The sequence below is a fragment of the Rutilus rutilus genome, assembly GCF_951802725.1.
Source record: "Rutilus rutilus genome assembly, chromosome: 8".
Lineage (NCBI taxonomy): Eukaryota > Metazoa > Chordata > Actinopteri > Cypriniformes > Leuciscidae > Rutilus > Rutilus rutilus.
In genome coordinates, this window is record NC_140222.1 from 23965848 (window position 1) to 24102108 (window position 136261).

Below are 136261 nucleotides of genomic sequence, written 5' to 3' on the forward strand. Positions count from 1 at the left end.
TATGCAAATTCAAAATGCCGGTAACAGGAAGTGCCAAAATAAAAGCGTGAGGAAGTCAGTGTGTGTTTATAGCATGGTTTAGTGTCAAATAACGAATAAAAACCATCTCATCCGAGGAAATGGCCTCTCTTGGACATGGATTATCGTAATAACTACCTAAAATAATCAACAAGTTTGGAGAAACTGTATTTGAGTAGGCTAGTGTCACTTTTATGTAAAGTGCGGGACTTATGACCTGTAGGTATAATAGCCAGCCACGAGGGGGCTCACTTTGATTGGATGTCATGTCATCACTCTGTCATCATATACAAATACAGTTTCTCCAAACGTGATGATTATTTTATGTAGTTATTATCACGATAATCCATGTCCAAGAGACCATTTCCTCAGATGAGATGGTTTTTATTCGTTATTTGACACTAAACCGTGCTATAAACACACACTGACCTCCTCGCGCTTTTATTTTGGCACTTCCGGTTACCGGCATTTTGAATTTGCATATTAGTTATATATTTAGTTTCACCCGAAACATTTAGATTCAACATTTAGATTTAGATTTAGATTTAACATTTAGATTCAACATTTAGATTTAACATTTAGATTTAATATTTAGATTTAGATTTAACATTTAGATTTAGATTTAACATTTAGATTTAACATTTAGGTTTAGATTTAGATTTAACATTTAGATTTAGATTTAGCATTTAGATTTAGATTTAACATTTAGATTTAGATTTAACATTTAGATTTAGATTTAGCATTTAGATTTAGATTTAACATTTAGATTTAGATTTAACATTTAGATTTAACATTTAACATTTAGGTGTAACATTTAATATTTATATTTAACTATTTAAAATATCTCTAAGTTGACAAATATTGTTGTAAATGTGCTAAAAAGTGACCGTCAAAAATTCATACCAGTTTTTTAAACATTGTTTGAAGCTAAATGTGACAAAACGTTGCTGTTATTTTCAGAGTGAGCCGCTTTACAAACGGCGCCCCATAGAAGACAGGGGTCGGCGTGACTGGGACTCGTACTTTATTAAAATAAAGCAAAACAAACAAAAGTCGTGCACAACGTGCATTCAGCGTGGCAACCGCGACGGCACAAAACAGTTCAAAAATGAGAGCTCGGATCCACCGGTTTTCTTTCTCTGCGTCCAATTTTCTCTTCAGTCTCTCTCTCGTTCCAGCCCGGCTTAAAAGACGGTCTCTCCACGCGGATCACAGCAATAAGACACAGGTGTTCGTCATTTGCACTTGACCTACTTGCTCGTCTCTTCTCTCTCCCATTACAGACCGCGCTGAACCACGCCCCCCTCGCCACAAAAAGCATGTCATTATAAAAATAAAACTTTACCTCATCCATGAACATGATTTTTCGATTCCCGTCTGACTGATTTACATCCACGGTGGAGTTTAAAACGACAGTTCCCATCATTCCACGCTCCTTCACATCGTCATCAAGCTACGCCGTTGTTGTTGTTTGGAATGTAGCGCCCTCTAGAGGCAAAAAATTCTTGCATATTGTAGCTTTAAGTCAACTGATCACTTTATACAGTGTATGAAACCAACCTCAATACAACATGGTCATGAACTAGACTATTAAAACAGTCTCCTTTTTATCATCCAAGACTTTCTCATTTGTCATTGACCCAAAAACCAATATAGCTAAGATCTTTTTCTATATTTGTACTGCTTCCGCTTATGCCTGTTTCACAATCACAGTAAGTGTACGCCATAATATCAGCCACATTAATTACCCATCGTCCCAATGAACCCATGGCCTTGAGTGTAAAATTCTGTAAGGTATGTCACAAGATGAGAGACTGGCTCTGAACAGTCCAGAAACCCAGTGAGGCGACCGGAAAGATGATATAGATAATTAATTTTAACATCAACCTATCTAAAAACACAGGCAGTGGGAATGATGAATTTTTTGGAGCAGCAGGTAATAGGGTTCTATAAATAGACCTTAATAATTAATGTAGCACCCACTGGAAATATACGAAAAGGCCAGAAATGGGGATCTTAGCGACAATTGAGCCGTAAGTGCAAGACAGTCAATGTGACCCAATGCGTGTTTTACTGTACAGTAAGAATTTACTGTGAATTGCTCATATTTTGTTGTCTTATCATACTTGAAGGCAGGGATTACTCATAGTTATTTATGGAAATGGAGGAGTATCTTTGTTCCCAGGGAAACTATCTGATTTTAACAGTAAACAACACTCAAACAAGACTCATGACAAGAGTGTTACCGGCAACTAGAGAAATACAAAAAACAAACAACATTTTGATGTATTATTACCATGGTAACCATTGTTCTCATATAATATTTATTACAACACTGTAAAAAAAGAAGAGTTGACTTAACTTAAAATTATAAGGCAACTTGCTGCACAGATTTTTTTAGTTGACTCAACTAATAGAGTTTACTCAACTAGAGATGTTATAGTTGAGTCAACTCAACTATAGAGATGTTTTAGTTGAGTCAACTAAAAAAAATCTGTGCAGCAAGTTGCCTTATAATTTTAAGTTAAGTTAACTTTTCTTTTTTTTACAGTGAATGCAATACAAATAAAATTACAATGATTAATAAATATTTTGGTCACACTTTAGATTAGGGTCCAATTCTCACTATTTACTAACTATTATACGAGTTTATTTTGCCCCAATAAACTCCTAATAACTGCTTATTAATTAGTAAGCTAGTTATTAAGTTTAGGTATATTTAGGATTAAGGGATGCAGAATAATGTGCTTTATAAGTACTAATTAACAGTCAATATGTGCATGCTAATAAGCAACTAATAGTGAGAACTGGACCCTAAACTAAAGTGTTACCGTATTTATTTATTTTTTGTGTTGCAAGAATGAAATCGTTATTTGTACACATCAAAGTGAAATATTACAGACAGACAGAAAGACATGCATTTTGTACCACTAATAACCAACTACGATATAAACAAGCTAGTACTCACAATGCTTTCATTGTTCCTGATTTCTTTAATTATACATTTACGCATGTTAAAAACGTTTTACAATTACAACCATTGTCAGGATTTATTGCTATTGGAACTCACTCCCCATTCAAAACAAGTTATTAAAATGTAATTTGTTAGTCTGAAAATGCAGCCAATGTTTTGTTCTGCTGTCCGTAATGAGTCGTTTGTACAATTGCATGCAAATTGTATGTTTGTGTGGAACAATGACGTAATTCATAAACTAGATACAGAGAAGGCCCTATTTTGAACTCCTAAGAGTAAAACTCAAAATGGCCATTGAGGAGCAGGGAAAATGGTTTCTGCTTCTATTTGGGTCATATCGAAGGATTTGTCTATTAATATACCCCTTTCCCGTACGCCTCCATCCCGGTTTTCTGGGTAAATCCATGAAGCTTTGAAAAACACACCTGGATCTTTTGACTGAAATGTTTGGGAGTTTGTTGCCCGTCATGACATGCCTATTTTGTTTTGCTCGTCTTTTTGTATGACATCTGTTTACCCCTCTTTCCCTTCCATTTTTCATCGCTCTGTTACTTCTTGTTCTCTTCTTCAAGCGTTCTTTTTCTCTGCCTGCTTTTAGACTCGTCATTCTGCAGCTAACCAGATTGAAATGAGCGGAGAAATCTATGGTTGAAAAGATGCACTCAGAAATGAGGTAAAACCCACTAGAGAAAGAAAAGTATTTATGCGTCTCTCTCTCTCTCTCTCTCTCTCTCTCTCTCTCTCTCTCTCTCTCTCTCTCTCTCTCTCACTCACACACACACACACACTACAGCAGGTCACATGGGAAAACTGATGGTTCGGTCAAATGAACTAAAATGTGGCCTAGTAGTATTAAAGCCTTCAGCAAATGGTGCATGAATACAGGATTTTGGTATCCCTTTAGTGAGATTATTATTATTATTATTTTTTTTTTTGTAATGAGACCTTTTAGACATGTTCAATAAAACTATAAAAAACAAACAAAAAAACTTGCACACAAAATAATGTGACCCTGTATAACGCTCAACATATCAGTATTGACCTTATTTGTATTGTTCACCCGGTCATAATTTACTCACCAGAATGTGCATGTTCAAATGTATATTTTATATTATATATTATTTTATTCAATAATATATAATCGATTATATAACAATATGTAGATTAGTTATATTTTAAAATAGATTAAAATAGTAAAAAAAACAAAAAGAAAAAAAAAGTTCATAGCATGAATTTAAATAAATGTAAATATAAATAGTATTTGTGTGTGTGTGTGTGTGTGTGTGTGTGTGTGGGGGGGGGGGGGGGGGGGGGTGATGATTTCTTAAATATTTCTGCGCTTACTGTGCATGATTCATCAATGTGCATTATTTTTCATAATCTTTCATCAAAACGTAATAACTTTCTAAATCTCTGAAACAGCAACTTTTTCTTTTCTGCTGATATATAACACAGGCACTTTGAGCATAGGAGTGTAATATCCAATAATATAATAGGCCCACTTTTCATTGTTCATCTCCAAGACCAAGATTGTCTTTTTACCTCTCTGGCTTTTCTTTCACCTTTTGTTGTGCTGAAACCGATATCTTCCACCTAAACAGACATCTCTCATTCTCCCTCCTGTTTCTGTGCCCTACTTTTCCACAACTTCTTCACCCACCCCCTCTCACCTTCCTGTCATCTTTTTCTGTCTTCCCCTTTCAGCCGATGCATCATTCATTTCTGTGCTCATGGATATGGGAGACGTTGCTTTTCCGCCTTGTTTGTTTACTGCATATTGTCGAGAACTGATTAATCCTGCTTAGTAGTTCAGTGCTATCAAGTCTCTCTCTCTGTTTATCTTCTCATCCTGTGTGGGCGTTTTTGCAATTCGGGCCATTTAAATCACACCGTCTGGATTAAGTCTATAGGAATGTGCCATATATGCTAACATCAGTGCTGTCTTAAAAATACAATGCATGCAGCTTTCATGTTTTGTTGTCAGTGCTGAGCTTCCAGGGGATTTGTGTTTTGTTTATGACATACTGTGCCGTGCCTCGGGGCTTTATGCAGAAAAAGTCAAATCAAAGGGCTTTGATTGGTGACGAGGTCAGAATATGACGCTCGCATTCGTACCACTATGGCAACAATCCAATGTCAGAAACCACAGTCACAAACTATTTCCAGTGGTGTATATACAGACATTCAGCCAAATATATAGATAGATGGATGGATTGGTAGACAGACAGACAGAACGGCAGGCAAACAGAATGGTAGATATACAGAAAGAAACAACGATAGACAGTCAGAATGACAGACAGACAGACAGACAGACATAGATAGATAGATAGATAGATAGATAGATAGATAGATAGACAGACAGACAGACAGACAGACAGACAGACAGACAGACAGACAGACAGATAGACAGACAGACAGACAGACAAAAAGATAGATAGACCACCAGTCAGACAGACAGAATGATATATAGTCAAATAGAATGATAGACAGACAGACAAACACAATTAGACAGATAGACAGTGTGATAGATAGAAAGAATGATATACATACATATTGATAGATAGACAGCCAGACAGAATAATGCAAAGATAGACAGACAGAATGATACATAGACAGCCAGCCAGATGGACAGACAGACATGGAGAATGGGATAGATAGATAGATAGATAGATAGATAGATAGATAGATAGATAGATAGATAGATAGATAGATAGATAGATAGGAGACATAATGGTATAGACAGAAAGGTATAGACAGATAGATAGATAGATAGATAGATAGATAGATAGATAGATAGATAGATAGATAGATAGATAGACACAGACAGAATGAGAGAAAGATACAGACAAAATGAGACAGACAGACGTACAGAATGGGATAGATAGATAGACAGACAAAGATAAAGTAAGAGAGACGAAATGACAGAATTAATGATAGACAGACTGAGGTTTAAAATGCCGCTGGTTGTTGTAGTCTCATAATTCCACATATGTTCAGCTTTAGCACATTGCTCAAGTCTGAGATTTTGTGAATCGGGAGGTTTAACACTGCGACTTCTGACCTGTAATACCGCCCTCGACAGACCAAAACGCGGCGGGAGGGAATGGGATTAACCGTTAACGCCAGTTTAACATCTGAGTCATTTCAGCTGTTTGCCAAGGCTTAAAGAAAGACTTAACTCCTAACACAAGTGTCAGGACAGGAATGGAGTACTCACAGGGAGGTAAATATTCACCATATGGACATCACTGGACCCCATTGCGTCTGTAAAACTGTTAATCTACTACAGGCAAGCTGTTTTAAAAGGCGGCCAAGACAACAGTTAACATACCACTGAATAAACAAGACATTCTGTGTTCCTGTCAGTGAGGGGACGCTGTTTTTATGGTGCCCTGACGTGTTTTCGGTCAACCCTATTATTGAGACAGGCCGTTAAACTGAGAGCTCTTTGTTACGTAACATACTTGCGACAGGCTGTTGTTCACTGCTGTCCTGCAAGGTCATTGACAGTTTGCTCTCGACAGCACTGTGTGAAAGAATTTCTACAATTAGTAGAGAAACAATCCTGTATTATCTCTTGCTAAAGGCAAACAATACCAAACTTGCAGAGAACGAGAAGGTTACCATTAAAAAATGTCAAGCTATCAGCTTATGCCTTAAAGTTTCTTTCTTCTAATTTATGTTGATATGCTATCAGATGTACCATCCAAAACCATTTCAAGCCACTTATAAATGCGCTGTAATTTACAGCTCTAAATCCGCCCAACTTTTCTTGCCGTTTTGCTTCCCTGCTCCTTTGCACGAGTGCTTGTAAGAGCGTGTTCAGACAGCATAGAGTTCAGAGATGGGTTAATCCCTCCTTCCCAGGTGTGCGTCTCCACGTGTCTCCCCACTCAGCTGTTCTCTCTCGGTAGTTTTGAGCTTGTGTTTCTGCAGAAACATGTTTATTTGTGTCAGAACGAGAGCAACGTCTGAAAACCAGAGCATTTCATTTTCACTTTAATTAGGAGAGCAAATAAATCATTTGCTGTGCTGTGCTAGGGAGAGTCTCCATTTGATCACTATTTCATCTCATCGCTATCTAGGAGAATATTAAAGAGAACTCATTTGCCATTTTGTATGAGTATGATGATATCTAAATGACTTTGGCAGTCTAGTTAATCTGAGTGAAATTATAGCACAGCTTCACATTTGATTGTTTGCTTAGACCATCAACCACTTTTTACAAAAGAGCATCTTTTCCATGAAATCGACCCTTTAAAGGCAGGAACAAATCAGGGAGGTGCAGTACTATCCAAAGAAGGTGCGTAAGACACACACTCAACCCTGCCAACTACTGATGTATATAATTTGTCCGATATATCATCAAAGCCAAAAGCATTGCATAACGTCAACAAATTGTGAACATGTTCCTTCGGTCTCAATTTGTAGTTGCATGTTACACTCAAGGACCCTCAGAGCAGCTTTATTGGTAAATTCCGGGGAAATGGTCGGGACGTGCAGCTGTTGTTTCTGATGTGGGTTCGTTCATGCTAGTTCCTGGCTGAGTGTTTGAAAAGGTTTGGTGCTGGTGCCAGCACCCATGTGGTGACCATATTCACAGATTAAACACATACAGTATACATACTTTTAAAATCAGGCAGTAAAAACAGTTAAAGACACATAAGCACACACATATGCATTTTAAAATATGGTAAATACTGCATCTCATTTATCAAGGTCAGTGAGTTTGAAAGTATATAATGACGTAAATGGCACGTCTATTTGACTATACTTCCTGTCAAACAAATATGAGAGCTCTTTCCAGTCATTAGTTCTATATTAGCCTGGTGACTTACATTGGGCTTCCTGAAAGTTGTTGAGAAGCAAAGTTCTTCGCTTGAAGGAGAAAGAGACTTTTAGCTTTAGTCTGGATGCATGCCATCTAATTCACTCAACAGTGGACTCTGGGAGAGCACAGCAACACTGTAGAATCTTGTTGGCTTGCAAAACTTTCTCTCTAGGCCTGTTCGGTAAAGGTCAGTGTCCAGTTGCAACAAACCCATTAGGTTAAGTAAACCCTTTGGAAAGTTATTTAATGGTTTTCTTAACTAAATGGATTTGTTGCCTCACCACCCAAATGCTTGGTGAGGAGTCTGTTGGCGATGGAAGAGTTTACTGCTCTCCACAAATCTGTGGGGTATTTCAATGCTTTCTTGTATCATCCACATTCGTTATTTTGCTTAGTCTGTGTAAAGTCTAGTCTAGCTTATTCTGACCATGAATTATCTACTTAGACAGAAAGGGTTTGCCTGACCAAGATGTCAATTAGAAATTTTGTGATTTTTAGGTGCATGTTTGACTTGGTACGATAGTCGGTGTTGACGGTGTTACCGGTGTTCAGAAGCAACATCACTTGCCCACCGCGGCACTGCCCCCCACCGTCGATTATTATTATTTTTTAATAAAATCATTTAGTTCAGTTAGAGAACAGACACTACAATTAAAAACTGAATGGTGTCTGCTTAATAAATCGTGAGCTGAACAAGAGTCGCAGAACAGATCAGCAGCAGGAGTCCGTTTTAATTGAGGAACTGAAGATGATGGCGGAATATTTGGTGTCAAAGCGAAATGTAAAAGCGCCTGTATATGCGAATGTGTCATTGTACTGTTTTGTTGTTTTGTTTTTCATTAAGAATAATAGGCTAATGAACTCACCATTCAAGCAGTCCTCCCCCAAATTGGCGCTAATTTGAAAGCGAAACTAAAATGCGCACGTGTCAACGGGTGCGGAGAGCAGAGCAGCATTATGAATGCACGTATTTTACTTTTGCCTTTGAATTAGTGATTTAAAAGCCCCCGCCGGTGATACCGGTATTGTCACACGTCGATTAACTGGTGGGAAAAATATCCTCACCGTCACATCCCTAGTGCATGTGAAATCAGATATCTCAGATATCTGAGAGCAAAGATATCTTGCATACTTGTGTAACAGAGTCAAGCTAGTAAGACCTGTGTGTGTAAACATCACTCCCCTGGCCTCAAGGGGCACGCTAACAGCTGTGGTCTTTAGCGGTCTTTGATTCGAATCCCGCTCGGAGGGGTTTGAGTAGTACCTGTTACATTTGCCACTAAGGTGACTTGCACTCTATGAGTTTTGGTGTTAAACCCAGCTGTTTTATATACCATATGAATCCAGTTGAAAGATCTGTGACATGGTTTAAGTGGACTGCAGTATTGTTTGCAACTGTTGTGAATGTTATTTTGACTACCTTGTAGAAGTGGAGAGTTGTGAAATCGAACTTAGACTTCGAACAAAGTGTGAAACCGATGAAAGGTGCGTTTAAACTGGAAGTGATTGAACCATGCTGTTGGTTTCTAGTAGGCATTTCTTCTTGACTGCAGTATCCAAGTACATTCCCGTTGGTTGTCGTTGCATCTTGTAAAAAAATCCAACGCTATCTCACGAGTCACGACCAATTCGTACGAATTCGTACGAATGATAAAAAGTTGGCTAATTCGTACTAATTCGTACGACCTCACTCGTACGAATTTGTACGATTTGTCTATGGGTAGGTTTAGGGGCGGGGTCAGGGGTAGGTCATTCGTATGAATTCATACGAATTGGCCAATTCGTAAAATATGTACGATTTTGAAAAAAATCGTACTAATTCGTACGAGTCAGGTCGTATGAATTCGTACGAATAAGCCACCTCGTAGAATTTGAACGTTTTCCTGTGAGATCGGGCTCAAAAATCTAATAAAATCACTAGGAATCACTGTCATTGTGAAAGTACCAAGAGAATCTCAAACAAAATTTTGAAGCAAAAATACCTTGCAATCTTTGCCCAATCAATCAACTAGATCTTTGTACTTGCCTGAAAACTTATATTACTTTATCTCCTAATGAAATAATGAAAACCCACTTGACTACCAGAAATTACGTATACTGTAGCTAGCCAATCAGATTGGAGCTTACCTTTTGAGAAAGTTCTCAGCCTTTTTTTGTGTGCAATCTTGTGTACATGAGGTTGTACATTAAGAGTCTGTAAAGGTCTCCAGGTTGAATCATCAAGGCTTGAACAAATTACTCTCCTTTTCCTCACCTCTTAAATCAGTGTTCTCGGTTCATAGAATCAAGGATGACAACTTTTTCATAATTGGAAGGGAGGACTGGTTGAATGAATAAAGACTGAATAAATGAATAAATTGCTTACTTTTATGAAAGGGAGCATTGCCAAACACAGGAATTTATGGCACCTCTGATAGCAAAAAATGTTGACTCAGCCTGAAAAGAAGCGAGACCAACGGACCACAGATCCAAAGGAAGGACACTCCTGTGATTCTGTGGTGTCTAAGAAAAGATTTAAAGTAGCTCTTTAAACTTCAGATGTCCATATATTAATTGTCAGTGTGTTTCAATGTACCATTTCATGAGGTATGGACAGCACCAGGTGGATCACGCATTTACAAGAATTTGAGCTGATAAAACAAGACAATATGCCTTTCACTGGCCAGGGAATGAAAGAACAGTCGATCATCTGTTCGGTATGTGTGTATGTGTGTGTGTCAATGGTACATTATAGACTGTCCCAGGTGAAGTCAGGAGAGACTGTGGTGTATCACTGTGTGGAATGTAGAAGGGCAGGATGGTCTACGTGAATGAGAGAAATCAAGTAATCTCTCTAAGAAAGTAACTGTTATGCAAGTAGCATTAATGTTTTACTCTTGATATAAGTCGAACCTGTTAGATCAAACGTACAGAAAGATCCTAACCCATAGTCTCAACTACTGCAGTACATAAATTTACTTGAGAAGCAACACCTCAGAGTGTATCTTGACTTGAAGTGTTATAAATTGTATCTTGTTTTATGGATTTTTTTATATTTTAACTGGGAATACTCATTAAGGGGGCGTTTACACAACATTGTTTTCAACAAAAAATGGAACACTTTATGCGTTTTGGCCGTTCATTTACACAACAACAGGCGGGCCTGACAAACGCAAACTTAAAAACTTTTTTCAAATTGCACATTTTTGAAAACGATACCATTATCATCTCCGTGTAAGCTACAAAAAACGTGAATTTGTGAAAACGGTGACATCATGCGTGTGCGTGTTCAGTCTATAGGCGCATCGTGAAAAGAAATTACATAAATAGAAAAGTATTACCTCAGGCATTATGGTGTCAACAGGTAACATAGTTTTGTTGCTTCTAAAAAGTAAAATAATAACTTAGTATAGTAACTTTTGTAATGTTATATTAACATTACCCCAACTAAACATCAGATCTATGACAGTCAGCAAACCGTAATTATAGATTCCCTGAGGAAGTTCAGTGATTTATAACTGGTCTGTAGGTACAAGATTAAGAATATGGCACGTTAAGCTTCTTCTCTGTTCTTTGGCACAAAGAAGGCCTAGAACAGCTAAATAGCTATTGCTCCTGGCATCTGTTCCTTCCTTTTCGCACTTTCACAGATGCCACCATATCTCCCACCATGACAAATCGCACCAAACGGAAACAACCAGCAGATCGCAAAACTTAGATATGTCAATTACAATGGAACCCTGCTTTTCTCTTGTTTATCTCTCTGTTTTTCTTACTATCTCTGTCCCTGTCAATTATTTCTGATATGAGACCCCGGGAAAGAGGCCAATGAAAGGAAGGAGAAGAGATTCGGTATGCTGATGCTGACAGAATTCAGTGGCACGATCTCTACACCGAGATGACAGGAAATGTACAAAAATAAAAGCTTTAACTGAATTTAACCCTGCAAGAATTTAAGCTTCTCCGACAAGAAGCGAGATCTCACAAAGGGCGCTTCGAGACAGTGTCGTATCACTCTGGTTTTGCAGAGTAAGACATGTTCCTGGATCAACATAGTTTGTTGATCCTGGAACAACATTTCTGTCTGAAAATTTTGTCTTAACCCTTCCTATAATGTATCCCTAAAATCAGAGGGAAATGATAGGTGTAGAAGCACCTAACCCTGGTTGTAAGCCTAAACTTGACCTTTTACCTCAAATCTGATTGGTTGATGGGAATGTTGATCCAGGAACATGTTGTACTTGGTGAAATCACGTTCACCTTTTCACTCAGTGCTCTACGTCTGAAATATGACCAAAATAACATAAAATTGTGATAGTCAGACTTAACTTAGCCAGTCATGAGAGCTGTACCTTTCTCCACAAGCTAACTGACCAGTAATTAAGATTATATATGGGCATTAAGATTACACGTTAACAATCCATGCAGTCCATTCAATCAGACAGTTCTGACCACCAATTAGCTAATCAGAGGAGACAAGGTTATGGGTCTTAACTGAAGTTCCCTTTGAACCTCAGCTGGACCAGTTAGAGTCTTGAGCCTTCGCTGGCCGAGACTTCATCTCCAGTAGAGTAAATATTAAAAAGACAAGCAATCCAGCAGAGATCAGAAAGGCAAATAGGGCGTTTGGTCTGTCTTATCGTGAGGGGCTGGATTTAATTTGACAGATGGTCTAATTTCTTCAAAGTGGGATTAGTTCAGGCAAGAAATCGGGGTTGAAATAATTCAATGGAATTTTGATTTATCTTTTGACTTAGATCCCAATGTGCTAATGCTGTGTTCATGTCAGAATTACTGTAATGACTACTTGGTTATTGCCAATAAGGAACAACTTTAAATGTTAGCTATGTGTTAAAGTATGCTAAAGTTAAAGTATTTTGTCTCTTTAGACAAAGGTTCATTTGAGAAGCAACAATGGCTGACTGGGGGTGTGTTCAAGAACCTGTGAAACACACACACACACACACACACACACACAATATAATGAAATGTCATATTAAATAGAATTAGATTGCAAACCACTGCAGTTTTGGTTGCTTGTACATGTAAGAACTTGTAATTATTTGTTTGACATTGACAGACCATTTTTATTGGAAACTCATTTTTATGATAATCCTACATGACATTCACATTAGAACTATGCAATCCTTATTACCATAGCTCTAGAACCTCCAATATCAAGTATTAAAGTTTTTCAAAAGTTCCAAAACATGAATGGAATCCAAGGCGACGTCTCATTTGCTAGATTGCTTGAGCGAATATAGCACACTATTTGAAGGATTGTTCCAAATGAAAGTGAGCAACTGAATTCCTCCATGAAGGTTCCTTCCACAAGGCTCTTAACAAAGGATAACAATGATGGTCACTTGAAGGGACAAAGTCTGTTTGCCTTTTATGAGGACACTAATCCAGGGTGGCTATATATCATCAGGAAATAGTCCTTTAAGTACACAATTTAAAATAAAGTTTTCGTAAAGAAGCCTATGCAATCTTCTTCTTAAAAGTCATGACTCCGATGCCAGTGCATCTCTGTTTCAACCTCTGTTTCTGATTGCGAATATGTTGATGAACAAGTTTTACTGATGTGACACCGGTTCTGTTCCCAGTGTTGTTGCGTAAAGAGCTGCAAATTGGCTTTTGGAAAGTGGCCTGGGGTCACAACAGTAGGTGATCTGCGTCATTCAGGAAACAATGACACACCACACTGACGTCATAAAATTATGATGATGTGCCCTTTGGGTGCAAGAGCACACTTCAAGAAATTATGTTCATAGGTATTTTTGTCTTATTTTCCTTGAAACAGGATATATTCACTTGAGAAGCAACACTGCATGTGATACTTATACTTGTTTTCATAGATTGTATCTTTATGTAAGTGTATTTTTTCTTATGACTGGCTTTTTTTTCTCCCTTTTAACTATCCAGTTAAAAACAAGTGAAAATTGGATATTCAAGTACAGTAGTTAGATATAGATATGCCAAAAAGGATGTAAGACTTTTTTTCTGTGCAAACTATTGTATCCCACAATGCAATGTACTTCATTTAACCTTCTATTTCCTTTTGGAACTAATATATCCATAATATAGTCCAGAATCTACTTTTCTTGTCCCTTTTGACATTTGTTTTCCTAACCATTAAGTATTTTTACACAAAATGTTAAAAAACAATGCAAAACACATTAACACATTGTCACGTGACCTTGTTAATTTGCATGTTTACTGTTGCACTGTTTCACATGCTGTATTTTTAAAATTGCAGTATACAGTGTATATTGTGCCATAAGCATCATGCTTGTATCCAAATATAGCCTCTGTGTGTGTTTCAACAGAAAGATTTAATTGAATTCTAGTTAATTTCCAGAGAAAAGGCGTAACTATGTGCTGTTAAAATCAAAGCTCGTTAAAAAGAGTGTGTGTGTTTGTGGTTGTCATGTTCTGACTTGTGTGAGGTGAACTGAATAACGGGTAGCTGCACCAAAACTAGCGCGCTAATCAGAGTACACTGGTATTTCTCCCTAATGAAGCCCTCAGGTTAGAGTGCTAGCAAGAGAATAAAGTATGCACGTGATGTATGTGCCCAGACACACTGTCGAGTGGAATGTGTTCCCTTCAGCACACTGCGTAATGCTTAGAAGTTAGGAAATAGAACAGTAAAACTATAGCACCCCAGCATTACTGCACCATAAGCCTGTGTGTGAGTGCGTCTTCATTTTCACCCATGAAATCATTTTAATCGTAACCCTGCCAGATAACTGCTGGCAGAGCGCTATCTTTTTCCTACGCTCAGAGCTTAATCTACTCCATCCATTACATCTATTGAGCTAAATGGTGGTGTAGCATATTGGCATGTTGCAGTTGAAGAGTTTATCTTTGTTCTGAGTACTTAATAATGTGCATTAGCTTTACACTGTGTGCTAACCAAGTGTAACACGATAGTGCTGAAGTCTCTTAGCAATGCTAATCAGAGTTTCTGTACTAACTAGTCAGGACAGCGACGAACGTCACTATATTTTATCCGTAGCCTTGTGCACACATTGTTAGACCAGAAACTCACTACATGCATATGCAAACACAAATTTGTGAGCGCACTGTCCTGTTTTGTTCCTGTGTTAACAAACCTCAGTACTCAAGTGGTCACCCGCTTCCTTCAAATATTTGTGCCATAAATCTGATATTTTTATTAATATAGCTAGCTATATGAATTAACGAAATAATTACCAAAATGATTAAGAATTTGTTCCCATAACTTAATTAAGGCAAGTAAAACAAGGGAATTAATTACTACAAAGTGGCCACGATTTAACTTAATTAAAACAAAGGAATGAATTGGTACAACATACATGATTTAACTTAATTAAAATGTAGGAACAAATTAGTTCAACGTGGCCATGATTTAACTATGGGTACGTTTAGACGACAACAATATGCTTAAAGCGGTGAAGTTTTTTCTTTGAGTTTTCCACATACAGAAGACACCATTGTCAAAACGATCCCAAATCACACGGATCCACGAAATTGACTAAAAACCCTGTATTCTGTGCCAGGCTATTAGATGGTGATGAAACACTACAGACTTAAAAAAAAAAAAAAAATGTATGACCACTTTTTTTTTTTTTTTTTTAAGATATAACCGCAAATACATAGTTACATCTCAAAACAGAATTAACCAACAATAATATAATTATAAACAGTAAACAAAAAGCCAGTGAAAGCAAGTTAAATAAAAAGCAAGTAAAATAAACAGACAAAAAAATTCATAAAAATAAATAATAATAAATTGAGCCAGGGGTAACATATAATTTAAAATAAATTCAAGAGAGAGGGAAATGCCTTGAGTCGCTTTTTGTTTTTGAAACACTATAGACTGAACACGTAACACGCATGTGCATGATGTCATCGTCTTCAGAGATTCGAATTTTGTTGTTTACACAGAGACCGTTTTCAAAAACTTGCGCTTTGAAACCCGTTTAAGTTTGCGTTTTCAGGCACCCAAAACGCTGTTGTCGTGTAAACGAACAACCAAAACGCATAAAAAGTTTTATGTTTATAGTTGAAATTGGTGTTGTGTAAACAGCCCCTAAAACGAGGTAACAAATTATTGCAAACCTGTCCACAATTTAACTAAAACGAGGGAATTAATTAGTACAATGTGGCCACAACTAAAATGAGGGTTAAATTCCCCCCGGAACACGATCACTACCAATGGGGCTAACTTGTGCTATTATGTACTTTATCATCTGTTCATCTGTAAGATTCTCTTCACATTTTTTGCTCTGCCACAACTGTAGTTCAACTAAAAGAGAAGACAATTTGCGCTAATTATGACCGCCGCTAGCATAGCTAGCGAAAGCGGTCATATAGGGATTGTCAAAGTGTTTTTTTTTTTTTTTTGTCATCTACTGAATTTTTCGTCAACGATACCAGGGACACCGAAACACCGGGGAACATGAAATTTGGTGGGCATGTAGCCCCACTAGACTTTTACGGAAAAATTTCGTTTGGTCCCCGGGGGCCACTCCCCAAACCCCAAAAATGCAGTTTTTCCTAAATAACTATCTGAACCGTGGCACCGAGGATGAAGAAATTTTTATGGTATGTTGGTCTTAAGGGCCCACATCAACCTAGCCCATAATCGATTGTTAAATTTTTTTTTTTTTTTTTTTTCGTCATCTACTGAATTTTTCGTCAACGATACCAGGGACACCGAAACACCGGGGAACATGAAATTTGGTGGGCATGTAGCCCCACTAGACCTTTACAGAAAAATTTCGTTTGGTCCCCGGGGGCCACTCCCCCCCCGCGCTGGGCCCCCCCAAACCCCAAAAATGCAGTTTTTCCTAAATAACTACCTGAACCGTGGCACCGAGGATGAAGACATTTTTATGGTATGTTGGTCTTAAGGGCCCACATCAACCTAGCCCATAATCACTCATTTGTGATTTACGCCACTCCCATAAAAAATGAAAATGCAATATTATTCTGCTTTAATCGCCCCTATCTTCAGTTGAGATGTTCAGAACTGCACCATATTTCATGTGTATGATTAACTTGACATCCTCTGGGGGTATGCTAAGTTTCGTAGAATTTCATCCATGGGGGGGTATAAAATAAATTCATTTATGTGCACATTTAGTGACTGTACACTCATCGGCCTGTAGATGGTGCTGTTGAGCGAAGGGTTGCTGGTTTAGGATGATACTGTCACACACACACATGCAGGAATACAAACAAACGCAAGCATGCACACACACTGACATCCACACGCACAGACACACACACACACAAACACACGCGCACACACACATGTACGCACACATACATACACGCACAGACACACACACACACACACACACACACACACACACATACACAAACACACACACACAGACAGACATGCACATACTACTACTTTTTTTAGGTATCAGATATATACCCGATTTACCAATACCCAATGTGTTATGCTTGGGCAGTATACTAATGAGGTGGGTGGGACATGTTTCATGCCATGTTAGATCACATCCTGAGAGTCTACGCTTTCAGAAAATATATAGTTTATATAGTTGAATCAGTTTTCTCTTCATGGTACAGACCAAAATGTATTATGTGTACACTTTCTTCACCTAAATCCATAAAATCCCATTAATTTCAATGGGACATTTACTTAAGTGTTCTACTAGGTACAGTGGAAATGAGTTTAATTTTGTTTGTTTTTTGTTTAAAAAGCTGTTTGTTGTTACCAATGTAGCATGAAAAAGACTTGCTTGAACACAATAAGTGTGTTTTTGAAACTCATTTTTATAATACATTATGTAGGGAAAACCACTGTTATGAATGTGACATTTTCACATTACGGATGTTAAGTGTCTAAACTAATGACTTTTGATATAAAACTTAAATAGTAATAGCAAATAATTACAAAACTCTAAATTATCCATGATCCACAGGAATACTCCAGACAGTCTTTTAAAATATACAACTTATATACATAAACACGCAATACAGCCAAATTGCTCCACGTCATTTATTTTTGTGGAAAGCCAGTGCAGGCCTGAGCGGCGGTCATATTTTGTACCGCCATGCGGTACATCTAGTTCTTACTACAGCGCCCCTTGAGGCAACACTGAGAATGCAACACATAATTCGTCTATTATTCAACAAAAACAGACATCCTCACCCTTTATTATGTACTCTAAAATGGTAGCTACTTCATAAATCCCATCTGTTGTCTTCAAAAGAGAAAATCAGAGACAACAGAAACCCAAAATGCATCATATCCTGATTAGCAAAGTCTTTCTCAGGTGGCACTGACTAGATTAGAGGGGGAACACAGCTTGTAATTTTCCCAAAAAGATACACAACACACCCTTTGCATTAACTTTGGTTTAGTGAACGCCATGACTGTGACTTAATCACAGGCAATGCTAATGCTGATAAACACGACAATGCTGCCAAGTACGTCAACATGCTTAGGCGTCTTCTAAAGTTTGAATTGAGTTAAATACGTAAAATACATTTCTGCAGGACCAAATCTTCTGTTAGAGGCAGAGTTGACACATCTACAGTAAACATGTACTGTCCTGCTCTTGTTGTTCATGAAGAATTTATGGCGCTTAATGACAGACATCAGGACAGGCTGTTGATGCAGTTGTAAAAGCCAAGCATATCATTTGGCTGCTTGAGGAGGCGGGAGCCGCAAGAGTTTCCTGGTGTGAAGTCCCAGCAGAATGAATTTGGGACTCAGATCTTTCTCTCTCCTGGGGGAGGAGAGCAGACGATTGAAAGACTGGGCGTGAAACGAGAGGGGCTTCTCTCTGCCAAACAAGAAATGTAAGTAGATGCTTTAAGCTGTAGAGAGAACGAAACCGTGAAATACAAAGAAAACAAGAATGCTGGTCTTTAGGGTCCTTGATATCGCACCCGCCTCCCATGTTGAAGACGCCGGTTCGAATCCCGCTCGGTGCGGGTTGAGTAGGACCGGTAACATTTGGTGCCGTGACCCGAATGGGAGTGAAGTGTACACACACACAACTCGTACTAGCTTGGCTCTGTTAAAATTGAAGACGTTGATTGTAAAGCATGCTTGGGGAATATAGTGCGAGCTGTGTACTCATATAGACACACACACACATAGAGCACAATCCTGACATCCCTCATTCAACGAGCCACCTGGTTGCTAGGCAACTGAGTTCGGTCAGCTACCAGTGCCAAGAACTCCCAATTCTGCTGTGAGCTTGTATGTGTGCGAATTCATCCAAGTCTATGAGCATAGCTGGACACTGAATTATAAAATCTTCAGCAGGACTGTCCCGTCTTTAGCTTTTTTTAAATGCACCACAGAGGAACCACCAAAGAAACACATTCACATTAAATGTCTGAATATTGGCAAGTGTCACAGCCTCAGGCTGAAAGAGGACATTTTTCACGCTTTAGCACTCTGCAAGTTTCTCTTCTCTGACACACTAATGTGTTCAGTAACTGTCGCCTGATCATTCTATCATTGACAAACTGCTAAAATAGGCCAGAGTCAATTGCCGTATAACAACCAATTGAAAACAAACACACCAAGTTCACAAAATATAGCTCTGTTTAAGAATTAGAACAACTCAAATTACTAGTCCAAATCATATACTATATTATATCATATTATATGAGATACTGTTTAACTTTTAGGCCCTGTTTACACCTGGTATTAAAGGAACCGTATGTAAGAAATGTATTTCAATTAATCATAAAATGGACCTGATATGTCACTAGACATTAAGAACTCAAGGGGGAGGGGGAGGGGGAGGGGGAGGGGGAGGGGGAGGGGATACACCACACCGCTCTACAGTAATTTGAAAGTGATTGCAGTACCAGTTTTGGCCACAATCTTACATACGGTTCCTTTGAGGTCACCTGGTTTTGGTCGATCGGATCACAAGTAGACGAGGAAGACATATAACTGTTTACAATGAACCTGCAGGGAGACGACGGGAAAACACATGTAGAGCATCAGCTTTCGTTTCTGCACTGACAGCCGCAAGACCACACTGAACACACTGTGTGTGTTAGAAATCAGGAATGGTGAGAGAACATTGTGCTTGGTACGTTTTTCGTCATCAACAAAACTTGTGTCTCCAGCCGACAAAGTTTAAATCGCATCTGGCTAGAGCTCTTCCCATAATGTTTACACATTAGGTCAGTAGGCGGTCTTTTGTGGCTGTTTGAACGCATTCAACCACATGAGTGTTTACACTACGCAAGCAATCTGGTCGAATGCGTTTTTGACCTCTGAAGTGGTCGAAAACGAAAGTGGACAAGCTAAAAAAGTTTAGACCCCATTTACACCTATATTTAGCGTCTTCCACTTGTGACCCGAAGCAACCAAAACGCATCTTAATACCAGGTGACCTGTTTTATTAGATGGATTATGACAATTTTAGATACAATTATTCCTTGTGGAAACGTCTGCACAAAGTGGTTTGGTAGGTTTATGCAATTCTGTTGGCATTTTCAGAAAAGTCATAATTTTCATAGCAAAACCAGTTTACACACATCAGATTTAACCAGCCTAATGTGATCCATACAGCTGTAACACTATAACCCCCCAAAAAACATTAGTCTAATAGTGTGAATGTTTGTTTTTAATCAACCAATTTAAGGTTAAGAAAAGAGAAATGCACAGGCACCAATTTGTTGTTATAATCCGTGTAATTTCATTCATATTAAGTTATTTCTACTGTACATGTTAATTGTACATGTTAATTTTTTTAACATTTGGATAGACTGAAATTAACAATAATGTTTTGATTGCATCTAAAATGTAAACTATGTACAACTTTAGAGACATAAAAATACTTACAAATCTTCTGTAGACTTGTAAGAATTAAAATTTGAATGAATACAATGAATTGCATAAATTCAATATTCTACGAGTAAAGAATTTGAAAATGTTTGTATGTCTCTAAAGTCGGAAAAACAACAACAACTAATAACCAAGTGGACCAATTAAAAATGTACCTGAACAAATGTATTGTGAAGCACTGATCAACTGGAAACTAACTATGGTGCTAATAATGTTAAATATTAATTGCACCATATGCTAAGTAAGCACACCGGTCTTATCAACTTTTGCCAGGATAAGAACATTGTTGGTTGGAACACGAACAAACAGCTGAATCTAGAAAACAGTACCATGTGCACATGTTTTTCGTTCTCCAATTCAAACTGTGACTGAATTTCTTTTAAATACCTTGGTGATAAAACCTCCATATCTCTATAAACAGTTCATCTGGACTGTGAATGTTCAGCAGATGACCTCAGTGTTCACCTCTCACCACAAAGGGCTCACCCTCTTTGGCTTTGCAAACACCAGGAACACCTGGAGCTGTGGATCAAAGTGTTACATCGGGGGGGTGGAGGTGCACGCAAACATCTTGTAAGGCAAATACATTTACGTCCATATTGAATGAATTATATGCTGATCTCTGGGGTTTGATGAGGTCAAACAAATATGTCACATGTCCAACAAAGGCTTCTCATACATCAATAGCACCACAAGCTAACAGCTGAAAAAAAAAAAAAAAAAAAAAATTTCCTATAAAAATTGTATTACACAGCATTTACCATGAAAAATAACAATATTTAAGTTTTGCATAGAAACAGGATAACTTCTACAGACAATATACCGATTAAGAATTGTACCACAAGCTAACTAGCTAACATTTTTATTAAGTTATCCAACTGACATGGAACGTTCTGGCTTATTTATTTATTTATTTATTCCAAAAATATGCCCAAAATGCTCGTCCAGTATTGTTAATAAAAAATTTGTTCAAAATGATCTGGTCTTCAATATTGTTCTCAAAACGTTAGCACAAAAATATTATTTATACATCGTTCATTGAACGTTTTTTTCTAAAACGTTTTAGATGAACGATCATCTAACATGTTTTAAATGTTGCTGCTTGTCTCAGAATGTACAAAAAACATTCAAAAGTAACGTTTCCATAATGTTTGCAAAAATGATAAAATGGAATGTTTGCTTAATAACCAAGAAAAAAAAAACGTTTTTAAAATGTGGAGATCCAGGTACGTTTAAGCGTCATTGATGTACTTAAAATGAAAATTTTAAGAATTCCTTTGCTTTTTTCGTGTACAGACGGCAATGTTGTCAAAATGATCCCCGTTCACAAGGATTTGTGAAAACGACTCCCAAAAAAAGCTGTATTATTCATGCCAGGCCAGTAGTTGGCGATGTCACTTTAAAAAAAAAAAACACTATAGACTGAACACGTAATACGAATGCGCATGATGTCACCGGTTTCACACATTTTTGTAGTTTACATGGAGACAATAACTCTATCAATTTCAAAAACTTGCACTTTGAAACCTGTTTTCAAAAGTTTGCATTTTCAGCCCCCCAAAATGCCCTTGTCGTATAAATGAACGACTAAAATGCATTAGTTTACAATTTTTCTTTGAAAACAGTGTTGTGTAAACACCCTCCGAGCACATTGAGAAAAAAAAACAAGAAAAAAAAAACACAACAATAAAGTTTAATTAACTTAATTTGAATGTTAGTTAAATATTCCCACAACATTTTTTTTTTTTTAGCTGGGTAAATCCATAAATACTTCTGGCAAACAAGCCTAACTAAAAGTTAACAATAAAAGCTATTAAAAGTTTTCGCACAACATTAAACACAGAGGTAATTTTTGTAAATAACTTTACTTTGCATAAAAAAAGGCTAAACCTAGTTTTGTTTGCTTAAGGTTAGGTTACACTCAAGGTTCTTAGGTTAACATTTGTTAAATATTTACAGCGCTGTCTGGAACTTTTAAGTTCTGTTCCCAAGACCGAGACAAAGTTGATTTAGAGACCACGTTTATCAGTATAATCCTCATTCAGAAGTCAGACGTCTTGGTGGAGACCAGCAGATTATGGACTCAAGGTTCATGTGCGTTTGCTGATTCTGACACATTCCATACCATTACCAAAACATTTTTCTTATTCTGCCATCCCCACCTTGTTCGAATGCTTTCAAAACATTTTCTTCAAATATCATAAATGGAGTGACCACTTAATCCTGGATCAAATGTGTACGATAATGTTTAACGAGAGTTGGTTTGACCTTGAGGTTAACTGGGACCCTTTTTACAGGAACTTGCCTCTAAAAGCGACAGCCAATCAGGTGATTCATGACTACAAAACAAGTTGTCTTTTGAAGTCTCAGAGAGTTAACATGAACTGTTCCCTTTCAGGTCCATACAGAAAAAAATTGCATGTGACACTGATTTCCAAAAATGAGCTGTTACCTTAATAGTTAAAATACATGCAGTATAAACAAGATTGAAATGTGTTAAATTTGTACTTTTAATTTGCTTTCTTTCTCGAGAATGCAGTGCCTCCTAGACTTTCCTTGTAAATGCATGCACACTTTTTTGCCTTGTTTTACAAACTGACTGACAAGACAATTATTGTTCAGTGCAATCAAGTGCATGCCACAAATGAAACTGATAAAAAGCTTCCATTGAATGCAGAACATTCCTTCAGAGCTGAGTGTGTGGTTGGAAGAGCCTGTAAAATTGACCAAAGAGGCTGAACAATAGAATTATGCATCAAAGCGCTTGCAAATATTTGATCACTAAAGTGTTTCATCACAACAGCAAGATCCAGAGCATCTCAGTGAGCACAAGCATGTGTGTGTGTGTGTGTGTGTTTACGATGTCGACTGGGGCGTGCTTTGATCGTGGACTATCGAGCTCTGTGTTTGCTTATAGCGTTTGATCTTTAAAACACTGTCGCGTCAACAGCAGTCTGGCCTCTCAGGCGTACTTAAACCACACATACGCCGCAGAAGACAGCAGATATATTTTCCAGACTTACGATCTCAATTATAAAACGACTTCCCGCTGATCAAAGGTGCTCTTTCGTGCACTCTGTATCATATCCACTTTTCTCTCGCTCTCTCTTGTTGCTCATACTTAGGGTACTTAATCTCCTTACCTTATGTTTTAAAATATGGTGTGTAGTTTGCCCTATACATGGCTTATGGACCAGACATTAAATCATGTCTCTTTTTGAGGAGAGGTGTGTTATTAGTTTAAGTAATATAAACTACAATTTTCACTTGGTGTAATAATGCGGGAAAAAAATTCATATCTCAAGATTGTATATAGAGACATAGAGATGTCAGTTGACTTGCGTATGCCAGAAGCTAGATATTTTAGGCGATAAAGTTTTAAATATGGCTATTTTTCTTACACAAACGCATCACTTCGCTTCAGAAGGCCTTTATTAAAGGTACAATATGTACGAATTTTGCATTAAAATATCCCAAAATCTCAAGGCCAGTGTTATATATTTTGTTAAGGTGATTACTTACAATATCCCAAATGTTTCCAACTATTTTTAAATCGTGAGAAAATTGCGATTTTAACCAAGGAAACGGGGCGTTAGAGCAGGGGGAGCTGGGAGTCGCCAGTCAATTGCATCATATCCGCGTTACCCTCGGTTTCCGCTCGTACTGCGTGGAGTCCTGGACAAATGCGGAAGTTGTAGTTGTAGCGTCTATCAAGCAACAAACGTTAGCTTGTTTCGTGCTGTCGTTATGGAACACAATTATTCTTTACTGATTGCAGCTGGTTCTGTCGACAAAGCATGCTTCATTTTATATTTTCCACATGTAGCATTCGGTAATAGTTATGTTTATGTAAGGAAAGTATTATTGCTTTAGGTTTGTGTTTAACGTTAGTTTATTGACATTGTTTATCTGGTGTTTATGGCAATGTAAATAAATATAGCATGTGTTATACATAAAGATTAATCAGTATTTTGGCAAATGATGTGGGTATGTTCGAATGTACTTTTACAACAATTGTTTAGAACACGTAAAACTGCGCTGCGTTATCACAACAATGAATTCGACAAATACAGTAACATCTATGATAATCAATATAGTATTAAACCTTACTTTTCTTGCGGTTAATTCATTTTAATGAAATAAAAGTGTGATGAGGTTCAAGAGTCAGGAAGGAAGAAGACAGGGGTCGGCGTGACTGGGGCTCGTACTTTATTAAAATAAAACAAAACAAACAGAAGTCGCGCACAACGCGCATTCACCGTGGCAACCGCGACAGCACAAAACAGTTCAAAAATGAGAGCTCGGATCCACCGGTTTTCTTTCTCTGCGTCCAATTTTCTCTCCAGTCTCTCTCTCGTTCCAGCGCGGCTTATAAGCGGTCTCACGCCAATAATACTGCAATAAGACACAGGTGTTCGTCATTTGCACTTGACCTACTTGCGTCCCGCTAGTCTCGTTTCTCTCTCTCTCCACGCCCCCCTCGCCACAAAAAGCATGTCATTAAACACAACATTTATAAAAATAGAACTTTACCTCATCCATGAACATGATTTTTCGATTTCCGTCTGACTGATTTACATCCACAGTGGAATTTAAAACGACAGTTCCCATCATTCGCTCCTTCACATCGTCATCAAGCTACGCCGTTGTTGTTTGGAATGTAGCGCCCTCTAGCGGCAATATTTTTTTTGCATATTGTACCTTTAACCCACCGGAGCCGTGTCGAGCACTTTTATCATGGATGGATGCACTTTGATGGAGCTATTCACTGCCATTATAAAGCTGGGAAGGACATTTTTTTATATCTCCGATTGTATTCGTCTGAAAGATGAATGTCATATGCACCTAGGATGACTTGAGTAAATCATGGGCTAATTTTCATTTTTGGGTGAACTATTTTTGAGAGCACGGCTCACAGAATGGGGTGTTTGGACCAACAGAACGAATTAGTTATGTATCCATAAAATCACAGTCGTTGGAAGCCATGTGATTCTTATCTTCTGTAATGACAACCACAGTGCGGTCAGAATCAGGTGAAATACACTCACACACACATATTACACACTCATACTCATATAAAACCCTAGTCTCAGCTTTGACCTATTTCTGAGCCGTACAGAGCCGCTCTATAGATTAACGAGTCTGCCAGAAAGCACATACATTGAGTTCCCCAGAAGAGCTACGCTTTGGGGCTTCACATGTACATGGTTCTTCAGAGCAACTCGTAACAAGCTTATATTCTCTGGTTGCTTTTTTCTTCTGACCTAAATAAATGCAAGAAAGAGAGCAACATGATTTTCATGCGCAGGTAAGTGTATGCGTGTCTTTGAGGGTTATTGGGTCAACAATATGAAATAGTGTTTGATTCAAATGCGTTTACAAATATAGCGTCGAGAACATTGAAGGCAACATGCAACATTAACATTTAACATCCGGAATGTGCCGTATTTCAGAGGGATTCATGAAGCATGAATATGAATAATCAAAATTGTTCGCAAAAGTAATTTCAGAGCTAGTGAAAGTAATATTATTTTTCAGGAAAGTGTGAACCATTGAAATGCAAAAAAATGGGAAAAAATTATTACAATACTTTTACATTTTAATGTTTAATATTTTATATTAAAATATTAAAATGTTTAATATAAAATTATATAATTTATAATATATATTTTATTATATGCGTAACACATTTAAATGTATTATATTTATATATAAAATATTTTTATTACGATAAATATTAGATATTCAAAGACATTAAGCCATGTTATTTACATAGGCCTAGATATACAATTTTATTTGAAAACATCAGGGAATGTGAATCCTAGGGCTGTAAATTTATCGTTTAAGAGGTGTGAGAACTCTGAAGCATTTGGCAGATGTTTTTGTCCAAAGAAATTATTCAAGGTACACATTTTATCAGTTCACGCTTTCCCTGGGAATCAAACTCACAACTTTGGTGTTGCTAACACAATGCCCTATATTTGCACTATGTTTAAAACCACTTAACTCCACACACTAACAAACAAAAATTCAATAATTTTCTAGCACAACAAGGCACTTTAATAGTGACCCACAAGCCTTATCAAGCCACCAGCCTAACTGCACTAAAACACATATGGGTTTCCTTTCGCAAGCCAGAAAATCAGAACACTTCCCTCCACCTAGAAATGGACATGAAGTACTATTCAACCCTTTTCTTGATAAAAGTGACGTATTATACCTAGAAGGTACCCCTGAGGACGTTTATGCAACACTGAAGTGCATTAAGCTCTCTCAGGAAAGTAATGAAACCTAAGTGTCCCCCAAGCGATCCTCTCTTTCATTAGCTAAAGAAAAAACTCTCTTTGCAGGACCATTCAAAGGCTACTGCAAATGTTAGCTCCCTTGGGACAGTCCCGAGCCTGCCGTTTGCCGCACTGCTGACAATGGCCAAGAGCCCTCATTTGCTTACTGAAGTAAACAAGCTCAGTTTGGTGCCCTTCGCATGACAAAGACTAGCAATGCTTACATCTTTTAATTGGTGTTTGCCAAGTTGAACATTTCGGTGGTTGCTAATACTTAGGTTTAGATATCTGAACAAGCCCTTAAACTGAGGTATTAAACTTTGGGTTGACTTGTCAGCACCATTTGTGCAACAGACATAAAATTACTAGCAATCATGCTTACAATGTTCGCCTGGTGCACCATAAAATGGCTGAAAACTTACATAGAGCTAAACTTCTTAGCAACCACCCACAACACCCTAAAACCTGCGTAGCAATGCGCTTAAACGCATAGCAATGTCGTATACAACCACCGAGAACTAGCATAATTTTAGCATATGTTAGCATACTATAGAGTACTCATGAAAACAACACTTAATATTACCAAGCTAGTAAATGTAGACGTGAATTAGTTTAGAATTAGTAATCTCTAGTGCTGCGTTCGAAATCACGTACTGTCTGAGAAGGTACTACACTTGAATTTGAATTCACTTCAAGACCGTTAAAAAAAGTACGTTTTATGAATGTGTGTAGTATGAATGAAATTCGGACGTAATATATCGGCCATGTTGTCATTATCACGTGACCTTCCAGCGTCAGTTGCGTTGCTTCACTTCCATTCATAAATCCTCTCCCGTGGCCTCATGGGATAGTAAAGTGTCCATCGAATGCTCACTTCAGGATCTCGCAGGAAGTAGTAGGTCATCCAGGGACTTTTCGCTCACTGTTTTATGAATACTGTGTATTTGGACATACTACTCGTTTGGCTTACTGTTTTTCGCATAATAGGGAAGTATTCGACAGTAGGGAAGTATTCGATTTTGGACGCAGCACAATTTTGTTCAATATTTATGCTTTATACTGACACCTACTGATGTGGATGTAGCATCACAGAAAAGCATTTACTGTTACCGATTTCAGTGTTGAAAAAGGCCTATTTGTCACATGACTAATTTAATCTAATCTTAAACTGCGTTCATGACCATGTTGTAATTACTGTAATTTCGTGATGACAACACATGGCGTTTTACTCTAAGCTGTTTATATCCTTGGACTGGGAATTATGCGTTTCTATGACAACACTATAAATGCCCAAATTAATCTGCAGCAGTCTAACTGGTACAGCGGTCACATGGTACAAGTAGGAGCTCTCAGAAATTTCCCAGTTTACAAGCTACAAGTTTTACAAGGACGTGAACGCTTTTTACAAGTTGTATTTCGTAATTACGGTAAGTACATCATGAATGTGAATGCACCTTTATACCAAAAGTGTTCAATAATACATTTAATATTTTTTATATACAAAAAAACTCATTTGTTACTTGAAATAAAATAAACTTTATTTGAAATTAAATACATTTTTTAAAATACAAAAACATTTGAAATACAAAAACATCTCATTTTCATTTAGTTTAACTTGATGTACTAAAATAACAAACTAAAATAGAAATGATTCTAAACTAAATCTAAATATATATTTTTTATATTTATATATATTTATATATTTAATATAAATATAATTTTATATTTTAGTTTTTTTTTGAATAATATATATATTTATAAATTTATGAATAATATATTTATATAAATAATATATATTTATTTTAGGTTTTCTTGTTGGATGTTTCGGCTGAGCAAATCGCCTGCATGACGAATCGATCAACCTATAAACAGAACTTCTTTGTTTCGCTCCATCATGACTAATAGGCAGCTGTATCTCGGGTAATAACGGACTGAAGCATGTGGTTGTAAATGTGCTGAAAATGTTTTCTGAAAAGCATAGATAACTAAAGTTAAAGTCTGCAGTTTCTGCACTACAAGTGGCACCAAACGAACGGCAAACTGTTTGACGTCCTGACTGGGCCAGAAAAAGCAACAATTAGCCAAACATGAACCAAACGTGATTTTTGGAGAAGATCTACTTGTTTGGCCAAACAATGGCAGATGGAACAGTACATTCTTCAACTAAATTACATATCAAAAGACTGTTGGAGATTTTAATTCTATATCTATATTGACAAAATGCACTGTTATGGTGTTCACGAAGGTCATGTGCTAGACTGTGACTAGCTGAACAGTAGTTTGTTTCTGTCAGCTTCTCTGCTTTGGTCTGTGATTACAAGTCCTGAGCAAACACACACACACACACACACAGACACAGAGCTAACAAGCTTACTTAACCACAGTTAACCGATCCAGACCTGTAATTACAGTTAACTTCTAAAGTATGTCCAAGTCAAGTAGATAGAGATTATAGGAAATATCATGAACAAAGAGCAAAAGGTAAGGAAGATAGTGAATGAAGAAACTGGATAGAGATGAAAGAAGTATGAGACAAAACAAAAGAGAGAGGGAGTCACGGTTGTAAAGGTGTGATGGAAAGCAGATGTGTCTTTCTTTTCATAAAAGTGGGGGATGGGATGGAGAAAATCAAAGAGGAGGAACAGTAGGCCTACATGAACACATTTAACACCATACACCTACAAACATATCTAGGCAGTGACCAAATATGCATTTTAACTCTGAAGAGAAATATAAACCTATCTAGATCCTCTCAAAAGTGTCTGAAGATTAAAATAATATGCCTCACCACAAATACAATTCTTAATGTTCAGTTTTGTCTTTTTTACATTTAATTAATAATTTTTTTTCACTGGAAAACAAGTTCAATAATAATAAAAAAGTTGTATTGCTTGACAGGCAAAATGCATATGAGAATAAAACTACTCTTCAGTTGTATTTATATATAAAGTTTTAAGTGTAAACTTAAGTGAAATATTTTCTATATTTTTTTCTTAAACAATTTTGCTTTTTAAGTGAATTTCTCGTTTTAATATTTTTATCTTATAACAATTGACGAATTATAAACATAAAATATAAAACGACAAAAAACTGATTAAGAAATGTATTTTTGCAGTATTCAGGCAACATTCAAAAAACATGAACACAATTTGTGTCTGTGTAAAATCTGTGTAACTAGTTTGTAAAACTGCATTTAAGCATTCAGTTTAATAGGACAACTTGCACACAAAAAGGATTTATAGATGACACTCACATTTGTTCTAGTCATGTTTCACGAACAAGGCCCAGTAGGCCAATGTTTTGCTGGTTAGCTTTAGCATGATTAGCATCTTTCTCCACAGACAGACATTCAAATTAGGCATGTATTCTGACAAAATATATAGTTTTGCATGCAATATATAAATCACAATTATTCTGTAATATTAGAGTAGATGTTTTACCAGTGCCTGATTCCATCAGTCATTCACTGTTGTCATTATTTCCTGAGGCATCAGAATGATCAGTCACATGGCTTTTACAGCTCAAAATTTGATTGGTTCAAAATGTTTTATACTGCCATGAGCAAAGATGGCATATTCAAAATCATACTGTTATGAACCTCATTGCATTTCACATGCATAACCCGCAGAGGTGAGTAAGCTATTTGAAACTTGTAGTTGGCTACTTATTACCTTTTTGGCCTGCTGCAATATGTTTCCTGATGAATTTAAAAAGACTTTTAGCAGATGTTTTTGTGGTGTTTATGAAATTAATGTATGTGAATCTGTTCTTTTAAAGCTGCTAATCAGATGTTTGCACACAAATAGCACTTCGACTTTTTTTTGGATGATTTCTGAAAAACTTGTGATGTACATTGTTAGCTTAGTTGTTATCTGCTTGCTTAACTCTGTACACTGCATTGATACTGTGTAATGTGTCATTAAAACAGACCTTGTGAAAAATGTAATTAAGTTAAAACTGTTGCTACTTGGGCCGCTGATTCAGAGACCTATTCAAGCGAGGTGGCGTTGTGTAGCTGCTAAAGGTCTGAGCTAGTAAAAGTTCCTGAAGTGAGAGCCATTTGCCATGAATGGCAAGAAATCGAAGACTCGAGTGAAAGTAAACATTCCATTACCATGATTCGCAACGTTTAACCTTGCGTCTAGCTTAACATTTGCCACTGTTCCTCAAAATTCACCAGCTGAAGTCAATGCCTTAATACAGAACTACTCATTAACCGATTTGGACTGATACAACACAAACGACACACTCGCTCATTCATTCCAATGTGTAAAATATCTCTTAAAGTGAAAGTTCACCCAAAAATCAAGCGTTCTGGCGTCAGTTCTGGCAGGTCACGTTAGTCAAGCTCGCATCAGTTGACACTCAGCTGATCCACGTCTACCTATAGGAATACGACGCCTATCACTGTATATACATGTATAAGCTCCTTCAGTATTATCAGCAGCTATCGCATTTCTCAGGAGCTATTACCCTCCTCCATCCCCAGCTCCTCCTCTCATCAGTCAGGATTTGGCATTCTGATTGCCCTTGAATCAGAATACATTCTCGAATTATGTTGTACTTTAAAATTTTGAATTAATGATATCTGCAATACATTCATGTTGGTTCTGTTCTGCTTACCCTAAGGGGGGTTATCGCTGCTCAGGGAGTTCTTGCCCAGAACGGAACCATACCAGCAATCCAAACTGTATGCTAATTGTCAATCGTATTTGACGATAGTGGTCCTGACAGAAATAAAAATTCTGTCATCATTTATCCACACTCAAGTTGTTGCAAACCTGTATCTTCCCATTCATATTTACTTTTTTTTTTTCTTTTTTTTTTACTCCATAGGAACATGAAATTGTCCAGCCATGACTTCTTGTTTCACAAGAGTATAAATACGAGGTAACACAAAGGCCAAAAAGAACAGCTGTTTTTTGTGAGATTTATGGACATTTGGTGATATAGCCTATGGGTGTGGACCTTTTTTACAGTCTATATGTGTGGACCTTCACTCAATAGAGACATTAACATGAGCGTCCTCTAGTGTTTAAACTGCAAACTGCATGTGTCTGACTACTACAATTTTGCATTCAACACCTTTGTGTGTGTTAAGTGGTTAAGTTTATTGATGTTTTTCTCAGTGTGGTCTCTTGTTCGTAAGTGCATATGTGCATGTTATGTATGTGCGTTAGCGTGTCAGCTAATCCTAAAACGCCTGTGGGGAGAGATTTCTGACTGTGTTGGGTTTTAACTTGCTATAATCTCTGTAGGGGTTCCCTGATCACACTTCACAGGGAGTCGCAGCAGGGTTTCTCTGTGTGTGTGTTTTTTTTCTTTTCTATTTCAGGCACCAGAAGACACAGATGGTGGGCACACACAATTTATTGACATGATTTTCAGCTCTAAGAGACTTATTAGCAGTGAAAATACATTTCTATCTATAGTCCTGAGGGGAAACTGCTGTGAATACGTGTAACTGTTTTTGTGCAGTTTAAAACAGGAACATTTCTGATTAACTAAAAATGTGGAGCCTACTTGTGGAAAAATCCACATTGAAAACATTGTATCAGTCTCTTTTGTTTAATGTATGGATGATTCTGGAGGTGATAATTTTTTCTTATTTAGTGCTTTTTATTTTTTGTTTCTATCGACACCTTGTGGTCAGATATGTTAATTACGCCTTGGCGTCTGGCGCTTATCTCGTGTTCAGATGAAATAGTTACATTTATGCCTCTGGCGCCATCTGGTGGTAAATATACACAAATAAAATTCAAAAACTGTCAACTACAACAATTTGTCTTTCGTACACTTTTAAAACCAGGTCACATAAGGCAAAACCAAACTAAAACAGAAATTCAGGGACAGAGAAATATGTAAAAACTCTGAAAAGTGCGTACAACGAAGCGTTTTGAAGTCGTCGGCTCAACGGTTTTTTTCTTATTAGATGTATTTTTGTACTAAAATATAATAGTTTTAATCCAATAATTTTACGAATTGTTACCTGATATGTAAACAAAACCAGTAATGTAAGCAGTCTCTATAAAATTATTTTTAAAACACGTATTCCGTAATCACAAACTGCTGTTATTGGTTCAACCAGTCAGCGCTGAGAAAAGTAACAGTAGCGTTGTAAGTATACTGGGACACCTTATAGCACTGAACTACAAAAATACACAAAGAAGAGAAACATGAAAATTATTATTTAAACTCGTCGTATTTAATAACATAAAAGATAACTTAATAACTTTCATCAGATAAGCTCCGCCTTTGCTAACCTTTCTACTACTTTCTGTTTCTACACTTTGCAGTTTGCAGAGAACTCGAGCGATTACTCTTGCATTCACCCTGTTGGAGATACAGTCCGCAGATCTGCTTCAGTTTGTTTGATTTGAGCATACAATTTGAGGAAATGGCTGAACAAAGGAACGATGGCTTGATTTTCTATGTCAACGGGAAAAAGGTGCTTATTGCGCATAATAGAACTTTAATCAACGTAATTTTTGTTTACCCAGAAATTCTGGTCATGTGTTTATTGTAAAGGCTGTTAAACTGTAAAGACTTTGTTTGGTCGTGAACCTGTTGTCAAGTTCAATCTACTTGGCTCATATAAAGGCATTGAATCTAATTTGAACAGAGACTGTGATTAGAATCTGTTTAAAGATATTTAAAATAATAGTAATCTGCATGCATTGAATGTAATCTACATATGTTTATGCTTCTTGTTGACAGATAATGGAGAAGAACCCAGACCCTGAGACTATGTTGCTGTCTTATCTGAGGCAGAAATGTATGTTTACATGTTTTAATAAATGTGCATATTGTTATTGTTATTATTATAAATGGTTATTCATAATTTGTATTGTGCGCATTATTAATAATTTAGACTTTCCTGGCATTTCTAACAAATAAAAAAAAGTTTGTGTATGATTGTGTGAATATATAATACTAATATCAATAACCTATACTTTCCTGACATTGCTAACCATTTGATATATGTTTGTATAATATATTATACAATTATATGGTATATTATACTATGTATATGTATTATAATTGAATGATTCTATATTTTTTTAATAAGATATGTTAATGTTATTAGCATTATAATGTTAATATTATTTATTATAACAAACTTTCCTGATCTATCTATCTATCTATCTATCTATCTATCTATCTATCTATCTATCTATCTATCTATCTATCTATCTATCTATCTATCTATCTATCTATCTATTATTTATAAGTCATATTTATGTAACATAATACGGTTTGTTGATGTTAATTTTGAAGTGATACCGTGGATAATTTTTAGAGGAGATTAATCTGCAATTCTGAATATTATTGGTTTATTTTAACTGTTTAGTTTTGCACTGTGTGTGTGTGTGTGTGTGTGTGTTCAGTGCGGTTAACAGGCAGTAAGTACGGCTGTGGTGGAGGAGGATGTGGAGCCTGTACCGTCATGGTGTCCAGATACGACCCTCAGACCAAGAGCATCAAGTATTTCAGTCACTCTCTACTTTTTTCTTTTCATCACACTGTTTTATTAATGGGTCTGACCCATGATAGTACTCCTCTTTTTCTCCCACTTTTCACACTTGAAAATCAAGATTCAAACTCAAATTCTAGGCTGTTGTTTAGTCAGATTTCTTAAGGAAGATAGCCCTTTGTATGCTTTGTAAAATAGTATTTACGCTTTTCGATATATATGTTTTTGTTACTCAAATATCATAATAAATCACTCCCGAATGCATGTAAGAAGCTATATTTCTTCTTCACTGGCCAGTCATTCGTCGGTGAATGCTTGCCTGCTTCCTGTGTGCCAACTTCATGGAGTGGCAGTGACGACCGTTGAAGGCATCGGAAGCACCAAAACCAAACTACACCCGGTCCAGGTATCGGATTCACATTATAATCTATACTTGCCCAATCCAGATTATGAGATCCAGATCAGGAAATTAGTATGCAGACAGATTATAATCCGGGTTAATATATTAGATCACTGCCAGTTCAGAGATCATTTTTGAATATAGATTACACTCAATCCTGATTATGAGATTAAATCACAGACAGTTGAGATATCATCTGATCATAACTTGATTTTCATCCTAGTTTGCATTTAGGTCAGTGGCATGATGCTTAATTTTTTTTCTCACCAATTAATAAAAAAAACAGCAACATTTAAAATGCAATTTATATTGCATTTAATGATAATATATATATATTTTTTGTTCTCAATTGATTATAATTAAAATAGTATAGTAAAGAGTAATATAAATTAAAATGAAGTAAATAAGTAATGTATGTATAAATATATATATATATATATATATATATATATATATATATATTTATACATACATACACACACACACACACACACACACACACACACACACACATATATATATATATATATATATATATATATACATATACATATATACATATTAACATAATTTTTGTAATAGAAATATAACAAATATTTATCTAAACAAAAATATATTTTTTATTATTTATTTATGAGATTTAAAATTATGTATTCTAATTGTGATTAATCACATCTAACATAAGTTTTTGTTTACATAATATATGTGTGCATATATATATATATATATATATATATATATATATATATTTTTTTTTACTTCAGGGTATATAGTCAACATGGACACTTTAACACATCATTGACAGTATATGTGTGTTCTGTTCATCAGGAGCGTATAGCAAAGGCTCATGGGTCTCAGTGTGGGTTCTGTACTCCTGGGATGGTGGTGTCCATGTATGCATTACTGAGAAACAACCCACAGCCAACTTTGGAAGATGTAACGGAGGGTCTCGCTGGTACAGTGACACAAACACGATTTTAAATCTACTAAAACCTTAAGAACCTTTTGACCAATCACGAATGTTCCTATTGCAGGTAATTTATGCAGGTGCACAGGGTACCGCCCAATCGTTGATGGCTACAGAACCTTCTGTGAGGTGAACAGCTCCAGATTCATCCTTTATTTGATTCGTTTCAGCTGCTGAATCATGTGGCACTCATGTTACTTGACATTCCAGACCCTTTATGGATTTGTAGCTGCACATCCATGTCTAATATTCTTGATTCATCTCAAAGCGACCCATTATGACTCCACATATTTTTATGCAATTTTTTTTATTTTTGTTTCTTTTTTTAAACATCTTGGTCTGTGGTTGACATTTAGTGATACACAATCTGGTAACCGCATGTTACAATGTGACAGTCATTTAAACGCTTTTCTGTTTTTTTTGTTTTTTTGTTTTTTTCTTCCACTTGAGGTTTAACTGACATTTGTGTGTTGCATTACATGTGCATGTGTGTGTACGAACATGAAACTTTTTCTGTTATTTTTGTAGAGTGAAAACTGTTGTCAGTTGAATGGCACCGCATGCAGTTTGGCCAATGGAAATGGATCCGTGGAGCCCATAGAGAATGTGAGTATCTTCATCTTGACCAGGGTTAATTTAGTAAACTTATTGCACTCACTTTTGTCCTATTTTATTGTACTGCTGGACTTTGACTTTTTAGTTGCAGTAAAAAACACACGCACACTCACACATATAAATATGTGGTTTAAGATAAATGGAGTTATTGTCTCACAAAAGCCGATTCTCAACTGCCAAAACAAGTCTTCAGTAATTCTAGTATAAAATCTTAAATGTAACAAATATGCATAATGCCAGTTTATGGTCTTCATTGGCTGCCCACGAGCAACATCTACTTTGCTCCACGCTCAAACACTGTAGCCGAGGCCTTGAAGAGTTTGGTTTGTGTTGCCGACATGTTGAGAAGATGCTATTTTCAGCACTGTGAAAGAAAATCTACTTTGCATGCAATTCCAAGGATGAGGGCTCGAGCTCGAATTAATACTGTAAAACCAACACCATCGTTATTGTTCGTATTACTGTGTATCCAGTGCTGAGGAAGCTCTGGAGCTGAAATTCAGATATAGTAATGGGCGTTTAGTTTCCGACATGCACTGTGACCGGTAGACCAATCACAACAGACTGGGCCACCTGACCAATCAGAGCACAGTAGACCAATCACAACAGATCGAGCCATCTGACCAATCAGAGCAGAGTAGACCAATCACAACAGACTGGGTCATCTGACCAATCAGAACAGATTAGACCAATCACAACAGACCGGGCCATCTGAACAATCAGAACAGAGTAGACCAATCACAACAGACTGGGCTATCTGACCAATCAGAGCAGAGTAGACCAATCACAACAGACTGGACCATCTGACCAATCAGAACAGAGTAGACCAATCACAACAGACTGGGCTATCTGACCAATCAGAGCAGAGTGGACCAATCACAACAGACTGGGCCACCTGACCAATCAGAGCAGAGTAGACCAATCACAACAGACTGGGTCATCTGACCAATCAGAACAGATTAGACCAATCACAACAGACCGGGCCATCTGAACAATCAGAACAGAGTAGACCAATCACAACAGACTGGGCTATCTGACCAATCAGAGCAGAGTAGACCAATCACAACAGACTGGACCATCTGACCAATCAGAACAGAGTAGACCAATCACAACAGATTGAGCCATCTGAACAATCAGAGCAGAGTAGACCAATCACAACAGACTGGGCCATCTGACCAATCAGAACAGAGTAGACCAATCACAACAGACTGGGTCATCTGACCAATCAGAGCACAGTAGACCAATCACAACAGATTGAGCCATCTGACTAATCAGAGCAGAGTAGACCAATCACAACAGACTGAGTCATCGGGCCAATCAGTAAAGAGTAGACCAATTACAACAGATTGAGCCATCTGACCAATCAGAGCAGAGTATGCTCCCGGAAAGGAGGGGTAAAGAGAGACCAAATCCTTTATCAATCCATTTCAGACATGCTGAGAAAAGAAGTGAGAAAATTAAAGTGTTTTTTGACCTTGGATGCATTTAAACCTAATTAAAAATCACTTGCGCTTAGTGGATTGAATGATGTAATAGTTATTTTTGTGTTTAATAGGGTCATCCAGAACTGTTTCGTAAAGAGGACCTGCTCCCCTTCGACCCCACCCAGGATTTGATCTTTCCCCCTGAACTCATGGTTTGTTCAAAACTTCATTCGTCTTCACTAGATTTCGGTTATGTAACAATGACTAAGCTGTAACAAAGGTCGCCGTTCAGCTCTAGTTTATTATTCACTTGATTTTAGGCTTCGTCTGTCAGAAGTTAAAATGCTATTATCAACTAAACAACACATTTAAAAAATATATGCCATAAATTCACAGTCTATTTTTGTGTTTAGAGAATGGCAGAGATTAAGGACCAAACCATTCAGAAGTTTTGTGGGGAAAGAATGACCTGGATCAGCCCTGGATCTCTAGATGAGCTGCTTCAGCTGAAGGCTGATTACCCACAAGCCCCTCTTGTCATGGGCAACACCAACATAGGTTTCAAATCGTGGCCAAACCTAAAAAACTCTTCATATATTTTTGTGTGCTAATTCAGCATTATCAGGTCACTATGACATTTCCCCTATTCTATTCTATTCTATTCTATTCTATTCTATTCTATTCTATTCTATTCTATTCTATTCTATTCTATTCTATTCTATTCAGGTCTGGACATGAAGTTCAAGGGTATCTTCCATCCTGTAATAATATCACCAACACGAGTGCCAGAACTATTCAAAGTTACCCAGAGATCAGAGGGTATGTGTGATTTAGTACTTCTGAACTTAACCTTATTCCAGTTAGTTTTATTGGTAACACTTTACATTAAGGTTCCATTTATTAACATTAGTTAACTATGTAATTTAACATGAACTAACAATGAAAAATACATTTATTAATCTTAGTTAATTTTCTGTTAATATTGTTTAAGCTGAGCTAACATGAACTAACCATGAACAATTAACTAACGTTAACAAAGATTAATACAAAAAAAATGTAACAAATGTATAGCTAATTTTTAGTTAATGTTAATTAATGCATTGACTAATGATAACTAATGGGACCTTGTTGTGAAGTATAACTGTTTTACATACATTTTTGTTTTTTATATTATGTATTATTTTAATTTAAGTTTTGTAAATTTAAGTTTTTCATTTAATATATTTTATATTTATTTCTGTAAACAAAAAGTATTTGTAATAGTTTTAGTGGTAACACTTTATATTAGGTGTCCTTAACTATATACTTACATAAAAAAAAAGTTAGTTACAATGTACTTATTGTGTTTATTGCTACACCTTTGCTGCTATTGAGGTGGGATACGGGTAAGGTAACATTTTAAGCCAGGTGATGCAGTTACACATTACATGTACCTACTATAGTAATAACAGTAAATTATGCTTTGTTATGACTGACTCAGGGCCATAACAATAGATAGGAGACCATGCCACAAACAAACGGTGCAAAACATACGTTTATTGTGTATCTAACACAAATTTAAACAACAGAACCAAATATGGAGTGTGAATGTCAGTATCAGTAGTGTAGTGGGCATGGATGTGTTGTGTGTGTGTGTGGGTGCAAGTGTTGAGTGTAAAAATAAAAGACATAAACTTAAATGTGCATCTGTGTAAAGTCCTGGCGTCCTGAGTGAGGCGTGAACCCGGACAGTCCACAACTGTCTTAATTACAAGAGATTAACCTAAACCAAACCATAATCCCAACTGTAACTTTATAGTAAGTACTTATTTAAGTACAATGTAACTACGTCATCTTAAAATAAAGTGTAACCACGAGACGGGTTTGGTGGTATGGGTAGGTTTAAGGGTTGGGTTAAGAAGGTGTGAAGGTGTAATTATAGATGTACAGTAATTACAGAAATTAATAACAGCTGTAATTACATGCAGTCATTTTTAAATAAAAAAACAATGTCAAAACCTCTATGTACACAGTAAGTGCATTGTATCAAATAATTTATTTAAATGTTAGTACTTAGTTGTTAAAGACACTTAAATATATAAAGTGGGACTGTTTTAGTTAACAAGAACAGCACTCCACAAGGGTACAAAATATATATAAAAAATATTTGGCCACAAGAATAGCGCAACCCGATAAAACCATCTTGTGGATATATCACTACAATGATAAAATATTTAGAAAATTATTTATAATGTAACAATGTCAAAAATCTAATTTCGATATTTTGCATGTCTGTCCTTTAAGGTGAAGGATGTAGTTTCTGCAAAACTAGTAGGACCTTGCGAACTTAAAAAAAAATAAAGCATATTATTTCGAAAACGCCCCTTTTGCATGTCGCGCCTCCCCCAACTTGAAACTTCACAAATACAGGTGCAAATTTAATTTGTACTTAGAGTGTACTTTTTTAACATTCGTGAAGTAAATTCAAATGTAGTACCTACTCAGACAGTTGTCCTACGCGATTTCGGACACAGCGTGACACTCTGTCTAGAGCAAACGCGAATGTCTCGCTTATCCTAACCAGCTGTGTTTTAGATTAGGTTAAGGTGGAAAGAGATTGACAGATCTGAGCAGAGCGCTCTCAATGTTTCTATGATGCCTGGGAGGCTCAGTGTTTACACTTTTGGGGGAGATAAACCCATGAATGGCATACTAATGGTAGTCAATGAGCAATAAACCAGGTTAAGAATGTATTTTAAAAACAACAACAACACTTCACCTTTAAGTAGCATTAATGAATGCTTTGTGTTTGTAGGTGTGTGTGTTGGAGCAGGGTGCAGTATGTCTGTTTTAAAGAGTGTGTTGGAGAGAAGTATAAATGGTTTCCCGCCGGAGAACACACACTTGTTTCGGGCTCTTCTGCTGCAGATAAACCTTGTGGGTGGACAGCAGATCCGAAACGTGGCTGTAAGTGTAAACAGACCCTGAATGCACAACGTCACTCTTGCTACACTCACAAATATTTCTCAGTCTCTAATGCTCTGTTCCAAAACCTCATTCTGGCCTCATTTTAACTACTAAACTAATAAAAAAAAGGTATCATAAAGATATTTAAGGTAAAATCAATAATAAATAAAGCATAATACATAATAGAATTTTAATATTTGAGCACTGAATTGCCAAATTAAGGTAGAATCAACAAGTTATTTTAGTATTAATGATATGCTATTATAGTATTTATTACTGTTTTGAAATGGCTTTTATTTTAGTTTGTTTTATCAATTTTGTCATGTTTTTGTCTTTTTTGTCATTTCTAGTTTTATTTTTAATCATTTTAGTTCTTCAGATTATTTGATTGTTGAAGTACGCCATCAAAAAGGAGCTATTTTAATAGTATTTTTCTTTGTGTGTGTTTATATTATTTTGTTTGTTGAAATATGTAGACACTGGGCGGCAATATTGCAAGCGCATATCCAAACTCCGACCTGACCCCCGTCTTAGCTGCTGGGAGATGCACTTTAGTGGCACTTTCTAAAGGTGAGCCAACTTTAATTATTTAAAAGTTGTAAAGTGTAAGGTAACACTTTATTTCAATAATCCACTTTAGACATTCTTCTTACTATGAGTAACTTTGCAACTACATGTCAAATACCAATCATTAGAGTATTAGTAGACTGTCTGCTTAATATCTGCTGACACTTTATTCTGATGGTCCGCTGTAACGAAGTTAAAGGCTCAGGGAAGGAGGAGGTGCGAACCAGTGAACGTTTAACATAACTTTTATAATAAAATAAACAAAAACAACTGAAAGGAAAATGGCAGCTCTTCACGGATGACTGCCGCATAAACTAAAACAAAACACCAAAGTAAAGTCCAGTCCTGGTTCTTTTGTCCTACCGGAGCTCCTCCATGGGACTCAAGATTGATGTGGCGCTCATTAACACTGGTGTAACGGAGGCCAGCTAGTAAGAGCTGTGTGTTTAAACCTCATTCACTTGGCCTCAAGAGGGGCACTAGCGAGTGTCCCTAGATACTGCGATCTTTAGCGTACTTGTTAGAACGCCCGTCTCCCATGCCGGAGACACCGGTTTGAATCCCGCTCAGAGCGGGTTGAGTAAGACTGGTTACATTTGGTGCCGTGACCCGGATGGGAGTGAGGTTAGGGGGTGAGTGTAGCGGAGGCCAGCTAGTAAGAGCTTTGCGAGTAAACCTCACTCCCTTGGCCTCAAGAGGGGCACTAGCTACTAGGTAGAGACTGTGATCTTTAGCGTACTTGTTAGTACGCCCGCCTACCATGCCAAAGATACCGTTTTGAATCCCACTCGGCGTGGGTCGAGTAGGACCGGCCCTGCCCTGCTTGCCGCCAACAGACATTCTACTGACTATAAGTAACTTATAGTTACTCAAAATAATGAGTTAGTTGACATGTAGTTGCAAAGTTATAGTTAGTAGAATGTCTAATGTGGACTAAAGTGAAATAAAGTCTAAACGTGTCATTTTGTTTAAACCAGTTCTAGATGATATCTAATATTTCAGACCACAGAAATGTCACATTTTGCATTAATTCTGAATAGGGCTGGGCAAAAAAATCGATTTTTCGATTAATCGTTTTTTAAAATGTGGTCGATTCAAAATCGATTCTCAAACGCCAAGAATCGATTTTTTTCCATCTTTATTTAATATATTACCCAAGTAGGTTTCCTCCACTGTTCATAGGCTTGCAAACTCCATTTTATAGCTAATGCTGTGAGATTTTAGGTTAGTTTTATCTAAATCATAAAATAACCTCAACTAGTGCTGAACGTTTAATCATATCGCAATCGCGATGTCAAGCCTATAAGCAATTAGGCTATATGACGCAAAATGCTGCGATTTTATATGAAATAAAAAATGTTGGGCTTTTAACACAATTAATGCAGCATCTGTTCATTTTTGGTCATCCTTTGGCTAGTGTTACATGTATTCATGTAACACTAGATCTTATTCATGCAAACGCTTTTAAACCATTCATGCGCGACAAGACAAAAAAGAGCTCGCTGCCTGTGAATGTCCTGACTGCGACACAGAACAACTTGCGATGATATCGTGCGTGCGCACAAGACAGCCCAGAATAGAGTTATCTTTCGCTCTTGAACGAACAATAACACACACAATTATGCCAAAATGTCTTTTTGTTGAGTATTTTCATAACATAAGAGCAGTTATGACTCTTGAAAGAACGAGGCGTGTGTGAGAGCCGCGTCTCTGAGAACAGCGGCTGGTCTTAAAGGGACAGTACACAGTAGCCACTAATTATCTCTGCCGTTAAAGTTAATCAAAGAACAAAGGGAACAGACAAAAACACTCACTGCTCTTGACTAAAGAACTTTTGTAACTTTGATTAGTCTATATATAATTTATAATTAATGCACCGCAGACTGTTATATAACTTTATTCAATTTCTGTATATAGCCTAGCTGTTAGACAGAAAGGGCACAGATAAAAATTATATGCAATGTTTTTATATGGGTTTATGAGGATTGTTAACCTGTTTGATAAAGACATGTGACTGTTCTGACTTGTCCAATTTTCAGCATCAATTTTTCAAATCCTGTCTATTCATTGTATGCATTTGAAATATAGAGTTGGGTTCTGTTTTAACTGTACCCAATTGTACCTAAAATAAAAAGAGTTTAATATACAGGTTTGTAGCTCTTAATTTATTTTTATTAATTAAACACTTGAAAACTTATGTTCACTTTTCTTTTCTTTTTCTTTTTTTAATAAATATAGGATTTGTATTAAATATTCATTGAGTCGAATCGAAATCTAATTTACAATCGAAATCGAAAAATCGAATCGAGAATCGAAATCGAAAATCGAATCGAGAATCGAAATCGAATCGAATTGAGAGCTTGTGAATCGAAATCGAATCGAATTGTAACATCTGAATCGATACCCAGCCCTAATTCTGAAAGTAGTTATGTTCCTCGAGGAGGATATTTTGACACGCGTCTCAATTTCTACTAGATGGACGAAGGAGGGTGCCTATCGATAAAGATTTTTTCCTTGGATTTGCCAAGACGGCTCTGAAGCCAGATGAGATAGTGTTGTCTGTTTTCATTCCAGCTACAAGACAGGTAAGAAATGAACCATCGACTAGCTTTTTGCGCATTGTTTGCTAAAGGATCATGTTTTTTTTTTGGCAGAATGAGATCATCCATGCCTTCCGACACGCCCCGCGTAAGGAGAACGCGCTAGCTACGGTGAACGCTGGGATGCGCGTTTGGTTCAACGAGAACTCAAATGTAGTGAAGGAGATCAGTATTTATTACGGTGGTGTGGGAGCCACCATCCTCAGCGCTGACCACGTGTGCAAACAGATTCTAGGAAGGTAGGACACAAATGTACATCTTTTTGAGCCGCATTTCCTCTTGGATGGGACTAAGGCTACGTTCACATTGTCAGTCCAAATCTGATTATTTGTGCATCCGATTGGAATCCGATCTAAAATTATTGACTGTCCACATTGTGAATCGCAATAGTTGAGATCCGATTTGTGTGTCCCTTGCCACTCTTTCGTTTCGACAATCGAGGCGTTTAAGGGAGTTCAGAAACGGTGCGCACTGATATAGAGAATAACTCTGTTTGGAGTGACTTAAATTTGCAGACATTTTTCAACTTCAAACAGCAACATTACAAACTAAAGAAGATTGAAAATGTAAAAAAAGCATAAAAGGACTTTGCACTGTTTTTTTGCAAGGCCTTGGGAGGAGGCAACGTTAAGTGATGCGTACAGCGCGCTGGTTGATGAGATCAAACTTGGGCCGTCGGCTCCAGGCGGGAAGGTGGATTTCCGCAGATCCCTGACCTTGAGTTTGCTTTTTAAATTCCACCTGCTCGTCCTCCGTTACCTGAAGGAAAAGGTATGAACGACTTTTGGAGATGGTTATCAAATGGACGTAGTTTATTACACCTTTTGTTTTTTTTACAGGATGTGACTCAGATGGAAATACCTCAAGAGATGCAAAGTGCAATTCAGCCTCTTCCTAAACACATTCAGCCTGGCTACCAAGAGTTTCAGGTGACACTATACAATCCTCCAATGTGTGTGTTTTTAATGGTAATGAATATTTATTTAAGTGTTTATTGTCATAAATATCGTTACGAAACACTATACAATCTCTGGTGTGCGTTTGTTTTCATTGTAGCTGTCCGTAAAAGCAATGTAATTGGCAAAATCATGGTCTCGTGGTTCTCATATGGGAAATTTGTGTTCGAATCCAGTTGCAACTTTCCTGTTTCTGCTTCCTTTCTCTCTACACATCTTTTATTGTCTTGTCTGCTAATTTTTCTATTAAAAGAAAATGTTTTATGTGTACAGAATGTCTTGGAGGGTCAGCCAGCTCAAGATCCTGTGGGCCGACCCAAGATGCACCGGTCTGCGCTGAGTCAGGCTACTGGAGAGGCGGTGTACTGTGATGACCTACCACACACCGATGGTGAACTTTTCCTCACAATCGTGACAAGCTCCAGACCACATGCCAAAATCACGTAAGATGCATGCAGTTTTAACTTTAAAAAAGGTTAGAAATCTATGTGTGCAATCATTTGAATGAATGAATGAATGAATGAATATTCATTTACATATCAGCAAATGAATTTACTGTCTTAAATATAGACTTTGAAGCTGAAATGACAATGAATGTTTATTTATTTATTTATATATTGTCATAAATATAGCCTTTTATTCTAATATGGCAATGAATATTTAATTATTTATTGACATAAGTATAGCCTTTGAAGTTGATATGCAATGAATATTTAATTATTTATTGACATAAGTATAGCCTTTGAAGTTGATATGCAATGAATATTTAATTATTTATTGACATAAATATAGCCTTTGAAGCTGATATGCAATTAATATTTATTTATTTTATTTATTGTCATAAATATAGCCTTTGAAGCTGATATTTCAATTAGTATGCATGTATGTATTTATTTTATATTGCCATAAATATAGCCTTTGATGATAACATTTTAATTTATTTTATTTTTTATTGTGAATGAGTTTGAATCAGTTTCATTTGCTGATATGGAAATGAACATTCATTCATTCATTCATTCATTCATTCATTCATTCATTCATCCATCATGGCGACTTCAGCATCAGCTATCCACTAATGATATAATCTCATGCTAACTGCAATAAGTTATGGTAAAAAAATTGCCTTTGATACTGAGATGACAATGGATTTTTGAGTTAAAACGAGTACCTTCACATCTAAATGATTGTATTGTCTTGCCGTCACAGTCATATTGACTTTAGTGAAGCTCTAAAGCTTCCCGGTGTGGTGGATGTGATCACAGCCAAAGACATACCAGGGAAAAAGTTCAGAACCTTCACAGGCATTGATGAAGAACTGCTGGCTGAAGATGAGGTCTGTGTATTATAATTTTTTTATGTAAGGCATTTCTTTGAAGTATGAATTTTAATTACATACAAAATTTGCAATCGTATTCTCCTTTGTGTCCTCAGGTGACCTGTGTGGGTCAGATGGTTTGTGCTGTGGTCGCAGATTCCAAAGCTCAAGCTAAACGTGGGGCGGCAGCGGTGAAGATCGGCTATGAAGATCTGCAGGATCGCATCTTCACAGTGGAGGTGAGAAGAAATAATCTGAAATGATCTGCTCATTTTTATTCCCGTCTAACAAGATCCATTCTTAAAGAGCTGTTCTTGGATCTTCTTGTTTTCAGGAGGCCATCGAGAAAGAGTCTTTCTTTCTACCTAAAAGACAGATTGAGCGAGGAGATGTGGAAAAGGCTTTGAGAGAGGCTGAAAAGGTGTTTGAAGGTTAGATTGTGCTGCCGTATCCATGATCAAGCACACTGATCACCTGATTCATGTTTTATAACATGCGGCTTCGTGTTTCATAGGAGAGATTCGGATCGGAGGACAGGAGCATTTCTACATGGAAACACAGAGTTTTCTGGTCATTCCAGTTGGGGAAGAGAAGGAGATGAAAGTTTATTTGTCCACTCAGCATCCTACATTTACGCAAGTATGTTATTATGATCAGTTACATATAGAAATGATTATGTCATTATGTTATGATTAAGTCAGTAGCTGAGACTTTATTTTGTTTATATTTTGTTTTATGTTATTTAGATTTTATTATATTATATTTAAGGATGCTCCGATTGATTGGGCGCTGATCGTTATCGGCCAATAATGAGGACAATTGAGGGAGTCAAACACAACTAATAAAAAAAGGTTCAAACATTCACTGATACTCCAGAAGGAAACACGATGCATAAAACTTTTGAACAGGTTGAAGATGTCCAAATTTTTCGTAATTTTTTTTCATTTAGTACTGTCCTTCGGAAGCAACAGAAGATACTTACGTGTTTCCCAGAAGACAAATTAACTACAATTGACCTTCATCTTCAAATTCAAAAAGTTTTCACTCCCCGGCTCTTAATGCGTCGTGTTCAGATGAGACAAAACTCGTGTGACAAATTTAATACGCGTTGAGACATTATATTATATTATACATTTAACAGTTTATATTATATTACATTTTTATTTTATTTCCGCAGATCATGGAGATAAACATGCACAAGAAAGTATAATACAGTAGTGGAGACTTTTTTTATTTTGTCTTTATATTTTATTTTATTTAATATTATTATATTATTTATATTTTATGAATTAGATTTTATTTTACTTTATTTTTGCAAATCAGGGAGATTAGCATGTAGAATAATTTTTTCCCTTTTCTTTGTAGGAGTCAGTAGCTGAAACTTTATTTTTTTGTTTTGTTTTCATTTATTTCCTTTCATTATATCTTTTTAAAAAATATTTTATTACATTTGTATTATTTTATGTTATTTTACTTTATTTTTGCAAACCAGGGAGATAAACATGTACAAGAAAGTATGTTTGTTCCGATTTGTTTTAGGAGTCGGTAGCTGAGACGTTGGGAATCCCGTCCAATCGCGTTTCTTGTCACATTAAGCGACTGGGCGGAGCTTTCGGAGGCAAAGTCACCAAAACTGCCATTTTGGCCTCTATCACTGCTGTTGCTGCTTGGAAGTGAGTCGAAATAAGTCGGACCCCAATCATCAGAATGAAAGATTCACAATAATTTATTTAAATTAGATATTAAATATTAAATCTCTCTCTCCAGGACTGGACGGCCAGTACGATGTGTTTTAGAGAGAGGAGAGGACATGCTGATAACCGGAGGGCGTCACCCAGTGTGGGGAAAATATAAGGCTAGTGGTTTTCCTAACACTTATTAAAAAAAATTACTGTGAATGTTTATTATCTGTTATTAGTATATTTATTAGCTACTCTTTATTTATTTAATTTACTTATATGTTGGCATGTTTCTGACTTTGACTCCAACAGGTGGGATTTATGAATAACGGGAGGATAACAGCAGCCGATTTCCAGTACTACGCCAACTCCGGAAACACAGCAGATGAGTCCGTACTGGTGAGATCACTTCCTGCTTTAATAGTGGAAGCTACATGTTCAGGGTCACTGCAGACACCTTTGTGAAAAACATTGGAGAACGTAGGCTATATTACAGAATTTGTACAGTATCATTATTCTTATATTTCACTCTGCCAGGTCGTCGAGAAGATCCTCCTACATCTCGATAACGCCTATAATATTCTAAACTTGCGTGGGCGATCGGCGGCCTGCAAGACCAACCTGCCCTCCAACACTGCATTCCGAGGGTTCGGTGTGCCCCAGTGCATGCTGGTCATTGAGAGTATGATCGATGATGTTGCTCTTAAACTCGGCCGTCTACCTGAAGAGGTCGGTGTCATGTAGTCACAAAAAATGTTTTGCTTTTGGCTTGTTTACATCATTATACTTAATATATTACTATTGATTGAGCTAATGAACTGTTGGTGTCAATATATACACTGTATATTTTGCATTTTTTCAAATATTTATATGTACAGTGCAATGCATAAGTGAATACACCCATGCTAAAGTTGACTAAAAAGAGGAATAAAAAATCATATTTTGGAAATTGAATTTAATGCCTTAATTTAAAAAATTAGGAAAAATCCAACCTTTAAGGACACCAATTTTCTTTGTGAATGAATAATGTATCGTAAATAAATAAATGTTCTTCCTTAAAATACATGGTACATAAGTGAGTACACCCCTATGTTAAATTCCCATAGAGGCAGGCAGATTTTTATTTTTAAGTATTTTTTTATAATTTTTTTTTTAGGATACTATGCATCCTGATAAAGTTCCCTTGGCCTTTGGAATTAAAATAGCCCCACATCATCACATAGCCTTCACCATACCTAGAGATTGGCATGGGGTACTTTCCATAAGATCATCTCTTAATGCAAATTAAACTAGCTTTTAGGCTAACTGAAATAAAACCATGCCAATCTCTAGGTATGGTGAAGTCTATGTGATGATGTGGGGCTATTTTAATTCCAAAGGCCAAGGGAACTTTATCAGGATGCATAGTATCCTAAAAAAAAATTTATAAAAAAATACTTAAAAATAAAAATCTGCCTGCCTCTATGGGAATTTAACATAGGGGTGTACTCACTTATGTCCGTTGGATTTTTCCTAATTTTTTTAATTAAGGCATTAAGTTCAATTTCCAAAATATGATTTTTTATTCCTCTTTTTAGTCAACTTTAGCATGGGTGTATTCACTTATGCATTGCACTGTATATTTCCTTTCATCATTTATTTACGGGCATAAAAATATCATATAATTTTGATACCATCTGATATTTATTGATGCGTGGATGTATGGATGGATGGTCATTAGGGATGTCCCGATCCGATCCACGGCATCGGTATCGTGCCGAATCCGATACTGGCCCAAAACGCTAGATCGGATATCGGAGGGGAGAAAAAAATTTATCCGATACCCATTAGGGGTGGAACGGTACGTATTCGTACTGAACGTACGTTCGGTGCATGGATTTACACAGAGAATACACGGTATAAAAAATAAATAAAATAAATAGCCAAAGCTGCGGCATCGGTATCGGTATCGGAAGTGAAAAAGTGGTATCGGGACATCCCTAATGGTCATAAATATAGCCTTTGATGCTGATATGCTAATGAATATGTATTTATTTGTTTACTGGTATGAAAAATGAAAATAGCCTTTGATGTTGATATGGCAATGCATTTTTATCCATTTATTCATTTATTTATTTATTTATTTTATTGTTATGAATATAGCCTTTGCTGATATGACATTTATTTATTGATTGATTGATTGATTGATTGATTGTCAACTTTAAATTTGTCATAAACAAACTTTGATGCTATATGGTAATGAACATATATGTATTTGTTTTTTAACAGTTAGTTAGTGGCATGGACATAGCATTTGCTATGTGGCAATGATTATTTATTTAATTATTTATTCATTGATTCATTGTCATGAATATAGCATTGCCTTTGCTGATATGACAATTGACATTTATTCATTGATTTATTATCACTAATTTAGCCTTTTTATGCTGATACGACAATATTTATTTTATTTAAATTTGTATTAATATAGTCCTTACTGATATGGAAATTAATTTATATTTATTTATTGTCATGAATTATGGTCTTTGCCGAAATGGAAATGAATATTTATGTATTTATTGTTATGAACATATTCTTTGCTGATATGGAAATTAATATTTATTTTCATGAATATAGCCTTTGTTGATATGGAAATTAATTATTATTTATTGTCATGAATATAGTCTTTGCTGTTATGGAAATGAATATGATGATATAGTAATAAATATGTATGTATTCATTTATTTATTGATTGTCACTAATATAGCCTTTGCTGATATGGAAACTAATATTTATCTATTTATCTTTCATTATTTCAGATCAGGGAGATAAACATGTACAAGGAAGTTTCCCTCACTCATTACAAGATGGAGTTTGACCCAAAGAATCTCGTGCTCTGCTGGAACGAGTGTATGGAAAAAGCTGCCTTCAGTCAGAGACGGCAGGCCATCAATCTCTTTAACCAGCAGAACCAGTACAAAAAGAGAGGAATTGCCATAATACCCATTAAATATGGCATTGGGTTTGCAGAAGCCTTCCTCAACCAGGTTACTGTAACCTAAAACATGCTGCTGAGACTTTTAAGTTATTTTAAATGAACTCCAAATGATCTTTTGGTGTGTGTGTGTGTGTGTGTGTGTGTGTGTTTATAACAAAGGCTGCAGCTCTCGTGCATATTTATAAGGATGGATCTGTGCTAGTGAGCCACGGTGGGGCGGAAATGGGTCAAGGCATACACACTAAAATCCAACAGGTACCACTTCCAGCTTTCTGCACAGATCTGCAAGCATTTGAGAGTTTTTGGGCTGATCTCATGTTTTCTCACAGGTGGCGAGTCGAGAGCTGAATATTCCTGCTTCTTTGATCCACATCTCTGAAACCAGCACACAGTGTGTCCCGAATACCTGCCCGTCTGCTGCGTCTTTTGGTACCGACGCCAATGGAATGGCTGTGCAGGTATATCGAACAGCAGATTTTCAAGCACCAGATCAGATTGGACAACATAATTTGTTGATCTTGAAGGATTAATGTCTTCTGTCTGTTTTGAAGAAATCATTAAATGTATGCATTTTGATTGTTTGGCCTTTTTATGCTTTTAATGTCCATTTTTAGGATTGTTAAAATGATTTTTTTTGCAGGATGCCTGCCAAATACTGTACAAAAGACTAGAGCCAATCAGAAAGAAGAATCCTGGGGGAACATGGCAGAACTGGGTAAAGTTGACAAACTATTCAAATTTCTCGTTTCTGATGCAAAATAAAAAGGATGGATACAGTAATTAATTCTACAATATCCTGTATGGATAGTTCGGACTTTAAAACCTGATTGAATCAGCCACGTTCAAAGCCGTTGTGAAATAACCTGTAACCTGAGTTTATTTATATTAATGCAAAAATCTATACTATCATCGATATTTATACATAATATCATTTACGGTTAATGAACTATATTATTTGGTGGAAGATTTTTTCATTGTGATTATTATTTAATGACTATTTAATTATTACATTTAATATATATATAATTATAAAATATATATATATATATATATATATATATATATATATATATAAAAAGATGGATACAGTATATATATATATATATATATATATATATATATAATTTTTTTTTTTTTTTTTTTTTTTTTTTTTTTATGCAATGCATTTATTTAATTGGTGTATTTAATAACAGCAGCAACAGTAATATGATATAAAAGCAATAAGCCATTCAAAGTCATGTGTACAGGGACTTTACCATGTTAATTACTTTTTATTGCTTTGTTATTATTTTATTTCCATCACTCTTTTTTTATATTTTATCTATTTTTATTTTTTTATTAATTTGCTTTAAATTATGTCTTTCAAGATAATGACAGCATTTTTGGAGAAGATCAGTCTGTCAGCCACAGGATTCTACAGGTAAATCATCCAAATGTCCTTTAAAAGGAGTGTTTTTGTTTTCTAAATGTACTTTGAGACATAAAAGTGCTAGCTGAGAGTGTTTTTCAACAGCGTGATCTTCAGTGAATCATCAAAGACGAGAACAAAGGCTTAAAACTAGACAAAACATGGAGGTTTTGTTTGATGCTTCAGCGTTTTGTTTGTTTTCAGAGGTCATGATCTAGACATGGACTGGGAGAAGCAGGAAGGCAAGCCGTACGCTTACTTCACGTATGCCGTGTGCTGCAGTGAGGTTGAGCTGGACTGTTTGACCGGAGAGTACAGGGTAAATGCAGATATGATGCAGAAGATTTAGGGCATATACTGTACATGTTCTGCTGTTTGTTTAATCAGTGTAAAATGGTCTTTTCCTCATAGACCTTGAGGACGGATATTGTTGTTGATATTGGCAGAAGTATAAATCCGTCCATTGACATTGGTCAGGTAAGATGTTCTTTATGATGCTCCCTCGCTTTGTAGAAATTAACCTTTTTAAATACCAAAATATATAATTTAAAAATGAGTGGTTAATAGATATATCTGATTAATTAGGTTTTTTAGCTATTGTCCAGTAACTGTACCAGAATAAAAGAAGTGTTAGCTCCCCCTTGTGTCAGGTCCAAGAGCACATTTTGAGAAAAATTATAATTTTGTAATAATTGTATTAGTTAAGTTCATAATTATCATAATATTTTTCAAATTTAAACATTTTAATAATTTTGTTTGCCTCATTTATATATTATATTATATTATACTTTATATATAGCCAAATGACCCATAAACACTACTGTTCAAAGTTCTCTTTTTTTGTTTTTAAATCAAAGTTTCCACAAAAATATGAAGTTGTTTTAAACATTGATAAGAAGAAATGTTTGTTGAGCATCAAATCAGCATATAAGAATGATTTCTGAAGGATCATGTGACACTGAAGACTGGAGTAATGATGCATAAAAAAATTCAGCTTTGCCATTGCAGGAATGAATTACATTATTAAATATATTCAAATAGAAAACAGCTTTTTTAAATTGCAATATTTCACAATATTACTGTTTTTACTGTATTCTTGATCAAATAAATGCAGCCTTGGCGAGCAGAAAAGACTATCCTACAATATACAGTACGTATATATGTATTTATTCATATAATACGTATGTGTGTTAGATTGAGGGAGCGTTCATGCAGGGTCTGGGTCTCTACACCATGGAGGAGCTCAAGTTTTCTCCATCTGGTGTTCTGTACACACGTGGACCAGGCCAGTACAAGATCCCGGCCTTTTGTGACGTCCCTCTGAAGTTCAATGTCTACCTTTTAGCCGGCTCAACCAACCCTCATGCCATCTATTCATCAAAGGTGATTCACTCTCACTCATCTTCTCCTTGGATATATGCACTTCCCAGGTTCACAAAGTCAATTTATTTTGATTTTGTGGAACCATTGTGGTTCACTTACAAGTGCATTCAAACCTGATTTTAGATTTTTGTGTGACTTCGTATACATTTTTAGTGTTTGCTTTTTTGCTTTTCTAGATCTGATCTAGATGTGACATAATTGCAAACTAAAGCTTTCTGATTGTGGTGCACTTTCCCACTTGTTTTAGGGGATCGGAGAACCGACATTGTTCCTGGGCAGTTCTGTATTCTTTGCTATTAAAGACGCTGTGACTGCAGCCCGAAATGATGCAGGTTTAACTGGCCCCTTCCAGCTAAACAGCCCTGCCACCCCAGAGCGGGCATGTCTGGCCTGTGCCACACACTTCACAAAGATGGTATGAGAATTACAGTAACCCATTCGTGCTCAAGTGTCTAAATCTATATTAAACAAATCCTTAAAGATAAATATGTTTTAAACCTGAATAAAAGTAATATAATTTTGTTTTTGGTAGGTTGCACAAAGTGAACCTGGATCAACTTCTGGACCAGCTCAGCCATGGGCTCTGGACATATGAAAACAACAACATCATCCTATTATTATATTTTTATCTCACTCAAAGCTGTTGTGTTGCTCTTATCAAATCACATGACATTTATGATTTCACAGTCGCCTGCTTTAACATCCAACTATTATCAGCTGCTTGCCGAAACTAATCAACTAAAGCAAAAAACAGACAAAAGATGCTCTGCATGCAATCACGTCTCAAGACCAATTTATAGTTATGTTTATTATTAACACACTTAACATTTATGATTTTACAGTTGCCTGATTTAACATCCAACTATTATCAGCTGCTTGCTGAAACTAAAAACAGACAAAAGATGCTCTGCATGCAATCATGTCTCAAGACCAATTTATAGTTATGTTTATTATTAACACACTTAACATTTATGATTTCTTTGACAGCTTGACAAGTTTAATAAATGTGAATTACATTATTCCTCATCCTACTATTAGTCATTTAAGCAAGTTACTTATTGCTCTTATATTAAACATTAACTACACAATTAAAATATCAAGGACGCTAGAAGATATAGTCCCGGACATGTCATCTAAGGTTAATAATTTGAATTGATAACCAATTTATGAGCTCAAAGTCTTCAACAATGAAAAGGAAGTTACATCTTGTTTAGGTGAGGCATTAAAATGTTTGAATTTGGATATGTTTTTCTTCACACATTAATAGACCAGGGTTTGATTTTTACTTTCTTGTCCAGTGGATTCTGTAAAAAAAGAAAAGAAAAAAAGTGATATTTAAGATTATTATCAAGAGTGAACCCATAAACCTGAAATAATATATAATAATATACAGTATATTAAGTGTATTAGATAATAAAAAATATTATATAAAGGATAAAATAAATGATATTATAGTAAATTATATAATATTAACATTATATATAGGTAGGTTATATATTGGTAACATTAATATATATATTTCAAGTGAATTTATTCACACCCACCATCCTGGTAAAGCAGTCTTCACAGGCCATGCGTATTTTTTCCGCAGTAGCAGGAGAAGAGAAAGGAAAACTGTCGCTCAGGCCTCTCTCCCTCCGTGCAGCCGCAATTGCTTCTTTAATGGCGAAGAACAAAGTGCAGCCGAAAAACACAGGAGGCTCCCCGATCCCCTAAAAATTTAAACAACATTTTCAACCAATATTTCAACATTAATAAAAATTTCCACTGTGCATAAATATCCTGTTTTGCTCGGAAGTATGTCAGACTACGGAAGTAAAGTAGGTTGCAAACGTTGTTTTATCTGCTTAAATTATTGAAGTCTGCTGTGAACCAGCCTGACCTGAAGAGTTTTGCCATCACAGAAGCCTAGACACAACTTTTGGTGTTTGTTTTGTCTGCAATTATCACTGAGAGGTAAATATTACTAATTATTTGCCAGTTTACTTAAACAGCTTTCTTATTTTGTCTCAACAACATAGTGTGTTGACATTCAGGGGGGTTTTGTCTTACCTTTGAAGAGTATATGGCGTGAGGATTTTCTGCGTTGCTCAGCAGATGCACGTTTAGTTGAGGAGGGACGTCACAGAGAGCTGGGATTTTATACTGAGAGGGACCCCTGGTCAACAACACACCCTCGGGGGAAAAATTCAGCTCTTCTATAGTGTAGAGCCCAATTCCCTGGACGAAACCACCCTCGACCTGTAAACACACACAGATTTACTAACTGTATGGTGACTAATTTGCCAAATAATACAACCAATATATATATATATTTTTTTTTGAAGAAGAAGAAGAAATTTAGAAATATTATTCACACACACACGTGTATATATACACACACATACACACACACACACACGCACACACACACACACACACATTTAAAATGCAATAACATATCTTTCATACCTGTCCAACATCCAGAGAAGGGTTTATGCTCCGACCAACATCCATCACAATATCAGTCCTAATGTTCTGTAAAATATCATTTCACAGCCCACAAAATTTTGATATTCAAAATTGTGAATGTACGCACACTTAACCTGATAAATTGCACCATTAGAATCTAGGCCAATGACATATAAATAACTGCTTATAAATCTTTAATAAAACATGTATCACAATCCATTCCATAGCCAAATTATATTCGTTTTTTAATTAATTATTTGATTTTATAAATATAGATGAATAAAAAAGACAAGCACCTTGTGATCTCCTGTCAAGCAGTCAATTTCCACCTCTGAGCAACAGGCACCGAAAGTAAAGTAATAGTATGCGCTGCCCTTACTCTTCTCCCAGTCAACACTGGTGTGTGGGCCCCTGTTATAAGTATATAATTTATTTAATATTTATACATTTAATCAACTATCAAAATATCACAAACAAATATTTTGTTGGATGTTTAAATATTTTACCATGCGGCTACATAATGCTACATCACGGTCGAACACTTACATGAAGAAACCTGTTGCCGACAAACTGATCTTCTGGCAATATGCTTCCACCACCTGGAAACATAGTAGGTAAGTGATTCTCCTTTGGCTGTCACTGTAACATCTTTAATTCACTTTGTATTATACGATTGAGTATTTGGATATCACTCTTACTAACCAGTTGCTGCCAGGTGTATTGGGTATGTTTCTTAATGAGTGGCTCCAGACGTCTCATTAGTTTCTCACAACCATTCTACATGCAAAAAATGACAATTTCAGTTGTAAAAAAAAAAAAAAAAGTAATGTAAAACTTGTAAATGGATGATTGTTACTATACCTTGACCGCCATCCCGACAGCATCCGTGCCAAAGGATGCAGCGGATGGTGCAGCATTGGGCACGTTTCCTGTGCAGGTCTCCTTGATGTGGATCGAAGACATTGGAACCTTCAAAATGCGACTAGCAATCTGCAATTTGTCGAAGATTGACATTATGTTGCAACTGGCATATTTCATGTGATGTATGTATTTGGATCCATCGTTTAACACTGAGACTCATCGTACCTGTATGGCTTTGGTGTTGATACCTTGACCCATCTCAGTTCCCCCATGAGAAATGAGAACCGATCCATCTTTGTAGATGTTCACCAATGCTGCTCCCTTTAGAGAATAACAAGAAAATTTTCCAAGATTTGAAATTATTCATAGTAGTCCTGACTAATACCAAGGTAAAACCTTTAAAGTGGTCGTGTGAAGCTTCAAACCAAAATGCACCATTTTATGTGCAATCTCACAAGTTTTCACCCACCTGGTTATAGAAGCCCTTGGAGAATCCGATTCCAAACTTCAGTGGGACAATGGAGATCCCTCTCTTCTTCCAGTGGTTGTGGGCGTTAAACTGCTCAATGGATAGGCATCGTTGGGTATAGTCGGATTTTTCTAGACACTCGTTCCAGCACCGCACCATGTCATGCGGGGAAAAGAGCTGCTTGTGGTGGGTGTAGCATTTCTCATCCTTGTACAAGTTGATGTCTCTCACCTGTAAATTATGTATTTTATTTCAGAGAGTTGAGCAGAAGGCCCATCAAGTTTTTAACACACCAAAATAATCTCACTTCAGCAAATTTATGACACTTCTCAACAACTCGGCAACCTCAATAACATCTTGAATCAACACTTAAACATACAATCTTTTGGTTATCAGCTCAAATTTCAAACCATTAAAACACTGTTTGACGTTTGTTCAGCCAACTTGTTCTGTTTTCATAAAGGTCCCACCTGATGTGTAGGCAAGCCACACTTGACAGCCACCTCGTGTAACACGCTTTCGATGATGGTCAAACCCTGAGGTCCACCAAAGCCACGGAATGCTGTATATGAGGGTAAGTAGGTCTTGCACACCAGTCCACGTCCACGTAGATGAGGGATCTTGTAACCATTATCCATGTGAAGGAGCGCTTTCTCCATGATCTGGTCGAAATTACAAAGAGTAAACAGTATGTGACTTGGAGACTGACCTACATAAGAATTCAAGGTAAACTTAGATCCATGATAGTGTCTCTCTTTGCAAGCCTTGCTCACAGTTCCTTTTCAGGATTTACTTATTTGAATTTCAATATTTCATCAGGGATTGCCTATTTATAAAAACCAACATACAAAAGAGGATTCGTCCAGAGTGCATCCTCCATTACTGTAGTACGTGATATCAGCAGCCAGGATTGTTCCATCATTCATGTATCCAACCTGTAGGAAAAAGATGGGACTTAAGCTATTGTGATGCACAGTTGTCCAGTGATTTCAAAAGTAATGCCAAATTACCTTGTACTTCCCCAAGAAAGGGGACCTGCCACTGGTGATGAGCATGTCATCTCCACGTTCTAGAACACATCGCACAGCACGGCCAGTCCTGTGGATCGATTTTGAGTGTAGTCAATACTTAGCATCAGCATTGTTCAGAAACATCTTTTCTTTAAATTTCACAAAAATAAGTAAACAATATACTTAAATATAAGCAATAAAAGCAAATACATATGCAAATGAAAAGAAGAATTTCATTTTGCCATACTTGTAAGCGGCCGTAGCAGCGATGGCAGATAATGATGCAATCTTCATGACTTTACCACCAAATCCACCTCCCAGCCTTTTCACATGACATGTGATCTTATTGGAGTCAATTCCAAGAGTGATACCCACCACTTCCTGTTGTTTAAAAAAGGACATTATGCCAATACTGGAGTAAGATTATGTAAATATATCATTGTTATTTCATATTCACAATCTCCTATTTTTAAGTTAATTTGGTTTATTTAAACAGATTTACATCAAAATATGAATATATTTATATTGAATCATATTCATCAACGTATGTCATTGGGGTAAAATATGAATATCTTTATATTGATTAATTTTCATCAATGTATGTCTTTGGGGTCATTCAAACCTGAGTATAAGCTGCATGCTGACTGGCAACAAAGAGCTCCATTTCACTTGCTTCTCCCTTAGGAATCGCAATCAATCCCTGAGTTTCCATGTAGAAATGTTCCTGGCCACCCATATACAGCTCACCTGTGAGATATAAAAGAATGATTATTCACATTGAATCAAGAAAAAGCCCAACTAACGGTTCAAAAAAAGATTTCTATATAAAGAGATTCAGAGTTGAATCTGATTCAAATTAAGGATTCATATTTAATTGTACAAACCCTCCAGTATGTGGTCAACTTTCTCAAATGCTTCTTCGACATTTCCTCTTTCCAGTTTTCTCTTGGGGTCAAAGAAGGACTGGTGTTCTATGGCCTCCTTAATAAAAACAAAGATGTTGTGGTGTTGTGATTAGCAGGATAAAATATTAAGTGCTGCTCCCAAACTTTCATGCAGCACTATAGTACATTAAGTGTTTTATTAATGTAAATTTGTTTAGAAATACCTCTATAGTGAAAAAGATAGGTTGGATATCCTGGTAATTAATGGCCACCTGCTCGGCTGCTCTTTTGGCTTGTTCTCTGGTCTCAGCGACAGTGGCACCAATAATCTGCCCCACACAGATGACCTGGAAAGGGCAAACAGACAAGACACTTCATTACAATGTACCTGAAAAAAAAATAAATAAAAAAAAATAACCACAAAAAAAAAAAAAAACACTGTTGATGGATATTAAAGCTTGAAACATCTAATCTGAGCTGGAAATAATTTAGTATTCAGATGGATCTCTAAACCAGAGAATATTTATTGTAGTACCTCCTCTTCTGCAAAAAGCTCCTCTGGGTTGTTGAACCAGAGTCTTCGATTCTGACCAGGAACATCCTTGGCAGAGATGAAGGCGACCACTCCAGGCATGGCTAGAGCCACTGATGCATCTATAGAGCTGATGTGATAAGGTTGAGACAAGAATTTGATTCCCAAAGAATTTTTTTTTTTTTTAAGTGCATCCACTTGAAGAATGAATTGGTTAATAAGGCTGTCACATTTGTGAAAAAATCCTGTTTGATTTTTGAGACATAAGTGTTCATTGAATCTATTGTAAAATGTATTTTCCATGTCTAAAGACGTTTCCATTTTAAACGCCAAATATAGGCAAATAAACGTACAACTAACAGGGTTTAGGACTAAATAAAAAAGGGCGCTTGAGACGCGCACAAGTCAGCAATATTCTTGATTTATTGGCGTGAAGTTTTGTGCACAATGACAAACAGGAGTGCAACATTCTTGAAAAACAATAAGCAGAGTGGACTGCCATAACATCAATGAAAAACATTACTGCAGGCTTCAACATATCTGTGTTTTCGATTGAAATGTCAAACAAATTTCGCCTACATAGGCGATTGTAGACCGTAGCCCGAATCTGTATCTGTATGGATGAGACTGTCTGAATACTGGCAGAATTCACATTTTTGTAGTAAAAGAGACACATTATGCAGAAGTATAATTTGCTGTTATGTGTGTTTTTCAGAGCCTGTAGTTGCTGTGTGATGCGCGTTCACTGCGGGCATATCTTGACGAGCTGGACACGCTCCGAGAAAAGACAGGCAAATTGATTGCCTATTTTCGTTTTCTAAACTTGTGTTGGTTGGTCCGATCGATTGTGCAATCGATTTTCGAACGTAAAGTGACAGCCCTATTAGTTAAACAAGCTTGGGTACCTCCATTGATTCTACAGGGCTTTGGACTTAACATAGAGTGCACTCCCTTTAGTTAAACACATTAGTCTCTGGACACTAAGACCCTACCCATAATCCTCCAGTAGACCCACCTACTCGGGTGAATATAAAGTCCAGACAGAACAGCTCACAGGCATCAAATCTCAGCACAGGAGCATCCTGAACATCTCCACACACAGAGGCAACATGGACACAAGAGCCTCCCTCTCCATTCTGCTGCTGCTTTTTGGCGTCGCCCAGGCGTCTCCTCTCATGGTAAGGTCCTTTCTAGTCTCTCCCTTAAACGGTTAACAGTCCTCAATTGAGTCTCTGTTTCTACCACCAGGAGCAGATGTGTGATGGTGTGTTTGTATCAGAGCCTGAACCTGTGGACATCACTACAAGGATTTTAGAAACCAACAATGGTGAAGCGTCTTGTAGATAAAGCCAGCAATGGGTCACATTTCTAAAAAAGTGATTGGGATTTATGAATATATTGCATTATTTCATCAATATATTGCTCTTCAAATACAGGATCTTCTGAGCTCTTGATTGAAGGAGATATGCTGTTTCCCAAAACCAGAAATGCTCTCTACTGCCTCAACAACAACTGTTTCTGGAAGAAAAACTCTAACAACATAGTGGAGATCCCTTACATAGTGAGCAGGGAATTCTGTACGTGAATCTCCTTCATTCATTGAACATATCTGATTCATTTAGATGCCATTTTAAACCTGTGGACCCTTTTTGCAGCCAATTCGGACAAATCAGTGATTGCGAGCGCCATGTCGGTCTTTCACGCCAAAACCTGCATCCGCTTTGTGGCCAAATCATCTCAGACCGACTACATCAGTATTGAGAACAAAGATGGGTAAGGACAATCGTACTATACCAACAAGAAACATTTAACAGACCTTTAACAGATCAATATTTAACCCCTTTCTTTCCTCTCTCCTCTCAGGTGCTTCTCTGCTCTAGGTAGAACTGGTGGCAAACAGGTGGTCTCCCTCAAAAGGGACGGCTGTATTTACAATGGCATCGTACAACATGAGCTCAATCATGCCCTGGGCTTTTACCACGAGCAAACCAGGAGCGATCGTGACAAGTATGTCAGAATCAACTTTGAGAACATCTCTCCTGATATGGCCTACAACTTCGAGAAACAGAACACCAACAACCAAAACACTCCATACGACTACGGCTCCATCATGCACTATGGAAGAACTGCCTTCGCCATTCAGCCCTGGCTGGAAACCATCACTCCCATTCCTGATGCGACTGTGGAAATCGGACAGACGCAGGGATTGTCCAAAATTGACGTTCTGAGGATTCAGAAGCTGTATGGATGCTGATGATGAGGCTTGCACACATAATTTTTTTATAGTTCATGTGTCTGTAGATGAATAATGTAATGAGATTATGTTTCTGTATTTTAATGGTGTTGGATTTCTGAAATGTGTGATTGTGTTGGGTTGGGGAAAATAAAGCTACACTGCAAGACAAACTCATACTTTATTTGCGATTCAATGTCAAGTTTAAGAAAGTGCTTGATGGTGGCATTAAAGGTGTCATAGTATTAAGCTTCTCCTGCAGCCTAATTAAAGCCACCTGGTTTAACCTTAGGAGAACTGGAGGACTGGGCACAGTATATGATTTATACATTTCAACAAAATATATATATATATTTTTTTTTTTTTTGGCAAAATGCTATAATGTAGATTTTGGAAAGATTTTTGAGATTTAGTTCTGGTGTAATCATATGTTCACAGCTGAAAAGGGAGTTTTCCCGTTTGATACCTCAATTTTAAAGACCTTTATTGTGCCGAGACCCTCTTCTGGAGTCAGTCGCTCTTGCATCCTCTAGTAAAATAAATTCAACTTTCAAAGTTGGCAAAGATTGAGAAAGTCCCAAGCAGACATAAATCTGATCACCTGAAGCACAAAGTTAGCCAAAGATGCAGTTCTAGACATGGCGTGAAGTTTTGGTGCAAATAAGGGCTGCGTTCACAATGAACTTTGGTTCCAGATAATTGCCGGGGAGCATTCTATGTGAATACAAGCCAGAGCCAGAATGCTGGAAAATTCGGCACTCATACAAGACCCTAGTAATATTACTGGGATAAATCGTGGAAAATATCAGTGTGAAAACAGCCAGAGCCGATGCTGTGTCGGGTGTGTGTTGCAGCGATGATGTTAGTTATCGTGGAACTATTTGACTGGAGGAAGAACAGTTAAAAAATTGCATATTGACAAAGATACAAGAAAATACCAATCGCTACAAACAAGAATGATATCAAGATCACGGATCTACTTCTTATCCATGGAGGTGACAGATGAACAAGCAGCTTAATGATACCATACACGATGTTACTGTTTGCTGAGGGATAACAAAATAATAAGAGCGGGACTTTTGAACACGTACGTTACACGACAGACGGGAACGCTCTGGCATTGTAGGTGAACAAAATCACTCAATGTAAGAGCAGTTACCAGAAAACATTTCCCCCCAGAATCTCTACGTAAATGAGATTCAGAACTTCTTTTCTGTGATGTTAAGATCAAAATAAAATTAGAGCAATTTTTCTGCTGTATTGCAAAAACTGATTATAACATCTGGACTACAAAATAAAATACACAACTTCTGTCAAATCGAATTCTGAACTTTTTTGATCAAAACGTTAAATCTCAAAGAGTTGAAATGTGACTTCTCTTTAACTAGTAGTGGTGTACATTTTAATGTGTAAAATACAGTAGCATTGTTATGCATAGTTAAACGATTAAACTACTTTACTAATCAGCAAGGTGGTTTTGACACTGTTTGAAATCATTTTGCTTTTCAGTAACAAAACAATTATGTCAATTAAGAAGCGGTGTAGTGCTATGAAATACTACATTTCTCCTGAAATCATTTGAGCAATTCACAGTGACTGTCCTATTTTCCCTGTTAAATCAAAAGCTTTCAGTTTAGCTATAAGCAAATTCTTTTCTATTAAATAACTATTTGTCCATATTGCTAATATTTTTGGGGTTGTTTACTAATCTCTATAGTAAATTCAGATGTTTTCACATATAAGGATTTATTTGTAATCAACCTACAGAGCACATTTAAGGTATTGTGGACCATCCCTGTACACCACTGTCTTAGGGCACGTGGTTAAGTCCAAAAGCTACAGCGTGTCCATTTTAGTGAATTAGTTAAACAAACTGAGGTATATTTTAGGATTGTGTCAAGTGTTGGACCAATGGGCGAGGTCAGAGTTTCCTCCCTGTAGGCACACATTTTAGACTCTGGACACTAAGACCCTACGCATAATCCTCCAGTAGACCCACCTACTCGGGTTAATATAAAGTCCAGACAGAATAGCTCACAGGCATCAAATCTCAGCACAGGAGCATCCTGAACATCTCCACACACTGAGGCAACATGGACACAAGAGCCTCCCTCTCCATTTTGCTGCTGCTTTTTGCCGTCGCCCAGGCGTCTCCTCTCATGGTAAGGTCCTTTCTAGTCTCTCCCTTAAACGGTTAACAGTCCTCAAATGAGTCGTTTTAAACATCTCTGTTTCTACCACCAGGAGCAGATGTTTGATGGTGTGTTTGTATCAGAGCCTGAACCTGTGGACATCACTACAAGGATTTTAGAAACCAACAATGGTGAAGCATCTTGTAGATAAAGCCAGCAATGGGTCACATTTCTATAAAAGTGATTGGGATTTATGAATATATTGCATTATTTCATCAATATATTGCTCTTCAAATACAGGATCTTCTGAGCTCTTGATTGAAGGAGATATGCTGTTCCCCAAAACCAGAAATGCTCTCTACTGCCTCAACAACAACTGTTTCTGGAAGAAAAACTCTAACAACATAGTGGAGATCCCTTACATAGTGAGCAGGGAATTCTGTACGTGAATCTCCTTCATTCATTGAACATATCTATGATTTATTTAGATGCCATTTTAAACCTGTGGACCCTTTTTGCAGCCAATTCGGACAAATCAGTGATTGCGAGCGCCATGTCGGTCTTTCACGCCAAAACCTGCATCCGCTTTGTGGCCAAATCATCTCAGACCGACTACATCAGTATTGAGAACAATGATGGGTAAGAACAATCATATTATACCAACAAGGAACATTTAACAGACCTTTAACAGATCAATATTTAACCCCTTTATTTCCTCTCTCCTCTCAGGTGCTTCTCTGCTCTAGGTAGAACTGGTGGCAAACAGGTGGTCTCCCTCAACAGGGACGGCTGTATTTACAATGGCATCGTACAACATGAGCTCAATCATGCCCTGGGCTTTTACCACGAGCAAACCAGGAGCGACCGTGACAAGTATGTCAGAATCAACTTTGAGAACATCTCTCCTGATATGGCCTACAACTTCGAGAAACAGAACACCAACAACCAAAACACTCCATACGACTACGGCTCCATCATGCACTATGGAAGAACTGCCTTTGCCATTCAGCCCTGGCTGGAAACCATCACTCCCATTCCTGATGCGACTGTGGAAATCGGACAGAGGCAGGGATTGTCCAAAATTGACGTTCTGAGGATTCAGAAGCTGTATGGATGCTGATGATGAGGCTTGCACACATCATTTTATGTAGTTCATTTGTCTGTAGATGAATAATGTAATGAGATTATGTTTCTGTATTTTAATGGTGTTGGATTTCTGAAACGTGTGATTGTGTTGGGTTGGGAAAAATAAAGCTACACTGCAAGACAAACTCATACTTTATTTGTGATTCAATGTCAAGTTTAAGAAAGTGCTTGATGGTAGCATTAAAGGTGTCATAGTATTAAGCTTCTCCTGCAGCCTAATTAATGCCACCTGGTTTAACCTTAGGAGAACTGGAGGACTGGGCACAGTATATGATTTATACATTTCAACAAAATATTATTATTATTATTTTTTTTTTTTTTTGGTAAAATGCTATAATGTAGATTTTGGAAAGATTTTTGAGATTTAGTTCTGGTGTAATCATATGTTCACAGCTGAAAAGGGAGTTTTCCCGTTTGATACCTCAATTTTAAGGACCTTTATTGTGCCGAGACCCTCTTCTGGAGTCAGTCGCTCTTGCATCCTCTAGTAAAATAAATTCAACTTTCAAAGTTGCCAAAGATTGAGAAAGTCCAAAGCAGACATACTGTAAATCTGATCACCTGAAGCACAAAGTCAGCCAAAGATGCAGTTCTAGACATGCCGTGAAGTTTTGGTGCAAATAAGGGCTGCGTTCACAATGAACTTTGGTTCCAGAAAATTGTCGGGGAGCATTCTATGTGAATACAAGCCAGACCCAGAATGCTGGAAAATTCGGCACTCATACAAGACCCTAGTAATATTACTGGGATAAATCGTGGAACATATCTGTGAAAACAGCCAGAGCCGATGATGTGTCGGGTGTGTGTTGCAGTGATGATGTTAGTTATCGTGGAACTATCTGACTGGAGGAAGAACAGTTAAAAAATTGCATATTGACAAAGATTCAAGAAAAAAACAATCGCTACAAACAAGAATGATATCAAGATCAGGGATCTACTTCCTATCCATGGAGGTGACAAATGAACAAGCAGCTTAATGATACCATACAGTACACGATGTTACTGTTTGCTGGGGGATAACAAAATAATAAGAGCGGGACTTTTGAACTCGTACGTTACACGACAGACGGGAACGCTCTGGCATTGTAGATGAACAAAATCACTCAATGTAAGAGCAGTTACATTTTCCCCCCAGAATCTCTACGTAAATGAGATTCAGAACTTCTTGTCTGTGATGTTAAGATCAAAATAAAATTAGAGCAATTTTTCTGCTGTATTGCAAAAACTGATTATAACATCTGGACTACAAAATAAAATACACAACTTCTGTAAAATCGAATTAGAAACTTTTTTGATCAAAACTTTAAATCTCAAAGAGTTGAAATGTGACTTCTCTTTAACTAGTAGTGGTGTACAGTTTAATGTGTAAAATGCAGTAGCATTGTTATGCATAGTTAAACGATTAAACTACTTTACTAATCAGCAAGGTGGTTTTGACACTATTCGAAATCATTTTGCTTTTCAGTAACAAAACAATTATGTCAATTAAGAAGCGGTGTAGTGCTATGAAATACTACATTTCTCCTGAAAACATTTGAGAAATTCACAGTGACTGTCCTATTTTCCCTGTTAAATCAAAAGCTTTCAGTTTAGCTATAAGCAAATTATTTTCTATTAAATAACTATTTGTCCATCTTGCTAATATTTTTGGGGTCGTTTACTAATCTCTATAGTAAATTCTGATGTTTTCACATATAAGGATTTATTGGTAATCAACCTACAGAGCACATTTAAGGTATTGTGGACCATCCCTGTACACCACTGTCTTAGGGCACGTGGTAAAGTCCAAAAGCTACAGCGTGTCCATTTTAGTGAATTAGTTAAACAAACTGAGGTATATTTTATGATTGTGTCAAGTTTTGGACCAACGGGCGAGGTCAGAGTTTCCTCCCTGTAGGCACACATTTTAGACTCTGGACACTAAGACCCTACGCATAATCCTCCAGTAGACCCACCTACTCGGGTGAATATAAAGTCCAGACAGAATAGCTCACAGGCATCAAATCTCAGCACAGGAGCATCCTGAAAATCTCCACACACTGAGGCAACATGGACACAAGATCCTCCCTCTCCATTCTGCTGCTGCTTTTTGGCATCGCCCAGGCGTCTCCTCTCATGGTAAGGTCCTTTCTAGTCTCTCCCTTAAATGGTTAACAGTCCTCAAATGAGTCGTTTTAAACATCTCTGTTTGTACCACCAGGAGCAGATGTTTGATGGTGTGTTTGTATCAGAGCCTGAACCTGTGGACATCACTACAAGGATTTTAGAAACCAACAATGGTGAAGCATCTTGTAGATAAAGCCAGCAATGGGTCACATTTCTAAAAATGTATGAATATATTGCATTATTTCATCAATATATTGCTCTTCAAATACAGGATCTTCTGAGCTCTTGATTGAAGGAGATATGCTGTTCCCCAAAACCAGAAATGCTCTCTACTGCCTCAACAACAACTGTTTCTGGAAGAAAAACTCTAACAACATAGTGGAGATCCCTTACATAGTGAGCAGGGAATTCTGTACGTGAATCTCCTTCATTCATTGAACATATCTGTGATTCATTTAGATGCCATTTTAAACCTGTGGACCCTTTTTGCAGCCAATTCGGACAAATCAGTGATTGCGAGCGCCATGTCGGTCTTTCACGCCAAAACCTGCATCCGCTTTGTGGCCAAATCATCTCAGACCGACTACATCAGTATTGAGAACAAAGATGGGTAAGAACAATCGTACTATACCAACAAGAAACATTTAACAGACCTTTAACAGATCAATATTTAACCCCTTTATTTCCTCTCTCCTCTCAGGTGCTTCTCTGCTCTAGGTAGAACTGGTGGCAAACAGGTGGTCTCCCTCAAAAGGGACGGCTGTATTTACAATGGCATCGTACAACATGAGCTCAATCATGCCCTGGGCTTTTACCACGAGCAAACCAGGAGCGACCGTGACAAGTATGTCAGAATCAACTTTAAAAACATCTCTCCTGATATGGCCTACAACTTCGAGAAACAGAACACCAACAACCAAAACACTCCATACGACTACGGCTCCATCATGCACTATGGAAGAACTGCCTTCGCCATTCAGCCCTGGCTGGAAACCATCACTCCCATTCCTGATGCGACTGTGGAAATCGGACAGAGGCAGGGATTGTCCAAAATTGACGTTTTGAGGATTCAGAAGCTGTATGGATGCTGATGATGAGGCTTGCACACATCATTTCATGTAGTTCATGTGTCTGTAGATGAATAATGTAATGAGATTATGTTTCTGTATTTTAATGGTGTTGGATTTCTGAAACGTGTGATTGTGTTGGGTTGGGAAAAATAAAGCTACACTGCAAGACAAACTCATACTTTATTTGCGATTCAATGTCAAGTTTAAGAAAGTGCTTAATGGTAGCATTAAAAGTGTCATAGTATTAAGCTTCTCCTGCAGCCTAATTAATGCCACCTGGTTTAACCTTAGGAGAACTGGAGGACTGGGCACAGTATATGATTTATACATTTCAACAAAATAATTCTTTTTTTTTTTTTTTGGCAAAATGCTATAATGTAGATTTTGGAAAGATTTTTGAGATTTAGTTCTGGTGTAATCATATGTTCACAGCTGAAAAGGGAGTTTTCCCGTTTGATACCTCAGTTTTAAAGACCTTTATTGTGCCGAGACCCTCTTCTGGAGTCAGTCGCTCTTGCATCCTCTAGTAAAATAAATTCAACTTTCAAAGTTGCCAAAGATTGAGAAAGTCCCAAGCAGACATAAATCTGATCACCCAAAGCACAAAGTCAGCCAAAGATGCAGTTCTAGACATAGCGTGAAGTTTTGGTGCAAATAAGGGCTGCGTTCACAATGAACTTTGGTTCCAGATAATTGCCGGGGAGCATTCTATGTGAATACAAGCCAGAGCCAGAATGCTGAAAAAATTCGGCACTCATACAAGACCCTAGTAATATTACTGGGATAAATCGTGGAAAATATCAGTGTGAAAACAGCCAGAGCCGATGCTGTGTCGGGTGTGTGTTGCAGCGATGATGTTAGTTATCGTGGAACTATTTGACTGGAGGAAGAACAGTTAAAAAATTGCATATTGACAAAGATACAAGAAAAGAACAATCGCTACAAACAAGAATGATATCAAGATCACGGATCTACTTCTTATCCATGGAGGTGACAAATGAACAAGCAGCTTAATGATACCATACACGATGTTACTGTTTGCTGGGGGATAACAAAATTATAAGAGCGGGACTTTTGAACACGTACGTTACACGACAGACGGGAACGCTCTGGCATTGTAGATGAACAAAATCACTCAATGTAAGAGCAGTTACCAGAAAACATTTCCCCCCAGAATCTCTACGTAAATGAGATTCAGAACTTCTTGTCTGTGATGTTAAGATCAAAATAAAATTAGAGCAATTTTTCTGCTGTATTGCAAAAACTGATTATAACATCTGGACTACAAAATAAAATACACAACTTCTGTCAAATCGAATTCTGAACTTTTTTGATCAAAACGTTAAATCTCAAAGAGTTGAAATGTGACTTCTCTTTAACTAGTAGTGGTGTACAGTTTAATGTGTAAAATGCAGTAGCATTGTTATGCATAGTTAAACGATTAAACTACTTTACTAATCAGCAAGGTGGTTTTGACACTGTTTGAAATCATTTTGCTTTTCAGTAACAAAACAATTATGTCAACTAAGAAGCGGTGTAGTGCTATGAAATACTACATTTCTCCTGAAAACATTTGAGCAATTCACAGTGACTGTCCTATTTTCCCTGTTAAATCAAAAGCTTTCAGTTTAGCTATGAGCAAATTCTTTTCTATTAAATAACTATTTGTCCATCTTGCTAATATTTTTGGGGTCGTTTACTAATCTCTATAGTAAATTCAGATGTTTTCACATATAATGATTTATTTGTAATCAACCTACAGAGCACATTTAAGGTATTGTGGACCATCCCTGTACACCACTGTCTTAGGGCACGTGGTAAAGTCCAAAAGCTACAGCGTGTCCATTTTAGTGAATTAGTTAAACAAACTGAGGTATATTTTGTGATTGTGTCAAGTTTTGGACCAACGGGCGAGGTCAGAGTTTCCTCCCTGTAGGCACACACTTTAGACCCTGGACACTAAGACCCTACGCATAATCTTCCAGTAGACCCACCTACTCGGGTGAATATAAAGTCCAGACAGAATAGCTCACAGGCATCAAATCTCAGCACAGGAGCATCCTGAACATCTCCACACACTGAGGCAACATGGACACAAGAGCCTCCCTCTCCATTCTGCTGCTGCTTTTTGGCGTCGCCCAGGCGTCTCCTCTCATGGTAAGGTCCTTTCTAGTCTCTCCCTTAAACGGTTAACAGTCCTCAAATGAGTCGTTTTAAACATCTCTGTTTCTACCACCAGGAGCAGATGTGTGATGGTGTGTTTGTATCAGAGCCTGAACCTGTGGACATCACTACAAGGATTTTAGAAACCAACAATGGTGAAGCATCTTGTAGATAAAGCCAGCAATGGGTCACATTTCTATAAAAGTGATTGGGATTTATGAATATATTGCATTATTTCATCAATATATTGCTCTTCAAATACAGGATCTTCTGAGCTCTTGATTGAAGGAGATATGCTGTTCCCCAAAACCAGAAATGCTCTCTACTGCCTCAACAACAACTGTTTCTGGAAGAAAAACTCTAACAACATAGTGGAGATCCCTTACATAGTGAGCAGGGAATTCTGTACGTGAATCTCCTTCATTCATTGAACATATCTGTGATTCATTTAGATGCCATTTTAAACCTGTGGACCCTTTTTGCAGCCAATTCGGACAAATCAGTGATTGCGAGCGCCATGTCGGTCTTTCACGCCAAAACCTGCATCCGCTTTGTGGCCAAATCATCTCAGACCGACTACATCAGTATTGAGAACAATGATGGGTAAGAACAATCATATTATACCAACAAGGAACATTTAACAGACCTTTAACAGATCAATATTCAACCCCTTTATTTCCTCTCTCCTCTCAGGTGCTTCTCTGCTCTAGGTAGAACTGGTGGCAAACAGGTGGTCTCCCTCAACAGGGACGGCTGTATTTACAATGGCATCGTACAACATGAGCTCAATCATGCCCTGGGCTTTTACCACGAGCAAACCAGGAGCGACCGTGACAAGTATGTCAGAATCAACTTTGAGAACATCTCTCCTGATATGGCCTACAACTTCGAGAAACAGAACACCAACAACCAAAACACTCCATACGACTACGGCTCCATCATGCACTATGGAAGAACTGCCTTCGCCATTCAGCCCTGGCTGGAAACCATCACTCCCATTCCTGATGCGACTGTGGAAATCGGACAGAGGCAGGGATTGTCCAAAATTGACGTTCTGAGGATTCAGAAGCTGTATGGATGCTGATGATGAGGCTTGCACACATCATTTTTTATAGTTCATGTGTCTGTAGATGAATAATGTAATGAGATTATGTTTCTGTATTTTAATGGTGTTGGATTTCTGAAATGTGTGATTGTGTTGGGTTGGGACAAATAAAGCTACACTGCAAGACAAACTCATACTTTATTTGCGATTCAATGTCAAGTTTAAGAAAGTGCTTAATGGTAGCATTAAAAGTGTCATAGTATTAAGCTTCTCCTGCAGCCTAATTAAAGCCACCTGGTTTAACCTTAGGAGAACTGGAGGACAGGGCACAGTATATGATTTATACATTTCGACAAAATAACTTCTTTTTTGGGGGGGGCAAAATGCTATAATGTAGATTTTGGAACGATTTTTGAGATTTAGTTCTGGTGTAATCATATGTTCACAGCTGTCGTGGAGATTTTAAACTGTATATTAAACTAATCATGTTTTTAACATCTAACCTTATTTAACATCTAACATTGGAACAGGATGTACTGTATGAAACCAATGGAAAACTTGTGTCTTTGACTGTGTGCGTATGTATGTAAAAATAACTTAGTTTTGGGAAATGAAACTAGACAGTCTGTTAGGATCTTGTGATTACAGATGAAGTCACCACAAGATCAGAGTTTGCTTTACCTAGTAACAGAGGGGTTTGCATATGAAGAACCAATCAAATAGTGGGGATATTATGTAATGCAGCCTGACATTTATGTCATACCTCTATACTATAAAAACTGTTGTATATGTGTTTTACGGTGGGATTCTCAATGGAATTTGCAAGAGATCCTCCGGCCTTGATTCTTCTTGGGAGAGTTCTCTGAGAACTGCTCGAAGACTCTCCCGGCCGTTATTAAAGCATTTAGAGGACATTTGCTGAAAGTCTGTCTGTTCATTTCTGCTGCGCAGCAGGTCAGTTTAGGGAATCAAGTAAGTTAGAGTAAGAAACTCGGCCAGATGTCGACTGAAGACGCAAGAGCTGGAGTATAAAGGTTATTAAGTGTCGATTGTAGACGCTCTGTGTCGATGAGTAGACGCAACAGTTTTATTATTTATTAAGTGTCGATTAGTAGACGCTCTGTGTCGATGAGTAGACGCAACAGTTTTATTATTTATTAAGTGTCGATTAGTAGACGCTCTGTGTCGATGAGTAGACGCAACAGTTTTATTTCAGATAGTCAGGATAGAGGAAAATTCCTTCACACAGCTGAAAAGGGAGATTTCCCGTTTGATACCTCAGTTTTAAAGACCTTTATTGTGCCGAGACCCTCTTCTGGAGTCAGTCGCTCTTGCATCCTCTAGTAAAATAAATTCAACTTTCAAAGTTGCCAAAGAATGAGAAAGTCCCAAGCAGACATAAATCTGATCACCTGAAGCACAAAGTCAGCCAAAGATGCAGTTCTAGACATGGCGTGAAGTTTTGGTGCAAATAAGGGCTGCGTTCACAATGAACTTTGGTTCCAGAAAATTGCCGGGGAGCATTCTATGTGAATACAAGCCAGAGCCAGAATGCTGGAAAATTCGGCACTCATACAAGACCCTAGTAATATTACTGGGATAAATCGTGGAAAATATCAGTGTGAAAACAGCCAGAGCCGATGCTGTGTCGGGTGTGTGTTGCAGTGATGATGTTAGTTATCGTGGAACTATCTGACTGGAGGAAGAACAGTTAAAAAATTGCATATTGACAAAGATACAAGAAAAGAACAATCGCTACAAACAAGAATGATATCAAGATCAGGGATCTACTTCCTATCCATGGAGGTGACAAATGAACAAGCAGCTTAATGATACCATACACTATGTTACTGTTTGCTGGGGGATAACAAAATGATAAGAGCGGGACTTTTGAACACGTACGTTACACGACAGACGGGAACGCTCTGGCATTGTAGATGAACAAAATCAATCAATGTAAGAGCAGTTACCAGAAAACATTTTCCCCCCAGAATCTCTACGTAAATGAGATTCAGAACTTCTTGTCTGTGATGTTAAGATCAAAATAAAATCAGAGCAATTTTTCTGCTGTATTGCAAAAACTGATTATAACATCTGGACAACAAAATAAAATACACAACTTCTGTCAAATCGAATTCGGAACTTTTTTGATCAAACCTTTAAATCTCAAAGAGTTGAAATGTGACTTCTCTTTAACTAGTAGTGGTGTACAGTTTAATGTGTAAAATGCAGTAGCATTGTTATGCATAGTTAAACGATTAAACTACTTTACTAATCAGCAAGGTGGTTTTGACACTGTTTGAAATCATTTTGCTTTTCAGTAACAAAACAATTATGTCAATTAAGAAGCGGTGTAGTGCTATGAAATACTACATTTCTCCTGAAAACATTTGAGCAATTCACAGTGACTGTCCTATTTTCCCTGTTAAATCAAAAGCTTTCAGTTTAGCTATGAGCAAATTCTTTTCTATTAAATAACTATTTGTCCATCTTGCTAATATTTTTGGGGTCGTTTACTAATCTCTATAGTAAATTCAGATGTTTTCACATATAAGGATTTATTTGTAATCAACCTACAGAGCACATTTAAAGCAGCACTCAGTAGCTTCGGGATTTCTACGCTGTATTCTCGCTTTTTGCTCGCAGGTTTCTCTCTAGAGCTCCCCCCACAGCTTCGGAATAGATATTTGACAACACTGTTGTAAAAACTCGTTGGCGATTCTCAGACACCAGAGGCTAGTAGATCGACGACATCAAAGCAGATGGGACATTCTTTAAAACGTCTTCTTCATTCGGGTTCAGACAGCGTGAGGGAGCGCAATAATGACGGCATTTTAGCAGATTTCTTTTGGCCGTAAAGCAGTTGTTTACATCGCGAGACCTGATATCACGCGATATCAGACCACCCCAAAGTTGCAAGTGCGAATTTTCCGCTCACGGGCACCAGGGGGGTGCGAAACGACCACCATTCAACCCGAAATAAGTATTATAACCATTCCAATGACTCCGAAGCTGTTCAGTTAAGGTAAAAAAGTTACTTAGTTCACCTTTAAGGTATTGTGGACCATCCCTGTACACCACTGTCTTAGGGCACGTGGTAAAGTCCAAAAGCTACAGCGTGTCCATTTTAGTGAATTAGTTAAACAAACTGAGGTATATTTTAGGATTGTGTCAAGTGTTGGACCAACGGGCGAGGTCAGAGTTTCCTCCCTGTAGGCACACACTTTAGACCCTGGACACTAAGACCCTACGCATAATCCTCCAGTAGACCCACCTACTCGGGTGAATATAAAGTCCAGACAGAATAGCTCACAGGCATCAAATCTCAGCACAGGAGCATCCTGAACATCTCCACACACTGAGGTAACATGGACACAAGAGCCTCCCTCTCCATTCTGCTGCTGCTTTTTGGCGTCGCCCAGGCGTCTCCTCTCATGGTAAAGTCCTTTCTAGTCTCTCCCTTAAACGGTTAACAGTCCTCAATTGAGTCGTTTTAAACATCTCTGTTTCTACCACCAGGAGCAGATGTTTGATGGTGTGTTTGTATCAGAGCCTGAACCTGTGGACATCACTACAAGGATTTTAGAAACCAACAATGGTGAAGCATCTTGTAGATAAAGCCAGCAATGGGACACATTTCTAAAAAAGTGATCAGGATTTATGAATAAATTGCATTATTTCATCAATATATTGCTCTTCAAATACAGGATCTTCTGAGCTCTTGATTGAAGGAGATATGCTGTTTCCCAAAACCAGAAATGCTCTCTACTGCCTCAACAACAACTGTTTCTGGAAGAAAAACTCTAACAACATAGTGGAGATCCCTTACATAGTGAGCAGGGAATTCTGTACGTGAATCTCCTTCATTCATTGAACATATCTGTGATTCATTTAGATGCCATTTTAAACCTGTGGACCCTTTTTGCAGCCAATTCGGACAAATCAGTGATTGCGAGCGCCATGTCGGTCTTTCACGCCAAAACCTGCATCCGCTTTGTGGCCAAATCATCTCAGACCGACTACATCAGTATTGAGAACAAAGATGGGTAAGAACAATCGTACTATACCAACAAGCAACATTTAACAGACCTTTAACAGATCAATATTTAACCCCTTTATTTCCTCTCTCCTCTCAGGTGCTTCTCTTCTCTAGGTAGAACTGGTGGCAAACAGGTGGTCTCCCTCAAAAGGGACGGCTGTATTTACAATGGCATCGTACAACATGAGCTCAATCATGCCCTGGGCTTTTACCACGAGCAAACCAGGAGCGATCGTGACAAGTATGTCAGAATCAACTTTGAGAACATCTCTCCTGATATGGCCTACAACTTCGAGAAACAGAACACCAACAACCAAAACACTCCATACGACTACGGCTCCATCATGCACTATGGAAGAACTGCCTTCGCCATTCAGCCCTGGCTGGAAACCATCACTCCCATTCCTGATGCGACTGTGGAAATCGGACAGAGGCAGGGATTGTCCAAAATTGACGTTCTGAGGATTCAGAAGCTGTATGGATGCTGATGATGAGGCTTGCACACATCATTTTTTATAGTTCATGTGTCTGTAGATGAATAATGTAATGAGATTATGTTTCTGTATTTTAATGGTGTTGGATTTCTGAAATGTGTGATTGTGTTGGGTTGGGAAAAATAAAGCTACACAGCAAGACAAACTCATACTTTATTTGCGATTCAATGTCAAGTTTAAGAAAGTGCTTGATGGCAACATTAAAGGTGTCATAGTATTAAGCTTCTCCTGCAGCCTAATTAAAGCCACCTGGTTTAACCTTAGGAGAACTGGAGGACTGGGCACAGTATATGATTTATACATTTCAACAAAATAACTTTTTTTTTCTTTTTTTTTTGTGGCAAAATGCTATAATGTAGATTTTGGAAAGATTTTTGAGATTTAGTTCTGGTGTAATCATATGTTCACAGCTGAAAAGGGAGTTTTCCCGTTTGATACCTCAGTTTTAAAGACCTTTATTGTGCCGAGACCCTCTTCTGGAGTCAGTCGCTCTTGCATCCTCTAGTAAAATAAATTCAACTTTCAAAGTTGCCAAAGATTGAGAAAGTCCCAAGCAGACATAAATCTGATCACCTGAAGCACAAAGTCAGCCAAATGCAGTTCTAGACATGGCGTGAAGTTTTGGTGCAAATAAGGGCTGCGTTCACAATGAACTTTGGTTCCAGAAAATTGCCGGGGAGCATTCTATGTGAATACAAGCCAGAGCCAGAATGCTGGAAAATTCGGCACTCATACAAGACCCTAGTAATATTACTGGGATAAATCGTGGAAAATATCAGTGTGAAAACAGCCAGAGCCGATGTTGTGTCGGGTGTGTGTTGCAGTGATGATGTTAGTTATCGTGGAACTATTTGACTGGAGGAAGAACAGTTAAAAAATTGCATATTGACAAAGATACAAGAAAATACCAATCGCTACAAACAAGAATGATATCAAGATCAGGGATCTACTTCCTATCCATGGAGGTGACAAATGAACAAGCAGCTTAATGATACCATACACTATGTTATTGTCTGCTGGGGGATAACAAAATTATAAGAGCGGGACTTTTGAACACGTACGTTACACGACAGACGGGAACGCTCTGGCATTGTAGATGAACAAAATCACTCAATGTAAGAGCAGTTACCAGAAAACATTTCCCCCCCAGAATCTCTACGTAAATGAGATTCAGAACTTCTTGTCTGTGATGTTAAGATCAAAATAAAATTAGAGCAATGTTCTGCTGTATTTCAGAAACTGATTATAACATCTGGAATACAAAATAAAATACACAACTTCTGTCAAATCGAATTAGAAACTTTTTTGATCAAAACTTTAAATCTCAAAGAGTTGAAATGTGACTTCTCTTTAACTAGTAGTGGTGTACAGTTTAATGTGTAAAATGCAGTAGCATTGTTATGCATAGTTAAGTTTTAACTACTTTACTAATCAGCAAGGTGGTTTTGACACTGTTTGAAATCATTTTGCTTTTCAGTAACAAAACAATTATGTCAATTAAGAAGCGGTGTAGTGCTATGAAATACTACATTTCTCCTGAAAACATTTGAGCAATTCACAGTGACTGTCCTATTTTCCCTGTTAAATCAAAAGCTTTCAGTTTAGCTATGAGCAAATTCTTTTCTATTAAATAACTATTTGTCCGTCTTGCTAATATTTTTGGGGTCGTTTACTAATCACTATAGTAAATTCAGATGTTTTCACATATAAGGATTTATTTGTAATCAACCTACAGAGCACATTTAAGGTATTGTGGACCATCCCTGTACACCACTGTCTTAGGGCACGTGGTAAAGTCCAAAAGCTTCAGCGTGTCCATTTTAGTGAATTAGTTAAACAAACTGAGGTATATTTTAGGATTGTGTCAAGTGTTGGACCAACGGGCGAGGTCAGAGTTTCCTCCCTGTAGGCACACACTTTAGACCCTGGACACTAAGACCCTACGCATAATCCGCCAGTAGACCCACCTACTCGGGTGAATATAAAGTCCAGACAGAATAGCTCACAGGCATCAAATCTCAGCACAGGAGCATCCTGAACATCTCCACACACTGAGGTAACATGGACACAAGAGCCTCCCTCTCCATTCTGCTGCTGCTTTTTGGCGTCGCCCAGGCGTCTCCTCTCATGGTAAAGTCCTTTCTAGTCTCTCCCTTAAACGGTTAACAGTCCTCAAATGAGTCGTTTTAAACATCTCTGTTTCTACCACCAGGAGCAGATGTCTGATGGTGTGTTTGTATCAGAGCCTGAACCTGTGGACATCACTACAAGGATTTTAGAAACCAACAATGGTGAAGCATCTTGTAGATAAAGCCAGCAATGGGTCACATTTCTAAAAATGTGATCGGGATTTATGAATAAATTGCATTATTTCATCAATATATTGCTCTTCAAATACAGGATCTTCTGAGCTCTTGATTGAAGGAGATATGCTGTTTCCCAAAACCAGAAATGCTCTCTACTGCCTCAACAACAACTGTTTCTGGAAGAAAAACTCTAACAACATAGTGGAGATCCCTTACATAGTGAGCAGGGAATTCTGTACGTGAATCTCCTTCATTCATTGAACATATCTGTGATTCATTTAGATGCCATTTTAAACCTGTGGACCCTTTTTGCAGCCAATTCGGACAAATCAGTGATTGCGAGCGCCATGTCGGTCTTTCACGCCAAAACCTGCATCCGCTTTGTGGCCAAATCATCTCAGACCGACTACATCAGTATTGAGAACAAAGATGGGTAAGAACAATCGTACTATACCAACAAGAAACATTTAACAGACCTTTAACAGATCAATATTTAACCCCTTTATTTCCTCTCTCCTCTCAGGTGCTTCTCTTCTCTAGGTAGAACTGGTGGCAAACAGGTGGTCTCCCTCAAAAGGGACGGCTGTATTTACAATGGCATCGTACAACATGAGCTCAATCATGCCCTGGGCTTTTACCACGAGCAAACCAGGAGCGATCGTGACAAGTATGTCAAAATCAACTTTGAGAACATCTCTCCTGATATGGCCTACAACTTCGAGAAACAGAACACCAACAACCAAAACACTCCATACGACTACGGCTCCATCATGCACTATGGAAGAACTGCCTTCGCCATTCAGCCCTGGCTGGAAACCATCACTCCCATTCCTGATGCGACTGTGGAAATCGGACAGAGGCAGGGATTGTCCAAAATTGACGTTCTGAGGATTCAGAAGCTGTATGGATGCTGATGATGAGGCTTGCACACATCATTTTATATACAGTAGTCCATGTGTCTGTAGATGAATAATGTAATGAGATTATGTTTCTGTATTTTAATGGTGTTGGATTTCTGAAATGTGTGATTGTGTTGGGTTGGGAAAAATAAAGCTACACTGCAAGACAAACTCATCCTTTATTTGCGATTCAATGTCAAGTTTAAGAAAGTGCTTGATGGCAACATTAAAGGTGTCATAGTATTAAGCTTCTCCTGCAGCCTAATTAAAGCCACCTGGTTTAACCTTAGGAGAACTGGAGGACTGGGCACAGTATATGATTTATACATTTCAACAAAATAACTTTTTTTTTTTTTTTTGTGGCAAAATGCTATAATGTAGATTTTGGAAAGATTTTTGAGATTTAGTTCTGGTGTAATCATATGTTCACAGCTGAAAAGGGAGTTTTCCCGTTTGATACCTCAGTTTTAAAGACCTTTATTGTGCCGAGACCCTCTTCTGGAGTCAGTCGCTCTTGCATCCTCTAGTAAAATAAATATAACTTTCAAAGTTGCCAAAGATTGAGAAAGTCCCAAGCAGACATAAATCTGATCACCTGAAGCACAAAGTCAGCCAAAGATGCAGTTCTAGACATGGCGTGAAGTTTTGGTGCAAATAAGGGCTGCGTTCACAATGAACTTTGGTTCCAGAAAATTGCCGGGGAGCATTCTATGTGAATACAAGCCAGAGCCAGAATGCTGGAAAATTCGGCACTCATACAAGACCCTAGTAATATTACTGGGATAAATCGTGGAAAATATCAGTGTGAAAAGAGCCAGAGACGATGTTGTGTCGGGTGTGTGTTGCAGTGATGATGTTGTTAGTTATCGTGGAACTATTTGACTGGAGGAAGAACAGTTAAAAAATTGCATATTGACAAAGATACAAGAAAATACCAATCGCTACAAACAAGAATGATATCAAGATCAGGGATCTACTTCCTATCCATGGAGGTGACAAATGAACAAGCAGCTTAATGATACCATACACGATGTTACTGTCTGCTGGGGGATAACAAAATTATAAGAGCGGGACTTTTGAACACGTACGTTACACGACAGACGGGAACGCTCTGGCATTGTAGATGAACAAAATCACTCAATGTAAGAGCAGTTATCAGAAAACATTTCCCCCCCAGAATCTCTACGTAAATGAGATTCAGAACTTCTTGTCTGTGATGTTAAGATCAAAATAAAATTAGAGCAATTTTTCTGCTGTATTGCAAAAACTGATTATAACATCTGGACTACAAAATAAAATACACAACTTCTGTCAAATCGAATTCTGAACTTTTTTGATCAAAACGTTAAATCTCAAAGAGTTGAAATGTGACCTCTCTTTAACTAGTAGTGGTGTACAGTTTAATGTGTAAAATGCAGTAGCAATGTTATGCATAGTTAACCCTCCTGTTACCCTCAAATCTACCAACATCTTTTACCCACTGGGGTCAATTTGACCCCAGCAATTTAAACCCCCACAATTAGATTTTTTCCCCAAAGGTTTAAGTCAGGTACTTTGTGTCTTTGTTGACTACTTAAATAGCCCTTTAAATAAAACACCACCAACCCCCCACCCCCACCCCCACCCCTTATACATCCAGAATACCTATTGCACGACTATGGACAAATTAGCAAATCACTATAAAATGTCACTGATTTATCCAAAAATCTAAAATTCTATATATTTTTTGGTGTTTTAATAGCTTTTTATTTATTATATTACACAATATATTTTATCAAGGATGGGTTTGGGGTCAATATGACACTCCCATTGATAGTCTCAGGATGCCTCACTGTTGGCACGACACAGGACTCATGGTAGCGTTCACCTTTTCTTCTCTGGACAATCGATTTTCCAGATGTTCTAATCAGATACATTAACTTTGCACCAGTCTTCTGCTGTCCAATTCTTGTACTTCCTGCAGAATTTCAGCCAATATTTGATGTTTTTATTGGAGAGAAGTGGCTTCTTTGCTGCCCTTCTTGACACCAGGTTGTTGTCCAAAAGTCTTGGCCTCACTGTGTGTGCAGATGCTCTCACACCCACCTGCTGCCAATATTGAGCAGTTCTGCACTGGTGGTGACACGATTCCCTAGCTGATTCCTCAGGAGGAGAAGTTCCTGGTACTTGCTGGACACTCTGGGACATCCTAAAGCCTTCTTCACTGCAGCCGAACCTCTATTCTTGAAGCTCTTGATGATCTGGTAAATGGAGGCCATTTTGATGCAAAGATGATCCTCCATCTTTCTTTGGAGGAAACCATTGCTAACTGAAGAACACAATGATTGGAAGCACTTCTTCCTTCCTTATAGCAATCATGTGCTGATTATATGATTAGTAAAATGATGTTAGCTGGTAATTTGTTGCCAAGGACAAAAACAGTAAAATTTGGGGTTTTGTGATAAAGCTTTTTGAAATGATGTAAAATGCCTCTGATCACTCTGCACAATAATCTAGAAAAATGTGAATCAACATCATAACAACTGAAGCAGCAAAAATTTCACATTTGGCCACAGCTGTACCCTGTCATTCAAGTGGGAAGTGTCCGGTCGAACAAGGTGATGTTGGTGGCGCATCCGCTGTTCAGCTCCCGCAAAAGGTCCACGTACTCGTAGGAGATGCCCTGTTGTTGTAGGGCGAGCAGTACGGCATTGATCTCTATGCTGTCGAAGGCTTTCTCGTAGTCTACGAAGGCCAGTACCAAGGGCATCTTGTACTTCCGGCAGCATTCAAGCAGTTGGTTCAGCACGTGGATGTGGTCCATTGTGCTGTAGCCAGACCGGAAGCCGGCCTGTTTGGGTGGCTGTTGTTCGTCCAACTGCCTGGCTAGTCGGTTGTACAGCACCTTGGTGAAAACCTTGTACACGGTCGGCAGGAGCCAGATTGGCCGATAATTCCTCAGCTGTTCGCGGTCACCCTTCTTGTACAACAGCACTGTCTTGGCTGTCTTCCATTGATCTGGTGTTCTTCTCTGCGCCATGTAGCGGCTGAAACTGCTGGCCAATGCTGCCCAAAGCATCGGTCCACCCTCTTTGAGCAGCTCGGCCTCGATTCCGTCCAGCCCTGGTGCCCGGTCTTTCTGGATGTTCTGGATCGCATGCCTGACCTCACTGGTCAACACTGACGGGATGGCTGGTATGGCATCGTGCTGCATTTCGGGCGGGTCGACTGGTGTCTTCCTGGCGAACAGGTCCGTATAGAACCCCAAAAAAAACCCCAAAAACTTTGCTAAGAGGTCATTTTCAATTGAGAAAGAGCATAAAGAGAGAGCTCACAAAGCACAAAGAGAAATGGTTTATAAGGCTTCTGTGGAAGCTTTCATACATTTGCTCATCCCCTATATTATGTTTTCCCCTCCCCCACGGCACAAAATATCAAAGTTGTTGCAAGAATTATGTTTTCCCTTCCCTGGAAATATATAATTGGCACTGGAAATATCTAATTTCTTGTGAGAATTATGATTCCCCCCTCCACTATATCGTGTGAACTATCAGTGGTTCTCGCAATACTTCAAGTAGGCCTATATGGTAATGTCAGGTTAGGGCCCTAAAGCAGAGTGAAGGTTTTTGAAGATCATAAAATCTCAACTTATAATGACCTCAATATCATCCAAAATAAATGTGGGATTTGTGCCTAATCACCAATGTGAACAATAAAAAAATTGATATTTCTTATATGTTTTATACGGTTTTATACAGCAAAATGAGCCTGGGGTCAAATTGACCCCAAAGAACACCGATGCTACAAAAGTACGTACAGAACCTATCATCATGTTAATTTTATGTTTACCCAGTTGTCCCCATTAAATTAGGAAAAGTCTTTAAATATGAAGCAAAAAAAAAAATTTTAAGTATGTATTTAGAGACGTTAAACACTGAATGGGGTCAAATTGACCCCAAAGGTAATAGGAGGGTTAAACGATTAAACTACTTTACTAATCAGCAAGGTGGTTTTGACACTGTTTGAAATCATTTTGCTTTTCAGTAACAAAACAATTATGTCAATTAAGAAGCGGTGTAGTGCTATGAAATACTACATTTCTCCTGAAAACATTTGAGCAATTCACAGTGACTGTCCTATTTTCCCTGTTTAATCAAAAGCTTTCAGTTTAGCTATAAGCAAACTCTTTTCTACTAAATAACTATTTGTCCATCTTGCTAATATTTTTGGGGTCGTTTATTAATCTCTATAGTAAATTCAGATGTTTTCACATATAAGGATTTATTTGTAATCAACCTACAGAGCACATTTAAGGTATTGTGGACCATCCCTGTACACCACTGTCTTAGGGCACGTGGTAAAGTCCAAAAGCTACAGCGTGTCCATTTTAGTGAATTAGTTAAACAAACTGAGGTATATTTTGTGATTGTGTCAAGTTTTGGACCAACGGGCGAGGTCAGAGTTTCCTCCCTGTAGGCACACACTTTAGACTCTGGACACTAAGACCCAACGCATAATCCTCCAGTAGACCCACCTACTCGGGTGAATATAAAGTCCAGACAGAATAGCTCACAGGCATCAAATCTCAGCACAGGAGCATCCTGAACATCTCCACACACTGAGGCAACATGGACACAAGAGCCTCCCTCTCCATTCTGCTGCTGCTTTTTGGCGTCGCCCAGGCGTCTCCTCTCATGGTAAGGTCCTTTCTAGTCTCTCCCTTAAACGGTTAACAGTCCTCAATTGAGTCGTTTTAAACATCTCTGTTTCTACCACCAGGAGCAGATGTGTGATGGTGTGTTTGTATCAGAGCCTGAACCTGTGGACATCACTACAAGGATTTTAGAAACCAACAATGGTGAAGCATCTTGTAGATAAAGCCAGCAATGGGTCACATTTCTAAAAAAGTGATCGGGATTCATGAATATATTGCATTATTTCATCAATATATTGCTCTTCAAATACAGGATCTTCTGAGCTCTTGATTGAAGGAGATATGCTGTTTCCCAAAACCAGAAATGCTCTCTACTGCCTCAACAACAACTGTTTCTGGAAGAAAAACTCTAACAACATAGTGGAGATCCCTTACATAGTGAGCAGGGAATTCTGTACGTGAATCTCCTTCATTCATTGAACATATCTGTGATTCATTTAGATGCCATTTTAAACCTGTGGACCCTTTTTGCAGCCAATTCGGACAAATCAGTGATTGCGAGCGCCATGTCGGTCTTTCACGCCAAAACCTGCATCCGCTTTGTGGCCAAATCATCTCAGACTGACTACATCAGTATTGAGAACAAAGATGGGTAAGAACAATCGTACTATACCAACAAGAAACATTTAACAGACCTTTAACAGATCAATATTTAACCCCTTTATTTCCTCTCTCCTCTCAGGTGCTTCTCTTCTCTAGGTAGAACTGGTGGCAAACAGGTGGTCTCCCTCAAAAGGGACGGCTGTATTTACAATGGCATTGTACAACATGAGCTCAATCATGCCCTGGGCTTTTACCACGAGCAAACCAGGAGCGATCGTGACAAGTATGTCAGAATCAACTTTGAGAACATCTCTCCTGATATGGCCTACAACTTCGAGAAACAGAACACCAACAACCAAAACACTCCATACGACTACGGCTCCATCATGCACTATGGAAGAACTGCCTTCGCCATTCAGCCCTGGCTGGAAACCATCACTCCCATTCCTGATGCAACTGTGGAAATCGGACAGAGGCAGGGATTGTCCAAAATTGACGTTCTGAGGATTCAGAAGCTGTATGGATGCTGATGATGAGGCTTGCACACATCATTTTATATAGTCCATGTGTCTGTAGATGAATAATGTAATGAGATTATGTTTCTGTATTTTAATGGTGTTGGATTTCTGAAATGTGTGATTGTGTTGGGTTGGGAAAAATAAAGCTACACTGCAAGACAAACTCATCCTTTATTTGCGATTCAATGTCAAGTTTAAGAAAGTGCTTGATGGTAGCATTAAAGGTGTCATAGTATTAAGCTTCTCCTGCAGCCTAATTAAAGCCACCTGGTTTAACCTTAGGAGAACTGGAGGACTGGGCACAGTATATGATTTATACATTTCAACAAAATAACTTTTTTTTTGTGGCAAAATGCTATAATGTAGATTTTGGAAAGATTTTTGAGATTTAGTTCTGGTGTAATCATATGTTCACAGCTGAAAAGGGAGTTTTCCCGTTTGATACCTCAGTTTTAAAGACCTTTATTGTGCCGAGACCCTCTTCTGGAGTCAGTCGCTCTTGCATCCTCTAGTAAAATAAATATAACTTTCAAAGTTGCCAAAGATTGAGAAAGTCCCAAGCAGACATAAATCTGATCACCTGAAGCACAAAGTCAGCCAAAGATGCAGTTCTAGACATGGCGTGAAGTTTTGGTGCAAATAAGGGCTGCGTTCATAATGAACTTTGGTTCCAGAAAATTGCAGGGGAGCATTCTATGTGAATACAAGCCAGAGCCAGAATGCTGGAAAATTCGGCACTCATACAAGACCCTAGTAATATTACTGGGATAAATCGTGGAAAATATCAGTGTGAAAACAGCCAGAGCCGATGCTGTGTCGGGTGTGTGTTGCAGTGATGATGTTAGTTATCGTGGAACTATTTGACTGGAGGAAGAACAGTTAAAAAATTGCATATTGACAAAGATACAAGAAAATATCAATCGCTACAAACAAGAATGATATCAAGATCAGGGATCTACTTCCTATCCATGGAGGTGACAAATGAACAAGCAGCTTAATGATACCATACACGATGTTACTGTCTGCTGGGGGATAACAAAATTATAAGAGCGGGACTTTTGAACACGTACGTTACACGACAGACGGGAACGCTCTGGCATTGTAGATGAACAAAATCACTCAATGTAAGAGCAGTTACCAGAAAACATTTCCCCCCCAGAATCTCTGCGTAAATGAGATTCAGAACTTCTTGTCTGTGATGTTAAGATCAAAATAAAATTAGAGCAATTTTTCTGCTGTATTGCAAAAACTGATTATAACATCTGGACTACAAAATAAAATACACAACTTCTGTAAAATCGAATTCGGAACTTTTTTGATCAAAACTTTCAATCTCAAAGAGTTGAAATGTGACTTCTCTTTAACTAGTAGTGGTGTACAGTTTAATGTGTAAAATGCAGTAGCATTGTTATGCATAGTTAAACGATTAAACTACTTTACTAATCAGCAAGGTGGTTTTGACACTGTTTGAAATCATTTTGCTTTTCAGTAACAAAACAATTATGTCAACTAAGAAGCGGTGTAGTGCTATGAAATACTACATTTCTCCTGAAAACATTTGAGCAATTCACAGTGACTGTCCTATTTTCCCTGTTAAATCAAAAGCTTTCAGTTTAGCTATGAGCAAATTCTTTTCTATTAAATAACTATTTGTCCATCTTGCTAATATTTTTGGGGTCGTTTACTAATCTCTATAGTAAATTCAGATGTTTTCACATATAAGGATTTATTTGTAATCAACCTACAGAGCACATTTAAGGTATTGTGGACCATCCCTGTACACCACTGTCTTAGGGCACGTGGTAAAGTCCAAAAGCTACAGCGTGTCCATTTTAGTGAATTAGTTAAACAAACTGAGGTATATTTTATGATTGTGTCAAGTGTTGGACCAACGGGCGAGGTCAGAGTTTCCTCCCTGTAGGCACACACTTTAGACTCTGGACACTAAGACCCTACGCATAATCGTCCAGTAGACCCACCTACTCGGGTGAATATAAAGTCCAGACAGAATAGCTCACAGGCATCAAATCTCAGCACAGGAGCATCCTGAACATCTCCACACACTGAGGCAACATGGACACAAGAGCCTCCCTCTCCATTCTGCTGCTGCTTTTTGGTGTCGCCCAGGCGTCTCCTCTCATGGTAAGGTCCTTTCTAGTCTCTCCCTTAAACTGTTAACAGTCCTCAATTGAGTCGTTTTAAACATCTCTGTTTCTACCACCAGGAGCAGATGTCTGATGGTGTGTTTGTATCAGAGCCTGAACCTGTGGACATCACTACAAGGATTTTAGAAACCAACAATGGTGAAGCATCTTGTAGATAAAGCCAGCAATGGGACACATTCCTAAAAAAGTGATTGGGATTTATGAATATATTGCATTATTTCATCAATATATTGCTCTTCAAATACAGGATCTTCTGAGCTCTTGATTGAAGGAGATATGCTGTTTCCCAAAACCAGAAATGCTCTCTACTGCCTCAACAACAACTGTTTCTGGAAGAAAAACTCTAACAACATAGTGGAGATCCCTTACATAGTGAGCAGGGAATTCTGTACGTGAATCTCCTTCATTCATTGAACATATCTGTGATTCATTTAGATGTCATTTTAAACCTGTGGACCCTTTTTGCAGCCAATTCGGACAAATCAGTGATTGCGAGCGCCATGTCGGTCTTTCACGCCAAAACCTGCATCCGCTTTGTGGCCAAATCATCTCAGACCGACTACATCAGTATTGAGAACAAAGATGGGTAAGGACAATCGTACTATACCAACAAGAAACATTTAACAGACCTTTAACAGATCAATATTTAACCCCTTTATTTCCTCTCTCCTCTCAGGTGCTTCTCTTCTCTAGGTAGAACTGGTGGCAAACAGGTGGTCTCCCTCAATAGGGACGGCTGTATTTACAATGGCATCGTGCAACATGAGCTCAATCATGCCCTGGGCTTTTACCACGAGCAAACCAGGAGCGATCGTGACAAGTATGTCAGAATCAACTTTAAGAACATCTCTCCTGATATGGCCTACAACTTCGAGAAACAGAACACCAACAACCAAAACACTCCATACGACTACGGCTCCATCATGCACTATGGAAGAACTGCCTTCGCCATTCAGCCCTGGCTGGAAACCATCACTCCCATTCCTGATGCGACTGTGGAAATCGGACAGACGCAGGGATTGTCCAAAATTGACGTTCTGAGGATTCAGAAGCTGTATGGATGCTGATGATGAGGCTTGCACACAGAATTTTATATAGTCCATGTGTCTGTAGATGAATAATGTAATGAGATTATGTTTCTGTATTTTAATGGTGTTGGATTTCTGAAATGTGTGATTGTGTTGGGTTGGGAAAAATAAAGCTACACTGCAAGACAAACTCATCCTTTATTTGCGATTCAATGTCAAGTTTAAGAAAGTGCTTGATAGCATTAAAGGTGTCATAGTATTAAGCTTCTCCTGCAGCCTAATTAAAGCCACCTGGTTTAACCTTAGGAGAACTGGAGGACAGGGCACAGTATATGATTTATACATTTCAACAAAATAACTTTTTTTTTTTTTTGTGGCAAAATGCTATAATGTAGATTTTGGAAAGATTTTTGAGATTTAGTTCTGGTGTAATCATATGTTCACAGCTGAAAAGGGAGTTTTCCCGTTTGATACCTCAGTTTTAAAGACCTTTATTGTGCCGAGACCCTCTTCTGGAGTCAGTCGCTCTTGCATCCTCTAGTAAAATAAATTCAACTTTCAAAGTTGGCAAAGATTGAGAAAGTCCCAAGCAGACATAAATCTGATCACCTGAAGCACAAAGTCAGCCAAAGATGCAGTTCTAGACATGGCGTGAAGTTTTGGTGCAAATAAGGGCTGCGTTCACAATGAACTTTGGTTCCAGAAAATTGCCGGGGAGCATTCTATGTGAATACAAGCCAGAGCCAGAATGCTGGAAAATTCGGCACTCATACAAGACCCTAGTAATATTACTGGGATAAATCGTGGAAAATATCAGTGTGAAAACAGCCAGAGCCGATGCTGTGTCGGGTGTGTGTTGCAGTGATGATGTTAGTTATCGTGGAACTATCTGACTGGAGGAAGAACAGTTAAAAAATTGCATATTGACAAAGATACAAGAAAAGAACAATCGCTACAAACAAGAATGATATCAAGATCAGGGATCTACTTCCTATCCATGGAGGTGACAAATGAACAAGCAGCTTAATGATACCATACACGATGTTACTGTTTGCTGGGGGATGACAAAATTATAAGAGCGGGACTTTTGAGCACGTACATTACACGTCAGACGGGAACGCTCTGGCATTGTAGATGAACAAAATCACTCAATGTAAGAGCAGTTACCAGAAAACATTTTCCCCCCAGAATCTCTACGTAAATGAGATTCAGAACTTCTTGTCTGTGATGTTAAGATCAAAATAAAATTAGAGCAATTTTTCTGCTGTATTGCAAAAACTGATTATAACATCTGGACTACAAAATAAAATACACAACTTCTGTCAAATCGAATTCGGAACTTTTTTGATCAAAACTTTAAATCTCAAAGAGTTGAAACGTGACTTCTCTTTAACTAGTAGTGGTGTACAGTTTAATGTGTAAAATGCAGTAGCATTGTTATGCATAGTTAAACGATTAAACTACTTTACTAATCAGCAAGGTGGTTTTGACACTGTTTGAAATCATTTTGCTTTTCAGTAACAAAACAATTATGTCAATTAAGAAGCGGTGTAGTGCTATGAAATACTACATTTCTCCTGAAAACATTTGAGCAATTCACAGTGACTGTCCTATTTTCCCTGTTAAATCAAAAGCTTTCAGTTTAGCTATGAGCAAATTCTTTTCTATTAAATAACTATTTGTCCATCTTGCTAATATTTTTGGGGTCGTTTACTAATCTCTATAGTAAATTCAGATGTTTTCACATATAAGGATTTATTTGTAATCAACCTACAGAGCACATTTAAGGTATTGTGGACCATCCTTGTACACCACTGTCATAGGGCACGTGGTAAAGTCCAAAAGCTACAGCGTGTCCATTTTAGTGAATTAGTTAAACAAACTGAGGTATATTTTATGATTGTGTCAAGTGTTGGACCAACGGGCGAGGTCAGAGTTTCCTCCCTGTAGGCACACACTTTAGACCCTGGACACTAAGACCCTACGCATAATCCTCCAGTAGACCCACCTACTCGGGTGAATATAAAGTCCAGACAGAATAGCTCACAGGCATCAAATCTCAGCACAGGAGCATCCTGAACATCTCCACACACTGAGGCAACATGGACACAAGAGCCTCCCTCTCCATTCTGCTGCTGCTTTTTGGCGTCGCCCAGGCGTCTCCTCTCATGGTAAGGTCCTTTCTAGTCTCTCCCTTAAACGGTTAACAGTCCTCAATTGAGTCGTTTTAAACATCTCTGTTTCTACCACCAGGAGCAGATGTCTGATGGTGTGTTTGTATCAGAGCCTAAACCTGTGGACATCACTACAAGGATTTTAGAAACCAACAATGGTGAAGCATCTTGTAGATAAAGCCAGCAATGGGTCACATTTCTAAAAAAGTGATCGGGATTTATGAATATATTGCATTATTTCATCAATATATTGCTCTTCAAATACAGGATCTTCTGAACTCTTGATTGAAGGAGATTTGCTGTTTCCCAAAACCAGAAATGCTCTCTACTGCCTCAACAACAACTGTTTCTGGAAGAAAAACTCTAACAACATAGTGGAGATCCCTTACATAGTGAGCAGGGAATTCTGTACGTGAATCTCCTTCATTCATTGAACATATCTGTGATTAATTTAGATGCCATTTTAAACCTGTGGACCCTTTTTGCAGCCAATTCGGACAAATCAGTGATTGCGAGCGCCATGTCGGTCTTTCACGCCAAAACCTGCATCCGCTTTGTGGCCAAATCATCTCAGACCGACTACATCAGTATTGAAAACAAAGATGGGTAAGAACAATCGTACTATACCAACAAGAAACATTTAACAGACCTTTAACAGATCAATATTTAACCCCTTTATTTCCTCTCTCCTCTCAGGTGCTTCTCTTCTCTAGGTAGAACTGGTGGCAAACAGGTGGTCTCCCTCAAAAGGAACGGCTGTATTTACAATGGCATCGTACAACATGAGCTCAATCATGCCCTGGGCTTTTACCACGAGCAAACCAGGAGCGACCGTGACAAGTATGTCAGAATCAACTTTGAGAACATCTCTCCTGATATGGCCTACAACTTCGAGAAACAGAACACCAACAACCAAAACACTCCATACGACTACAGCTCCATCATGCACTATGGAAGAACTGCCTTCGCCATTCAGCCCTGGCTGGAAACCATCACTCCCATTCCTGATGCGACTGTGGAAATCGGACAGAGGCAGGGATTGTCCAAAATTGACGTTCTGAGGATTCAGAAGCTGTATGGATGCTGATGATGAGGCTTGCACACATCATTTTATATAGTCCATGTGTCTGTAGATGAATAATGTAATGAGATTATGTTTCTGTATTTTAATGGTGTTGGATTTCTGAAATGTGTGATTGTGTTGGGTTGGGAAAAATAAAGCTACACTGCAAGACAAACTCATACTTTATTTGCGATTCAATGTCAAGTTTAAGAAAGTGCTTGATGGCAACATTAAAGGTGTCATAGTATTAAGCTTCTCCTGCAGCCTAATTAAAGCCACCTGGTTTAACCTTAGGAGAACTGGAGGACTGGGCACAGTATATGATTTATACATTTCAACAAAATAACTTCTTTTTTTTCTTTTTTTTTGTGGCAAAATGCTATAATGTAGATTTTGGAAAGATTTTTGAGATTTAGTTCTGGTGTAATCATATGTTCACAGCTGAAAAGGGAGTTTTCCCGTTTGATACCTCAGTTTTAAAGACCTTCATTGTGCCGAGACCCTCTTCTGGAGTCAGTCACTCTTGCATCCTCTAGTAAAATAAATTCAACTTTCAAAGTTGGCAAAGATTGAGAAAGTCCCAAGCAGACATAAATCTGATCACCTGAAGCACAAAGTCAGCCAAAGATGCAGTTCTAGACATGGCGTGAAGTTTTGGTGCAAATAAGGGCTGCGTTCACAATGAACTTTGGTTCCAGATAATTGCCGGGGAGCATTCTATGTGAATACAAGCCAGAGCCAGAATGCTGAAAAAATTCGGCACTCATACAAGACCCTAGTAATATTACTGGGATAAATCGTGGAAAATATCAGTGTGAAAACAGCCAGAGCCGATGCTGTGTCGGGTGTGTGTTGCAGTGATGATGTTAGTTATCGTGGAACTATTTGACTGGAGGAAGAACAGTTAAAAAAATGCATATTGACAAAGATACAAGAAAATACCAATCGCTACAAACAAGAATGATATCAAGATCAGGGATCTACTTCTTATCCATGGAGGTGACAAATGAACAAGCAGCTTAATGATACCATACACGATGTTACTGTTTGCTGGGGGATAACAAAATGATAAGAGCGGGACTTTTGAACACGTACGTTACACGACAGACGGGAACGCTCTGGCATTGTAGGTGAACAAAATCACTCAATGTAAGAGCAGTTACCAGAAAACATTTCCCCCCAGAATCTCTACGTAAATGAGATTCAGAACTTCTTTTCTGTGATGTTAAGATCAATATAAAATTAGAGCAATTTTTCTGCTGTATTGCAAAAACTGATTATAACATCTGGACTACAAAATAAAATACACAACTTCTGTCAAATCGAATTCGGAACTTTTTTGATCAAAACGTTAAATCTCAAAGAGTTGAAACGTGACTTCACTTTAACTAGTAGTGGTGTACAGTTTAATGTGTAAAATGCAGTAGCATTGTTATGCATAGTTAAACGATTAAACTACTTTACTAATCAGCAAGGTGGTTTTGACACTGTTTGAAATCATTTTGCTTTTCAGAAACAAAACAATTATGTCAATTAAGAAGCGGTGTAGTGCTATGAAATACTACATTTCTCCTGAAAACATTTGAGCAATTCACAGTGACTGTCCTATTTTCACTGTTAAATCAAAAGCTTTCAGTTTAGCTATAAGCAAATTCTTTTCTACTAAATAACTATTTGTCCATCTTGCTAATATTTTTGGGGTCGTTTACTAATCTCTATAGTAAATTCAGATGTTTTCACATATAAGGATTTATTTGTAATCAACCTACAGAGCACATTTAAGGTATTGTGGACCATCCCTGTACACCACTGTCTTAGGGCACGTGGTAAAGTCCAAAAGCTACAGCGTGTCCATTTTAGTGAATTAGTTCAACAAACTGAGGTATATTTTGTGATTGTGTCAAGTGTTGGACCAACGGGCGAGGTCAGAGTTTCCTCCCTGTAGGCACACACTTTAGACTCTGGACACTAAGACCCTACGCATAATCCTCCAGTAGACCCACCTACTCGGGTGAATATAAAGTGTAGACAGAATAGCTCACAGGCATCAAATCTCAGCACAGGAGCATCCTGAACATCTCCACACACTGAGGCAACATGGACACAAGAGCCTCCCTCTCCATTCTGCTGCTGCTTTTTGGCGTCGCCCAGGCGTCTCCTCTCATGGTAAGGTCCTTTCTAGTCTCTCCCTTAAACGGTTAACAGTCCTCAATTGAGTCGTTTTAAACATCTCTGTTTCTACCACCAGGAGCAGATGTGTGATGGTGTGTTTGTATCAGAGCCTGAACCTGTGGACATCACTACAAGGATTTTAGAAACCAACAATGGTGAAGCATCTTGTAGATAAAGCCAGCAATGGGTCACATTAAAAAAGTGATCGGGATTTATGAATATATTGCATTATTTCATCAATATATTGCTCTTCAAATACAGGATCTTCTGAGCTCTTGATTGAAGGAGATATGCTGTTTCCCAAAACCAGAAATGCTCTCTACTGCCTCAACAACAACTGTTTCTGGAAGAAAAACTCTAACAACATAGTGGAGATCCCTTACATAGTGAGCAGGGAATTCTGTACGTGAATCTCCTTCATTCATTGAACATATCTGTGATTCATTTAGATGCCATTTTAAACCTGTGGACCCTTTTTGCAGCCAATTCGGACAAATCAGTGATTGCGAGCGCCATGTCGGTCTTTCACGCCAAAACCTGCATCCGCTTTGTGGCCAAATCATCTCAGACCGACTACATCAGTATTGAGAACAAAGATGGGTAAGAACAATCGTACTATACCAACAAGAAACATTTAACAGACCTTTAACAGATCAATATTTAACCCCTTTATTTCCTCTCTCCTCTCAGGTGCTTCTCTGCTCTAGGTAGAACTGGTGGCAAACAGGTGGTCTCCCTCAAAAGGGACGGCTGTATTTACAATGGCATCGTACAACATGAGCTCAATCATGCCCTGGGCTTTTACCACGAGCAAACCAGGAGCGATCGTGACAAGTATGTCAGAATCAACTTTGAGAACATCTCTCCTGATATGGCCTACAACTTCGAGAAACAGAACACCAACAACCAAAACACTCCATACGACTACGGCTCCATCATGCACTATGGAAGAACTGCCTTTGCCATTCAGCCCTGGCTGGAAACCATCACTCCCATTCCTGATGCGACTGTGGAAATCGGACAGAGGCAGGGATTGTCCAAAATTGACGTTCTGAGGATTCAGAAGCTGTATGGATGCTGATGATGAGGCTTGCACACAGAATTTTATATAGTCCATGTGTCTGTAGATGAATAATGTAATGATATTATGTTTCTGTATTTTAATGGTGTTGGATTTCTGAAATGTGTGATTGTGTTGGGTTGGGAAAAATAAAGCTACACTGCAAGACAAACTCATCCTTTATTTGCGATTCAATGTCAAGTTTAAGAAAGTGCTTGATGGTAGCATTAAAGGTGTCATAGTATTAAGCTTCTCCTGCAGCCTAATTAAAGCCACCTGGTTTAACCTTAGGAGAACTGGAGGACTGGACACAGTATATGATTTATACATTTCAACAAAATATTTTTTTTTTTTTTTGTGGCAAAATGCTATAATGTAGATTTTGGAAAGATTTTTGAGATTTAGTTCTGGTGTAATCATATGTTCACAGCTGAAAAGGGAGTTTTCCCGTTTGATACCTCAGTTTCAAAGACCTTTATTGTGCCGAGACCCTCTTCTGGAGTCAGTCGCTCTTGCATCCTCTAGTAAAATAAATTCAACTTTCAAAGTTGCCAAAGAATGAAAAAGTCCCAAGCAGACATAAATCTGATCACCTGAAGCACAAAGTCAGCCAAAGATGCAGTCCTAGACATGGCCTGAAGTTTTGGTGCAAATAAGGGCTGCGTTCACAATGAACTTTGGTTCCAGAAAATTGCCGGGGAGCATTCTATGTGAATACAAGCCAGAGCTAGCCTGACTACGTCAGACTTCTTACTTCCGCTCAATTTCATTTCGCTTCTGTACTCAGTCTGAGACAGCGTAATAGCTTTCCGTTTTCCTCCGGCCTGAAAACAGCCGGCCAATCAACGAACAGAGGGCGGGCTGAGAGCCGTGACGTAGACACTGATTGTACCGTGGATGCGTAGATTTACTTCACATAATCTGCAAAAGTCGTTCACAGCCATGTTCACTCCGGTATTTTGCTCGATGGTTTTGTTTTCGCATCATACTACATGTGTTTACAGTGGAAGTTAGATGCGGCTGAGCATGCGCATAACACACGCCATAACCAAACGTTATGTGATTGGCTTACGGGAACCAATGATTTTAAACTTCAGACAAGCGCCTCCCCGCGAGAAAGAAAACGCTTTTCAATTATGCCATGCCAGACTCTGTCTACGAAGCAAAGCGAAGTAGCAGAGTTTGGTATTACCAGGCTAAGCCAGAGCCAGAATGCTGGAAAATTCGGCACTCATACAAGACCCTAGTAATATTACTGGGATAAATCATGGAAAATATCAGTGTGAAAACAGCCAGAGCCGATGCTGTGTCGGGTGTGTGTTGCAGTGATGATGTTAGTTATCGTGGAACTATTTGACTGGAGGAAGAACAGTTCAAAAATTGCATATTGACAAAGATACAAGAAAATATCAATCGCTACAAACAAGAATGATATCAAGATCAGGGATCTACTTCCTATCCATGGAGGTGACAAATGAACAAGCAGCTTAATGATACCATACACTATGTTATTGTCTGCTGGGGGATAACAAAATTATAAGAGCGGGACTTTTGAACACGTACGTTACATGACAGATGGGAACGCTCTGGCATTGTAGATAAAAAAAAAAATCACTCAATGTAAGAGCAGTTACCAGAAAACATTTTTCCCCCAGAATCTCTACGTAAATGAGATTCAGAACTTCTTGTCTGTGACGTTAAGATCAAAATAAAATTAGAGCAATGTTCTGCTGTATTGCAGAAACTGATTATAACATCTGGACTACAAAATAAAATACACAACTTCTGTAAAAATCGAATTAGAAACTTTTTTGATCAAAACTTTAAATCTCAAAGAGTTGAAATGTGACTTCACTTTAACTAGTAGTGGTGTACAGTTTAATGTGTAAAATGCAGTAGCATTGTTATGCATAGTTAAACGATTAAACTACTTTACTAATCAGCAAGGTGGTTTTGACACTGCTTTTCAGTAACAAAACAATTATGTCAATTAAGAAGCGGTGTAGTGCTATGAAATTCTACATTTCTCCTGAAAACATTTGAGCAATTCACAGTGACTGTCCTATTTTCACTGTTAAATCAAAAGCTTTCAGTTTAGCTATAAGCAAATTCTTTTCTATTAAATAACTATTTGTCCATCTTGCTAATATTTTTGGGGTCGTTTACTAATCTCTATAGTAAATTCAGATGTTTTCACATATAAGGATTTATTTGTAATCAACCTACAGAGCACATTTAAGGTATTGTGGACCATCCCTGTACACCACTGTCTTAGGGCACGTGGTAAAGTCCAAAAGCTACAGCGTGTCCATTTTAGTGAATTAGTTAAACAAACTGAGGTATATTTTGTGATTGTGTCAAGTTTTGGACCAACGGGCGAGGTCAGAGTTTCCTCCCTGTAGGCACACACTTTAGACTCTGGACACTAAGACCCAACGCATAATCCTCCAGTAGACCCACCTACTCGGGTGAATATAAAGTCCAGACAGAATAGCTCACAGGCATCAAATCTCAGCACAGGAGCATCCTGAACATCTCCACACACTGAGGCAACATGGACACAAGAGCCTCCCTCTCCATTCTGCTGCTGCTTTTTGGCGTCGCCCAGGCGTCTCCTCTCATGGTAAGGTCCTTTCTAGTCTCTCCCTTAAACGGTTAACAGTCCTCAATTGAGTCGTTTTAAACATCTCTGTTTCTACCACCAGGAGCAGATGTGTGATGGTGTGTTTGTATCAGAGCCTGAACCTGTGGACATCACTACAAGGATTTTAGAAACCAACAATGGTGAAGCATCTTGTAGATAAAGCCAGCAATGGGTCACATTTCTAAAAATGTGATCGGGATTTATGAATATATTGCATTATTTCATCAATATATTGCTCTTCAAATACAGGATCTTCTGAGCTCTTGATTGAAGGAGATATGCTGTTCCCCAAAACCAGAAATGCTCTCTACTGCCTCAACAACAACTGTTTCTGGAAGAAAAACTCTAACAACATAGTGGAGATCCCTTACATAGTGAGCAGGGAATTCTGTACGTGAATCTCCTTCATTCATTGAACATATCTGTGATTCATTTAGAACCATTTTAAACCTGTGGACCCTTTTTGCAGCCAATTCGGACAAATCAGTGATTGCGAGCGCCATGTCGGTCTTTCACGCCAAAACCTGCATCCGCTTTGTGGCCAAATCATCTCAGACCGACTACATCAGTATTGAGAACAAAGATGGGTAAGAACAATCGTACTATACCAACAAGAAACATTTAACAGACCTTTAACAGATCAATATTTAACCCCTTTATTTCCTCTCTCCTCTCAGGTGCTTCTCTGCTCTAGGTAGAACTGGTGGCAAACAGGTGGTCTCCCTCAAAAGGGACGGCTGTATTTACAATGGCATCGTACAACATGAGCTCAATCATGCCCTGGGCTTTTACCACGAGCAAACCAGGAGCGATCGTGACAAGTATGTCAGAATCAACTTTAAGAACATCTCTCCTGATATGGCCTACAACTTCGAGAAACAGAACACCAACAACCAAAACACTCCATACGACTACGGCTCCATCATGCACTATGGAAGAACTGCCTTCGCCATTCAGCCCTGGCTGGAAACCATCACTCCCATTCCTGATGCGACTGTGGAAATCGGACAGAGGCAGGGATTGTCCAAAATTGACGTTCTGAGGATTCAGAAGCTGTATGGATGCTGATGATGAGGCTTGCACACATAATTTTATATAGTCTATGTGTTTGTAGATGAATAATGTAATGAGATTATGTTTCTGTATTTTAATGGTGTTGGATTTCTGAAATGTGTGATTGTGTTGGGTTGGGAAAAATAAAGCTACACTGCAAGACAAACTCATCCTTTATTTGCGATTCAATGTCAAGTTTAAGAAAGTGCTTGATGGTAGCATTAAAGGTGTCATAGTATTAAGCTTCTCCTGCAGCCTAATAAAAGCCACCTGGTTTAACCTTAGGAGAACTGGAGGACTGGACACAGTATATGATTTATACATTTCAACAAAATATCTTTTTGTTTTTCTTGGCAAAATGCTATAATGTAGATTTTGAAAGATTTTTGAGATTTAGTTCTGGTGTAATCTTATGTTCACAGCTGAAAAGAAAGGTTTCTTGTCTGATACCTCAATTTTAAAGACCTTTATGGTGCCAAGACCCTCTTCTGGAGTCAGTCGCTCTTTAGACACCAACAATGGTGAGGCATCTCGTAGATAAAAGCCCTATTCGGATGGGATTAGCTTTATATGGAGAGGTGGGGTAAAGTCATTATTACCAGAGTTTCTTAGTGATATTAGTCCCGTCCGAATGTGCCAACTCATCTCAGTAATTATTACAGACAATGTCCGTAAAGATTACAGCAATTTTTACCTTCTGTAAAAAGGTCCAGAAAAATTACCCCAGGTAATGCTAATAGACCAGCTGTAAATATGTATGTAAATATTTCCGTAGTTTTTCGCGTATGGAGGGCTCTTGAAGAAGCATTCAGTTGCATTCTAGGTGGTGAAACAAGTCTGTGGCAAACCTCAAGTGTTTTCCACATATACCATTCAGATCAAAAAGAAGGTCAAAAGCAGTTGTTAGAGGCACAAAACTTCTTTTAGCTTTAGGTAAGTGCCTATTACCAACATAATCCAATCAGAATTTAATTAATTTAATTAATAAATTGTTCGACCGGACCTAAATATATATATATATATATATATATATATATATATATATATTTAGGTCCGGTCGAACAATTATTATATTAATACTTATTATAATATGAATACTTATTTGCAGCTGTATCATACAAATAAATAGTTAAAAAATCGTACATTGTGATTTCTGGATTTTTTTATTTTTTTTAGATTATGTCTCTCACAGTGGACATGCACCTACGATGACAATTTCAGACCCCTCCATGATTTCTAAGTGGGAGAACTTGCAAAGAAGCAGGGTGTTCAAATACTTATTTTCCTCACTGTATATATGCGTGTGTGTCAGATAATCTTAATGTATACGTTTCCATTAATGAATAATGGGGTGATGGTCTTTGTCTTTTAATTGAGTTGAATTTCTGTAATGTGTGGCTGAATAGGGGAAAAAAAATCAAGATACTAAAGATTCTGAACAAACAGTAAAATGTGGACGTTTTTATCTTTAAAATAAAATAATTTCTTAAATTATCAAAAGATACCATTTTTCTTAGCCTTTCCTAAGTCCCATAACATAGTTTGGATGCAATGACACATGTTAGGCTGAAAAAGTGTACGTTGATTTACATAACAAAGGCCAAGCTTATATGACAGACGCACATTTAAGCTTCAGGGAAGAGCAAATCCTCGCCTACTCTTGGTCAACACCCAAATTCTATTTATTAGTCATTTTATTTGTTATTTTGTCACAAATAACAAGTGCAACTGCATTCATCTAAATCAGATATATTTTCATTTTAATGGTATTATGAAGTTTTTAAAATATAATTCTTGGAGTGGGCTGACTTTGTCACTCTCTGCACGTACTGATGAGCAAGACACGGTCTCTAGACTTAAAATGCACATCATACTCATGCATATTTCAGCTTGTAGGTGTCTGTACATAAATAGGAAAGTAGTGATTGTTACTATTTTGCAAAATAGTACTATCGATACTATAGTATATTATACAGGGAGTGTCCCAAACACTTTAAATGGTTTCTTAAGACAGAAAACATTTGTGTCAACATAAATTGTGGAGCAGAGGTCATAGTCAAGCTCATCATGATTTAGAATTTTCTTTACAATTCATTTAAGTGCATTTCATTTCACAGGACCAACTGTACCAAACATTCCTTTAGTCCTAACCACTTTAATGTCTTTTCCAGGCAAGGAGTACAGTAGCTGAATACTTGGTAAATTTTCACTATAGTGTCACTATAGTAGATATAGTATATAGTATATTTTCACTATAGTAGATATAGTATATACTATAGTATATACTATCGATATATAGTTTCACTATAGTGTCACTATAGTAGATATAGTATATAGTAGATTTTCACTATAGTAGATATAGTATATACTATAGTATATACTATCGATATATAGTTTCACTATAGTGTCACTATAGTAGATATAGTATATAGTATATTTTCACTATAGTAGATATAGTATATACTATAGTATATACTATCGATATATAGTACTTCGATACTATAGTGAAAATTTACCAAGTATTCAGCTACTGTACTCCTTGATGAGCTTGACTATGACCTCTGCTCCACAATTTATGTTGACACAAATGTTTTCTGTCTTAAGAAACCATTTAAAGTGTTTGGGACACTCCCTGTATAATGCAGTTTTGGGGCTCTTAATACAATCCAATAATTGCTTCTTTTTTTTTTTTTTTTTTTTTGTGGATTAGCAAAACAATCTGTAAATTATCTGGTTGTGCAAGGTTTTGGATTAACAAATGAGTTAGTTACCTCCCTTTGGGCACTAAGGCTCAACCCCTGGTTGACCCACCTGCACAGGTGAATATAAAGTTAAGGTTCAACAGATTCCAGACACCAAATTTCAGTCCAGGAGCATCCTAAACATCTCTACACTGAGACAACATGGACCCAAGAGCCTCCCTCTCTATTCTGCTGATTCTCTTTGGCATCTCCCAGATGTCTCCTGTCAGGGTAAGACTTTTTCTAGTCTCTCAATGCACTCAGATGATGAACTTTCCTAACAAGAGTAATATTTAACTTTTCTGTTTTTTTTTCATAATCAGAAGCCTGACCATCACAATGGGTTCTCACCCATACCTGGAAATGTGGACATCACAACAAAGATTTTGGAGTCCAACAATGGTCAGGCATCTTGTAGATTCCTGTTAAGCCAACAATGGGTTTCTTAAAATAGGGAAATATATCTAAAATGTGGTTGAATTTACACATTCTGAGAAATTTCATAAAAACATTTTTTATTTAAATACAGCATCATCTGAACACCTGATTGAAGGAGATATGGTGTTTCCCAAAACCAAAAATGCTCTCTACTGCTACAGTAACAACTGTTTCTGGAAGAAAAACTCTAGCAACCTAGTGGAGGTCCCTTACATAGTGAGCAGTGAATACTGTAAGTGAATCATCTTCATTCATTTAGCATATGTGTGTGTGTAAATCGTATTTAAAAACCTGTGGTACTTTTTCTTTGCAGCCTCTAGTGACATCTTAGTTATTCAGAAAGCCATGTCCACCTTTCACAACAAAACCTGCATCCGCTTTGTGCGCAGATCATCTCAAACCGACTACATCAGTATTGAGAGCAAAGATGGGTGAGGATACTCATACAATACAAATGAAAAACATTTAACTGGCCTTAGCAGAAACTCTTTTACAATGAGTAAGATTTTTAACACAGATTGATAATATAAAATTATCTTTTTCTCTCAGTTGCTACTCTTATCTTGGTAGAATTGGTGGCAAACAGGTGGTCTCCCTCAAAAGAACTGGTTGTGTGTATCATGGCATCGTACAACATGAGCTCAATCATGCTCTGGGCTTTTACCACGAGCAAACCAGGAGCGATCGTGATAAGTATGTCCGAATCAACTGGGAGTACATCCCTACCGATAAAGCCTCCAACTTCCAAATACAGAGCACTAACAATCAAAACACCACATATGACTATGGCTCCATCATGCATTATGGAAGAACAGCCTTCACTAACCAGACCGGGAAGGAAACCATCACTCCCATTCCTAATGCGGCAGTGGAAATCGGACAGAGGCAGGATATGTCTAACATCGACATCCTGAGGATCAACAAGCTATACGGATGTGTTGTTTGACCATTTAATAAGGTTTATCCATACACAGAAGAATAATGTAATGAGGTGATGGTCTTTGTCTTTTGATGGTTTTAAATTGTCAAAATGTTTGATCTTATGCGGGAAAATAAAGCTAATTACGAGGTGAAATTTTGTCTTGTGGTGGTGTTCAATTTCTGAAATGTGTGATTGTGTCAGAAAAAATAAAATTAATCTAACTGATCAAAATTTTGTTTTTAAATGTATTATTTCATAAATGAATTTCCTTCCACTTACATGATCTTTGCATGAGCCCTGGTGCTGGTTACCATGGAAACGAAGAGTTCTCCTTTAACAGATGGGATGTCATCATAATACACAGCTTCTCCTGTAGCCTGTTGAAGGGCGGCCTGGTGTACATTGGGGCGTCCCACTGGGTCACTAGAAGACTGAGTCTCTGGTACAAGCTGTAATTTAATTGTAATGTTATGAGAAAGTTTTTGTTATCAGACAGACTTGATATGACAACTCAAGCTTGACTCGGGTCTGCTCACCTGAAAAGAGTGGTTTCCTTGTGGTAGCTCATTTTTGAAGGGTTTTAGAGCACTGAGATACTCCAATGGCAAATCATTCACAGAAACCTCCTTTAGGGAAAAAAAAAATTACCATGAATTAAGTAAATTGTCCCACTTTTAAAGTAATAATTAGCATCATCATACCCTTTGTTGGAGTTCCAGCAGCACTTGCATGTAAAACTTGAAAAAGAAGCTGAGTACTAGAGCCTTGCGATACTCCTCCCGTCCACCAGGGGCAGTAGGGGGCACAGAGATTTCTTCTTCTAAGAGCTGTGTTCCCTCTACCAGAAGTTTCTCATCCCATTTTCTGCCAAACAAAAAACAATGTTCATTGACTGGAATGTATACAATGCAGCTAAGATGTCAGATTTTGCAAAATGGCTTTTCTTTTCAGCCAATGTATTTGTCAATACCGTGGATAGTCTGTTCTTACATATACAAGATTTACGGATACAAATTATGTAGGCCTTGCGATAGCTGTACCTTCCCATCAGCTCTTTACAGGTATGTCTGGCTTTTACCAGAGTGGGTCCCACACCTCCATAAAAAATATCCAGATGCTCCACCACATTTGAGTCATGACTGAACGATACCCTCATGCCAGCATTCACTATGGAGAAGGCGAACTCTCTGCGCTGTGCCTGGCGAAATGTTGAAACAAACTCCCACTGAAAAACACAGGGATTAGTATTTAGCTTTTCAAAATGGCAAGTGAAATCGTAGCATATTTGTGGTTTTAAAAAATGAGAATAGATGGAAACTTGACATAGTTTTGTAATATTAAGTAGGCTTAGCTTCCTCCATTTTGAAGTATATACCGGTGTCGAGTGGGAAATATCAATAGCCAGCAGAATCTCATCTGGTCGTAGAGCTGTTTTACCAAAATCTGTGAAAAACTCCTCACTTAGACAAATCTCTCGAGTACCATCTATATTTAAGAACAAAGGAAGAAAAATGTAATTCTTATTAAAAAAAAAAAGAAATTACATAGTTACTTTCCATGTTTAATATATTGGCAACTGAGAAATAATTCAAAAAGCCAGTTATACAAAACTATGTAAATGCCACATTTACAAATAAAGTCCAAATACACTGACATTACCTTTGGAAACGATGTGTAGCGTACACTCCGCTGCTGCGAGAATGCTGCTCAGGTCATATTTGGGGTTGGCGCTCAGGATATTTCCACCGATGGTCTTGAAATTCCAACATAAACAAAACTGTAACATGTAGACAACTGTTCTTCCTAATTCCTCATGGTGATTTGTTTTTGTTACTCACAGCCATGTTGCGTATTTGTTGGCCGGCCAAGCACTGTAGAGTCTGAACAAGGGCCTGGTAAACCCTGCTCTTTTCTGGGCCGAGTTCCTCAATTCCACGCAGGAGGACGTCCTTCAAAACAGACAAACTGCATCCTGCCCCTACAGTTATTCCTAAGTAAAAAAAAAGTGTTGTTGAATTTACGTTGGGCTTTCCTATTCATTAAAATAACCATTTGTAATGGTGATGCTTTGTTTGAATGTGATTTACTATTGTTTTGCCATTTGATAGCACGAAGTTCTGGAATGCTTCCACCATAGATCACCAAAGGATTGATGGTTCCCTTCAGATTCATCTTTGGCCCTGTGAGAGAACAAAATCAGATGGATAGATAGATAGATAGATAGATAGATAGATAGATAGATAGATAGATAGATAGATAGATAGATAGATAGATAGATAGATAGATAGATAGATGAACTTCCTCTTGAAACCAACCTATGGTTGTGTTCCCAACCAACAGAAGTGCGTTGGGATATTCAGTTTTCAATCTAATTAAATCTTTCAGATCTGCTGGGGAAATCCACCTGACCTTTTCGCCCTGAAAACAAAGTTGTTCTGCTTTTTTCTTTCCCATAATCTGATAGAAAGAAGAGATATAACAAAAATTAGTGGCCTGAAATATCCATGTTCTTATTAGCTACCACAAGAACACAAACGGTTTGCTTACCAGTAACTCTGGGGGAAAGATCAGATCCTGAGTTGGGTCGAGGGGTAAGACATCCTCCATGCTGAAAAGATTTCCAGATATCTACCAAAAATACCAGTAGTAGAGAAGTTACTATTTTTTTTATGTACTACTCTGCTAAAAAGTAAAGGGTGTTCTGTTGTGCTGTTCCACAAATAAAAAGTCACATTTAATTATGCAATTGTAAGAATTTCTGTTTCTCATATTGTCTTACATCAGATTCATTGTTGTGGGAATTGCTGCTTTCCATGCAACATTTTCCATTTCCGTCACCATTTTGGCAACATATTGGAGTCTGGAAACATATGGATCACATTATGAGCACATAATGAGCACATTGTTACATGTACTGATTGTCACTTCTTTGTTGAAATTTTTATGTTGTATTAAAAGTTCAAAGCAATTACATCACAGAATGTTTTGAATCCATCAATTATCGGTCGATATCCAGTGCAACGACACAGGTTCCCTTAGAAGAGAGAAAACGCAATGTTAAATGTGTTTAAATTCTTAGTTTTCAAAATTGTGAGTATACGTATTTTTGTTACCTCCCAGTGCCTCTCGAATGTCCTCCAAGTTGGGATGTGGGTTGTTTCTAAGTAACGTGTACATGGACATCACCATCCCAGGAGTACAGAACCCACACTGAGACCCATGAGCCTTTGCTATACGCTCCTGAACGAAAAAAAAAATTCTACATGGTTTGTTCTGGACCACCTATTCAAAGAACCTACTTTGAAAGCTGATATGTAGTTTGTCTCTTAGGTAGATTCAGGTACCTGAACAGGATGTAGTTTAGTCTTAGTACTTCCAATGCCCTCGACGGTCACCACCGCCGCACCGTACAGAGCACAAATCGGCTGCAGACACGCGTTTACTGACCAGTGTCTGAAGAACGGATTAAGGATTATGAAACTATCAAATTTATCGAATTTTTCAGTTAAAAACCACTTTATGGTGTAAATCAAGTTGTACGTTCTTTCTAATTGAAACGTTGATTTTGTCGAAAGCTGCAAACAAACATTCCTTTCGTTTGTTTGTTTCATATAAAGGTTTTATACTGCTAGTTTTGATATATGAGTAAAAGATACAGCACAGTGTCCTGGACAGAGTCATATCTGGACAGCATCACTGTACAGGCTCCACATCCCCCTCCACCACAGCCATACTTTGTGCCCGTCAGTCCCACTGGACACAAAAACATCAAACAAGCAAATGCAGCCTTAGTGAGTATACAATCTCTAATAAATATCCTTGGCTAAGTATCTGCACCGTTATTTGGAGAATGTTTGTCATATGGCAATTACCATACCTTTCCGTCGCAGGTAAGCCAATAACATCTCTTCTGGATCAGCATTCTTTTCTACTATCTTTACATAAAAATAGCAAAAACATGTAATGCTCAAATATCTTCAATTGATAACTATAAGCCAAACACAGTTTAGTATGTGCCATGTCATGTGACAGGAGTTCTTAGACTATCACACACACCCCAATTAAGTCAAGTCAAGTCAAGTCATTTTCATTTATATAGCGCTTTTAACAATGTAGATTGTCTCAAAGCAGCTTTACAGAGATAAATGTATAATTTAACGTAAGATTGTTTTGGCTTTATAGCGGTTCTTTAATAAAGTTATTTTCCAGCTAAAGTTAGTTTTGATTGATTCGCTTCCGTCGCAACGATCATTTGTTTTTAAATTAGGGCCGCCAAGACGACACCATTCTCTCTACACAGACTTTAAACGCGAACCTGTGAGAAACGCTGATGGCGTTCAGATGCGCATTAAGAACGGGTTCTATAGTTATGTGCGTTTGAATATATGTGTGCAGGTTTGGAATTCCCTGCAAACCAAGCCTAAACAAATTACTGGTGTTTCCTTATAGTTTTGATTCAGAATTTTATTTTATTTTATCAATTCGGGGTAGATGCGCAAATTGAGTTTTCCCGACGACGCGTTATCTGTAGAGTGGGAAAGGGATAATTATATGTTACTTGTTTTGAGTTGAATTCTGAGAGAAATGTGGAAACTGGAAACATTAGAATATAGATGAACAACAATCATAGTTATAGTTAGAAAGTGTATGTGTGTGAGAAGGGCAAACACATGATGGACTGACTGTGTGTAGCGTAGAAAATCATTTTCATGCCATCATACATAAAGAGGAATAAAGATTTCTTTTTGGGCTGCTGGCTGACTGTCATGTGCCACGATTCAGGCATGCACGTTTAGTCACGCCATTTAGTGCTGGTTATATGTTCAAGCTTGGTTATGTACATTGAATATGAGAAGACTAAACATAAAATGTTGAATATTCATCACAGTATAGGCTAAGTAATAATAATACCAGCATCACAGCTTTCCTTCTTTTCTGATAGTACTTGCACAGCTTGTGACAGCAACTTGAAATTGAAAACACTTTTATTTATGAACTAACACAATATAAAAGCCATATATTACATATTAACAATAGTATGAGCCAAAAACTATTAATCTGTAAACATTTAAAATCAGTATCTGTAATTGAATCATACCTTCTTGCCATTAACGTAGAAGACAAGCTCGCTGTTCACAGATAGAGATGACATGATGAGTTGAGAAGGATCGCAGTGCTCTGTCTCCGGAGATGCTCCTGGTTTACTGACCATCAGTTGAATGAGCGACTGACTGACTGACATCACATGTTAAAGGCTTTGCCCTGCCTTTCATGGTTAAATTCAGGAATGCGTGAAGAAGACGTGCATGCAGGTTTTTCCTCCATTTTTATATCTTTATTTATTGCTTTGGAAATTCTTTGATTCGTTCAAAAAGAAGAAACACTATTAGAGAACAAAAACTATTAGATGCAAAGAGTTCACAAAAAGGTTTACATATGACAGTATGACAGGTAAAGACCATCACCACATCACACTATCTATACAGACACATGAACTGTTTTAAGTAATGTTTATCAGACTCATCTTCAGTATCCATAAAGCTATTGATCCTCAGGATATTGATGTTGGACAGTCCCTGCGTCTGTCTGATTTCCACAGTCTCGTCAGGAATGAGTGATGTAAAAAAAAAAAAGTAACTTGCATCACAATAGGTGTAATTGTGATTGTCAAAACATTTGGTAACTTAACAGACTTTTATTAAGTTTAGTGACAACCTGTTACCATGTTTACATGGTACAATCACTGGTAGGCTACTGTTTCTTTGTATTATTGCTTAACACAATTTTCACGATTCAATTCAATTCTTGGGATTTGATTTCAATCTTGATAAAAAAAAACTCTTATTTGGATACATTTTAGGTAGGCTACAGTAGATAGCCTACATGTTAATTTTTCTCAAGAAAAAATATATCTCACATAATGCTGTAAACATACAGAGAGCCCTATCAGCTGGTATTATTAAAGTTTAAAAATAACAAATTAAATATAATGCGGTTTTCATTATAATAACAATTATTTAATGACACAAGTAAAAATATAATAAATATGTAATATAGTGCACATATTTAGCGAAATAGGCGAATTTCTTTCTGGTCAACTAACCTGCTATGGTCATTAAATTGCTTTCTTGAGGTACATGTAACGTTCTATGCCATAATTGTTCTCCTGCTGTTTTATTGACCTTTTTCTATGGTTGAAAAACACTGATTGATCAATATTATTTATGAGGCATATTATATACCTTTTGGTAAGTTGTAACTTAGGCTACTGTATCTTTAAATAAAAAGTAACAGATTATCTGTTTACTTGAACTGAGGCGCTATAGCGATCTGTCACATCACATTTACAAGCGGCAAAACGGTATTTATTGTCTGAATTTCATAATAAAATGGACAGAACCTGAGAGCGGAGTGTTTTGGTTGTTGGTGTTCTGTTTCTGGAAGTTGTAGGCTATATCAGGAGAGATGTTCTCAAAGTTGATTCTGACATACTGGTCACGATCGCTCCTGGTTTGCTCGTGGTAAAAGCCCAGGGCATGATTGAGCTCATGTTGTACGATGCCATTGTAAATACAGCCGTCCCTTTTGAGGGAGTTCTACCTAGAGCAGAGAAGCACCTGAGAGGAGAGAGGAAATAAAGGGGTTAAATATTGATCTGTTAAATGTTTCTTGTTGGTATAGTATGATTGTTCTCACCCATCTTTGTTGCCAATAACAATGTAGGCCTAGTCGGTCTGAGATGATCTGGCCACAGAGCAGATGCAGGTTTTGGCTGATCTATTGTGGCCTTATTGTTAGAGAGTCAGACTTGTAACCCGAATGTTGTGGGTTCGATTCTCAATACTTGCAGGAAACAACTGAGGTACCATTGAGCAAGGCACCTAACCCCAATCACTCCCTGGGCTCTGCAGTGAATGGTTGCCCACTGCTCTGGGTGTGTGTGTCCAGTCCACCACGGTTTACAGTGTGTGTGTGTGTGTGTGTGTTCACTACTCACTACTCCTAATGTCCTAATGTGTGTGCACTAACTTGGATGGGTTAAATGCAGAAGACAAATTCTGAGTATGGTTTGCCATACTTGACCTTCACATCACTTCACTTCACTTACTAGAATGGAATAAATGGACATGAAACTCTTTTTTGATTTAGGTATATAATACACTATGTAGCCTACTATATATCAAAGTATATGTGTGAAAAGCTTTTATATTTAGCTTAAAATATAAATGTCAAGAAAATTACAATAATACAAAAATATGCAAATCAAAGCTTAGCGTGCTGACCCAATTGAACTGAATGCTTTTTTTGGCGATAAAGAAAAAAAATCATCACACCCCCTCATTACAATGGTATGACCCGCATTGGGCTTACAAATCACTGTCAGCTGGGAGGGGGTATGTTTTTATGAACTTTTACATATATAGTAAGGCGAGTATATCTTTTACTCTACGAACATTTTCATGATATTTAAGTTTTATAAGTGACAAAACAATAGTTGTAAACGTCTAACTAGCATTATTTTATCAATAAACACCTCTCTAAACCCCAGTACTCCCCTGTAACGGACGGGTCCATTGATTCCCCCCCCGTTCTTCTTCTGCGCAGGCGCATCAGGCTCTTGCCATCAGGGAGGGTTTTGTGTGTTGAGTTTGGACCTGCTATTGTCTTGCTTTGTTCTTTGGTTCAAAAAGCCGTTTTTTATCTGAATTCATTTCGGTAAGCCCACCATGTATTTTATATCCTTATTGTAAAATAAGCATATACAGTTTAAACTTGAGTTGTTGTATATCCGTGTTTTAAAAGGATGGCCGTTTTTTGGGCTAACGTTTATGATCAGCTGTTTAAACCATGATGGCGAAGCTCGCGACATGTTATCAATTTAACATAAACGATAATACCTTTAATAATTCCCGTTATTTAATGTTAATACAGTCAAATATTGGCATTGCGCTCGTTTGGGTCTGAAATACTTGTAAATAGTGATTATAAGTGGCTCTTAAAAAATGTTTTGAGTGGTTAGGCCTCATTTTAGCTGGTTAGCTTTAGCGCGTGCCCGGCGCGTGAGTTGCAGTTCAGACCCCAAAAAATAATACATAAACACTATTTAATACATTTATGCAGCAACATATGCAAGTAGTAACTAAGCAAGTTTTGTATTTTATCTGAGCAATAATAAACCCTGTATAATTTGCCCACGAGACAATGTGATTGATGCTTACACGTTGGATTAATTATTACAGGTTTCACTGGAACTAATTAAACCAGTTTATTATTAAGGGTTTAAATCGCTTGAATTATTAAGGGTATTGTTTAGCGTCTTTTCTATTGGAATTTTATTTTTTGGCTTTGGAAATGTCCTGCCACATCTACATGCGGTTTCTTTGTGCTTTTCAATGAAATCTTCTTAAATATTGCTATTCTTTTCATAGGTGTCTTTTATGAATAATCAAAAGCAGCAAAAGCCAACGCTTACCGGCCAGCGTTTTAAAACTAGGAAAAGAGGTAAGTAGCCTAACATCAGGGCTTCTCAAACTGGGGTCCAGGGGGCTGTGATGGAGTACTAAGCAGTCCGTAGAAAAATTCAGAGAAAAACGGTGTGTACATTTTTACTAACAAGATATTTTAATGAGATTTAACTAACAAATTACTGTTCAGTAAAATAAATAATTTTATTAAATTGATTTAGGGTCTGTTCACATGATGACACCGCTTTCAACTAAAAACTGAACGAAAGCCGTTCACTTACATGACAATTTTTAATTGGCTTAAATAAAACTTTTTCACGATGCGGGTTCCTTCGTATGAGGGTGATCATATTTGGGGCTTTGTGGTATCTAAAGCCTTTTTTGCACTTCGTACTTCTAGGAACTTAGTTATAGGAACTAGCCACCAGGGTGGTTCCCTGAGAACTAAATATTCCCCTAGGGCCATTTTGCTGGTTGCATTCGCACCGCCAGTAGGAACTCTGAAGTTGTGCTTGTTGTTCATTTTATTTTGATGGCTTATTTTGAGCCTGAGCACACAGCACTCCCATTCTCCGTTTAGCAATCCTGTCTAAAACATTATTCGATAAAACTGTTATACAAAGAAAATAGTAGGGTATATGAAAAAGTATGTGTTTGCCGCGTGGTTGAACAGAAATATATTAGGCCTATGTTTCACTTGGTCCCCTTAAAGTTGCGTTGGATTTTTCTCCTTATCGTAAAGATCGAGAGGTCCATCTATTAATGCTTGTAGAGTTCGTTCATGGAGTAAATATAGACTATAATCTGTGTGTTTCCACAGCTTTTTTTATTTTTTTATTTTTTTAAATAGCTGGTACTGGTGTTTCGTGTGCGATCGGCCAATCAGCATACACTTACGCCGCTGGTAGTTCCTATTGTGCAGGGTTAGATCCTACTCTGAAGTAGGAGCTAGGGGTGGGACAAAATATCGATAGGGCAATATACCGTTGTCCTTCTCCGTCCGATACAAGAATCGATATGCTGGCACCAAATATCGATATTTTAATGAATAAAATAACACTCTAAATTTCTCTGCTCCCAGCATCACTACTTCATGGCTCCTCAATGTGGCTCTTAACAAATTAATGAGGGAATGCGTACATGGTTAAATGGCTTGTAACGGAATGGCGAACAACAGTGTGAGTAAAATAAGTCCAAAGTCTGGAAAACCTGCACTTAACCTTTTCACAGGCACTTTGTTTTCATAGACCGATATCGTGATGTATCATTAAAGGATTGTCTAGCAATAGATTGATTATCGCAGAATTGCTGTATCGTGATATTATCAGTATTGTGAGCCATATCTCGTGAGGTACCCTTTAATTCCCACCCCTAGTAGGAGCTAATTTTGTTCCCCCAAAAGGCGTTCCTATAGCTAAAATCATTCCCAGTTCCTGCGGTGTGAATGCGCCAAAAGGTTGGTACTTCCGCCATTAGTTCTAAGAACTATGAAAAGGTTCCTCTGGTGCGAAAGACCCTCAAGAGATTGAAAACCCTTAGCCTCAGGAACTTCTCTGTAAAAAAAAGTGCCGCCCATTTTAAAACACTCATTTCCCCACAGATGAAAAGGAGAGATTTGACCCTACTCAGTTTCAAGAAAGTATTGTTCAAGGCTTGAACCAAACTGGCACTGATTTGGAAGCGGTTGCAAAGTTCCTTGATGCCTCTGGCGCCAAGCTCGATTACCGCCGGTATGCTGAGACTCTCTTCGACATCCTGGTGGCTGGAGGAATGCTGGGTAAGCAACTATTTATGGCTATTTCAGTGGGCTGGAATTGAAATAAACCATCTTAATTCAATCTTGTATTTGTATATATTAATTTTTTTCAGCCCCAGGAGGGACTCTGTCTGATGACTTGACCCGTACTGAGTTCTGCCTCTTCACGGCAAGTGAAGACCTGGAGACCATGCAGGCGTACGCTCAGGTATTTACCGTTATAAACTGCTTGACTGGCAAATAGTCTCACGTTTCAGAGCTTGTTCTGATTTAATGTCACTGTGATGGATATAAATTGTACTTTTCGGCTTCCTCTTTACATGTTTCAACACATTCACCTTGTGCTGTAGGTTTTTAACAAGCTGATCAGGCGTTACAAGTACCTGGAGAAAGGGTTTGAAGAGGAGATTAAGAAGGTAAGCAAAATTGTTGAAATAAGGATTATCATGTATTTGTTAGTCAAACAAAGACCGCATCATTATTCATCTGGAAAGTCCCATAAGGTTTTTTTTTTTTTTTTTTTTTTCACAGCTGCTGCTGTTTTTAAAAGGGTTCACCGAGTCAGAGAGGAATAAATTGGCCATGCTTGCCGGAATCCTGCTGGCCAATGGCAATATATCAGCCTCAATCCTGAGCAGCCTCTTTAATGAGAACTTGGTCAAGGAAGGTAACGACAGACTTGTTTAACAGCAGTACTTTCTGAGTGAAGAATGTAAACTTAACTCATCGTCTGGATTTTATTGTAGGGGTGTCTGCCGCCTTCGCTGTGAAACTCTTCAAGTCCTGGATTAACGAAAAAGACATCAACTCAGTTGCTGCTAGCCTGCGTAAAGTTGGCATGGACAACAGGCTAATGGTAAATATCGTACTGCAGACTCAACTCAGGGAAAATCTTATATATATATATATATATATAAATAAATAAATAATTGGAGTTATATAATATATAAAAACAAAGTTTCCTTTGGATTTTCACATTGAAAAACACAAATATAGTTATTGTTTAGTTTAATTGGTTAGTTAGGCCTTAATTGCATTTAGATGGTTTTCTGTAATCGATATCTGGCAACAGCACATTGTTTTTCTGCTCGGGCGAGCAATTCCTAGTAGATAATTGGCTCATAAGCTTTGTTGCACCTCAAATGACAAGGAAATTGATAATTGTTAATATTCAGAAGCAAATTCCCATACTCATTCTCTCATATGGCTGGGGCATTGCCGAGCGCAGTTTGAGGTGTGCGCCGCTGCTGCACCAGTGTTCTGGAGTCTTTGGTAATTTACACATAGAAGCATGGATTGACAGAAGGGGGATAATTACGTTGTCACAGATTTAATATGTATTTGTTTTAAACAAAATATTGTTGAAGTTGGTATATTTTAAGAGGATATCTGAGGCCCGTGGCAAAGTTTTGGACCTGAACTCTCTAAGTGGACCTGTGAAGACCTCTAGTTGATACTTATTGTTTTTTTCTTACCTATCACAGGAGCTGTTCCCTGCCAACAAGCGTAGCTGCGAACACTTCTCAAAATATTTCACCGATGCTGGGCTGAAGGAGCTCTCGGACTTTGCTCGCAACCAGCAGTCCATTGGAGCGCGCAAAGAGCTTCAGAAAGAACTGCAAGAGCTGATGTCCCGTGGCGAGACCCTCAAAGACGTGAGTTTGTCTTGTCAACAGCTGTGCTACTTTCCCACTTTCAATTTAAAGATTCTTAAATAGGCATCCAAATATTGATTTATTTAAAATATTAAAGATTTTGATTAACATTATCATCCATATTTTGGCTATGCAGGTTTATTGTTGCCGTATTCAGCTAATGTGTTTTTGTTCCCCAGATCATTGCCTACGTTCGTGAGGAGATGAAGAAAACGAGCATCTCTGAGCAGACAATGATCGGTATCGTGTGGACCAGTGTCATGAGCGCCGTCGAGTGGAATAAAAAGGAGGAGCTCGTCACAGAGCAAGCCATCAAACACTTGAAGGTATCTACATCGCTCATTGAAGTGGCATTACTTCCTTTTTATTGAATTGAACCAGTAGTAATATTTTCTGCTTACTTGTTTTGCAGCAATACAGCCCACTGCTGAAGGCCTTCACCTCCCAAGGCCTGTCTGAGCTCACCCTCCTGCTGAAGATCCAGGAGTACTGCTACGACAATATCCACTTCATGAAGGCCTTCCAGAAGATCGTGGTGCTTCTTTACAAAGGTGTGTCTTCTGTACTTGATCCTTTCAAAACTATGCACTTAAGCCAAAGGCTTGCGACACTATGGTAATTTTGTACAAAAGTGTTACTTGGCTAGTGGAATACAGAGGTTCTATCTGTGTTTTGAAGCTTTTTTTTTTTCTTGTTTTGACTGCCTGTAGCTGATGTTTTGAGCGAGGAGGTTATTCTGAAGTGGTATACAGATTCCCATGTGGCCAAAGGAAAGAGTGTCTTCCTGGAGCAGATGAAGAAGTTTGTAGAATGGCTGAAAAATGCTGAGGAGGGTAAGCAGGTTTTTTTTTTTTTTTTTTTTTCTGTTTTAAATGGCTCATGATATAAATTTTGCCTGTTGTCTTTTTTTACCAGAATCTGAATCAGAGGAAGAGGAGGCAGACTAAAACACAATGTCAGCAGAATGTTTTGTTACAGAAGTGCTCGTCTTTCTAATTTTATTTCTTTTTGGCTTTTTTTTTTTTTTTTTTTTTTTTATTCTACCTCCTGTTTTTCAAACCATAACATTTAGATGTCATTTAAGGGCTTTATAACAAATGGTTAATTTTAACAGTTTTTTCTAATATAAAGGTTTACACTTAAAATAGCACAAAAGTTGTGGTCAACCTTTGTAATTATTTACTCACTCAAGGAACTTTTAAGTGTCAATACACTTTGGACATCTTAAATTATTGTTAAAATGATTCCTTTATGAATTGACATTCCATTGATTTTGATCAGGCTGCCTTGTTTGCTTTTAAGACGCCCTTTTCTATATGGTATTGATGCCTTCATGCCCCGTCATGATCAGTGTCCACAAAGGGAAGAACAGTCAGCTTGTCTCATTGTGATGTTATTGCCAAAGGGTTAAGTCCTTCTCCCATAACATCCATCAGCGTTCTGTTCCCTGCCTATGAAACTGTACAGCGCTGAAAACAAATTGCTGATCACCCCGTAAAGACCCTTAAATGACTCCCAACCACTTCTATGATGTATCTCCATCTTATTTGTCACCAATTTCTTTAAACTGAATAACTAATTGACTTTTTTTAAGAAATAAAGACCTAGAAGTATATGCTTTGTGTGTGGTTCATGCCTATTCTTAACATGCTGGTTTTTGAATAATTGCAAAATCAGATTTAAGTCCACCATTTTAAAGGGGTGTGCAATATGTCTTTTACCAGAGGGCACCGCAAAACCCAGGAAGAACCACATTCAGAACATGTTTTTCAAAAAAATAATTTATTGGTTTTGAAAAAGTCACAAGAACAGACTTTTCTTGTACAAAAATATTTGATCATTAAATAGCAGCTTGTTTGATGTTTGGCATGTGCAAAGGACCACTTTTTGAAGACAATTCAAGTATTAGAATGACAGGCTAGTTTTTAAACTGTTTTAGAAGTAGGCCATATTGATATAATGCACTTTGACCTTAATTTTGGTGGGGGAAAATACAATTACAAATGACTTACAAAAGCCATGTCACAGTATTTCCAGTATAGTATGTGATACTTTCATTGCACTTTTTTTTTTGGTTGCACATCTTTAGTAAAAGGGAAAAAAAACTTTCCATTTTCACAAAGTGAATGCAAGAAAAAAGCCATGCACAGTCTCCAAAAATACAGGAAAACCTTACAAGTGGAAGTTTTGATTTGTGCAAGATACACGGGTAAACATTTTGGATTGGAAATGGCGATTCTCTACATCTTGATGCTTTTACAAAAGTAAAACTCACCCTTAAATATTAAAATAGCAGGTGCAGATTCTGAAAATAAACTAAATTGTAATCACAGTAACTGTTAGGCTCAAATTTGTGATTCCTCTTCTATTAATGTAAACTATACAACAAAAGTTTCAGCACAGGTGAGAATTCCGTGGTGTACTTGAGTCTAGCGCATGCTACAAGCCAGAAGCTTGTTGACCTTTCCCCCAAACCAGGGGAAGGCAAGTTCGGTCCTAGAGAGCCGTTGTCCTTCAGATTTTAGCTCCAACCCTAATCAAACACACCTGAACAAGCTAATCAATGTCTTCAGGATTACTAAGGCTACAGGCAAGTGAGGGTTTTTTTCAGGGTTGGAGCCAAACTGCAGCTTTCTAGACCCAACCTTGCCTACCCCTGCCCCCAAACCATTGTTAAATTAAACTGCCCCTTAAGTCTTGCACACTTCGACAAGCAAAAGAGCTGCAGTTAACAATAGCCAATGAGAATTGAGGAACCAGAGGAATTACCAGCTACTCATGTCTCATAAATATTTTGGTTCCATTTGGTGCAAATTAATTCTCAGATAGCTATTTGCATGTTTGTAGGAGATACAATTGTGGAGAATGTTTGTGTATTTGACAAGGGCCTCATTAATAAAATGTTGTGTAGAAACTGTCCTTCATTTGATCTTCCTATCATTTCTCCAATGTGTGTACGTGTGATTCAGAGAACTATCCTCTCTTCCAGATGTGAAATTGATAAATCGCAAATCTTGAAATTGGGTTAGATTTCCAAATAGCTGCAGTGCTCCGACTCCAAAGAACAAGTCTGTATGTCTGCTTAGACCCTGATGTGGCACTAAGCAATTTTCAAAGTCAAAGACTTTTAATAAACTAATAATGAATGTTGGCATGGATTTTAGCATACACACACTCTAAGATCAAATATGTGCAAACGCACATTTTATAAATGAGGCATCAAGTGCACACTATTACATTGACAACAGTCTTGATTTGAAATGCAATCTTGTAGCATGCCCAAAGCCCTGTTTGCACCTGGTATTAAGATGCGTTTTGGTTGATCGGATCACAAATTATGTTTTATTAACAAAGTTTGCGAGATGCACGTTCAGATAATTAACCTGATTAACACGAGAGGGGCGCATTCAGCCAATCAACCCAAATAACGATAAGAGGTATATATACAGCAGTCTTATCTCTGTTCGTTGACAGTTTATCAGCATCCCTCCACCGCCCCATCTCCTCACTTCTAGTCGTAACTATTCTTATTACAACCAGGGTGGGTGGGGGGTACTCTGGGTTCGGGCCGCAATTCAGAGCTCGGAGCCCTCCCCCCAGAGAGCACGCCAAATACGCATAACCCATACTAAATTATATGCAAGTGTGAACTCATGAAGTGGACGCTAAATACAGGTGTAAACGGTCTGAAACGTTTTGAGCTTGTCCACTTTCGACCACTTCAGAGGTAGTCGAAAACGCATTCGACCGGATTGCTTTCGTAGTATAGATGCTGATGTTGTCGATTCCGTTCGAACAGCCACAAAAAAACCTCCTGCTCTCCGCCTACTGACCTAATTCATAAACATTATGGTAAGCGTGCTAGCCAGACGGGATTTAAACTTTGTCGGCTGAAGACCCAAGCTTGGTTTGAAGACAGAAGACAAAAAACAAACCCAGCACAATGTTCTCTCACCATTTCTGATTTCTAACATACACTCACAGCGTTCGATGTGGTCTTGTGGCTGTCAGTGCAGAAGCGAAAGCTGATGCTCTCCGTGTGTTTTTCCGGCGTCTCCGGCGCGTTCATATGTAAATTGCACAAGTTTATTTTGTCCATTAAATCGAAAGATCTGAAAAAGCCAATACATTTACCCGCCCATGGACCTTACTATCGAAGAAAGCAGGACAGAAGTGGTTGAAAGTGGACAAAAAAGAGGTGTAAACAGGTAAGTTTCTCCCTCGTCTACTTGTGATAAGATCGACCAAGACCAGGTGACCTTAATACCAGGTGTAAACAGGGCCCAACATGTATATGCTTGTGATTTGGACTTGTGGTAACATGGCCTTCTCTCACACAATGTCAATGGAATCCACAAGACCGAATTTGGTGTTATATGATTTATAAGCACAAGCTTCTCTTTTGTGTTTGCAGTGTGACCTTGTTGTACCCATTTCCCTGAGCATGCACTGGTGCGCGCTTCTACATGACTAGTCTATGCAGCGTTATGTTTAGTCAAGTCTATGCAGCGTTACGTCACCAAACTGTGGACTCAGAGAAAGACAGCAAGGACTGCAGGTAGCATTTGAGACAAGACTATATCATATTTGGGGTCAGGGTCATGACCCAAGGCTCGTGTTAGGGATCATGTACCTTGTTCCCAAGACATGGAAGATTATGTTCTCATTATGAAATACTTCCACCTTTAGCATTCAGTCATGCCACTTGAACTTTCTAATAAATATTTAGAATGCTTTGCCCAACCCAAGTTCTCCTGCTGAGGTTAGATTCTTGTGTGCAGTCTCCTGAGAGCCATGTTGGGATTGGGGTCCCAGCTTAGATGTGGAGACAAGAGGGAGGGGATGAGATTTTGCCTGCCGTTGTACTGACAGCGACTACTGCAAACCGCAAGGTTTCAGTTACCATCATGTGACGTGCAAGAGGCAGACACAAGACTGTTTTTTAAGGCAAGGGATGGTGTAGCTTACTATATCTGATACTGAAATAGCCTCCCACCAGGTGCAACATTACACATATTCTCCGGTTACATTAACCAATACACAGTTGATAAGGTGGCCACACATGCAGAAGCAACACATTTATAGGAAATGCAGAAAAAGTGCAGATTCTTCAAGAATCTTTTAAAGAAGATCTCTCTTCTTGTCGCTCATTTTGTCTGTCCTCAGAGATAAAAATAAAAAACATACAGCAGAAAGTCTTGTCTCTGTGCAAGGCGATGTCTCTATACATGTAAACATTCAGAAGTTGAGAGCTTGTACATAGCAGCAGTCAGTCAGAGAACTTCTGCTGTCACGCAGTTGTTTGCTTTTCCCCGTCTCTAAGCTGCAGAAGTAGATGATAATTGAAAGGTGTTAGAATTCACACATGCACAATTTTTATCATATCAGTTTACAATTCTGTGTGAAATACACAGGCATGCGTTATTGCTGTTAAACAGCTAAAAGGACAAAGGTAGTTGCAATACTATTGGCAAGTAACATGAAATCCAATAAAGTTTGGTATGCAAATATATTCCCAAATACGCCACAATTTCAGGCAAGCCCAACCTTTAAAGACTCAACAGGTAGAAGTTGATAGTTTCGCCACCTTCAAGGACTCACCATTTTCCTTTGGTTACTCAGGCAAAAGGTGCAGATGGGTCGTACTGGTGGGGTTTTGAGGTTGGTGTTGCTTTGTAAGATGTTTTGATATTTTAGACACGGTTGACCATCCCTGCAGTCCTCCCCTAGCAGAAGCACATTGGCCAGGTGTGAAATGTAGCTTGATGCCAATCGCAGAGTCTCGATTTTCGACAACTTCCTGTCGGCCGGCTCCGTGGGGATGAGGGTGCGTAGAGCCGTGAAGGCGGTGTTGACGCTGTGTGTACGGTCTCGCTCCCGAGCATTAGCTGCCTGCCGTTGTTTACTGACCCCTGAGAGTCTACGGCCTCCTCTGTGTCTCCCCGCCTCCCTGTGGCCCCGCGTTGGGCTCCCCGTGGATTTCTCCGAACTGTCGCTGCCGCTGTCGAGCTCATCAGGGTCGGAGGGTAAGCTCTGGGTATCGTGTGCAGGATGTTCATGAGTTAGCCCTCGCTCGCCTGCAGTGGACTTCATGGCGTGCAGAGACAGACTGGTTGTTGTGGGTAGTCCATGGCATAGATGCTGGCTGCCCATGGTGCTTTAAGCTGAGTGAAAATAGCAGCCGGGGGGCAGCTGCGTCTGATCCGGTGTCCAGAGATCTTCCGTGGCCCCGTGGCACTTCAGCATGCCATTTCTTGAATGACTGATCCCTTTCTGGATTTGTCCGCTACCATGTGGCTGTGGAAAAGGATGGACAGGTGGAGCTGAGGGGCACCTGTCATGGCCCAAAGAAGGAGGACGTTTGAAGATATATAAATAAATGCACGCACTAACATACATACAGGGATTTGGGTGTTTGTTACTCCTTTGGGCTGTAATATTTGGGTACCGGGTCCTCTGGGTGATCTTGTGCAGGTCAACAGTGATTTGCTCTACTTTCTCTGAGAAGACCCACCTCTGTTTTTGTCCCTTCATTCTAGTCCATTCATCTCTCGCTCCTGATATTGTTTGCTTAAAATAGCATGTTCTCTATGGCTTAAACATGTATCTGCATGCTATACAATATGTATGCAATAGCTAAGCAACCTTGTTGTTTGACCCAGTGCTAAATTTAGCTCAGAAAAGTTTACAGACAGAGACTGTTGTCGTTGCCTGTAAAATTCGTATCACATGGGCTATGGGTCACTTCAGGTCCAAAAGGAGAGACACAGTTGGGACTTTACTGTACATAGGGGGCAGTGTTTCAAATCTGACAGAATGTAATTCAAAAAACCTGTTTGACATGCTAGCAATGAGAAAGACTTTGAAGAAAGTTATTGGAGAGCTTTTTACTTAAATCAAGTTTTGTGTTACTATCAATGTAGCTGCAATCATTTGCTTACTTGTAGGTGTAATGAACACTGGTCTTCTGAAAGTAAAAAAAAAAAAAAACTATTTTGCCAGAAGTTTTGACTTCCACACCAACAACACCACAAGAAACATGTAAGTGATACTGAAACCATTTAACTAAGGGGCTGTTTACACAATTTTTCAACTAAAAATTGAAAACGTTTTAAGCGCTTTGGCCATTCATTTACACGACAACTGCGTTTTGGGGGCTTGAAAACGCAAACTTTTGAAAACAGTGCAAGTTTTTGAAAATGATACCGTTATCTTCTCGGTGTAAACTGCAAAAACGTGAATTTGTGAAAAGGTGACATCATGCGCTATAGGGGCGTAGTGTTTTTTACAAAGTGACATCGCCAACTACTGGCCTGCCATGCATAATGCAGCGTGTTTAGTAGGGCTGCACAATTAATCGCAATGAAACCGCACGGGATTTGGCAAAGGCTGCGATTATTTTATGCGCAGCTTGTCAGTGCAGTGCGGCTGATCAGTAGTAAATGCTGCTCCATCTGAATGCCAGAGGGCGTCTCACGCAGACACGCCAAATATGCTCCACCGCATAAGAACAACAACACACATCATTCCAGGAAATCCCTATTGGGCATTATCTCGGAGAAGGATGCTCAACTGTCATTATGAAGTGAGTTGGGAGTAAAAGCATTTCTGTCAGGACCACTACCGTCGAATACGATTGACAATTAGCATACAGTTTGGATTGGCGGTATGGTTCCGTTCTGGGCGAGAACTCCCTGCACATCCATGCAGCCTAGCATAAGAGCAGGGAGAGCAGCAATAACCCCCCTTGGGGTAAACAGAACAGAACCAACATGAATGTTTGCAAATGTATTTAATTCAAGATTTTAAAGTTCACCATAATTCGAGAATTTATTCTGATTCAAAGGGAATCAGAATGCCAAATCCTGACTGGGCAAGAGGAGGAGCTGGGGATGGAGGAAGGTAATTAGCTCCTGAGAAACGCAATAGCTGCTGATAATACTGAAGGAGCTTATGTATACGATGATAGGCATCGTATTCCTATAGGTAGATGTGGATCAGCTGATGCGAGCTTGACTAACGTGACCTGCCAGAACTAACGCTACGCTTGATGTTATTAAATGTCTTTTGTTGGACAAGAGGTTCATAAATGCTTCTCATGTTTGGAAAGATGTTTGACACGTGTTTCTTTTTTCAAATGCATGTGCTAAGTGACTCAAACTCAGTGCTTTCAGATAGAGCAGCGTTTACCGAGCCGTACATCAATGACAAGCAGCACATAACAAATAATCACAGCCTTTGTGATAAGCCAAATCGGTTTAAGTGCAGTTAATCGTGCAGCCCTAGTGTTTAGTCGTTTTCGCAGATCCGTGTCAACTTCATTTTGACTCATTGTCGTCTGTACACGAAAAATGCAAAGGAACAACTGTTCCATTTTAGTACATCAGTGTCGCATAAATGTACCCTAAAAGTATTTTAACCAGTAGCTGCAGTTAGTGTTAGCTTGTAGCTCACAGAATTAGCACTGTATAAGTGTGCTCTCTCTTGTATGCTGTCATCCTATTTCTCTTTAATGCCCTGTCTGACTGAACAGCCCAGGTGTGTCCATGTCTCTTGCAAGCACATACTGTGTTCCATCTAAAAATATCAGTTAGAGTTCACCATATAATGCATTGCTGCTTTTTTGTATGCTAGTTTAGGCAGTGTTTTCATTTTTGGTTTATCTATTAAGTTTAGTTACACTCTGTTATGAAAAACATTTACTTGATCATTTTTTATCTTTAGTCATATTCTATGGTTTAGTTCAGTTGTTCCTGTCCTGCAGAGTTTAGCTCCAACTTGCCTCAACACACCTGCCTGGAAGTTTCTGATATGCCCAGTAAGACTATAATTAGCTTGTTCAGGTGTGTTTAATTGGGGTTGGAGCTGAACTCTGCAGGACAGTGACCCTCAAGGAGCAGGATTAGACACCCCTGATTTAGTTAGACTCAGTAGTAGGTCACTAGGCTCATATTTTCATGTAACCACCACTAGATGTCAGTAGCACACCACTAGAGATTGTCATTCCACCTTCTTCCAAGGCAAGAAGCACAAACAGTGTGTACATGCTAATGTTTGAAAATTGACAAGTATATAAGTGAACTAATGGGGCATGAAAACAAAAATAAAATCTAGTGTGCTGTTGCCATATTAGAGATTTAAAGTTCTAGTGTGGAAATTGTTTTATGAGCAGTCAAATCATAATGTATCGAACTTGTCGGGCCTTCATTTATATCTAAATTCCCAATGATTTCCCTTTAGCCTTTTGGTAAGTTTGTCCAAATTAGTTAACTGATAAATCTTTTCTCTTATCCATTCACATGACACCTCTTTACTAATTTGTTTAACCCTCTAAGCTCTTCTTGCAGAGCTAACATGCTAACGCATTGAGCGTGCTGCATCCTCAATGAGCCGCCCATGGCCCAAACATACGCTCCAACTGGTTTGTTGTTTATCCTGACAGCATCGCCTCTAATCTTTAAGAGTGCCTGCTGGGATGCAAAACAAAGATACGCCATTGTAATCCTCTGAGAGTTTGCTTGGCACTTAAATTTGTAGGTGAAAGCTCCTGGTAAGTTGCGGAAACCAGGCTTTGGCTTATAGCAGTGGTTTCCTGGATACCCGCCTTCGTGGAAGCAAGTGGAGCATGAAACAATTCATAGTTTTATTGAACAGTTTTGCAGCTCCAAGTTTACATAGACAATATAGTTTACACTCCGGTTCCAGTTGAGCGAAGGTGAGTGCCAATTAGCATTTTAAAGGCCTAACTTCCTGTGGAGCAAGATTATCAAGCTCTGTGCACACATTTTTTTAAGCACCTGTTTTAAAACTCTGTTGGAAAGAGTGTGATTAGATTGCAAAATTAGAACACTTTCAAAGCCCCAACAAAAACTGCACAGTCTCTGGCATCTTTCTCTCTATGGTTTTGGAGTGATTTTAAATACAGGTCACCATACAAAGGATGCCCCGTCCACCTACATAAATTCAAACACTTTAACTAATCTATTCTGAAACCATGCCATAAAACATAACCCAAGTGCTAAGGGCAATTGCAAATCATATCTGTGAGATGCTGGTCTACTGCACAGAAGCACCAAGAGACCATTAGCATCTAGTTATGCAGTACATTTTCATGCCCTCGTCGTGTAGTATGTATATTAAATAAGATACATTTTGTCTATATTAGATTAAATGCAAAAAAATCACACTTACACTTTAAAAAATGTAAACCATATTAATTCCCAATTAAGTGAAAAATTGGGTGAATTCTAAATAATTTTACTTCTGTGGTTTGAGTTGATGTTGCCATTTTTGCTGTTTGTGCTAATTGTGTTATGCTAACGTATACAATGTTTAAGCTTTTTCATATTCCCCAATAACCCCTTCCATCATGTTAGCCTTTTGTAAAATCCAGGTCCTTAAAGTTGATATGTAACAGATTAGATCATATCTTCCATATTGTGATGTACATCTGAGTGAAATGTATCATCGAAAAATGTGGGACCCCAATGTGTGGACAACCCAATTGTCCCAATCAGCTCTGAGTAAGCTGAAGGTTCATCACATGTACCAAGGAAGCCAGATGGAGATTGTTCACTCCAATGTGGTGTTTGATATCTGTAGTCTGATGCTTTATGGGACGCAGGCAATTCCAGTGCGTCTGAAGATCTTGCTGGCTACTTTTACACTGTTGCCGCTGTGGGTAGTTTTTGAAATCTGCAGGTTGAAGCGAGATTTTTGCTTTCCCCCGGAATGCAATTGAGCTAAATTTTGATTAGCAATTGGGAGGATTTTGTTGTGGAAACCTGGCAACCCTGGTCACCAGAGAGAATTCTGGAATTTCACTGGAAGATTGAGTTATGACATTTTGATAAAAAAAAATTTAGGCAAAAAAGAAACTTATACATAGATGAATCATTCACAATAAGATTACAATTAGAAAACAGAATAAACATCAGACAATATTAACAAAGGATTTAGTGATCTCTGTGATATTTTATGGTTTTAATTTTGATTGAGTCACTCTAAAGTGATAGAGTTCACAAATATGTAACAGGAACAAACCCATTAAACCCAACAAAAGACAGAGAGAGAGTGGAAGAGACAGAGTGAGAGACCATATAATAAGGTAAAGAAACATGTGAAAGTCCAGCCCAGATGAGAGACACACTTCATGCTTTTATTTCTTCTGCTCGGCAGGAGAACCTTATGAGGGTCACTCTAGTGCCCTTGCTGACCATTAAAGGCAACTAATTGGAGCCCAGGGACAGACAGCTCTTAGAGCAGCAGAAGAAAAGTGTTCCCAGAGAAGATCTCTTCAAGGAAAAAAAGTAAATACTACTGTAGTTTTGGACTACACTCCAGCACCTTCTTGCTACTCAAAAGAAAGAAGGAATAAGGAAGGGGGGAAAGTCTGAGATGATGGGTTTCTGGAAGATATTTGGTTTACTCTTGAGTCATCATGCAATAGATTTGATCTTGCCAGAAAACTATTCTTTCTTCTCAGCTTTTCCCTTTTCTCCTCTAATCTCTCTGCGTGCTGGTCTTCAGACTGCATGGACTATAGCATTTCAGTTTTAGCCTATTTGGAGACATAAGTTTGTACCTAAATGCCTCTCAAATGTTACTAATCGGATTCTATAGACTAGCATAGTCACATTTAGCCAGCTAATTAATGCAACAGGGATAATGTACAGTTATTATTGCAAAATATACCCAGACATGGTGATAAAGACCTTGACATAAAGCAGACATAAAGCTCTTTTGTCACCCTGAATGTTTTTAATTTTGCTTTAATGAGCGGCGTACTGTAGGTTACTTGCTACAGTACATGAATAATTGCCAAATAAATAAATACATCACGTAACTAATTGAACTTGTTAGATAAGCTAATCAAACATAATTTACATTTATTCATTTAGCACTCTTTTATCCTAAGTGACTTGAGGAAAACATTGATACAATAACTTGTTTAGATTAGCTTAATGCTTATCTGCAATCTAAGATAACATTTAGCTACGAGGTAACATGTCTTCATCTATTTAAGTTCTTTGTCATTTCTTACAATTTTCTTGTTCTTCCAAGCAATGTTGAGGCTGCTTTTACTGCAATCTGTAACCAGTTTAAGTCAGAATGTTTGTTTCTGCTAATCAGTCAAGTCCATAGGAAACAATGTATTGGTACTCAGTAAAATATCTCACCTCATGGTTCATGTCATGTTCAAATAATAGATCAATAATCCTTCAATATGACCTCTAGACAAGTGTAAAGTGTGATTGAGAGAGCATATAGCATAAATTGGACAATCCCCAACAGGTTTAATTATAACACATGGCGTGAGAATCACAGCTTGACAAAAAGATGTTAGAAGGCTGTCATCATCCTCCTCACCATAGTTAACACATGCTAAATAACAACACTGAAGGAGGTAAGAACACAAATATATGGCTTAATCTTCCTCTGTGGCACCATGTGCTTAAAGAGACCTTAAAACACATATTAAAGAAGAGGTAGTGCGTACTGCAATACGAAGTGAAGCTGATTACCTAAAACCCTCTTGACTAATGTTAAATAACTGTAGCCTCTCGTGTCAAATTTCCATTAATAAATGGCTGCAATGGGGGAATTATAAGACACCAGTGTTTAATAATTTATAATAATATCAATATTCTATAGTATATTCTAGTATAAGTATATTAGCCTAACTATTTACTATTCATTTTCTAAGTAGCCTAAGCATAAACAAGAGAACCACAGTTCTATGGCTGCTTTTAAAACATATGTGTACTGAGATTATAATTACGTACATGAATTATGCACATGACTGATTAATCGCAAATTAGATGCATTACCCAGAGGATATTTACACGATTGAAGACTTCATAGCTATAAATTTCTTTCTCAAGGTCACATTATAATTAGACATTTCCAAGATCTAAAGGACAGACTGAGAGCAATCTGTTGAACGTTAACTGGAAGAGAATTGAATAAATGCCTTTTTTATTAGGTTAAGAAGACTCCATAAAAAAGTTAATTTAGCCCATGGAGCTCAAATGTAGGCCACTTCAAAATCAAAAGAAAAACAATAACTTTTCATTATATTTTCATTACTGTTTCATATATTTATATATAGGCCTACACTCTATATTTTTAGGGTCAAATGACTCAAACATTGTTTTGGTAGCCTACAACTTAAACTAACAAGACAATTCTTCCCACGTCTTCATCTGTGTTGATGTTTGTAAGACTAAAGTAAATGCTGATAAAAAGACATCGACAGAGACTATTTTTCACCACGGTTTAGCTCCAAAACCACTAAGATTCAGAGGAAAAGAGCAGACTTTGTGCATATGTTTACTTGCCTTGGCAGACATTCAAATGAACATTTAACGCACGCGCGCTTCCCTCACTGTCTCTCTATGGAAGTGTCTGCCGCCGTTTGTCAGTAATTGACGGGCCTTGATGGAGTCTAAAGTATTACGATTAAAATCCAGGTTTCCGTTTTCCCCATAATCCTCGTGTTCCTATTCCCACCCTGTAGAAGTTCACACCACCTGTGGCGGTAAGTCTGACAGTTAGATGATGAAATTCTTTGTCATGCCGTCTTAACGGCAGGTACGAGACAGGGAGGAACGCCTTTCTGGGGAAACACACACACCCAGTCACACACACATGGGCGGACACATTTGTAAGGTGCTTAAAGTTGTGAACTTGTTGCATTATCTTAACGTGCAGGATTTTTTAATGTCTTTAATTGAAGAGTTATCTGAAAATCCCCTATGACTTTCCGTAATACGTCGCAAAAGTCGAAAGCCCTGTACTGGACGACAGGCTGGCAGACCTTAAAGGGACCATGACCAAAATTTTAAATTCTGTCATCATTTAGCTACTCTAACAGACCTTAGTCAGGTTAGAGGCCAAAATGAATTTTACGCGGCTTAAAACGAGTAGTCTTTTTACCAGGGACATCACTAGGATTGGAAGACAGGGAGCTACACTTATGTCAACAACCAGTCAAGAAACCAAGATGTTAACAAGTAAAACGTGACAGACATATCATCATCTTCCATTTCTACTCTGTTAAAGAAAAGTTACTGTAATGTTAGCTTTTAGACACATCAAAGCTACATGGGGGAATTTACTTAGGCCAGACTTTGCTCCTGATAAATGATTCTATAAGCAATGACTTTGCTATCTGTCTGCTCATGTAAATGTATGATAAAGTAATAGCATTCTGTGGACAACTTATCTTATATAGAGAGGAATTAGATATAGTATGCTATTTAATTACACTAATTACTGTAACTGCGCTGTGGATTGGTTCAATCAGAGTGTAATTTCGCTGTGTAGTTTGGCTTGCATACAGTTTAACCCAAGAACCCGAATTTTAAGGTCATAGTGAAATTTGACAACACAGGTTTGAGCGTTTCTCAATTAAAGATGATTTATTCTGCCAAATGATGTATACAATGTATGATATAAATCAAAAACAAAAAGGCAGTATTCAAATAAAGGAAAATTAAGAATGAAATCATGTTCAAAACCACAGACAGTTTTCCATAGCAAACCAAAATATCCCCTTTCCTTTACCTCAAGAAAACGTAGCTAAAGGTAAGCAGGTAATTAAAAACACCTGACAATTTCACTCTGTATCACGACACTTACCAATCTTCCTTTCACCATTAGCGTGTGTATCGGTGTGTGTGGGCGGGAGGGTGCATAGCGAGTTCAACTTCAGACCAAACTAGAGTAACGACGAGACGAATCCACCAGTTACTTGCAGCGCTCTGAAAGCTGCCACAGTTCACACCAATGCAACGAGACGGTGCGGTGCATCATCTTGATAGCACAACGACTCTTGTACTTCTGTCCAACTTTTCGGCTATTTTTTGTAGCTGGATATATATCATTTGTTGCGTCTAAATATGAATGAGGATACGGTTATTGATAAATCGAATTGTTATTGTTGTTCTTATTATCATTTAGGGGGGCTTAGGAACATTTTGGGGTAGCTTCAGCCCCCCTGAAATAGGCCCAACGACATCCCTGGTCTTTACAATGGCATGTGTATGTTTTGGTCAGAATCCTGCATCAAGTAATTTTCACAACTTTCAAAACAGTTTTGTGGCGTTTTTGTCTACTGATACCACACGGACATATCAGAGATGTTTGTTTGATGTCTGCATTTACATCTGCAAGATGTATTTTTTTAAGCATTTTTGTACATCTCCTTTCAGATGTCATATAGACATCTAGAAGATGTCTGTAAGATGTTTATGGTTTAGAATGTAGGTAAAACTGCTCTTTCTTAGATGTTTATCAGATGTATTACACAGCAGATGTTTTCCAGATCTTTAGCAGACATTACAACTGGAATACTATGAAATATTATTACGATTTAAAACGATTAGCTGTTTTCTATTTTAAAATATAATATGTGATGACAAAGCTACGGAGCTCCAACATGGACATGGTGGTGGGGAAAAAAGTGAGATGGGAGTAAAAAAAAAATGTCAATGCTTTTGCGTTCCCCTGAGACGTTCCCTTTGCGTTCGTTTGCAAAACCTTTGAGTTCCCTCTCAAAAACTTTGGCGTTCCTTCACAAACAGTAACTTACAAGTTTCTCTGGGGAACGCAAAACTTTTGCGAGAGAATGAAAAAAGCATTGGCGTATATCTTTTCCTCCTATTTAAATTTTTTTTTTCACCATTTAGGGTCTCCATAAAGACCCAACGTTTGAATGGTAGTCTGTGCTTTATATAGTTATTCATATTCAATAAATCAAACACTAATCGGCCTCCTTGTAACCCTTTCAAACCACAGTGTGAAAGCGTTAAACAACAGCGAGTTGTTTAATGTTTACCGTCCTTTTCTCTCTTTTTGCGCACCTCAGGTAATCGTATACGAACAGCTGGATTATTAGCTATGCATGAGAGGAACTATCTGCGACTGACTCATTAATGGCCGCCATCAATGGCCGTTAATTAGTTTAGATGCTTGTTTGTGTTGTCACCGAGATGTCTGTTTGTATTTGCGGTAAAACTGCACCCACTGCACGCTCCGCCAGGCATGACACAAACAGCATGTTTACGTGTTTTTTTTAACATTCCAGTCACATTAAAGGGGACGTCCTCAGAGAAATAGAGTGCAACTGAGTTTCAGGCCACGTAGTCGGAGGAAGGATGGCAGAGGATGCTAAATTGTCTGTGCCTTGGCTTGAATAACAAGAGACATCGTTTTTCTGTCAAACTTAACTTTAAACTGCAATGCATTAAAAAAGACCTTCAGAAATCAAAGGTCATTTAGAGGGGAAGCGTGTCCTTTGTGCATCACTAAACGGAATGACACAAGTGTGAGTGGATGTTAGAAAGAAGTCAAAAGAGCCAATTTTTTTTTTTTTTCGTGAAATACACTAATTTATTTCAGGAATCATTATGACAAATATAGTAACGTTTGAAAAGCGTGAAAAAACATTATATTATACCTTATACATAAATTAATATTTTCAGATATGATATTTACAAATTGAAAACGATATTATAACCCTGTCAGGTTAATAAGTAGTAAAATATGGGCCCAGTGTCCTCAGTGCAGCAATGACACCTCATGTCATTTCCTCATCCTCTCTGGACAGGAAGCTGTAAAATAATTAGAAACTCTTAAAAATAAAGGTTATTTATTGACATATGGTTCCATGAAAAGCTTTAAACATCCATAGAGCCTTTCCATTGCACAAAAGTTTCTTTATAATTTAATTTAATTTATTAAATTACCAAAAGTGTATATATATATATATATATATATATATATTAGGGCCAGGACTCGATTAAAAAAATTAATCTAATTAATTAGAGGCTTTGTAATTAATTAATCGAAATTAATCGCATTTTAATTGCATATAAATTAGGGCTGTCAATCAATTAAAAATAATTGTGTTGAACATGTTATTGAAATAATGTTCAAATGTTCAAAGGGTGAGCATTTAAATAATTGTGCCTAGCAAATAATCAATACAATACAATTGAACATTATTAAATTATTGAACATTATTAAATTATACATTTGATATTAAACATTAAATTATAAACATTTACACTTGCTTTACAGGTTTTTAACATTACTTCGAAAATGCTGAAATTTAAAGTTTGAGATGTTTTTCATCTGTTTTAGAAAGTATTTTTAGACTTTTGATTTTTCAGAATAAAACTTGTTTTACAATCTTGAGCATGTGTTATATTTTTATTAAATGTGTTTAATTAAGCCATTGCTGCAAGTAATTTGACAGTTATATTTTAGTGTACAGTTAATCACAAATTCAGTCAGCATTGTCATGACTCATTATCCCATGATGAAAGCCAGGTAATACGGTGAAACAACGTCACGATATCAACGTTGATTCAATTTGCAAAACCGAAGCATAATTCATCATTGGTTCAACAACGTCGACATACAATCTTTATTCACCCATATTGAAAGAAGAGACGGTGAAACAACGTCACGATTTCAACGTTGATTCGTTTTGCACAATCGAAACATAATCCAACATTGATTCGACCGTGGTCCCTTACGTTCACCGGTGAATCAACGTTGAAATGCCGGCTGTTTTTTATAAGTAAATGTTCCAATCAATGATCCAGGCAGCGCCAGCGCGTTCTCGTCTCCCTCCTTCATTTTACAGTCGAATTGTGGCTAGAACGGCTCCAGGTTCAAAGGTCAATACGGAATGGATTAATCTGCGTTATTTTTTTTTAACGCGTTATTTTGTCTCAGATTAATTAATCGAAATTAACGCGTTAATGTCACGGCCCTAATATATATATGTTTTTCTAAAGGAAAAAAAGTATTTATTTATTTATAATTACCTTTCTAGAGCAAAGAGTTCCCATGTAGCCACTTCTACAAGCACACACATTTGGTCGGACACATCGGCTGCCATACAAACACCTCTGTTCACAGATTGCTGCAAAAAAGTTATATTTTAAGTCGTAGATACATTTTTGATGGTTGATTCAGAACATTACATTGCAAATGTAAGTCACATTGTCCATTTTTATGGTTAGTACATGGAAAATGATGGAATATGCACATTTGATGGCAGAAATAAAAAACATACAAATGATACTGGAAAGAAAAAAACTATATTGAATATGTATTGTAAATATTCCTTGTCTGATTGTAAATAATTCCTTAGTGCATTTTTTTTTTTTTTTTACATTTTTATTTATTAACTCTTTCCCCACCTGTGTTTTTGATCATTTTCACAAACATTTAATGGCCCCAAGAATATTTTGTTATATGAATATCTGAATATCTTTATTCACTTGAATGTGGGTAAATGTCATAAAAAAGACAACATTTTGATAAAAAAAAATCAATATATATATAAAAAATTTTTCAAAGACTATAAGCAATGCTTTTATCACTTGTTTTTTTGCCGGTGTTTTCATCCGGAGATTCTTTCCTCTTTAAGAAGATGCGTAATAGCGCCCCCTACCGTAAAACACTGAAAACACGGAACGCTGGAAAATGACATCAACTCGGGAAAGAGTTAATAATTAGAATTAAAATCAATTGTTAATAAACAGTGCATGTTTTTCTAAACAAAAAAAGTTTTTGTGAAATTTCATTTATTTAATAATAACAGTTATAATAAAAACTTGTATTAATTGCATTAATTTATGTGTAAATTTTAATCACAACTAAGACTGTATGGATGAGGGAAACTAATTTTAACCATTTATATAATAGTGTAGTTTTAAAGATCCAAACAAATGCTGGTGGGGGAAAAAAAAAACATCTTAATTCGATTGTTAGTTGACCTTTTAGTGCCTAATCCTGTTCTGTTCACACACAGTTCGGTAATTCACAAAAGAACTTTGACTCATTTTTGTTGCCAGATCCAGCTAGAAAAAAAATGCGAACAAGAACAAGCCCATAATAAGCCCGAGATGAATCCAAATGTTTTATATTGAAGACAAGACCAGGATATTGTGACCCACACCTACCCACTTTAATATCTCCGTAAACTTGATCGCTTTAAAAACCAAACAACAAGCCCCAAAAAAGCTTATAATAAGTGGACATGGCAACACTTCAAGAGCGAAGCATCCAAACTACGCTGGTTTAGTTAACATTGCAGAACATAATGAGTCTTTGGTCGCTGTAATATTATTTTTGTCAAAAGTAGTGGATACCAAACACATGAGAGCGGCAAAACGTACAACACACCTGGAACGATAATTTAGGGGATTCACTCCCGTATTTAAATGCATTTGTCACTCCTTAAACTTTACAATGTGTACGTGGCCAAATACTCCAAAGAGTACCACAATTAAAGTTACTATTCCTTCAATAACGCAGGTCAAGCTCGAGGAAAAGCCATTTCAAATTGTCCCCGATCTACTACCCTCATGAGAACATGACACCCGTCGCTCTTTACTTTCAGTAGTAAACGTGAATTCCTACGACCCTGCGAAACACAGATGATCTCTCTGTTTATCATCAACAACCGCAGAGCACAGGAACAGAAGAGATGCTATTTAGATTATTTTACAGAGAACACGAGCGAGTCTTTTGAGGTTCACCGTGGTGTGGTTGTGGTGAAACGATTACATTTGGGATGGGAATCACTTACGGATTTGGCAGAGACTCCCCCTCCAGCCGGGACTACAGTGGCAGGTGTTCGGCCCCAAACATTCACCTCCGTTTAAACACTTCTGCAGACAAACAGCTGGCGGAACAGAAACAAATAGAGAAACAAGGCTCAAACCAGTGGCACACATTATCAAAAATTAAGCGTAGCGTCAGTTCTGGCAGGTCACGTTAGTCAAGCTCGCATCAGCTGACTCTCAGCTGATCCACGTCTATAGGAATACGACGCCTATCACTGTATACATGTATAAGCTCCTTCAGTATTATCAGCAGCTATCGTGTTTCTCAGGAGCTATTACCCTCCTCCATCCCCAGCTCCTCCTCTAGTCAGTCAGGATTTGGCATTCTGATTCCCCTTGAATCAGAATAAAACCTCGAATTATGTTGTACTTTAAAATCTTGAATTAATGATATCTGAAATACATTCATGTTGGTTCTGTTTTGTTTAGTTATCGCTGCTCTCCCTGCTCTTATTCATGCTAGGCTGAATGGATGCGCAGGGAGTTCTAGCCCAGAACAGAACCATACCGCCAATCCAAACTGTATGCTAACCATCAATCGTATTTGCCGATAGTGGTCTTGACAGAAGTGTGGTTTCTATGTTGTATAACTACAATTCTTCTAATTCCTGTTAAATATTACATTACAACTGAGAGGTTTATGTTTCAAGACACAATTAAATCATCTGGGAGAGTGGACCGTGTGCTCAGGGTCACTGGGGTCAGAGGACATTGCTGTGACTGATGGGTCTCATGTGTAAACTGGAATTTTTCACACTTTAACATTTGTTAACATGAGGGAGGTCGCTTCAAGGTCTTTTTCAGGATTAGGTTTGGTACTCACGTTTATCACATCTCTTTCCCCTCCAGCCTGACGCGCAGTCGCACACATCTGGTCCGACGCATCGCCCTCCGTTCATACACACTGGTTCACACACACCTGTGGAGGAATGGGAATAAGGTAAAGCTTTGGATTTACTCAGACCAACAGGGTAAAGTAAGTGAATCCAGGTTTTTGCAGTCAGATAATCCAATACATAATTTAGAGTTTGGTTGAACGATAACATCAATAATAATAGAATTATACATATAAATAATATGTGATGAATCAGTGGCTTAATAAATTAATCATTACTTATTTTTGCAATTTTTTTTTTTTTACCTAATAAATTAAATTCTTTACCTTATTATTATTATTATTAAAGTTTTCTTTATTCCCTCTGTATTTAAAAACAAAAATGAATTTGTTGTGTGAAGTGTATTTGGATTTTCTTTTACACTTGACCTCAACATAAGGACATTGCCAACAGTTCTTCAATGTTATTTTAATTGGAATATTCATATAACGTGACCAAATTAATTAATCCAGTCCTGATCCCATGTTTCATAATTCTCGCAGTTAAATAACTCACTATCTTTGCTCAGATTCATCTCTTTTCCTCCTCAATCAGACAGGCCTTATGTAAACTCTTCAAGTGATGTCTGATCTTTGCTCCCAGAGCACAATTTTGATCAACAAAACAACTCTATGCTTTTCTTCCATATGCTTTGATTTCACTCCCATCATGTTATGTGCTTCACATGGGGGAAGTACAAAACTTTAAGCTCATGGTTGGAGCTTGGTTTGTGATTATACATGTGAAACTGACCCGACACCTGGTCCTAAAAGTCCTTTGTAAACACGTCAGAAAGACAGCACTTACTTTTCTCGCAGCGCATCCCAGAATATCCCTCCACACATGAGCAGATGTTGTTTCGTACACAGTGACCGCCGTTCTTGCAGGGTGGACTGCACACAGCTGAAAGAAAGAGAAGTGCGTAAGACGTCCAACGTTTGATGAGTTAATATCAGACCTGTGTTCTATGACAGATGATGGATACATCAAACGGCTGTAAAATGAAATAAACGACAGCAAATCTGACATGACCATGAAAACACACTCTAAAAGCTTCTACATTCCACCCAAACTTGAAGCAACCCAGACATTAGAGTCATTCCATATTAACAAAAACATCTTTACCAGATGACTGTTTCAAGCCATTAAGCGAATCATTCCTCACC

The 136261-nt window shown here is 37.9% G+C and overlaps 17 protein-coding genes across 17 annotated transcripts in view; 14 read left to right on the plus strand and 3 right to left on the minus strand.

Annotated features, from left to right (window-relative positions):
* The first annotated feature begins 33192 nt into the window (after positions 1–33192).
* On the plus strand, positions 33193–54660 carry aox6 (aldehyde oxidase 6). Its single transcript, XM_084416250.1, has 35 exons — positions 33193–33378; positions 33648–33705; positions 34319–34415; positions 34702–34810; positions 35633–35759; positions 35839–35900; positions 36300–36377; positions 37942–38022; positions 38224–38368; positions 38537–38629; positions 40605–40756; positions 41233–41326; positions 43799–43908; positions 43978–44162; positions 44532–44694; positions 44763–44852; positions 45153–45322; positions 46086–46212; positions 46311–46433; positions 46529–46625; positions 46709–46833; positions 47734–47867; positions 47962–48049; positions 48186–48272; positions 48411–48602; positions 50672–50899; positions 51010–51105; positions 51180–51308; positions 51491–51565; positions 52218–52270; positions 52463–52577; positions 52670–52735; positions 53453–53641; positions 53889–54056; positions 54174–54660. Exons 1-35 carry the CDS (start codon positions 33328–33330, stop codon positions 54234–54236), a joined length of 4020 nt encoding a protein of 1339 aa, XP_084272376.1. The 5' UTR covers positions 33193–33327; the 3' UTR covers positions 54237–54660.
* Positions 54661–54758: 98 nt separating this feature from the next.
* On the minus strand, positions 54759–107850 carry aox5 (aldehyde oxidase 5). Its single transcript, XM_084416271.1, has 35 exons — positions 107794–107850; positions 106573–106630; positions 106352–106448; positions 106040–106148; positions 105809–105935; positions 105668–105729; positions 105475–105555; positions 105243–105323; positions 105011–105152; positions 104783–104875; positions 104534–104685; positions 104355–104448; positions 104071–104180; positions 103736–103920; positions 103397–103559; positions 103232–103321; positions 102975–103144; positions 59852–59978; positions 59541–59663; positions 59317–59413; positions 59055–59179; positions 58680–58813; positions 58433–58520; positions 58271–58357; positions 57893–58084; positions 57423–57653; positions 57179–57274; positions 56954–57082; positions 56795–56869; positions 56639–56691; positions 56389–56503; positions 56093–56158; positions 55694–55882; positions 55186–55353; positions 54759–54945 (listed from the first exon to the last, which is right to left on the minus strand). The coding sequence occupies exons 1-35, from the start codon at positions 107845–107847 to the stop codon at positions 54895–54897; spliced, it is 4014 nt and encodes a 1337-aa protein (XP_084272397.1). The 5' UTR covers positions 107848–107850; the 3' UTR covers positions 54759–54894.
* LOC311295071 (hatching enzyme 1.2-like) lies at positions 60564–62656 on the plus strand. The gene is made up of 5 exons (XM_084416261.1): positions 60564–61026; positions 61097–61175; positions 61285–61425; positions 61504–61621; positions 61712–62656. Exons 1-5 carry the CDS (start codon positions 60958–60960, stop codon positions 62100–62102), a joined length of 798 nt encoding a protein of 265 aa, XP_084272387.1. The 5' UTR covers positions 60564–60957; the 3' UTR covers positions 62103–62656.
* On the plus strand, positions 64175–65333 carry LOC311294785 (hatching enzyme 1.2-like; the record flags this gene model as incomplete). The annotated part of the gene is made up of 5 exons (XM_084415813.1): positions 64175–64243; positions 64326–64404; positions 64514–64654; positions 64735–64852; positions 64943–65333. The coding sequence occupies 5 exons, from the start codon at positions 64175–64177 to the stop codon at positions 65331–65333; spliced, it is 798 nt and encodes a 265-aa protein (XP_084271939.1).
* Positions 67409–68556, plus strand: LOC311295074 (hatching enzyme 1.2-like; the record flags this gene model as incomplete). Its single annotated transcript, XM_084416264.1, has 5 exons — positions 67409–67477; positions 67566–67638; positions 67737–67877; positions 67958–68075; positions 68166–68556. 5 exons carry the CDS (start codon positions 67409–67411, stop codon positions 68554–68556), a joined length of 792 nt encoding a protein of 263 aa, XP_084272390.1.
* Positions 70624–71782, plus strand: LOC311295080 (hatching enzyme 1.2-like; the record flags this gene model as incomplete). The annotated part of the gene is made up of 5 exons (XM_084416270.1): positions 70624–70692; positions 70781–70853; positions 70963–71103; positions 71184–71301; positions 71392–71782. The coding sequence occupies 5 exons, from the start codon at positions 70624–70626 to the stop codon at positions 71780–71782; spliced, it is 792 nt and encodes a 263-aa protein (XP_084272396.1).
* On the plus strand, positions 75112–76270 carry LOC311295078 (hatching enzyme 1.2-like; the record flags this gene model as incomplete). The annotated part of the gene is made up of 5 exons (XM_084416268.1): positions 75112–75180; positions 75269–75341; positions 75451–75591; positions 75672–75789; positions 75880–76270. 5 exons carry the CDS (start codon positions 75112–75114, stop codon positions 76268–76270), a joined length of 792 nt encoding a protein of 263 aa, XP_084272394.1.
* LOC311295075 (hatching enzyme 1.2-like) lies at positions 78338–79496 on the plus strand (the record flags this gene model as incomplete). The annotated part of the gene is made up of 5 exons (XM_084416265.1): positions 78338–78406; positions 78495–78567; positions 78677–78817; positions 78898–79015; positions 79106–79496. The coding sequence occupies 5 exons, from the start codon at positions 78338–78340 to the stop codon at positions 79494–79496; spliced, it is 792 nt and encodes a 263-aa protein (XP_084272391.1).
* LOC311295077 (hatching enzyme 1.2-like) lies at positions 84089–85247 on the plus strand (the record flags this gene model as incomplete). Its single annotated transcript, XM_084416267.1, has 5 exons — positions 84089–84157; positions 84246–84318; positions 84428–84568; positions 84649–84766; positions 84857–85247. The coding sequence occupies 5 exons, from the start codon at positions 84089–84091 to the stop codon at positions 85245–85247; spliced, it is 792 nt and encodes a 263-aa protein (XP_084272393.1).
* On the plus strand, positions 87309–88467 carry LOC311295076 (hatching enzyme 1.2-like; the record flags this gene model as incomplete). Its single annotated transcript, XM_084416266.1, has 5 exons — positions 87309–87377; positions 87466–87538; positions 87648–87788; positions 87869–87986; positions 88077–88467. 5 exons carry the CDS (start codon positions 87309–87311, stop codon positions 88465–88467), a joined length of 792 nt encoding a protein of 263 aa, XP_084272392.1.
* Positions 90531–91689, plus strand: LOC311295079 (hatching enzyme 1.2-like; the record flags this gene model as incomplete). The annotated part of the gene is made up of 5 exons (XM_084416269.1): positions 90531–90599; positions 90688–90760; positions 90870–91010; positions 91091–91208; positions 91299–91689. 5 exons carry the CDS (start codon positions 90531–90533, stop codon positions 91687–91689), a joined length of 792 nt encoding a protein of 263 aa, XP_084272395.1.
* LOC311295072 (hatching enzyme 1.2-like) lies at positions 93763–94918 on the plus strand (the record flags this gene model as incomplete). Its single annotated transcript, XM_084416262.1, has 5 exons — positions 93763–93831; positions 93920–93992; positions 94099–94239; positions 94320–94437; positions 94528–94918. The coding sequence occupies 5 exons, from the start codon at positions 93763–93765 to the stop codon at positions 94916–94918; spliced, it is 792 nt and encodes a 263-aa protein (XP_084272388.1).
* LOC311295073 (hatching enzyme 1.2-like) lies at positions 97452–98609 on the plus strand (the record flags this gene model as incomplete). Its single annotated transcript, XM_084416263.1, has 5 exons — positions 97452–97520; positions 97609–97681; positions 97791–97931; positions 98011–98128; positions 98219–98609. The coding sequence occupies 5 exons, from the start codon at positions 97452–97454 to the stop codon at positions 98607–98609; spliced, it is 792 nt and encodes a 263-aa protein (XP_084272389.1).
* LOC311295069 (hatching enzyme 1.2-like) lies at positions 101498–102819 on the plus strand (the record flags this gene model as incomplete). Its single annotated transcript, XM_084416251.1, has 5 exons — positions 101498–101566; positions 101659–101737; positions 101865–102005; positions 102087–102204; positions 102323–102819. 5 exons carry the CDS (start codon positions 101498–101500, stop codon positions 102717–102719), a joined length of 804 nt encoding a protein of 267 aa, XP_084272377.1. The 3' UTR covers positions 102720–102819.
* A 2444-nt stretch (positions 107851–110294) lies between the features above and the next one.
* Positions 110295–116186, plus strand: bzw1a (basic leucine zipper and W2 domains 1a). Its single transcript, XM_084416778.1, has 12 exons — positions 110295–110411; positions 111125–111197; positions 112761–112937; positions 113030–113124; positions 113267–113332; positions 113448–113583; positions 113663–113772; positions 114401–114571; positions 114751–114897; positions 114984–115122; positions 115282–115404; positions 115487–116186. The coding sequence occupies exons 2-12, from the start codon at positions 111134–111136 to the stop codon at positions 115516–115518; spliced, it is 1260 nt and encodes a 419-aa protein (XP_084272904.1). The 5' UTR covers positions 110295–110411; positions 111125–111133; the 3' UTR covers positions 115519–116186.
* A 458-nt stretch (positions 116187–116644) lies between these two features.
* On the minus strand, positions 116645–120859 carry LOC311295411 (transcription factor 15). Its single transcript, XM_084416779.1, has 2 exons — positions 120173–120859; positions 116645–119894 (listed from the first exon to the last, which is right to left on the minus strand). Exons 1-2 carry the CDS (start codon positions 120722–120724, stop codon positions 119862–119864), a joined length of 585 nt encoding a protein of 194 aa, XP_084272905.1. The 5' UTR covers positions 120725–120859; the 3' UTR covers positions 116645–119861.
* Positions 120860–130950: 10091 nt separating this feature from the next.
* LOC311294976 (von Willebrand factor D and EGF domain-containing protein) overlaps positions 130951–136261 on the minus strand; it is a 71885-nt gene continuing 66574 nt past the window's right edge. Inside the window, exons 28-32 of the mRNA XM_084416108.1 lie at positions 135903–135998; positions 135044–135139; positions 134184–134279; positions 132412–132509; positions 130951–131187 (exon numbers count right to left, since the gene is read on the minus strand). Of these exons, the coding sequence (XP_084272234.1) occupies positions 131167–131187; positions 132412–132509; positions 134184–134279; positions 135044–135139; positions 135903–135998 (407 nt within the window). The 3' untranslated portion in view covers positions 130951–131166. The remainder of the gene's footprint in view (positions 131188–132411; positions 132510–134183; positions 134280–135043; positions 135140–135902; positions 135999–136261) is intronic.

Bases quoted from the DNA above. Each gene is read 5' to 3' on its own strand.
- aox6 (XM_084416250.1), top strand. From the start codon at position 33,328: ATGGCTGAACAAAGGAACGATGGCTTGATTTTCTATGTCAACGGGAAA. The intron at 51,309-51,490 runs GTATATCGAACA...TTTTTTTTGCAG, and splicing joins CCAATGGAATGGCTGTGCAG to GATGCCTGCCAAATACTGTA. The intron at 51,566-52,217 runs GTAAAGTTGACA...ATGTCTTTCAAG, and splicing joins GGGGAACATGGCAGAACTGG to ATAATGACAGCATTTTTGGA.
- LOC311295071 (XM_084416261.1), top strand. From the start codon at position 60,958: ATGGACACAAGAGCCTCCCTCTCCATTCTGCTGCTGCTTTTTGGCGTC. The intron at 61,027-61,096 runs GTAAGGTCCTTT...TTCTACCACCAG, and splicing joins CCCAGGCGTCTCCTCTCATG to GAGCAGATGTGTGATGGTGT. The intron at 61,622-61,711 runs GTAAGGACAATC...CTCTCCTCTCAG, and splicing joins AGTATTGAGAACAAAGATGG to GTGCTTCTCTGCTCTAGGTA.
- aox5 (XM_084416271.1), bottom strand. From the start codon at position 107,847: ATGTCATCTCTATCTGTGAACAGCGAGCTTGTCTTCTACGTTAATGGC. The intron at 104,181-104,354 runs GTAATGTCAGTG...TCTTAAATATAG, and splicing joins GCTACACATCGTTTCCAAAG to ATGGTACTCGAGAGATTTGT. The intron at 57,083-57,178 runs GTACGATGAGTC...GACAAATTGCAG, and splicing joins TCAACACCAAAGCCATACAG to ATTGCTAGTCGCATTTTGAA.
- bzw1a (XM_084416778.1), top strand. From the start codon at position 111,134: ATGAATAATCAAAAGCAGCAAAAGCCAACGCTTACCGGCCAGCGTTTT. The intron at 113,125-113,266 runs GTATTTACCGTT...CTTGTGCTGTAG, and splicing joins CCATGCAGGCGTACGCTCAG to GTTTTTAACAAGCTGATCAG. The intron at 114,572-114,750 runs GTGAGTTTGTCT...TTTGTTCCCCAG, and splicing joins GTGGCGAGACCCTCAAAGAC to ATCATTGCCTACGTTCGTGA.
- LOC311295411 (XM_084416779.1), bottom strand. From the start codon at position 120,724: ATGGGCAGCCAGCATCTATGCCATGGACTACCCACAACAACCAGTCTG. The intron at 119,895-120,172 runs GTGAGTCCTTGA...CTACTTCTGCAG, and splicing joins TGAGTAACCAAAGGAAAATG to CTTAGAGACGGGGAAAAGCA.